This window comes from Lissotriton helveticus, chromosome 2_1, assembly GCF_964261635.1.
Source record: "Lissotriton helveticus chromosome 2_1, aLisHel1.1, whole genome shotgun sequence".
NCBI classification, from domain to species: Eukaryota; Metazoa; Chordata; class Amphibia; order Caudata; family Salamandridae; genus Lissotriton; species Lissotriton helveticus.
Window position 1 is genome coordinate 664,195,672 of NC_136059.1, and position 144,179 is coordinate 664,339,850.

Below are 144,179 nucleotides of genomic sequence, written 5' to 3' on the forward strand. Positions count from 1 at the left end.
CCTTTTCAGCCCTTCATAGTAACTCTGCTTTAGGGCTATAAGAGACCTTTCCACTTTATTGGTGCATAAAATGTGTAGTTGCCCCCGGAGATTCGCGAGACGCCTTCGGCATGTCAGCGAGGTACAAGCCTGGTCTTGTTTTTTTGCTGCCTTAATGTCTAAAGTAAGGCTATCCTCCAAATGCCAGGACTCATTTGCCCGCGTGATCGAGAGCTAGTCGATATGACCTCGAATCGCTGGTTTGAAAGCATCCCACACCACAGGGAAGGGCGTCTCAGGGATGTCATTGCTCGTGAAGTAAAAAGTCAATGGCAACCCGTATGCTTTCCAAATACGCCGGGTCCCGCAGGATACTCGGCGGTAGGCGCCACTGTGGAGCACAAGGAGAGCAAGCGGCCAGGTCCTGAAGGAATAGTTCAACATGGGCATGGCCAGAGAGCGATATAGCAGACATAGATGCCGCCAGCATGTCTCGCACCATAGCATTGGAGATAAATAGGGAATCAATACGCGAATACGAATGGTGCACATGCGAATAGAACGAGAAGTTCTAAGCCTCCGGCGAGTGGTACCGCCATGCGTCCGTCAAGCCCAGGTCCGTTATTTGCACTCGGAGCATAGAAGACATAGCTCCCACCCCAGTCAAAGATGTTCCACTGCGGTCCATCCCAGGGTCCCATACTAGGTTAAAGTCACCCCCCAGAATCAGCGAGGGATCACCCTGTGGGACGAGGTCCCGCAAGAGTGCTCGGAGATAGGAGTACTGCATCTGGTTTGGTGCACACACATTACACAGCGTAAATATGCACCTCCGGATTCCTGCCCCCACCTTAACAAAGCACCCATATGGGCTTCTTAAAGTTTTGACTTCCCCCTGCCTGATACCATTCCTGCACAAAATCGCCACCCCAGCTGTTTTAGTCGTCGCTGTGCCCCAAAATTGGAGTGGATACTTAGGATGCGCCATGCGTTGAACATCTTCTTTTAAGAGATGAGTTTCTTGGAGGAATATGATGTCAGGATCGTGTTGGAGGAGGTAGCGACACACCTGTCGCCGCTTGTTCGGAGAGTTAAGTCCCTTAACATTAAGGGAAAGCACCTTTAAAGGGCAAGGAAGGGTCATGATCGGTTCTTATCCCAAGTTAGTCCTTTAAGCCACTAATGGGAGCAGCGCAGATCAAGGGAAGGGGCGCGTAGGGTCATTTCCAACCTGTCAGGGGACACTCGCCAGCACCGCAAAGTTTCCCACCCGCCACACTCAGGAAGATAAAGAAAGAAGAAGGAGAGGGGAAGAGAAGTAGGAAAGCACAACAGTGAAGAATAGTAAACCAGGGCCACATTATTCTGTTCCCTTCACAGGGCATCCTACACCCGAGGGTTTGGATGGACCCTGGAATGTCACTCCCTCAGGAACAATTGGGGGTAGGTTTGCAGTCCTCTTCAAATTCGTCCAGTGGGGGAGCTGCAGCATCCCCCATCCTAGAGATAAGGAACTGGGGTGCAAATCAAGATGGTGTAGTGACCAAAATCTAGTGAGAGGGGTACATTTCAATAGGAGAATGCTTCACAAGCTAGTGCAGTCATATGTTTAGTCTATCATGGGGTCGATGGGCGCGAGGCGGATTCTTCCCTATCCCCTTCAAGGGATCGAATGTGTGTGATGATATCTTGCTTGGCCCGTGAGGCAGACTGCTCATCCTTGGGCGGCAAACAGTGACGGCGGGGGACAGTAGTCCAGGTTGGCTTGGCAGGCACCCACTCCTGTCGCTGGGGTCGGGAAGGGCTGGCTGGTGGCGATGACGGCAGCCGAAGCAGCTGTGCTGCCTCCGAATAGGACCAGACCACTCTTCGCTTGGATTCCCACTGGAAGATGAGGGCAAATGGGTGCCCCCACTGGTAGGAGATGTCCATGTTCTGCAGCTTCTTGATCACAGGCTTAAAAGCACAGCGTCGTCGCAGGGTGTTGGGTGCCACGTCTTGGAAGATCTGAATTTTATGCCTGTCATAGCTGAGATCTGGCTTAGCACGCACTGCCCTGAGGATAGCTTCTTTCTCCGTTAAAAAGTGGACCCTGGTCAAGATGTCCGGGAGGAGACCCAGCCTCCCCACGGGCCCGGACACTCGGTGAGCTCGATCCAAAGCCGGTGGAGAGGCGTCCTCATCCCCCCAGACCTTGTGGAGGAGTTGCGCCACATAAGTCATGATGTCCTTCCCCTTCGCACCAAGAGGGACCCCTTGGATGCAGAGGTTATTCTGGCGGCTCCGGTACTCCAAATCCTTCTGCTTTACTTGCAGCTCTATGTGTTGTTCCTCTAATGTAGCCAGACGTTGCCACAGTTGTTCATGGTCCCCCGTGCGGGCATCCACTGTCTTTTCCAGGCCGTCCACCCGGTCCCCCAATTTGGAAGCCTCTTTTCTAAGTTCTCGCACACATGAGTGGACCTCCGTGCGCAGGGAGCCAATTTCCATTTTGAGTTCTGACATAAAGGAGGTCATGAATGCCTGGCTTACCGGCGTCGAGTCCCCCACGACCTGCGGTGCCACCTCAGTGGGAGCCGAGGCTCCCGCCTTGCCCCACATTGCCACCACGGAGTTGTCTCTGGGTGCCGCCGCCGGATCCGCCTTGCCCCCTCTGGAATTCATCATCACCAGTCTCTAAGCGTCCCGTTGGCAACCGGACAAAGTGGTCCGCGAGTGGCCACTGTGATGCACACTGTGAGATCCTCCCCCCAAGTAGAGCTGCTATATTTCCTGGCAATGCTCAAAACTGCGGCATGGGGGTCCAATACGTAGGGTCCTGCACCTTAACCTCAATCCACCAAGACGTGAATTATATCTTGCGTAGGCCCCCGCCTCCCGCCCTCTCTACAGCAGTATCTGTTGACTGGTCGCTTCAGCCAACAAAAAGCCCCCAACTCCAGGCCTGGCACCCCTCTTGTAGGAAGCAGATTTGAAGCTAGCAAGACACTTCAACCTGCTGGGAGGCATCCAATGCCCCCCTCTGCGTCCAGCTCACTGTCTCCAGCACCACCGCAGACCACCCTGCGTAACCTCCATCCATCCGCGCGTTGTCCCCCTGTGCCATGCCTCCCGCTATCTGTCAGCCAGCCCAGGGTAGATAATGAGTTCTCAAGACCTAAAGACGGCCAACCCAGAGTGTCTGAGCCACCCCTCTTCGATGTTACCAGAGTTTAGATGTGCCAGCCGTACCCCCGACTGCTCATATGCTGCAATGCAATTCTCCCGGAATCCCCCTCCACCTCTCGGACTGGTGCGGAATGGAGTTCAGGCCTCTTAAGTGTTATGGCGGGCCGCCCGGTGCCTCCAGGCCGCCCCGCTCAACGGACACAAAATGGCCGGACACCCACCTCGAGCCAGGCGCCTTCCCCCGCAGTTCTCCAGTTGCCAGAAACCAGTCGCCTCTCGCTGTGCCTCTCTGTACCCCCCAGGCAGTCTCACGGAGGGTAGGGGCTTTGTGTAGGAGACAAGCTTCCCGGGCGCAGAAGCGCACAGTACCCAGTGACTCAAGGCTGCCCGGTATGAGAGTTTCAAAATGGCAGGGAAGCACGCATCTTGCTGTGCCACTCACCCACGGTCCCCAGTCTCAGCCGTGCCGCACCTGTTGTGATCTCCGACAGTCCCGAGAGGCTGCAGAGCCTTCAGCCCTGTCAGGATCAGCACCCCTACCAGGCATGTGCCAGAGGATCAGTGCTTCCAGGCCACTCAGTCGCTCTGTCCACCTGCTTGGGTTTGCCAGCCTATGCGCAGGGGCCTGGGAGGCACAAGTCAATCGGGAGAGTTCCTCCAAAGGCCTCACAGGGCCGAGGTCAGCTCCGTCTAGTCGCCAGTACCCCGTTGCACTCACCGCCTCCAACCTCTGCTGCTTAATGCGCAGTCCCTCAGCTGGCCCCTTGATAACTATCCTATACAGGGGCAGCAGCCACAGCTTCCAGTCGGGTGCGCAGGGCCACCTAGTCATCTCCCACCTCTGCGGTCTCCGGTGTGGGCTCCGCCGGTGTGAGCTGCAGAGATGTCGCCGGTCCGACCGCCACTGCCTCCACCAGTCAGCCAGAGGTCGCCGTATCGCCAGCCGTCTCCGACTCAAAGGGACCCGGAAGAGCCGACAGAATGCAGGGTGGGCTCTGCCAGAGAGTTCTCAAGATGGCGGGCAACTCCACCAGGCCTACGACCCCCCTCCGACCTCTGCACCACGGGCCGCTGCAAGACAAAATGCAGCCCCTCTACAGGCGCCCCAGGTCCAAGTTTTTAATTATTTAGGAATGAATGTGGAGTCTGCTTGGATAATTTGCATATGTATTTTTATGTGTTTAATGTATCTTTGTAATTTACAATTTTTGTATAAATGTGTAGATGTCAGGATCTAAATGAATTTGTGAATTTTGAGATATGTACTAATAATTCAATGTCTTTGGTAATAGATTCTTTGGTCATCATGATTAAAATGATTAATTGCTGATTTATATCTGTGAGAATGTGTGTATTACATGGTATGGCTGTGCAGCATTACCATGGAATACACTTGCGAAAACTGTCTTGGGTCCAGTTAGGCTTGTTTGAACACCCTTAAGCTCAACCTAGAGTAGCTATGGCTTTGAGCTGCAAGGCTTGAATAAAGGAACTCAGGGCCTGATCACATGTACGGCAGTCTTACAGCTGTACCACCACCAGGGCAGTCACAAGAAGATCACTGCAGCAAGTTTTACTATGTCACCGTTTGGCCAGCAGTGGTGTTTCTCTCTTGCTCACCTATGTCTGACTCCAGGTAGGAACAGGAAGCAAGCAGCCAGGCTCCCACCCCTAAGCCCATCACATGTGCAGTGTTGTGATTGGTCTGAGCACATGGAGAACAGGGAAGTGCGCATGACTGTTTTGGGAGGCTCAAGAGGGCCGACCAAACAGTCATTACGCACAGGAGTGTTCTACCACTCCTCCCCTGCTCTGCAGCCCCACCCCCTCACACACACTGCCGCAGCAGGAGGACAGAGTAAAATGATAATAACAATTATTTTCCTTTCTTTTGCTGCCATTGTAAGTAAGGTTACCAGCAGCTCGTCACAAAACCTGCCACCTCTATATTGCTGATGAGGGGCAGTTTTATTACTCAATACATACATCATATTTGTACAACTCCCCTGATACCTTCTTGTGGCCGGGGTCACAAATCATTGTCATACATGATCACAAATTGGTTATCACTCGGTGTCGTAGGATATCATAAATCCTGGGTCATAAATCATCGGGTGTCATAAATCACTCTGCCGCAATCGGCCATTATTTCTTTGTCATAAATCACTCTGCCTGATCATCATAAATCAGCAGCCATAAATCATGGTCATAAATCATCGGGATGTAATAAATCATTCTGTCACAAATCTGTCATCATTCTGTTGTCATAAATCAGTCTGCATGGGCATCATAAATCATCAGCCTTAAATCATCATTTGGCCATAAATCACTGGTTTGTCTTTTGCTCATTTGCATCTCCTAGGGTCGTAAATCACCCTGACAGCTCGTAGATTGTTCATTGTTGTTTTCCACGCCCGTTTGCGTGCGGGGGGTAGCATTTCCCCGGAGTTAGGCCCCAACTCGCTACCTTGCTAGTCTCTTTTGTGCCCGGCCATCTGGCGGGGGCTGGGCTGCAAGTGCTGTCTCCGTTTGCTACCCCGATTTTTGTCAGGTGTACTCACCCAGCCATGCGGCATCCCAAAGTGAGTGGCCCTCCTTCTCCACTCCTCCCTGTTGGTGTGTTTCCATAACCAAACCAATACACCATTTGTTTCCGCCACACCGCCAGAGAGGCTTCCGTCTTCCGGCAACTCCCCCTACCCTGTGTCGTCCCTTTGCACTTCCCACTGTTCTTTCTGTAGACCCGCCCATGCCGTTGTTCCCCTTGAGCGCTGGATTACCAACCTCTAGCTGTGTCTCCGGGAGGCTGACGTCTGGTAAGCTCCGACGGCCATCTTACCTTGAACACCATGGTGTGCTCTGCTCCTTTCTTGTCGTTATGTGGAGGCATGCATGTGTTCTGTTCGGAGTCTTATAGCACTGTCTCCTCTCACCATGGGCGATACATGAAATAAAAAATTGGGAGATAGTCAGATACTGTTCGTGGCGGTTCGCTCCAACATACATTACTTGAATTCTTCCCCTACTTCACCCATGCACCTGGCGGGCTCCCCCCTCATTGGGGACCCCTGCAAAAACAGTAACCCTGATTGGCATTAACCCGGGTGTACTACCCACTCCACTGTACTTCTCTTTACTCAGGGAAGAGGAAAACCAAAGATTACGCTGCCAGAGGCGCAGGGTACCTGTCCCACGTATATGAAAGAGATTGTTAATCTGTTCTTGGGGATTTGGATGAGACCCCCTTTTTGGGCACTTGACTTGGTGTATTTAAAAAAAAGATGTATATCCCCCTAGAGCCATGGGGTTTGCAGTAAATGTTTGCTCCTAATATATTGGAACTTCTTAGCTCAAACTTTTGTAAGCGTGCAACATTAAATTTAACGTTTGCAACTCTGTTCCCTGTAACATTTTTGAAGCTCCCTTGTTAAACTAACAAACTGTATCCCTTTATTTATTTATTTATTTATTTATTTATTCTTTGCAGATTTATATGGCAGGAATTTGGCCCAAAAGTACTGGAGCTCTTTACCTGAGCACCAGTTGCATTACACAAGGACACTTTTGTCAGCCTGGTGGGGCCGGGGAGTCAAAGTGCTCTGCTCATAATCACAACAACATAAATTATTTAAAAAACCTCCTCCACTTCAGCTATGCTCCTGGCTGCGGCTCCCTTTGTTCAATTGGCAGTAACAGCCATTGCTGGGGGCAAATGATACAGATTCAGGTTACGGCTTATTAGGCCGAAGCGGAAAATCTATACTTCACTGCAACAAACTTGCATCATTCCATTGGCCCACTTATTATTTGAGCATGTGTATCTACATTGCCTCAGGGCAGTACTTGAGCTTTTGCTAGGATTCAGTTAACACTCCAGCGCCCTTCACTGCCCTTTTCGTCCAAATATGTATTAACATGGCTGGGAAGTGTACTACACTAATCCAGGGGTGTGCATTTACGGTCTTTCTTCGTCACATCCGCTGCCCAGCCAACATTTAGCACCGAAAGCCTGAATCATACCCCTAGGCCAGGGAGATTAGGTGATTTGCCAAGAATCACAGGATTTTGCGTCTCACTGCTGCGGCGACTAGAACCCTGTTTTGGCTTTCTTTGCTGTTTGAGGGCTGCTTGAGCGCATGTTTGGGGTCACGTATATCCGCAACTCGATTGATAACTAGTCCCCTTTTTGCTGTTTATATGTTAACAGATGTGAGTGGGAGTTTGCCTCCAACATCAGACATTTGCTGCCACTGTGTAATGGTACAAAAGGGGGTGGTGATGGACGGAGCATCTGAACCAATCAAACACTCAAACCCAGTCAACAGATCTGGGTTTAATCCATCACCGTTCTTTAGCCCACTCTGCCACCCCAGTTCAGACATGGCCATATGCAAATCATTCTGACCCTGTGCCTCATGGGAACAGTCCAGCCCGTACTGCCAAGCCATGCCTTCCCTGGACCGGAAACAAGCTTCCGAGGACTGGTTTCTGGCATTTCAGCCGTCTTCAGCCCGGCTTGCTTGAATCCAGTGGCAAAGTGAGCAAGGGACTCACGTCTGAGCATACCCTGCCAACTTATGTTGAACAAAGTGGTACAAAAGGGGGTGGTGATGGACGTAGCATCTGGACCAATCAAACACTCACACCCAGTCAACAGATCTGGGTTTAATCCATCACCGTTCTTTAGCCCACTCTGCCACCCCAGTTCAGACATGGCCATATGCAAATCAGTCTGACCCTGTGCCTCATGGGAACAGTCCAGCCCGAACTGCCAAGCCATGCCTTCCCTGGACCGGAAACAAGCTTCCGAGGACTGGTTTCTGGCATTTCAGCCGTCTTCAGCCCGGCTTGCTTGAATCCAGTGGCAAAGTGAGCAAGGGACTCAAGTCTGAGCATACTCTGTCAACTTATGGCAAACAAAGTGGTACAAAAGGGGGTGGTGATGGACGGAGCATCTGAACCAATCAAACACTCACACCCAGTCAACAGATCTGGGTTTAATCCATCACCGTTCTTTAGCCCACTCTGCCACCCCAGTTCAGACATGGCCATATGCAAATCAGTCTGACCCTGTGCCTCAGGGGACAGTCCAGCCCGAACTGCCAAGCCATGCCTTCCCTGGACCGAAAACAAGCTTCCGAGGACCGGTTTCTGACATTTTAGCCGTCTTCAGCTCGGCTTGCTTGAATCCAGTGGCAAAGTGAGCAAGGACTCACGTCTGAGCATACCCTGCTAACTTATGGCGAACAAAGTGGTACAAAAGGGGGTGGTGATGGACGAAGCATCCGAACCAATCTAACACTCACACCCAGTCAACAGATGTGGGTTTAATCCATCACCTTCTTTAGCCCACTCTGCCACCCCAGTTCAGACATGGCCATATGCAAATCAGTCTGCCCGTGTGCCTAATGGGAACAGTCCAGCCCGAACTACCAAGCCATGCTTTCCCTGGACCGGAAACAAGCTTCCGAGTACCGGTTTCTGGCATTTCAGCTTTCTTCAGCCCGGCTTGCTTGAATCCAGTGGCAAAGTGAGCAAGGGACTCACGTCTGAGCATACCCTGCCAACTAATTGCGAACAACGTGGTACAAAAGGGGGTGGTGATGGACGGAGCATCTAAACCAATCAAACACTCACACCCAGTCAACAGATCTGGGTTCAATCCATCACCAATCTTTAGCCCACTCTGCCACCCCAGTTCAGACATGGCCATATGCAAATCAGTCTGACCCTGTGCCTCATGGGAACAGTTCAGCCAGAAATGCCAAGCAATGCCTTCCCTGGACCGGAAGCAAGCTTCCGAGGACTGGTTTCTGGCATTTCAGCCGTCTTCAGCCCGGCTTGCTTGAATCCAGTGGCAAAGTGAGTAAGGGACTCAGGTCTGAGCATACCCTGTCAACTTATGGCAAACAAATTGGTACAAAAGGGGGTGGTGATGGACGGAGCATCTGAACCAATCAAACACTCACACTCAGTCAACAGATCTGGGTTTAATCCATCACGTTCTTTAGCCCACTCTGCCACCCCAGTTCAGACATGGCCATATGCAAATCATTCTGACCCTGTGCCTCAGGGGAACATTCCAGCCCGAACTGCTAAGCCATGCCTTCCCTGGACCGGAAACAAGCTTCCGAGGACCGGTTTCTGACATTTCAGCCGTCTTCAGCTCGGCTTGCTTGAATCCAGTGGCAAAGTGAGTAAGGGACTCAGGTCTGAGCATACCCTGTCAACTTATGGCAAACAAATTGGTACAAAAGGGGGTGGTGATGGACGGAGCATCTGAACCAATCAAACACTCACACTCAGTCAACAGATCTGGGTTTAATCCATCACGTTCTTTAGCCCACTCTGCCACCCCAGTTCAGACATGGCCATATGCAAATCAGTCTGACCCTGTGCCTCAGGGGAACATTCCAGCCCGAACTGCTAAGCCATGCCTTCCCTGGACCGGAAACAAGCTTCCGAGGACCGGTTTCTGACATTTCAGCCGTCTTCAGCTCGGCTTGCTTGAATCCAGTGGCAAAGTGAGCAAGGGACTCACGTCTGAGCATACCCTGCCAACTTATGGTGAACAAAGTGGTACCAAAGGGGGTGGTGATGGACGGAGCATCTAAACCAATCAAACACTCACACCCAGTCAACAGATCTGGGTTTAATCCATCACCTTTCTTTAGCCCACTCTGCCACCCCAGTTCAGACATGGCCACATGCAAATCAGTCTGCCCCTGTGCCTCATGGGAACAGTCCAGCCCGAACTGCCCAGCCATGCCTTCCCTGGACCGGAAGCAAGCTTCCGAGTACCGGTTTCTGGCATTTCAGCTGTCTTCAGCCCGGCTTGCTTGAATCCAGTGGCAAAGTGAGCAAGGGACTCACGTTTGAGCATACCCTGCCACCTAATGGCGAACAACGTGGTACAAAAGGGGGTGGTGATGGACGGAGCATCTGAACCAATCAAACACTCACACCCAGTCAACAGATCTGGGTTTAATCCATCACCGTTCTTTAGCCCACTCTGCCACCCCAGTTCAGACATGGCCAAATGCAAATCAGTCTGACCCTGTGCCTCATGGGCACAGTCCAGCCCGAACTGCCAAGCAATGCCTTCCCTGGACCGGAAACAAGCTTCCGAGGACCGGTTTCTGGCATTTCAGCCGTCTTCAGCCCGGCTTGCTTGAATCCAGTGGCAAAGTGAGCAAGGGACTCACGTCTGAGCATACCCTGGCAACTTATGGCGAACAAAGTGGTACATAAGGGGGTGGTGATGGACGGAGCATCTGAACCAATCAAACACTCACACCCAGTCAACAGATCTGGGTTTAATCCATCACCGTTCTGTAGCACACTCTGCCACCCCAGTTCAGACATGGCCATATGCAAATCAGTCTGACCCTGTGCCTCATGGGAACAGTCCAGCCCGAACTGCCAAGCCATGCCTTCCCTGGACCGGAAACAAGCTTCCGAGGACCGGTTTATGGCATTTCAGCCGTCTTCAGCCCAGCTTGCTTGAATCCAGTGGCAAAGTGAGCAAGGGACTCACGTCTGAGCATACCCTGCCAACGTATGGCGAACAAAGTGGTACAAAAGGGGGTGGTGATGGACGGAGCATCTGAACCAATCAAACACTCACACCCAGTCAACAGATCTGGGTTTAATCTATCACCGTTCTTTAGCCCACTCTGCCACCCCGGTTCAGACATGGCCATATGCAAATCAGTCTGACCCTGTACAGTATAATTGTTTAGTTTATAGTAGAGTGGTTCCTTCACCTGACATTACAGTGCCAATGCATTTTTATTCTCGCCTGCACCTTTAAAAATGCACACCCTCCCACCAAAACCTCAACAAGCACTGTCCTGTCTTGACACTTCTAACTAAGGTAGTCAGCCCTTGCCTGTGGTTACAGTGTGTGGGATTCTATCTACACATTGGCAAATTATGCCTTCAAAGAAAAACTTGCTTCCACGTGGCAAGCTAGGTTCTCCTCTACCTGATTGTGGGATATTTGCATATGGCCTGTTGCTTGCCATTTCCATTCAAGGCACACGCACACAATCACTTTTACGCAACTGGCCCAGACCGTTTTGTTGCCAATTATAGCTGTAAACATGTTGACCTAATTTCATAATACACTCCACTTCCAATGTGCTCCATTCACGACATATATATATATATATATTTTTTTTTTAAACCGCTGCGTGTTCTGTAGCTGTCAACAGCTAAGATGCCCACACCTTATGTGGTCAGGTAAGACTGGTGAGCAAATAGTGCCACCCTGGCTAATGCTAGCAGCCTATTGACATGTTGGCACTCCTCGTCCTCCTGAACAGGCTTTCCTGGAAAACAGAGTGCTTACACTACCGTTGAGGACACCTTCCTCAAGGTAGTTACACGAGCTCCAAGTTGCCACTGACTTGGCAGTATGGTTATAGAATTTCACTCTAACTGTATAGCGCTACTGAATAATGTCATCAATTTCCCTGTGGCTCTGTGTCATCATGGCATCCTGTTTCCCCTCCTGTGCTTTCTCTCCCCACACCAAAACATTTAGAGTGTTATAGCCTTATTTAATAATGGGCTACTCCCGCCCCTAAAGGAATTAGTTAGGCTAAATTTAGCTGACGGAGAGGACACCGGGTCTGCAGGCACATGCTCCATGCTTTTATTGTTTCCTTTAAACATATCATGCTGTTGCAGAGAGACCCCTAAGCAGGAGCTTGTTTCTTTTTTTTTTTTGAGGCAGGTTACGCAGGCTAACCAAGCTTTAGTAAATGCATGGCCATTGCTCAAGAGTGGCCCAAGCCTCAGACAGTTAGGTAGCAGTAAAACCTTTGATATGTGGCCTTCCGTGAAGCCCCCTGCCTGCAACTGCAGTTAAAACTCAATTAAGTACTGGGCAAATCAGCTTTTCATCTTGGTGCATATACCATACCTTAGTCCTCGGGTTTCATTGGGGACAGGCAAGGCGCCGGCACGTTTCAATTTGAAATGATTATGCAGGATATGAACTCTGGGCCTTTAATCACTCAGTGGTGTTGTATACTCTGGGTAAGCCAGGCTGCTCTATGGTTATGTTCATACTTCACAGCTTAATGTTACCGCTGCAAGGAACTCAGCTCACTGTATGCTAACCTCCACCTGCCACACGTCATGAGGGCAAGAAATCCTCTTGATCCTACCCCTCTCCTACCCCCAGGTGGATACTCAACTTGCTATAAATGTTGTCACTAAGTAGCACTGCAAGGGGAGCTGCAGTAACTGCTACCAGTCGCGTTTGCATAGACCGAGCAGACCAATCGATCATAGAAGCCGGGATCCAAACCCAGGGCCTCTTAGCCTCAAAGCGTGCGCTCCCCCCCTGAGCCACCTTGTTTCACATGTAACCCTACTACTCTAGTCTTCAAAACTAGTGAGAACCACATAAGGACATGACCCTCCACCTGTGGTAACTAACCCTGGGCAAAGCACTACGCTACGCTCGCGTACTTTGCGAAGTTTGCGCAACTTTGCACTACGCGAGCTGCACGTAGCACAGTGTGAACATGCGCAGCACAGAGTAGCGTAGTGCAGAGGTCATTTTTTGCTTGTTTGCGGTCCTCAACGTCGTGTTCGCGACCGCGAGCAAGCAAAATGACATCCCGGCGAGACTCTCAACGCGGGGAGGTCAGGTTTCTCATTGCGAGTGGTCGTGCATGCTCGCGACCGCTCACGATGAGAAACTACCAGTTCGTGTTGAGAAAGCTGCCGCTCGAGTAAAAATCTACTCGAGCGGCAGAAAACTACAGCTCGCACTGTGCAAGATGCCGTTTTCAATGATTGCACAGTGCCGGATGCTTGTTCACACTGTGCAATCATTGAAAATGCATCTTGCACAGTGCGAACATGCTACTACGCAGCTCGCGTAGTGCTACGTGAAGTTCGTGTAGTGCGAAGTGCACTTCGCGTAGCTTCGCGTAGCGCTACTTCGCGAACTACACCCAGGGTTAGTGGAAACTACCTTATCGATCCTCCCCGCACCCAGCTGCGCTCGGAGTAGAGTCTAAGTGATCAGTCATCTAAAGCGCGCACCTGATCCATTCTGCGGTAATAGGAGACCCGCGTTTACCTCACATAAATGGTGCCACTGCCCAAAGCCTCTAACATATGAACCTATACTGGTTGCGGCGTCCTTAATGCACTTGCACATATGGTGCTCTGTCCAGCCCCATCATTGACCTAGCGCCACGAGGCCACTCACCCATGACGCAAAGCTACTACCTACCAGTTGAGCGCGAACTGGATACTGGCATCAACGGCTCGAGGGCACCTTCATGCCGTTTGGGTCTGGCATGGCTGGCTCGTTTCACTGACGCCAGCCGCCCCTGATCGAGGTGTCTTGCACCTGGATGGCTGCTTCCTGTGGGCACCGGCATCCTGGCTCCAGACGCATCTGTTGTTGCTTTCGTTGCTGGGCTCCCTGGCACCATCCTGGTTGTGCTGGCGGATGCTTTCCGTGATTATGCCCTCCGTATTTCAGCCGTGCTGGCTTGCTGATTATGCTCGAAGTTTCTGCCGGCGATCAAATTTTCGGTCCTGTGAACTCGCCTCCCCAGGGTCTATACCCCATTGCAAGACGCGTTGCCTCCGTCTTAGTTGATCTCAATGATCACCGCTGTGGTGGTCCCTGCTGCCTGAAGGGTTGCTTTGGCTTCACCTCTCCGGCGACCTCCTTTCCAGGTCCCGCTTTGCCAGCCAGAGTCGCTTCACCCCAGAACTGCGCCGGTTCTCTGCTGGTGGGCACCCATAGGGGAATCACAGTGAGACGTGATCATGGAACTGGGCATTCTGGGACCTGGACCCAGACAACCCGGTTATCAGCAAAATGGGCACAGTGAGCTGGGAAAATACAGCCCGGCAACTAGACCGGCACGAGAGGAGCGGAGCGTCTTTTTTAAATTCTTCCAGCACTGCTCACCAGCTTTTGAAATCCGCTGGTGCCGCTCCCCCAGCTCCCTGATGCAAAGGTGAGCTGCCCTGGGGGAGCGTCGCCTTATAGCCCCTTCCACCTTCCTCTCTTCCCCTTGTCCTTGGAAGGGGGGGAGGGAGCAGGCCTGGGCGCGTTTCGCCGGGTGGCGCAAACCAGCGCCAACCAGATGCGTTCCCTAGGGGCTCTGGTGGCCGTTATGGCGGGGGCCTCTGCTAAAATGAGGGGGGGAGGATTCCAGTCAGGAATTAATTGTGCATTAACTGGTAAGAACAACAGAGACTATTAGGGGTAATATTACAAGAAAAGCAATAATAAAAAGGACATAAATCCTGGGATGCGACTGGAATTACCAAAATCCATCAACAAGCTCAACAAAGAGTGTAGATACTTAAATGAAAGAAGGCAGAGATTTGTATGAGGCACATTGATCATATATGTATGTCTTATGAGCAGTAGATAACTGCACTACAAATACTCAGAATTCAAGTATAAACACCACAGATAAATAGTGATGAGAGACCACAGCAATAGTTTCCATTTGGCGCTATTTGTCATAGAGGTAAGGACACATGAGACATGATGAATAGGGTAGAACTCTCGAGTGTTTAAGGGTGTGGTGCATCACACAGACTTAGGAATTAAGGTCAATATTTCACTAAATAGAAACAACGTGGTAAGTATGAAAGAAAACACAAGGTTCAGCTAAGAGGTGTGTTTCAGATGGGCAGAGACAAGAGCTCTTCATTTGGCAGGCTCTTGCCGTGAGCTTTGAGGAATTTGAAAGATGGGGCATTTTTAATGTGTACAAGCGCGTTCTAAACTCTCGGGCCTTACCTGAAAAGATATCCAAACTGTGGACGTTTTCCTCTAATGAAGAGTAGAGAGTCATGTTCTGTAATTGCAATGGAGTGAATGGGAACCTCCCGAAAAGCACAGTTTCTTGATGATTGTTTAACATTTGGTGGTTCAGCGAATTAAAGTTAAGGCAGGTTCTCGTGGTGCAGTGTGCCTGAACTTGTAATATGTATGTTACTAAAGAGCCTGGCCGCAGCATGTAGCACTGGTCTGAGAGGGACTCGCATATTTGGGCAGGCCTATGAGAAAGGTGAAGCTATATTGTCCACTCTAGAAATAACCAGGGGCCCTCACAACTAGTGGGTGGCTTGGCTTGGTGAGCAAAATAACGATGGATTAAACCCAGATCTGTGACTGGGGGTGAATGTTTTGCCATTGTGCAACATTCCGTCCATCATCTTGTGTGTTTTGCTGCTCCACAACTAGTGTCATATCCTGGATGGAGTGAATGTGTAGGAAGCTAGCTATTTATATACTATACCAAAGTGAGGTATAGTGTGCACAGAGTTCAGTGGAACCTCAAAGGTAGGCAGAGGTAATGTTAGTTAGCACCTCACTCTCTATTTTTGGTAGTGTGGTCGAGCAGTAAGGCAGTATCAGCAGACAGTGTTAGGCATTTGTTGAAGACAGTCAGCAAATGAATTCACACACTCAAAGACTGAACTTCAGACCAATTGTTTTTGTATAAACATATTCTTTTAGTTATTTTATTTTCTAGAACCAAGCAAGCCTGGCACAGGTAAGCAATAAATACTTTACACTAGTAATGAAGTTTGAAAACAGTTTGAATTGTAATTGCATATGCACTTTGTTTTGACTTACAGTATGGTCACAGTATGGTTGCAGAGAAATGCAATACTTTGTAAATACAGTACGTAGACTTGAATGGGCTTTTGAGTAAAATACAAGGTAAGTTACTTTTTAGATTACTTTTCTTATACAGAGTAGTATACCTAGATACTGCTCTAGGACATTTCCTGTAAACTGGTAAGTAAAATCACTGTTGTTCAACAGTACACTTTTAAAGAATTTCTTTAAGTTTTCAAACTCGACACTTCGAAACTTTTCCAAGAAAAACAGCCAATATTATCCTACGGAGGAAAATAGTGTTATCGGCTTTAAGGTAAGTATTTGGTAGTGGATGTTGAGGTTCTGGGGGTAGACTCAGGGGTACCCCATGGTCAAGGATGCACTCTTGTTACACCCTAAGCGGCACTAGGGCAGCTGGGTACAGAGTGCTTTGGCCAATGTTATCCAATATGGATAGGGGGCCTCCGGTTGATGGCTGCTGATGAGCAGGCCACTTGGTTGTGGGAGCAAAGCTCCTAGAATTTAGCTCAGGGCAAATGGGGAAACAAAGTAGCACCAAAGGTGCATCCTCAGTGGCACTAAGGTGGCCGAGTGCAGGGTGCTGTTTCGACATCGGGCGCCCTGTTGTTTGCAATAGGGAACCTCCGGTTTTCAAAGGCACTGCTGACTTGGGGAGGAAGGTCTTATGGGTGCAACCACCACTTCGAAAGATAAGTTGGGAATTTGGGGATTGGTTAGGCACCATCGGTTTGGCCACCCATGGCTGTGGGGCGTCGGCTGCAGGGGTGCCTTTCGGGGTCGGATCTTCTTACCAGCTGCTGGTCGCGGTTGGGGGGACCTTCCGGATTTAGGTTGCAGGCATCAGCTGGGGGCTTGAGGCAAGTCAGGGGTCGCTGGATTTTGGGTGGACCTCCTAGTGGTGTTTGCCCACTCAAGCTAGGGCCGTTGACGGCAGGTGCAGAGAGATGCGGATTTGCTGTATCTGGCTGGAGCCAGAGGTTGCAGATGAACAAATCCGGTGTTCATGGGAGACACAGTCTTTGCGGTTGAAGGCAGGCAGGTCCTCTGGGGTTTTCAAGGTTGCTGGCTGCAGGACACCGGAATTTCGCAGAAGCAGGTTTGAGTTGGAGACAGGCCGATAGGACTGGGGCCAAGTCAGAGGTAGTCTTCCTCTTGTTAGCTTCTTTTCTTGTAGTTGGTTCTGGTCAGCCTTGCCTTAAATGCTGTATTTAGGGTTCATTTTAGGGGTCTCTAGGTCAGTAGCCAATGGTCTACTGACCTTAGTTTGACTACACCCATGGTGTGCTCAGCAAATCAAGGGTGCTTGTATTGGTGCATGGCCTCTAATTATGCACCGGCACTGGTTGAAGGCCATGAATGCACCATATCTTGTAAAATATGGTGCATTCCTGCCCTTTCAAATTGGTGTTGGGCAACGCAGCAAAATGGCTTGAGGAGGCTGCCCTACACCAATTCATTGTAAATTAAGTCCCAAGGTAAATCCTCCAACCTGATCATACCTGGGTCCTATGCTTCATCGTGGCTGGTCTCAAATTATGCACAGGTCCTTGTCTAAGTGACCAGCTGGCTGCGGGTGGTGCGTAACAATTTTTTGTGCTATTTTTGTTTAAAACTTTAAAGAACAATTTCTTCAGTCCCCTTATTGGATTTTTGTTACTTTTGGTGTTATTTAATTTAATAAAATCTACTCTATTTTTCTAAGTTAATTTGGGATTTTTCTTGTGTTGTGTTTTGGTACTGCATAAATACTTTACTCATTACCTCTAAGTTAAAAGTGTCTGCTCTGTGACTACCAGGGAATTGAGCTCAGGTTTATTTGGTGACTTTATTGGTTCAACCAATCAAGGATTGTGATTATTACTTGAGATGGGTAGTTACTTTCCTCAACTAACATTTCCATTTCAGTGGCCCTGACTTGACTATGATGACCGCCTCTGCTTGAGTGGATTGAGATTCATTTTCATTGTCAACAATATTTTTTCTAATGGCCAGCTATTCCTTCTCAGATGACAGTAATATTCGGAGCTACAGATTTTATGGTGTACCTTGTTGAGGTAGCCTTTATTGAGAATCACAATGGCATCACCTTTGCCGATAGGTTTGATGACTATTTATTCATTCATTTTGAGTTATGAAATGCTTTTCATCTGGGATATTGGCATGTTTGGTTTATATAAATTGTTTTTTTCTAAGGGCATGACTAATGGGGATAGGACTGTATTTTTACAATGTAATGTCACCCTCCCCATTCCTCATTAGGGCTCTACATTTTGGTTTCAGAAGTATAACCTAGCCATGTCCTGAGGAGACCCCCCCCCCCCCCCAAGCACCTGGAGTCGAAATGCATTCACTTCACACACTAGTGGAAAATGGAACCAGGACTTTGGGCTGTTTGGGAGCAAGACAAGGACTTTAACATATCTACACTTGATCCTATATAGACATTTTCTCCCTTCACTTGTCATACCCCTAATGAGAAAAATATAATACCTTATTTATGTTACAATCTTTATGGACTGCTATTTTTTCCACGATCCCTGGCATATACAATCATTTTCCAATATTGAAATTACCTTAGGCCCTTCTATACAGATGATGGTTTTGACTGTCAGAAAGTAAATTTAAGTTTTTTTCTCTAAAAAGTAAACATTATCCTTCTCAAATGTAAACGTCTTATAAAAAGAAAAACTTTGATGACGTTTCAGGTCTCTGTAAAACATATTCTTGGATAATACAACAATCCTCAAACAATTGAGTTTGCTCTTCTTCTAAGTGACTAAATCAAGTGGAAGAGTGATTAGGAAGGTATTTCCTTTAGTGTTTGCCTTGCTCTAAGCTTGGACATCAGACATGTGATGGATAATACTTCATTGCTTGGCTATTACTTCAGACAACTGCATACTTATCCGATGCAAGTAATATGCCTACTCACTGGCCATCGCTCGAGTAGCATTCCATCCTGTCATTCTTTTGCCACGTCAATTTGTACCCAGCCATATGCAAATCAGTGTTGACCCTGATCCAATAGGAGCAGGTCAGTGTAAAATGCAAGGCCAGGTCCTCCTTGAACCGAAATACAAAAAAGCCAAGAACAGTTTTTTATGTACTGTACTAAGTGACCAGGGTATGCCCACACATGGGTCACCTACTCACTGCGCCAATGGAACCCAGTTACACCCAAATGATGAGGCCCAATCAGGGTGAAACCAGTCTGGGGTTGCGTGTGTTCAGGTTCACAGAAGGCCTGGCTTTGTAGTGTGGGCTGGACTGTTTCTACTGGAGCAGCGCCAACAATGGTTTGCATGATTGGGTCCAAACTGAGGTGGCATAACGGACAAAACAACAATGGGTTGCAATGCTAAGCTGAGTGTTTGCTTGCGGTTGGACAAATTGTAAGCATTCCTCCTATCGCATTTTGTATGTTTTAATGGTAAAACTATCATCATAGAATGTGTACAATGCAATTCAAATGAAAATAATTTTGCACTTGCATTGGACAAACATAGCTTCCTTGAGCTCTCATGCCATGTGTGGCATTCAGCATAGATACACATTTGTTTTAGATTAAATTAATGCTGAGTTTTGGTATTTGTAGTCAAGCTCAGAGCCGAAAATGAAGGGTGCGACTCACAAAAGTTCATTCACGGGTAGTAAAGTTAGACTTTTGCCTCAGCTAAACTTAAGTTTTGGTTTAGGTTTAACTGAGATCTAAGGACTTCTGGTCTTAGTTAAACTTAAGACTAAAACTTAAGTTTAACTGAGAGAAAACTTCAACCTTAATACTGGTAAATGCCCTTTGTGAACACCGAAAGTCTCAAAGTTAGACTTTTGTCTCAGTTTATCTCCGTGAAACGGGCCCATAGTATCTGAATTGCTGTTGGATACATTATCTACCATGAAAGGATGTGTCTCACAAAGCATGAGTCCATGCCCTACCTATGCCTAACATGGCTCTCCTGCAACATATGTCAAAATATTATACATATCTTGACATCTAATGCACTGTGCAACAATGCAACCACTAAAAGTGCACATTGTAATGCTGTGAGCTTCTTAAATGCGTTATAAAAACAAGGGTTCCTAGCTTATTTAAAATAATCACAATACAGTATAGCACACAATGGACTACTATACGTTGACTTTCCAATGCCCAGCCGGGCAAGGAATTTATTCATCATTCAATGTCAATTTTATCACAATATTTTTCAGACAGATAGTATGACACAAGCCTGTGCCGTACTTTGAAAAAGAGAAGATAGAGAAAAGTGAAAGGGGTGTTTTCAGGCAAGGAAAAAAGAGCAAATCAGGGCACTTATAATTGAAAAGAAATAGTGACAGTGTCGCCTGGAGTGAAACAAACAATATCAAATTTTAAAATGCTACATGTATGTACACTCATAGGTGTCGACGTTTCAATCCCTTCGCTCAATTAGGTAATTGGGATCATCATCAGGACTTAAAAATTAGAGTTTGCCTGAATGTAACAAAGCCTGTTGAGAAAATAAGGAAACAAGCACAAAGAAAAATCTTTAGAAAAAACAGTTATTGAGGAGAGCGGTCAACGCATGCCTTAAACTTTCCATTATACATCTGAAATCACAGTTTGTGACATGTGCTGGGTGACAGTGCCATTTGTAAGAACGCTTACAAAGAGGTACGTCCTGTGGTGACCAGTAAACCATTGAAAAACCAGAGATGCATGTGGCCCGGCTCAAACACCAGCTCACTGAGTCACGGGCATCCCCCATTCACTAAACACACTGTTGCACAATCCCCTCAGTCACTCGTTGTGCACAAACTCCCAATATCTTCTGCACATGAGTCACTGCGATTCCGAGGCTCAGTGTTAATGTATAAATGCAACGTGACTATGTACTTCACAAATGGCACTGTCACCCAGCACATGTCACAAACTGTGATTTCAGATGTATAATGGAAAGTTTAAGGCATGCGTTGACCGCTCTCCTCAATAACTGTTTTTTCTAAAGATTTTTCTTTGTGCTTGTTTCCTTATTTTCTCAACAGGCTTTGTTACATTCAGGCAAACTCTAATTTTTAAGTCCTGATGATGATCCCAATTAACTAATTGAGCGAAGGGATCGAAACGTCGACACCTATGAGTGTACATACATGTAGCATTTTAAAATTTTATATTGTTTGTTTCACTCCAGGCGACACTGTCACTATTTCTTTTCAATTATAAGTGCCCTGATTTGCTCTTTTTTCCTTGCCTGAAAACACCCCTTTCACTTTTCTCTATCTTCTCTTTTTCAAAGTACGGCACAGGCTTGTGTCATACTATCTGTCTGAAAAATATTGTGATAAAATTGACATTGAATGATAAATAAATTCCTTGCCCGGCTGGGCATTGGAAAGTCAACGTATAGTAGTCCATTGTGTGCTATACTGTATTGTGATTATTTTAAATAAGCTAGGAACCCTTGTTTTTATAACACAGTTATACCCATGGTTCTTGGCTACCCGCTGGGTTTCCCTTGTCTTTCAAAAACACGTGAGCTTCTTAAATGTCACATATAGGTGACCAATGTCCCTACATATTGCAATGTGACAAAAATTCAGTCATGGCTCTCATAAAAGTGCCTGCTCTATTTGATCAATCAGCTGGTTACTACTATCATTGTATGGTCTCTTCAGAGCTTCAAACACAGACACGTCAAACACTATGGGTTTGTATTGTAAAACTCTGTGTTAATTACAAGCAGCGTGTATTCCATATGTACCTCTGCAAAAACCTAAGTAATCCTTAGCATCCAGGAATGTCCAGGTCAGTGATGGATTAAAATGGAATACAGCAGTACAAGTCTGTCAACTTGCAGTGAGCATATTCTACATCAGTCCACCATGCATATGTGCATTGATGAAGATTTGTAATTGATTTTGGCAGACACATTCACCCCAGCAGATAGCTAGTGCCTTCTCGCTTCAGCCTTGTCCTCCTTTGGACAAAGATAATAAAAGGGACTTCAACTAAGAGACAGCACTGCTAGGTTTGACCAAAGCTCACTCCAAAAAACACTGGATAGCATGCACTGCTTTAATGCAGACTTACATATTGCATTGAGCAATATGTGTACTTGTGACAAGTATCTTTAATAGCTAGGTAGAACTATTGGGTTTACTCCTGCAAGATCTTGGCATCTCCTTTCACCAATCTGGAAAAAATACTCCGAAACTGGGTTGTCCGAAATATATTGTCAAGTTTAAACCACAGTTCAGGGTAACCCTAAATGGATTAATCAAAAGCTTACCAAATGTTATACTCTGAAAACTTAATTTCTCCTACTCACATCAAAACCTGACTCTGACACTGAAGTTATTTGGCTGAATTCTACAAAATCAGCAGATTTCGCACCACAACTATCCACCTCTGCTAGGTCTTTGGAATTCTTCTTGACTCCATCCTCAATCTAAAAAGCCACATCAAGCTATGTCTAAATATGCCAAATTCCACCCTCAAAAAGCTACAAACCTTGGACACATTGTAGGAAAGTGGGTTTCTTTTGCAGTAACCCCCCACCTTTTGCCAGACTACTGATGCACTTTGACTTGATGTGCCCTGGGTCCCTGTCAATCAGGTTCCGAGGGCCTGTGTTCTTTCCCCAAAGCTAACCCGATTGGCATCTCTAGCCACAGGTAAGCCCCTGGTAAATGGTACTACCCAGGGCACTGTGACCAGAGAAGACCTCTAAGGGCTGCAGTACTTGGTGTGCCACCCTTCGAGGCCCAGTACCTTTACACACATACACTGCCATTGCAGGCTGCATGTTTTGGTGCAAAACAAAGTGGAGTCAACATGGCACACATACCTGTGTGCCATGCCTACAACCCACTGCCATGGCGTAGATCAGTCACCCCTCTAGCTGGGTTCCCTATACCAGTGGTGAGGGTACATGTGTATGAGCCCTGTACCCCTACAGTGTATAGGTCCATTCTTAGAACTTGTTAGTGCAGTGCTGCCATGAAGGGTATATGGTGCTGGGAGCTCGTCATTACGAACTCCACAGCATCATAATGGCTACACTGAAAACTGAGAAGATTGGCATCTAACTTCTCAGCACATTAAATCCACACTGATACCAGTGTAAGATTTAATAAAAAATGCACACAGAGGGCATCTTAGAGATGCCGCTCTGGTGGGTTTCCTGACTAGTACACACCAGCCAGACACCACAAGACATGTTTCTGGACTGCTAGGGTGTGAGCCTTCGCTCCCTGAGCCCAGAAACAAAGCCTTCCCTGGGTGGGGGTGTTCACACCTCCCCCAGGCCAGGAAGAGACATCTGTGGCAGGGGAGCTTCAAAGGCCTAGCAGCCTTTGTAGTATGACCCCCAGCCTCTCCTGCTAGCAGGAGCAGGCCCCCTTCCTGCCTTCCCTCCTTTTCAGCGAGAAGACAGGTGGGAAAAACTAGCCAGCTCAGAAGGTGTGCCCACCTCTGTCAACTCCACCCCTCAGGTGGGGAAGGCAAGGTGAAGCCCACTCTTCAGGGCCTGCCATCTTGCAGATGACAGGCACTCCCCAATCAGGATTAGGGATTGTGCTCACCCCCAATCAGATTTGCTGCTGCAGAAAAGCTCTGAATGGGGTTAACCTGAATTTTCAGCCCATAGGCAATGGGCCTTCACCCGATTGGCTTGGTAGGTTTGTCCAAATCTTGAAGAGGTCTTGGAGCCAAAAACCTTTCTAAGTCCCCGGATTCTAAAGTACAGTTTGATACAGCCCAGGGTTCCAGGACCTCAGGAACAGCACTTTGTAGCCAAGGGTCAATCTAGGGGCAGCCAACAGCAGGTTCCAGTGCAGGAGTAATTGGAACTTGTCAGCTGCTCAGTAGCAGGAAAGTCCTCCTGTAGCTTGTGGTGTCCCTGTAGTTTGGTCATGAGGTCAGCCTTATATCCTTTGGAGTCCACCTCTTTGTTCATGCTACAAGAGGAAGAGCAGGACCAGTCCTTCAGGGTTTTACTCAGATGTCAAACAGCAGGTTCAGTCCTATTCTGATCTTTTTCATGTCCAGCAACTTTACTGAGGAGGGTAGTAGCGATGCCATATTTAGGTTTGGCACCAGCTTGCGGGTAACTATGACTCCTCCCTATTCTATGGGGTACAAGGTCCCAGGGGTCAAACTTTTCAACTGTTGCAGAATTTTCTGTGTGCCCCACTGCAAACAACCCAACAGTGCCCCTCTGTGCCTAAATCCAAGATGGTGAAACCCTTCTCCCTTATGCAGATTCTATGTGCCCCGGCCCCACCCAGCGGTGTGGCCAGGGTAAAGAACATCCCCCCTCCGTTGTCTCTTCAAACCAATTCAGGGCATCTCCCTCCCCACTAGGATTGGAGCATGGCTAAATGGGGCAACAAAGGAAGTGGTCTGTCCAGATGTCATCTGAAATCTGCCTGCAGCATGCGAGGCCTCTTTGACGTAAATTAAGTTCATGGACAATGCCCCAATGGTCATCCTGCCACAGTCACAGAAAACACATCCTCACACCCAGGCCTTAGTCTCTGCTCGGGGGCTGTTTTTACTGCTGGTTCAGGGCTTGAGCACTCAGAGGGCTGCATATGGCTCCTATTGCAAATTAGCCTCTGGAGTATGTAGGCAGGGATAACATAACTTTCTAATCATACTCTGTCCTTCATTTTTATTTAAATCTGACCTCACCAGTGAATCTGCAATGTAATAACTATTACAAAGAGTCTAAGAAAGAAGTTTATAGTTGTTTTGTGGCCAAAGATAGCAGTGTTATAACGTATCCTATTGCTTTTCTATGGAGAATCCAGCCTTGCTACTTTGAAAATAACTTTGAAGTTCTAGTCACTGAAAAGACATTTAATTGAAAGTTTCTACTTGTTCTACTTTTAAATAGCATGCACCATGCCTTATGGGATCTACAGCCTACTTAAGGATGACTTATTAATATTCAAAAGGAAGGCTTATACCCGTCAAAAGGGGTTATTTTGAGATGTTGAATTGCAGTTCAAAAGCTGCTTAAGTCAGGTTATAATGGTAGGCTAGAAGCCATGTGTTACGCTGTCACTGATGTGGATGGCAAAATGGTTGCCACAGTACTCTAGCAATACTTAACATACACAGCCTGGCTACAGACTTACAGGTAAGTTAAATATTCCAATTAGGGAGTATACCTATTCCATCATGATAACAGGAGGCGCACTGGCCCTTTAACTCTGGTTAGCAGGGGTAGAGTGCACAGAGTTGCATAGCCAGCAAAGAGAGATATTGTGAAAATCTGGGGGCTCATCCTGAACAAGAAGGTCATTTCCTACAGGCCATTTGACAGTGATAATCAATGTCCCTGTTAAAGATAAACGTGACAACAGTATTTGCATATGCTAATTACTTTTCACAATTCACTTTGCCAGGGAATTCTGAAACCCATAGAAACAACGGTGGGTTTTGAGATATCTGGAGCCATACAGAAAAGAAGCTCCTCTTTGAAGTTTTGGAGGGAAGGAACCATGCACCTGTGGTAGTTAGGGGTGTGGCTTCAGGCTCTTCAGAAGGGATGTTAATAGATTATTAGAAGTCGCCACTTTGGAATTCTCCAAAATGCTGCACAGAGCGTTGGGGCAGTGATGGAGTAATGATGAGTCAATCTAGGATTGTACAATGGGGCCTACTTTGTAAAGCTTTCCACTCCACTTGAAAAACTTTCTGCACAGAGGTGAGTAAGAGAGAGAATGGATTGTACAGGACCCTGAAGTAGACAGAACCCATGTCTGGAGAGCTGAGACAATGTGAACTTGACCTCAGTGGAACTCTGTGGATGTACCTCTCTGAGGCCAGTAGTGCTTGCCTCCCTTTAACAATTCTGGAAAAGGAGATGACTGGGCATGCTGGGGAGCACTATTGGAGAACAGTTCCCCTTAAATTTCTGAGCATTCGGTCTGTAGAAGAGATTATCTCATTACAAAGGGGGGACCGACTCATTCTAACACCTGGGTGCCCTGCCAGTGGCTACAGAATGCTTTGGGACTTGTAAAGTGCACGTTCTGGCTCAAGGGTGCATCTGAAAGTGAACCCAGGCTGGAAAAAAAAACACTAGGCGCTGGTCAGGGGACAGGTTTATGACTAGAAGCTAAAGGGCAGGAGGGCAGGCCCTGAACTCTCCTTTAGTATAGTAGGTATGACCTTTGAAAACGACACCCGATTATATTGTATACAGTATATGTAGAGGAGTATCATTGTTTTAGTAATCAGTGCTTTCTGGGGATATATACTGTTATAGGTAGCCATCATAGGTATTTCCACCAGCCAACTTGTATGTATTTGAGAGTTAATGTCTTGCATTGAGTGGTCCTTGTGTAATAATGCTATTTTCCATGTATAAGTTTTAAGCTTGGGCTGGATAAGGATTTATTGAGTGTTGCTTGCTACATGCCTAAGTACTTGATACTAAACTGCACCACTTTCTGAGTAGTCTTCATATTGCTCTGCCTCACTACCTTGAGACATTCAAGTGCTGCAAAGGAGTTCTGAGCTCCCAGTGGAAGAGAGATTGTAGACTTATTACTTGTGAAAAATCCACATTCTTCCAGCTGATAACCCTCTTTGTTACAGTCCCCGAGGACTATTCTTCCCTATTTTGCAGCATACCCTGTTTGCCTTACTACAAAGTATCACACAGTGCACGATTCTCAGGGAAACTTTTAATGGTAGATCCTTTCATCCCCTTGAGGTGGGTAAAATAATGGGTGATCCCTTCATCCTTGAACACACCAAACTGGTTCTGATTGCAGCTTCTCTGCCATTGTGAATAGATCCAGAATGGCTTAAGTGTACTCTGAGATCAAAAGGCCTCTCTTCCGCAGGTCCCCACATTCCTTAACTATGAATGGGCAGGCCTCACCCTCCTCCCTTTGAAGATAATGATGTTTCGAAACCTGCCCATGTGCTTTCTTGAGAGAATCTGGGCCACATACGTCACAGAAGATCATCATGCCAAAAGAGCCACGTCATTGTTCCTGATCTGGGAGCATATTCTCAGCTCCTAAGTGTGTGAAGCACTTGGCACTGAGGCCAGACCAGTTAGGCTAATGCTAATTTGTCTACTGGAGCATATAGCAAGATCTTCTAAAAGTAAATTTTCCTGTATACCTTTTCTGTATATTTATTAAAAATCAAAATGTTACTACTGATGGGATTTTTATCAAATATTGTAAACAATGGTGTAATTGACTCTAGCTTATTCGAAACAAAAGTTTCAAAAATGGCCTTTTAATTTAACTTTAGTTTTTGTTAAAGAAAAAACGACAGACCCTACACAATGAAACTGTCCTTTTGGTGCTAGTCACTGAAGGAAAATAGCGACCTTAAATGCTTACTTGTCAAACTTTTAAATACTAGCCATCCTACCTTGTGGCTACAAAACACATTTAGGGGTGACTTACCTAATATTTCACATTTTTAAAGGTATGCCTACAGGTTGAAGAGCTGCAATTATGAAATTCAACATGTAGTCCTAAAGCCTAGTGGATTGTACGCAGCAGTCCACATTTGACACTTAACGTCAATGCCATTGGTGTATATCCTGCGCCATATACTACGGCAGAATCATATGTGTAAAAATTATTGAATTAGTTTTTGTCAGCCACACAAAGGTGCATATTGGTCACACATTGCATTTGAATTCCAGTGTACTTTTCCGTTTTGGAGTAGGTGTTATATGTGAGCACCCACCTGATGTTATTGTTGCTGTGCACAATGCTGAAATACATTCAGAGTGTCCTCTATAGATTCTCACCAGGCAAGAAAATGCATCTATAATGGCTTGCCTGCCACAATCATTTAATCACCAGAAAACTATGCCTTACTTACATGCTTGGAGTATTCGTTGGCATCCCAAATTGTTTGAAATGTGTTTGATTTGTTAGATAGGTGTCCAGTCTGTCAGAGGGGGTGAAGTGTGCCAAAAGGGTACACAAGCCTATACTTCCTAGATCAGAGAATTCCCAGTCAAATCATATGATTTTTGACAAAAAATTTAATACAATCTAACAATGGTAAAGTTAGTAGAGCAGGTGCTCGAAAACCAACTCCGTGAAAGTGCAAAGTGACATCAGAGAGATAGATGTCTATAAGTGCGGTACAGAAGACATTTATAATACAATTGATATGTACATTCATAGCTAGGGGCTGATGAAATTAATCTTTGCAAGACTCCAATTGAGAGTACATAGAGATTAATATGATCAAGGAGATCAGTCCGCTTGTAAATTTGTCAGTGTTTCGACCTGTTATCAACAACTATTTAGGGTCACCCTCAGGACAAGCAAGACAATGGTCCCAATCTGCAAAAAAAAGAAAAATCCATGCTAATTAGCTAGAACCCCGTTGTAGCTTGTGTTGCACATTGCACGGTATATCAATTGGGACAACATAAAATAGCGGGAATGAACCCACAATGCGGTGTATGAATCAGGAAAAATGAATAACGTGTCAATTATCCTCATAGTAACCAGAGTTATTTGACTGTTTTCCTTTCCGAGGGCGAATTTCCACGGTGGGCAGCATTACCTACTCATTTCTATTCTGGCTGCATTAAGGACCACTCGTTTCTTTTGAGTTTATTAGGCAATGTTCCTATTTAAAATAGTTTTTTGCATTCTTAACATTAATTGTTTCCCACTGATGCTCACATTCACATTTTGTAAGTAGTGCTCAATGCATTTTTCTTCTTTCCCACTGCTATATCTTACCATATATTGTAGGGAGTCATCTCATTGACTCATGTTTAGATACATTTTTTCATTTATCTTAGTATTCTCAGATTTTCTGTTCATATGACTGATACCTTTTAGACTGGTTGACACATACTTAATTTTCCTGATTCATACACTGCATCGCTGGTTAATTCCCACTATGGTCTGTGGCTATCATTGATCACTGCAATGTGTATCATACTTATTTATTTCGGAGTTTTATATAGCACTAGCCAGACCCGAAGGTATCGGAGCGCTTTACAACACTTGGTAAAGAGGAGAACAAATATTATAGCAGTATTAAACAGACAGGTATTATAGCAGTAGTCATACAAGAAGCCTCAAGGTGCAGTAAGAGACTTTGCACGTTGTATGATGCTAGAGGCCCTGAAGTATCATAGTCTCGTAATATTGAGCATACTATTTCTTGCCGCGCATCCTTCCGAACGGGGGGATAGTGTGAAGGAGTCAGTTTAAGCATGAAGTAGAGGTCTTAGTTTCAAAGTGTCGTTGTGCCAAAGTGTGCACGCTTGTGAGTTTTAGTGCCACTCTATCCATTTGGGAGAGTGCTCCTGAGGAAGAGGTCTTTGAGCTGCCTTTTGAATTTTGGAAAGGAGGGGGTGTTTCTGGTATGAACTGGGATGGAGTTCCAGATTATGGGCGCATTTCCAGAGAAGGATTATTCTGCAGTTTTTTTGTTTATGAGTTTTCAGCGGGATGAGGAGTCGAGTGTTGGAACACCTGAGGCTGCTTGTCTGACTGGCCTTCGTGAGTTTGGAGGCCAGGTATTCAGGTTTCCCTGTGGGAAGGGCTTTGTGCGTAATGCAGGCAGTTTGAGATTGGCACGCATCTCAACTGGGAGCCATTTCAACTCTCTGAGTGTGGGCGAGATGTGGTCATATTTTTTAACTCCGGTGACCATTCTTGCAGCTGCATTAAGGGTTGATCGGAGGGGAGTTAGCTGTTATTTTGCTGTGCCTGTGAGGGTTGCATTTCCGTAATGGAAAGTACAAAGGATTGTGTCACTTGTTTGAGATCTTTGGTTGGGATGAAGGGCTTTATCTTGCTTAGTAGTTTCAGGTTGAGGAAGGCACTCTTTGCTGTGTTCTTGATGTGTTTGACCATGCTTAGTTTAGGGTCCAAGGTGTTTCCCAGCGATTTGACGGTGTTAACCAGGGAGAGATTGTCATTGGGAGTATCATTGCTTTGGGGGTTTTCCTTTTTGTTGGAAATGAGGAGGATTTCCATGTTGTCTTGATTCAATTTCAAGTGGTTTAATGAGAGCCTGTGTTGGACTTCTCTAAGAGTGTTGTTGAGTCTCTGGATGTCTTCAATGGAGGAGGTTTCGAGATAGATCTGGGTGTTGTCCACATAGAGGTGGAAAGGGATGTTGGATCTTTTGAGTATGTTGGTGAGAGGTTCCATGTATATGTTGAATAGTTGTGGAGGGAGGACTGATTCTTGAGGGACGCCTCTGCTGACAGGGTGAAGGTCCAACATGAAGTTGTTAATTTGGACTCTTTGAGAACGATTTTGGAGAAAGGAGCCGAACCAGTGTAGGACTACCTCTTCAGCCCCTAACCTTTCTTGGAGTACCTTAATAAGTAGTTGGTGGTCAACCATATCGAAGGCTGCCGATAGGTCCAGGAGGATGAGTAGGGAGCATTGGTCTGAATCGAGGGACTTGTGTAGATCATCCATGACATTAAGGATTGCTGTCTCTGTGCTGCACCCTTTTCTGAAGCCCAATTGGTGGGGGTCCAGGAGGTTGATGCTGTCCATGTGTTGTGTCAGTTGGAGGAGAACGCAATTTTCCAAAGTTTTGGCCAGGAGAGGAAGATTGGAGACGGGTCCGTAATTGTTCAAATTGGTGTCCAAGCCTGTTTTTTTCAGTAGTGGCATGACTTGGCCAACTTTGAGGCAGTATGGAATGACTCCGGAGCTCAGGGAGCTGTTTATGATCCTGGTTCAGAGCAGTGCTAGGGAGAGTTTTAGCTTTTTGGCCAGTTGGGCAGGAATAGGGTCTAAGGCGTGTGAGGAGGGTTTTTTAGAGGTGGAGATCAGTTTGACTATCTCTAATTCCAAGACGGGGTTGAATGATTTCTGTTGGTTAGGAGGGTGAGTACGTGTGTTGCCAACTGCCCCTGGGGCCGGGCTCCTATGGACGAGGTTACGGTTGTCGTCAAGGGAGAGCTCAATCTTGGCAATTTTGTCGTTGAAGAAGTTGGCAAAGTCCTCACACAGGGCATTAGAGACCTGTGCTGTGGATATGGGGGCTTGGATGTTTGTTGCCTGATGAGGGTGAAGAGCTCTGTTTTTAGCATTTTTAAGGGCATTGAGAAATATGGAAGTTTTTTTGCACTTGATGTGGTTTTTGTACTTCTTGGGTGTTGCTTTGAGTTGGTCCAGGAGGATTGGGGACGGATTGTTCTTCCAGAGTCTTTCTGTTGCTCTGAGTTGTCTTCTTTCTGCATTTATGTCTGGGTTAAACCAGGATCTGGAGGGAGTGGCCCAGGCTCTTTTTTATTTTAAGGGTGCTATTTGGTCCAGAATGTTGATCATAGTGGAGTTGTAGTGAGAGGTGAGTTCTGTAGTGGATAGGTCGTCAGAAGAGGTGGGGAGGAGAGAGCTTAGCCTATCCATGGTCCATGGGGATCTGCTTTAGATTTCTTACCCAGTGGGGGTGGACCTGATCAGGGGGTTTGTGTAGGATTGATTGGTTGATGTGAAATAGGATGATATGATAGTCAGACCAGTCGACTGGCCTGATTCGGTCCATCGTGACTGTGTCAGGTTAGGCAATGATGACATCCAGGGTTGATCATTTGTTTTGGGTTTCCTCTGAGCAGTGTTGGGTGAGGTTGTTGTTGTGAAGGAATTTGTTCAGGTTTTGAATCAGCAGGTTGGTTTCCTCGTTCCAGTGGAGGTTGAGGTCTCCTAGAATTAGGTTGCTGGCATCCCTGCGTGCACAGTTAGAAATCAGATCTGATAGGTGTTCTCCAAATGGGGTGTTGTTGCCTGGCGGATGCTAGAGGAGATGGCAGGGTAGTGTTTTGTTTTCCCTCGTCTTGATGTTGGTAGTAGGACATTCAAAATTGTTGTACTTGGTGGATTCTGTTTCCATTACAGAGATGGTATTCTTGTGTATGATTGCTATGCCTCCCTCCACGATGGATTTTTCTGTCTTTGTTTATGACTGCAAAGCCTGGGGGCACAAGCCTATCCATGATTGGGGAAGAGACCTCACTAAGCCAAGTTTCAGTGAGGAACGTGATGTCTGTGTCATGGGTCAGGATGGTTTCAGCTAGCTCTGTGGCGCGTTTGATGGCTGATCTACAGTTAATAAGCATGCACTTGGTGCTGGTCTCTCCGTTTTTGGGTATCTTCACTGGGGAGGCCCTTGGAATGATCATGAGGCATGCTGGGGGTCTTGGAGACTTGGGAGGAGAGCAAACTCTTCTAACTCCTGTGATGACCTGGATCGAGGATAGGGGGTGGTAGTCGTGGAAGTGGTGGAAGAGGAGGCAAGGTCTAAGGCTTCACATGAGAACATTGCATCACTTGCTCTTCTGGGTCTTTGTGTCGGGTCAAGGAGAGGGGTTGTGTTCCAACAGGGCCATGGAGCGTTGGGCTTTTATTGTTGTAAGTGGTGGGGGTTGGGTGCATGTGTTGGTTGGGTCTGTGGAGTGAGGAGAGGTTCATTGTGATTTCTGGGAGGCCTACCTTATTTAGTTGGCTTTCTAGCAAGACGAGCTGTTGCGCCATCTCCCCTGTAGGGGGGATGGGATTGTTTTGGGGAGGGACGTTTCAAGATGACGGGAGCTTGTCGTTGATAAAGGGGGTTTTGTTGTTCTCGTTCTCAGTGTTGTCTCTTTGGGTAGTCATGAGTGAGGGGTGAGAGGGTTTACGTCAAGAGTTTGTAGGCCTCAGCTTGCGTGTGGGAAGCGAGAGGGAGCTGGGTGGCTTAGATTGGTGATTGGTGGCACTGGTTGTTTGTTGATGGAGCAGAGTGAGGCGAGAGGGGGAGGTTTCTGGCTATGGGGGGTTGGCGTGCCTCACTAGAGCTGTCCCTATTGCTAATGATAGAATGGTAGTATGTAGGTAGTATGAAGAGCACGTGGTCAGTGTGGGGGAGATGGAGTGGGGGAGCGATCTTATGGGGGGGTTAGTGCAGTAGGAACGGGGAGCAGGATTGGATTTTGATGGAATCCAGCTGGTCAGTCCGTCCTGGGTGGGAAGTTATTCAAGTTGGACTGCTGTGTGTGAGAGAGGGTGTTGCGTAGTGAGGGGAAGAGTGAGTTAAATGCATCTAGGTTGTCGTTGGTGGATTGGATCAATACTGTGCTGTTGGAGTATAGGGTTGCATACATAATGCATTCTACACAGTTACAGTGGTAATAATTGACAAATGGCTATGTCGTGCTATAGACAGATACATTTACATTCTGAGTTGCAGGCTTCACCTACCCACTAAATTTAGACAAACATTTTTTTCTCAAACTAAGAAACAAATCTTTTTGGTTTTAGTGTTTGTTTTGCATTGTGTTATTCCAATAAATGGCTTGTGTGTAACTTACTCAAGGCTGCATAGTTGTAAGTTGATCCAGCTATGGATTTGGGTAATAAGGTGTGTGTTTGAGTGTATGTGAATCGACTGTGCTACTGGTGTACTTCCTTATTTGTGGATGTGTCACGTGAGTTGCCTTGCCATACTTAGTCCACTCCTCATTCTTTCGTTCCACTCTAATATTTGGCCATTAGAACCCTTTATGCCAGGGAAGAGAATATTTTTCTGCATTCCTGCCAGATCATCTGTGTGAGCATGTGGATTGTTTGTTGGGGTAGGTTGGATTCCTCCACAAGTTATAATGACCTTATCTTATTAGGTCTAGTAAAGGTTTCAGTAATTCAAAACTGAACTCAGCCCCTGGTAGCTATGGCACAGAACAGGCAGGTTTAACTTAAGAAAAATGTAGAAAGCATTTAGTACCAAAACAGTTAAAAAGTCAAAAAGACAGCACATTAAAATCCCACTCAAATTATTAACAATAGTAAATACTTTATTAAACAAAATGACACCAAAATGACAAAAAACCAATGATGGAAAATATGAATGTTTACTTTTTTTCTGGAACTTTTTTTGTTTATTAAATTTTTGACAGCAATACAAGCAGACAGCAGGTAGGCACTGATACCATAGAAGCTAGCAAATAATCTGACCTTTGGGGTCCTGGGGCCCTGCCATACAAACAGTAAGAACAATAAACAATACAGTAAAACAAAATAATGATAAACCCACCAGCAGCACCACACTCCACAGAGATGAGATTATGGATTGTGCCATGCCTCCCATCACTCCAGCCCCACCTACAGTTCTAGCATGACCATGGTGTGAATGATCTGACATTGACCTCTAGGAGCCATTCATGCTAGGGGCATCATTCCCAAAGTATCCCACGAAAGGCTGCTCAACCTTCCCATACTTTGCAATATTTCCTGGAGCATCCCCTAGCTATACAGTTAGGGCGCTCCACCCCAGACAATGATCTAGGCCTCAGTTTCAGCAATCCAAGGAAGGAGTCGAGTCTCCTTCCAAACTTTTGCAATATCCCGTTTGGCGATTGTAAGGCCAAGCCAAAGCAAGGCCATTGTGTATCTGTTAACAACTCTGTGCTTTGCAACAAGGGGGGATATTATCAAGAACATGCAATAATCATCACCAAAGTAGGCTAACGCAATTTTTCATATCGCGGGAAATAAGGCTGTGTTAACATCGTATTCACAACAGGGCTGTAACATGCAATAGTTTCCCAATAACTAATCAAATATCCACAATAAAATCACCCTGACCGCAATAAAAATCCAAAGCAGAACATGAAAAAAGTGGCGATGGGCCCAACCGCAATAAATAAAATTGCGATAATCTGCTCCAGGCCTGCAATTCACACATGTCAGGCGGAAAAAAATCACTATAAAAGCAAAAAAAAAACACAAACAAAACCAAAACAACTGCAAAGCACAATGGAGGTAGCCGGAGCAAGTACAGAGGACAACCAGAACCCCACAAGCCCCACGAAGGACCTGCCTGGGACCTCGGGTCGGGGAAGGGCAAGAAGAAGAAGAAGAGGAAAACGCGGTTCAGCCTGCAGGAAAACAGGATCCTGATAACGGAGGTGGTAGAACATCATCAACTACTGTTTGTCACCTTCACTGTGTCATTGGCAACACAAAATTTAATATGGCAGTCCATCGTGGACAAGGTGAATGCAGTCGGAGTGCTGAGGATGACAATGGAAGAGGTCAAGAGGCCCTGGAATGATGTGAAGCGCAAAACCAAGCAGAAACTCGGCAACAACCAGAAAGCAGCAATGCATACTGGAGGTGGGAGTCCAGTGCCACAGCAGGAGTTGGATGAGAGGGATGAAATGGTGTCCACAGTCATCAGTGTGGAGACGGTGGCAGGTGTTGGGGGACTGGACACTGCTCAACATGACCTGACACAAAAGCAACAGGGTGAATAATGACCAGTGATTGGAGGGACTGAGGGAGATGGGCACAATGGCACAAATGCACAATTAAGTATAGCACAGTGCACACCCAAAATGACTCTGGATCATGGCCCTGATCCCCTTGGCACACCTAGAAACAGCAAGTAGTCCCCCGTTGACTATGTGCCCAGAAGAGGCCTTTCCCACACATCACCAATCTCACAATCATCCCATGCACATGTGCTAAACCTAGCAAAGCGGCATCTCTGTGAGCAACAATGACAATGCAAGTGACACTGCATGACAAATAGCATGGCTGCAGTCAATATATCATGACACACCACAACACTGAGGTGGCTGAGTGTGGACCACATCCCTAAAGGAGTAGTTCACACTGACACATCCAAGTGCACAAACAACCCCTGACGTCAACTAGGGGTGGGGGGAATTTGCGTAGTCGCGCTAGGCAAAGCTCTGCCAAATGGTAAAAAATCTCTGCGAAAACGCACATGTTCAGCGAACACGCGGAATTGCTTGTTCCGCCTGTTCGTGATGCTTTTTACCTGTTTGCGAATGCTGTTTGCGTGCTCGGGGAGAAATATCTTGAAAATATGCATTTTGAAAGCGCGAACAAGCCTAACAAATCCTAGAAAGCAGCAGATCTTGGAATTTTTTGCAATTCCGCGTTCTCCGCAGAACGCCAAATTACCCAAATTACCCAAATTCCGTGAGCGGAACAGAATTTACCGCCCAGGCCTAACAACACATCTGCGGACAAACCATGTCCCAGACTCCCAACTCCCACCAAGAGCCGAATTTACTCAAGTATGCAACATCTCAGCACAGTATAGGCACAGAAGTCAAAGGCACACCGCCTGAAAGGGATAAGGGGCAGCAAAAACAGAGCTACAGGAGCGACTCTCCCAAAATGCAGCACACACACACATAACATTCAGAGCACATCAACATTGACAACAATGTGCAACACGTTCACATCAGAACAGAGAACACAACTGGTGCCGCTTGTGTATAGAAACTGGCTAATCACATTTGGCATAGCAGGGAAATGTGAGTTGATAATGTACAAGTACAAACACACATCCGTGATGTTGTCAAAATGTCCACTCTCCTGCATCAAATAGGCAGCTCCTCCCAAACAGTCACAATGTACATTGTCATGTAGTCTGTATGTAAACTTGTACAATGCGTCAACATACATGTGAGCACAATGTTAAACTGCATCTCCCCTTCACATTGCAGAGGGAAAATCAACACCTCCTGCAGAGCAGACCGAACAACTCTTCACTGATGACGAAGAGGACCGCCACACCATCGACCCTCATGCCCTCCAACAGCTCATAGACAGCCTCAGCACCCCACCTCCTGGAGCAGGGCAGCCCAGTCGCATCTAGGAGACCCCATCCCCTGCACAGACCACACAGCAGGAAGCACCCACCACCACGGCTGTCTCTCCAGGACCCCCATGAACAACACATGGCCTTCCAACGCCATGTGTTGGGGTGCCAGGAGAATATGGCTGATCAGCTATGGGTGGGGTTCAACCTCATGGCATCCAAACTAGATGCCATCCGTGGGTATCTAAGTCCCATCAGGGACCAGTCACAGTCCTTACCGGACACCCACAGTCTACTCCATGCTCTCCAATGATCCATGGCTGACATCGGGAGTTGGGACACAGGCGGAGGATCATGGAGAACATGGAGCGAACGCAGGCGGAAAGAACGACTGCCACGGCTGCACACCAGTGAGAGGTAGCTGGGTTCTTCCATGCCCTGCAGACCCTCATCATGGCATTGCTGCCACAGGGCATGGCGCGGATGAATGCTCCATCCACATCTCCGCCCCTGAAGTGTCAGTGCCACACAGTGCGGAAGACATTCCACCTCTGGCCCCTGATGTGTCACTGCTACACAGTGTGTCAGAGATTCACCTCCGGCCCCTGATGTGTCACTGCCTCACAGTGATGCATACAAAACAACACCACCCACATGTGAGGCATATGGAACATCGGAGGAGGAAGATGCAGATCATTCTGCCTTAGTGGTAAGAAGAAAGCGGTAGCATTCGTCTCCGCCATATGGCCTGTTTCTGCTTGGTTCTACCCTCTGCATCATCACCTTCCACTGTCCCCCGATACACTCTGCGACACTCTCCTTGGACCTCGACATGGCCTGCCATATTCTGTTTGGTTACCAAGGACACAGCAATCACACTGCGGACTGAACTCTTCCTCTACCGATGAACTTGTCCATACCGAAAGGACTCTGGCTGGCCCTCCACGGGGCAACAATGTAAAGTGGGGTTTGCATAGCCCTGTACTGCTTCAGCCTCAACACTCCACCAAATGTGAATAAAACATTCTAATTCACACAGATCTGTCATGTCTATGATCAATCAAGTATGAAAGTATGAATGAATGTATGGTCATTGATTCCCCCTCACGTCTATGTTGCTAATGTTGTGGGACCTGAGTCACAGGGTGCAACACTCTGCATCATGGTGGTACATATTTGAGCCCAAATGACACCCCGTTGTCTTTTCCTGGTCACAAATGACAGCCTTTATGCATGAATTTTGACACAAGTGATACGCTGCTGAGTGGGATGATGTACTATCTTTGACACCCTGGAATGGCATTTTGAATATGTGACAACCAGGCTCTCTGTACAGAGGTGACACCCCCACCATCTAATTGCCATTTCTGAGATTGTTAGCACTAAATGTTGCACTCACACTTGTCAGAGTGATATGCTTCTGCAGAGGAGTGACAGGCACACAGGGAATGTGTGTTGGAATGAATTTATTTACACATGCTGTGCCTGTGATAATTTTGTCCTGTCTCATAATTGCTGGAACAGTCACAATGTGGCATGCTCATGTGAAGAAATTGTTAATGATTGTGTTCCTTCGGGCTATTCCTGCTGCAGCTGCCCTGGGGTGTGGTTCACCTGCCTCATCATTATCATCATCATCGTCCGGTGCATCTGGCCCTTGGATACATAGGGCTTTAGTGCGTACACATATGTTGTGCAACACACAACGTGCAATGATCATCTTGCACACTATTTCCGGGCTGTGCAGGAGTCTTCCACCTGTGATGTCCAGGCACCTAAAATGTGACTTTAGCATGCCAAATGAGCGCTCCACAATGCCCTGGGTGTGTTTGTGGGCCTCATTGTACTGCCTCTGGGCCTGGGTGTTCGTGTCTCAGAGGGGTGTCATTATCCACGGGCAGAGTGCATATCCTTGATCACCTGTGACAGGGGAGAGAGATATGTGTCATTCGGTGGTTTTGCATTCTGTGTTGGCAGGCTTATTAGTTTTGTGGTGTTTGATGTTCGACTTTGGGATTCATGTTTGACATGTGTTGCTTGTGGCAAATGAGCGGCATCCATGTGTGTTATGTTGACTCACAGCTACTCCTCACTCCCCCAAGCCTATTTACGTGTGTGCGCTCTGCGGTTGCACTCCTAAGACACACCATTGTCATGACTGTCTGCGCATGTCCACAAGCCTGACAATGACACAGTGATATTAGCTGTTGAACTTGGTTGGCGATGTGTGGGTAGGCCTAAGGTCAAGATATGGCGGACACAGAGACACATTCAGTATTTACTTTGTTGGCCATCCCGGAAGTGAACCACTCCCAGAACCCAGGGCTATTTATTCCCACTCCTACACTGGGCTGGCGTACGCCTCCCAGCCAACTCCGCTCACGCTTAAAGGGAGGAGGGACATAGCTACATGTCCAAGGTCTGCCTGAGGTAACATGGTTGCGTCCACTGTCCACAACACTACAAACACCAGCAGTATATGTCCACATGGCATGTCTGTGCTCTGCATACTGAAGTCTGTCCAGCACATCACCACCGCACTTGGCATTGTGTACATTCTTATTCAAGGTTCACTTGCCTCCTTCGCACAAACTTGGTTCCCACCTCTCCTCACAGTCAGCAATTGTGTGGCAGAGGTGCCATGACGTGGATGGTTTGTCTACATGGCTGGCCACGGTTACCACAGTTACTTGGTTGTTGTGTCTGGTAGGTGGGCATGATGTTTAGCATGGTGTATGTGATTTTGTAACATGTGCATTCCCACAGTTGTGAGTTGCATCATTGTGGATTTGAGGTGTGTGGTGTGTTCATTTGGTACTTACCAACAAGCAGTACATTTCCAGAGGTGCCATTCTGGAAGCGCTGGTTGATAATGGACTGCCGGAAGATGTAGGAATCATGGACACTGCCTGGGTAGTTGGTGACAACGTTGGTGAAGAGTCCCTAGTGGTCCACTATTGCCTGCACATTGATGGAATGCATATGCTTTCTGTTGCGGTAATTGTGCGCAGTGGACACAAGTAGGACATGGGTGCAGTCAATTGCCCCAACACATGCGGAAGCCAGCTATGGCGTAGAAGCCTTGCCTGATCTCCAGCTGTTCCTACGCATTGTGGGGGAATTGAAGGTGCTGGGGTACCAAGCTGATGATGGCATCCAAGTCAGGTGTGAGGAACTTTGATAGGGCTGACAATGAGACTACTCTGACTCCGGCAGTTGTTGGTTGGAAGGAATCGAAACTGTCATTCGTTCCCGAATATACGACCCAAGGATAACAAGATATCCTGAATAGAGGGAACCTGTTGAGGCTATTTAATGAAATTCCGGAACTAAAAGGAATCTGTTCTCAAGATCTAAAAGCCGTAGATTCAAACAATCCCCAAAGACGGGAGTCGAAGAGACCCTGACAACCTGGTCCTCAAAGGACGTGGTGGATAAAATATACTCAAAGAGCGCAAGGTTTCTAGCCTGGGGAATTATGCTGAAGGTTCATGAATGTCCCAGGTATCCGCACCCCCTCCTTAAAAATCTAAAAGATGTGGACTCACCAGGGAAAAATCATAACACATGCGTGCGTGGCTCACGCTCCAATTCGCCCCCATCCCTTTTAATGAATAGAGGTCGAACAAAAAGGGAAGTCCTGGAAAAACGGAGGGAAGCTCTCAGGAAAACAGGGATCGGTCCTGGGTCTCAAAAACACTAAACAACAAGTATACCTAACGCAGAAAAGAAAAGTGCATCAGGAGAATGGAGGCGGGCCCCTCAACATGGAAGAAGTGCGCCCAGCTTACATCACGTTCTGCTCATTGAATGTCCATGGCTTTAAAGATATGGGACAGGACCATGAAACATTAGCGTTCCTTATTCATCATGACATAATCCTGCTCCAGGAAACTTGGAATCTGACTCCAACATCAATCCCCGGATTCATAGAATTCCACATTTTCGTAGAAAAATTCTCGAGCTTTGGGCACCCAAGAGGGGGCCTTTCAACTTACTTAACACAAAATCTGGACTGGTCAACAGAAGAATTGGACACGGGGACTAACTGGGTCCAAGTTACCAAATTAAACGGCAAACATTCGTTTGATGAAAGTAAGTGGCAACTATTAGTAATCAACGTCTATATCCATCCCGAAAGAAAAAAGCAGAACGAAAAATACACAATTCTAACAAATTTAATAAAATCATTGCAGAAAAGTCATCAGCACTGCCAAATGGTTATTTCAGGTGACTTTAATTGCAACCTCACAGCGAACTCCCTGCACAAAAGTAAAAGGCAAGATAATCTGGGATCCAGAACACTAGTGGACGAACTAGAACCTCTCAGTCTGACAATCCTGAATGGGAAAATCACGGGTGACATTCCAGCGGCTGCTACATTTTTGAGCGGAAAAGTGTTTTCAACAATAGATTTTACTATCATCAGTAACAATTTGCTTTCACAAATCGACACTTTTAAAATTACACCACAAGTCGAAAGTGATCATCTGCCCCTTATTGTAAGAATGACCATCAAAGTAAAGCTTGCCCAAAAAATTAAGTCCATAGCACAATACCCTGAAAAGTTCAGCCTTCGAAAACTAAAATGGCAGTGAGCAGTGTCACGAGCCATTCAGGAGACAGTTAGGGAATACTTGGGCAAACAGGGCCCACAAACAGTAGCTGATTGCATCAAAACTTGGGAACAGCTGGCCCAGTTATTAGTCCAAAGATTCCCAGCCACATTAGGTCGGACTTCAAGGATGGCGACTAAAAGAGAGCCCTGGTTCAATCATGAGCTACGAGATCAAAAAAGAGGGCTTGCAAGAGAGGTGCGACAACAATCACGAGCAGCAAACACGGGAAGAAAAATAAAAAATTGGAAGCTGTGCCAATTAAGCATCAATTATAGGAGGAACCTGAGGAGAGCAAAAATAGCGTACAAGGGGGCTATCTGGACACAATTATTGTCCGCAAGCAAAAAGCCCAACAGCAGTGACTTCTGGGGCATAATAAACAAATTGTCAACTGGCCCAACATTACAGCAAGAAGCGGGAATCGGTCAAGAAACGTGGGTTCACCATGTGAAAACTCTGTACAGCAACATAGTATCAGGCCCTGCAGAACGGCCTAGAGGGCAGCATCCTGTTCAAGAGGAAATGCAATCAGTTCCCAACCCGGATTATGCAGGAGGAAGAGTAACAAGTTCAGAGGCAGATAGTAAAGAGCCGAACAATTTGACCAACGCAAAGGAACTAAGAGGTCATATCTTAAAACTCAAGTCCAAGGATGCGGCAGGTCCAAATGCCCTCCCCAATGCTATCTTTAAGAACGACCTAGATTTCTGGTCCTCTTACCTTACTCCCATCTTCAATGAGATCTACAGACAGTCCAAAGTACCGGCTTCCTGGAAAGGGAACATTATCCACCCTATATATAAATGGGTGACCTTCGTAAGCCGGGCAATTACAGACTGATCTCACTGATAGATGTGGAGGCCAATCTTTAAGCTTCTTGTCTGTTAGCCCAGCTTCAAGATTGGATGGAGGAGAAGAACATAATCCCCAAGTTCCAGACGGGCTTCAGGCAAGGAATGGGCACCTCAACCAACCTGGCCACCCTAGCACTCCTAGCTGAAAAAGCGTTAAGAAAGAAATCCCGACTCTTTGCATGCTTTGTGGACATCAAATCCGCTTTCGATCGAGTAAGCAGGAGTCATCTCTGGAATAAACTCAAGGCCTGGGGCTTAACGCCATAACTGCCCTATACACGGAAACCTGGGCTAGAGTAAAGCTGGGCGACGGGTGTAGCACAACCCCGAACATTCTTACGCAGCGAGGATTGAAACAAGGATGCGTTCTAGCTCCCAGCCTCTTTAATTTGTTTTTTTCAGATATAGCACAGCATATCGAAAAAGCCGATTGTCACCCTCTGAACTTGGCCAACGAGTCAGTCTCCATCTTACAATATGCAGACGATATTGTCTTGTTGAGCCAAACTCCTATTGGCTTACAGAGATCAATAAACTATTTAGCATCCTACTTGGATCAGGAACAACTGGAGCTAAACAAAGAAAAAAACAAAATTGTTCGTTTAGTGGATCCCAAAAAAACAAAGTTTAAATAGTCGGCAAAAGGGGCAACTGTGGAAGAGCAGCGCTCATATAAATATCGTGGCATAATAATTGAGCAGGGCCCATCTCACAAGGAACACAAATTGGCACTAAAAGCTAAAGCCCAATCACTAATCTATGCTTATAGACTACTACGTTAAAAACTAGACTGCCCGAACTACACTCATCTGCTAAAAGTCATGGCCGCACAAATCCAGCCCAGCCTATCGTACGGTTTAGTCACCTGGTGCGGAAAAGATGCAAACTTATTGAATGAGCTCCAGACTAGGATTTACAAGGCTGTTTTTGAGCTGCCAAAATCATCCTCTCCTTCTCAGGTTTGACTGGAATTTGGCTTACAGCACCAGAAATTCCGGGTAATGAGTAGCTTCGTCAAACTTTGTCATAAATTCCGCTGTTCCAACCCGTACACCCTGAACAAATTATGCTGGAATTAAATTATGCACCAGATGAACCTAGAAACACCGAGCTCATGGGAAAGCTTCCTGAGAACAGCTTTGACTGAGCTGGAACTACAAACTGCGTGGGAAAACGGGGAAGATAGTGTAAGCTTCGGCAAAGCCATAAACGCCGCAGCTAAAAAGAAATCCTTGCTGGCTGGCAAAAAAGCAATCACCAAGCGCCGGCATGGGTGGACAGTCAGCAACTCATACAGAACCCTAAGACCACAAACTTATCTATCCGCTCACTTCAGCTTGCAGTTAAAAAAGAGTTTTACAAACTTCCGCATGGGCTTGCATGACTCAAAAGACCTGCATCCAACTTGGAAAAAGTCTTATCAATCCGTGAATTGTCGACTATGTGGTTTTAAATCAGAATCTGTAACCAACTTATTATGTGCTTGTCCAGAAGTTCTGGAACAGAGGAGACAGCATTTAAAATTCATCTTCAATGATTTGAACATTCGTTCAAGCAGACAAGCAGTGATAAGTTGGCTGGAAGGCGCTTCCATCATCTTGGTCTGCAGGGGGGTCAAATTCATGACAAAGGTCAAAAACCTCTTACGGCAAGCTGATGGAGAGCAAACAAAATATGCAGGATCAATGTCACCTTTCAACAGCCGACCAATAACAATAATGAACGGACAGCACGCTTATCTGCGTCTAGCAGCAGGCCGCAAATAGTGGTGCATGAACATAAAAATTTGGAACACTGGGGCTTACTCAATACAATCATCTTTTCCAAAAGGTCCCCAAATTTTTTAATTATGCCACTCCAAGTTTCAAATTGTAGCCCCTTACAAGTTTTTAATGAAAAGCAACAATATCCTTTTTATACAATTATGGAACCATGTTAAAATTAGGTGTATTTATAAATGTAATGATATTTTTACTATGTTTTTATGGACATTGGGGGGGTTTGTAATGATTTTAATTAATCAAATAATAAAACTTACAACAGAGGCCACTCTATGGATATAGTTTTGCACCCTACGGCACAGCACCCTGAGTTCGGACACTTTCTTGCCAGGTCTCCTCGCGGTGAGCCATAATGGTCTGGTAGATTACCGCAAGTGTCATATCACCTGGGGATGTATGACATTACAACGCATGCTTTTACATTGCATGCCTTTACAACGCCGTTTTTACAACGCATGCCTTTACAACGCATAGTGCTTTGGGGCGCTGGATAGTGAATTGTTTAATTTACTATACCAACTCCAGTCCCCGTGGATAGTAGGGAAGGTGTTGGATAGTACATTAAACCTATTCCCTATCCTAGAGCGCCCCCCAGTGCAATGCGTCGTAATGGTTTGCGTTGTAAAAGTTGCGTCGTAAAGGCACTGCGTGGTAAAAGTTGCGTTGTAAAGGATGTTTCCCCTCACCTGGGGGTGGATGGGAGGGATTGGTATGATTCCCACTCCCTGCATCAGTAGTATTACCCTCCAGAACAGAGTGCATGGAAAATGAATAGTCCCAGACTAGTGAACCTGTATTAGGGCAAGATGCTGAGGGCCCCTGGTCTCTGGCTGCTTTCCGGACTGTACGAAGCTTATACGGTGAAGCTTCTGAGTTTAATGTCTCGCTAGTTCGCCAATCGCCCAGCTCACTGTCATCATCAGTCCAGTCTTTATCTAGACCACCATCATCCTCAGAAGACCCGGTATGATTGGATAGAGAGTAAAATGTATCGCCTTCTATGTCTCCATTTGAATTTAACATAACATTCTGTGGGACCGCTTGGGATGCCTAACCTGAGGTAGTCTTATTTTGCTGTGGCGGCTCCGCAGCCCTTTGGTCAGGGGGAATTCCTGTAGTGTCTATAGGCTCCATTAAGACTACAGCTCCCAGAGTTCCGCTGAGCTGAGCCGAATGGTCTGCGTTGTTAGGGGAGCTCTGGATTTATCACCAGTACTCTTCCCCCCGACCTCCGGCTCTCCAGCCTTATTTATAGGGTCCCCCTTACTGCGATCTGATAATATTGGCCCAGAAGGAGAGAAAGAAAGAGTGGCATCTACCTTACCAGTGATAGAGACTGCCGAGAGATTTGGAGATAAAAATGCAGGCTGACCTCGTTTGTTCTTAATGGGTTGCTGCGGCGTCTTACTCTTGTTAGCCTGTGGTTTAAACATAGCCAGGAGGGTCTTCTGGATTTCACAGTTGCTGGGACCAGCGTCTCTACAGGAACCTGCCGGCTGCCCCCACGTCCTCACACATTCCCGCTCCCGATACCTGCACTGCTGGGAACTGCACCACTGCACCAGAAACTTTCGACGAGCCTGCCCCCGGGCTGTCGAGGAACGTCCTGCGATGACGGAGACAGGGTTCTTCCCCTGAGCTTTAGGCGGCATACTTGGACGTGAAGAACGAATCAGCTGAGACGCGGAGCCACGGCCAGAGCAGCAGACGGAGGAGCGCGTCCGAGGGGAGAGAATCCAACTGGTAAGTCAGTTCCTAGACACCAGGGGCCACCACAAGCAGAGCGATTCTTCCCTTTTACTTAAAAAATATAGTTGCTGAAGTTTGTAGAATCGGTTTGCTGAAATCCTATCTAATTTCAGTCTTCAAGAGCCATATCACATAGTAGATCGGCGAGTTGACCGGTAGAGAGCATTTCAACCTGCTCACTCGGCCATCTTGCCCCCAAAACATGCTCTGATATTGCCTCCAGAATTGGGGAGGCAGAAGAGAGGATCTCCACCCTAGAAGATGACATGGCCACTCAAAGAGGCATTACGGACCATATTAAAACTCAAAGGGACGTTATCCAGTGGAAACTCACAGATCTTGAAAACAAAGCTTGGAGGAACAACCTGAGAGATCTGGGAGTTCTGGAAGGGATTGAAGATTCGGACACCTGGCAGTTCATGGTCGAATTGTTCACCGAAGCATTCCCTGAGGTTAAACAGTGGGACTGGCAACTTGAAGTCCAGCGGCCATATCGCTTTCCTTTTAAGCAGAAGCAACGGACTAGCCAAAATGAGGATAAGCCTTGCGCTATCTTAATATACTTGAGTAACTTTTTTGCCAGGGAAACGATTTATGACTTGGCCAGCCCAGACAGGAGTCGGGCCGGCAAAGGACGTGAGTTTTTTGTCAGGCCTGATTTTTGTCCCGCTACTGTTGAGCGCAGGTGGCAGCTCCATCAGTTAATAACACCTTTCCAGTCAGAGGGAGCTCAAGTATTTCTGCTCTGCCCTTCTAAACTTAAAATTATCTTTCAGGGACAGACCAGATTTTTTGTCTCTGAAGTTCAGGCTAAGGAGTTTTTGAACTCACTTTAGGCTTCAAAGCTTTGTTCTCTGATGTCCTTTTTTCTTCAGGAACCTAAGGGTCTTTAATGGGGGCACTGACCATTTTGTTGGGGAAGAGTCTGGGTTCTGTATTCTTTTTTTCCTTCTTTTTCCCAACAGCCGTATCCCCCACTGTTATTAATAGCGTGGCGATGACACCGGGGGAGACCGCGCTAAATCAGACCTTCCATCACCTAGGTCCTAATGCCTTAAACGGGGTTGGTGGGGCAGGGGGGTCTCAGGTGGGTGGGGTCAGGGTGGTCAAGGGTCGGGAGGGTGGTCTGGTGGAGTTGGAGGGGGGTAGGTGCTGGGTTTTAAGATAAAAAATGCTTGAATTTACAGTATAATTGTGGCACTTTTGCTGACACTGGTATCATTAGGGCATGTTTATTTCTAGAAGGGTGGATTAAAATTGTTCTGTACGTGCTTGTTGGGTTAGGCTCTCTAATGAAAGCAAATGGCGCAAGCTAAATTTCGCCTAGGCTCTTGGAATATATTTGGGCTGAACGATGGTAAGAAAAGGGCCCTGTTCTCGAGAATTATTCAGGCTAAATGAATAGATGTACTGTGCTTGCAAGAAACGCATGTCCCCTGGAGCAATCGTGATTATTTGAGAATTCCAGGGTTTGATTTAATTGGATGCTCCCGCCAGACCTCTATGATTAGAGTGGTGGCAATTCTATTGAGACGGGGGTCTAGGTCATGTAGGAAAACTAGTCAAGATAGCGCAGGGAGATGGGTAATCACTGAGCCGACAATCAACGGCAGACCTTTAACCATTTGTACAGCTTACTGCTCAAAGTTAGACGACCCAGCAGTCTTACATTATTTGAATATAGAGTTGGCATTATGGCCTCATCCTTGTTTCTGTGAGGATATGAATATTAATCTGTCTGCTGATTTTAATTTAGCTGGGGGGGGGCAAAGCTACGTAGGCAAGAAGCCTAGAGTCTTTAGGGCGCTCCAAGCTTTGGTTTAAGAGCACTGTCTGACTGACCTCTGGTTTCGCCATAATTAAGATGGTTTTACATATTACTCTGCCCCCCATAATAAAATGGTCCGGCTGGACTATTTTTTATGTTGTATCAGCTTGCTGAGCTTACTTCTATTTCGCCCCCCCCCCCAAGAATTTTGTCAGACCATAACCCCCTGATTGTTGAATGTCCTCTTTTTCACAGGCCTAGTGTCCCAAGAATCTGGACATTTGAAAGAAAACTATTATTGGAACAGTCTTATTTAGATCACATGAGGAATTGGTTATCTGAATTTTTAAATATTAATAGGGGGACTGCCCCTGGTACCACTGTCTGGGATACACTTAAGGCTGCTGTCCTGGGGGAAACAAAGAGTTTTCCGGCCTTTCGACGGAGGACAATCCAAGAACAAACTAGAAGGCACATCGAGGGGCTGAGCGTTGCAGAGGTCCAATTAATAGGTGCTATCAAGGAGGGTGGGGACACAGCTCAAAGTCAGTTACTGGTCACCAAAACCAGGGCTGGCCTGCTGGAGTTCTTTGGTCAGGACCTTGCTGCGAAGTTCTTACAGTTTCGTACAATGATGTTCGAGTTTGGTGAAAAATCTGGCAGGGTCTTGGCCAAACGACTCCAGCAGAGGAGCTTGGCCAATCGTATTACTAAGATTCAAGATTCTCAAGGCCACGTTCACGACACACCAGAGGGGTTCATGGGTGTCTTTCAGCAGTTCTATCGCACATTGTATGCAGAGGGAAATATTGGTTTAGACATAGAGTCTGAAGCTGGGGTTTCCTTCAGGACATCAACACCCTCCATGTTACGGCCCAACAGAATGAAGTCCTTTCTGCCCCCATAGAATGGGAAGAGGTTGAGCTAGCAATTAATTCATTGGCCAACGGTAAAGCTGCAGGCCCAATGGCTATCTCTTTGGAATTTTATAGTGTGTTCCGCTTGGAGATCCGGGTGGATCTTCTCTCAGCTCTTAGAGAGGCACAGGACGGCTCCATACCGGACTCACGGCGCCAAACTACTATCATTCTCTTTAAGAAGAAAGATAAACCAGAGCTTGACCCTTCTTCGTTTCACTCTATATCTCTTATAAATACAGACACTAAAATGTATTCCAAAATTCTGTCTACCTGAGCAGCCTCGGTGATCTCTCCATTGGGTTAATTAGGTCAGCATGGCTTTATCCCGGGTAGGGATACGGCCAGCCATGTCCGCCGGGTTATTGCACTCCTGGATTGCGCTCAGGTTACTGAATCCCCCCTTGGAGCAATCCTGTTGGACGCCGAGAAGGCGTTCGACAGGGTCGCTTTGGGGTTTCTATGGGCAGTTCTCCGTTGGAAGGGTTTTAGTCTTAATTTTATCCAGACGGTCCAATCGCTTTATACTGCTCCGGTGGCTACTCTATGTGTCAACATCATTTAGCATTAGCAGGGACACTAGGCAGGGTTGTCCCTGCTTTTTGCCCTGTACATTGACTCCTTGTTAAGTAAAATTGAGTGCTCTTTAAATATTCTGCCGGTTAGGGTCAATGCTACAGAATGCAAGACGCTGGCTTACGCTGACGATATCATAGTCTTGACCAGGGATGTCGCATCTGCTTTTCCCGCCCTAAAGAACTTAGCAGAACAGTATGGTAGGCTCTCTGGCTACAGGCTTAATGTCACCAAAACCCAGGATATACAAACTGCCGCCATGGGCCCTTCTCGAGCCCCAGTGGTTCCAGCGGCAACATATCTAGGGCTTAAAATCACTGCCCTAGTTGGCAATATTCCAGACTTGAATATTTTGCCGGTTATTGATTCAGTCAACTCTACCTCAGTAAGATTGGACAACCTACATCTCTCTTTGTATGGTAGGTGTAACGTCCTTAAAATGCTGGTCTGCCTAAGTTCTTATACCTATTCAGAACCATTCCACTGGAGTTCTCACAACTAAGCTTGGCCAGAGCAGAAAGGACTTGTAATAGATTTCTTTGGGGGTATCATCGTCCTCGTAGGGCAGCGAAGTGGATGTGCCTGCCGAGAGACCGGGGGGGTTGGTCAGTCCCAAACCTTTTGCTCTATTGCTGGTCCACACTGCTTTAACATCTTGGTCTGCCACTGCTTGGGGACAGGGCAGTGGTGCCGTCGTTCTGTAGACCTTTAATTTCTCAGTTTGGCACAAGATCCGGCGTAAATGGTCGATTCCCATTATTAATTCTTACACACCTCTCACCGCTGCTAGACTCTTGCCGTCCATTTTTCTAGATCAGACCACTTTTAGGTGGATGTCGCTAGGGTTAGGAGCTCTGGGTGATTTAGGCTTTGATGGGAAAATGGCCTCTTTATTATTTTTAAAGGATAAGTTCCATCTTAATAAACATGATTTTTTCAAATATCTGCAGATCCGAAGTTATGTTGATAAAATGAAGGGCTAAGTTACCACTTTGTTTTATAGGATCACACTGATTGAATTGTTCCTGAGGAGGTCAAGAATCGGTGTAGTGTATCAGTACTTACTCTCTGTCATTCCAGATGATCTTTCTCTACAGAACGCCAAGTGGGAGACTAAGCTGGGTATGACAGGGATGGACATTATTCAGGCTCTCGAATTGGCTAGTAGCGTGTTAGTATCTGGAAGTTTACTTTCTCAAAGCTATATGGCTCTACTTGATTTATATTATATGCCGGCCAAAATGTCTAAATGGGGGGCAGTGGGGGCCATTGCTGTCCTAGTTGTGGCCTCTCAGCTGCCAATGATGTACATATGTTCTTTGGCTGCCCAAAATTGGGGCTCTTTCTTCTGGATTAGGGCGATTTATAAATTCTAGGCTCAGTATTACGGTTGTCCTTTCATTAGAGGTGGTGATATTTGGATGTGAAAGCAATGGCCCGCCAGACAGATCGAGGCATGCTTCTGCCCTCCTGTTTATTGCTATGTCCCTAGTCAGGCTTTGTATTACCTCAGAATGGATTAGTCCAGATGCTCCTACTTCTTTTAATTGGAGAGCGAGGATCCTGGCCCTTCACAATCTAGAGTCAGCAGTTTTCCAGGGATAGGGAAGAAAGAGGCGTGATATGGGCCAGAAGATCTGGGCCCCTCTGGTGGAGTGTCTTAGGGACTTATAAGGAATTATATCTCCTTAGGCTGCTTAATTATTTACTCCTGGTATTTTGTTAGTCTGTTATGCCATCTGTTTCCCTGATCTTAGCTTCTGTTCATTATTGTCCCCTCTCCCCTTTTTGCCTCATTGTTTATGATCATATATGTATTTATTCCCCCTTCTTATGTCTCTACCCAATTTTTTGTGCCTTGTCTGCTATGTATAATGTTTTGCCACGGTTCATTATGTTCTTGTATTATGCCTATGTTTTGTCAAGCTTGAATAAAGAAAAAATATTTGAAAGTAAAAAAAAACAAGCATTGGCATAGCCAATAGGTCTCGCCTTTGGGACCTTATATGTGTTTAGCCATGCAACACTTGATGCTGGTGCACCAAGGATATTGTGCTGGAAAACGAAACACTTATAAGGTCCCAAAGGCAAGACATATTGGCTATGCCAATGCTAGTTTTGTTTGCAGTGGAGTGATCCTATTTTTATAGTGCTATTGCCATTTGTATAGCTTTGCGGTGCTGGAGAACCAGAAAATGAGCAATAGATTACAAGGGAAAGGAGGTGGAAAAGAAAACAAGCACATGAAAAGAAGAAAAAGATGCGAGCACAGTGTGAGGGCTGAGTGCCACGCAAGCATTGTTACTTCGACTCCACAGCAATAAAACACAGCTTTGTTATTTCCGCGCTGTTTTACTCGCAACTAGCGGCGGCACGGCCCTTTCCGTGTCTCCTAGCGCTGTATGCACATCTAATGCATGCACAATTGTCCCGTCAATCTAAGTAGGAATTTACTTTCTACAAAGGTGTTCTATTAATGCACGGATGAAAATCAGTCCTGTATGATAGTTAGGCACCCGGAGGAGACTGCAGACGCTGGGGCATTACACAGCATTTGGCAGAAGAAAGAAGGACGTGCAGGCAGAAGTGGAGGGGTGGACGAAGGAAGTTGGAAAGACGTGAGAAAGGAAAGAAGTGAAAAATTAGAGAAGTGCGCCAGGAACAAGGGAAAGAAAGGAGGAAGGAAATGGAAGATGTGTGGCGACTTCGGAAAAATGCGATGCCAGATAGGTAACGAGGTGAGAATATATGGAGACATGACGAGGAAATTAATGAAAGGCAATGGAGAAAGTGGAAGATGAATGATGAGGAAAACAATGATGCACAAGTACAGAACAAAGGCAGGAAGGGGGAAAAGGAGGGACAAAGTGGGAGCCGTGGAATGAAGAAGGGAAAATGTGGAATGCCAAGAGGATGAAGACACATATGTTTCTAATTAGACTGAAGTCGATGAATGGGGAGACATTAGGAACAAGAGCGGCCGGGAAACTGAAAGTATGGCCGGCCACCGGCCAGCCATGAATAATTAGGGGAGGAGAAGCCGCACAGCACACGCTGGGAGAAGCCCTTTGATGTGCTGTGCGGCCGCGATGCGCGCTCTGTGCTGGAGGAGGGCCATTAGCCTGTAAGAACTCGCGGCAAGATCAAAGGAAGGGTGGGAGGGACATTGGGGAACAGATGGCCATGAAAGTTTATGGGCCAAAAGCGCGTGCCTGTGGCCACGTGAACTCGAAGAAAACCGCACGAAAAAAGCGGTGGTTTCACGAGGATTTTGAGCACTTGAATTCTCGCCATTTCCCATTCCTTCGGAATGGAAAAGGCGAGACCTAAAAAGGAAGGTACCAGAGGCCAACAGGTGCAGCACAGCCAGCAGCTTTTTCTGCAGAGGGATTTTGGTTCTCCCCTGTGTTGGTACTGTCAGCCTGTGGGCAATGTGGGACAGGATGCAGAGGATAGTTGTCCTTTTGAACCTGTAGTGGACAATGACATTCTTTTGCATTAAGTCTGTGAGGCTGCTGCGTTTTCAGAAAGTCTGCTATCTTGTTCTTTGCTGCCTCTGTGGTAGTCTGGGGGGGATTGTCTTGGGGGTGGTGGCAGTGGGTGTTGTGGCCCTCTTGGGTTTCCGAGCTGCATGATCAGTAGCTCCATGACATGTGTTGGTCTTCAGATGTGGCTCTGGGCTGGGCTCCCTTTTATACTGCAGGTTGACGTCCTGCTTAATACCAGTAGAAGGCAGGTGTTAAATCCCTGCTGCTAACGCGCCTTATCACCTGTTTTGGGATTTTATCGCCGTTCTGGCTGATCGTTGAGAATATCGTGAAGTGGTGTTTTCTGTGTGTTTTTGCACTGGAACGCATACTCTGCATATTATTAGCGTTAGTTGTCGCTCTCATCCGTGGCAATGTTGTTTGCGGCAGCTATCACTGGAAAACTGGTGATATCAGCAGTTTGTACCAGCTTGAGAATGGGGCAATAAATCTATCACCACTTTTGCTGCCCTACAGCGCCGATAAATTGGCGTATTACGGGGTACTTGGCAAGGCCCAGCCAAAGCAAGGCCTGCTTGTATCTGTTACCATCCACTACCTCTGTGATGTACAAAAAAGGTGCACTGAAGGGTCCTTGGCAAGGCCAGTCAAGCACTCCATCCAAACAATCAAACACCCCCTCCCAGAAGGGAACCAAGACATCACAGCAACAAATGATATGTTGGGAATCTCCCAGCAAGCAGCTGGCAGACTCAATCGGCCCCCCTATCCACAGTCTCTCCCTTGTAGAATAGACATGGAGCCGATAGCACAGCTGCATTAGGTAATATAGGGTTAAAGATCGTGACAGAGTTGTGACTATTTATAAAATTAGGTTGATGGAGATCCAACTCCTTTTGGAAATCATTGAAGGTCTTAAGCGAATTGTCTTTAAGTGTGTCTCTAAGCTAAGAGATGCCAAAAAGGTCCCAGTGCTAGAACCTCTCCAGCTCAGTCACCTGACGCATGTCAGTGTCCACCCAAATAGAAATATCCAATGTAAGTTATCCTGTCTAACCCATGGACACCATTACTTCTTTCCAGACCTTAAGGACCATGCAAGTGTAATAAATGTTGGAGAGGCATTTTTCACAGTGCCCACCTCTCATACGCATAGGCCAGATCACTGCACCCCCAAACCAACAGTCATTCAGGACGGCCAACTGGGCATCCCTATAGTAGAACCTCATGTCCGATGTGGCAATGCCACTGTCAGAAATTGACTTACAACACTTATATAAAGCAATGCAAGGTACACTGTGGTTCCACAGGAAACCCTGTAGGAGCGAGTTGATGCATGTGAAAATGGATGTGAAAATAGGAAATAGGCAATTCTGAAGTTGGTATAGCAGTTTGGGAGAGCCACCATCTAAAAGATAACCAATTTCCCCAAAAGGGAGAGAGGAATAGAAGCTCAGAACTTCAAATCCACTGCTAGACGTTCAAGCTGGGGCTGAATGTTCAGGGACCATGCGCGAGTTGCATCAGAAGTGATATCAACCCTAGGTAGGTATATCCCTGTCAGAGAACCTTCCATGACATCTCTGGCATACCATCTCCCACTCTATAAAGCCAGGATTTGCCGAAGTTTAACCGGAGTCCTGAGAAGTCTCCATATATCTATAATATTCATGTTACCTGCGGTCCCAAATGCTGGAGGCTTGTCATGAACAGGAGCATGTCTTCAGCATACAACACAATATTTTCTTAGACCCCTGTCCCCCACTCGAACCCCTCAGCTCTGCATGCACTATGGCCCTTTCCACCAATGGCTCATAAACCATAGCGAAGAGAAACGGAGTAAGGGGGCACCCCTGATGAGTGCCTCATTTGACTCGACGTATAGTAGAAGTGGGCCCCCCTCATTTGAGCAATCCGTTACGTATAGAGGAGCTTCACATAACTAATGTACCGGGTCCAAAATTCATTTTGACCAGACAATAAAATAGAAATGGCCACCCTACCAAGTCTACTTGCAACAGTGCACTCTCAATATGGTAGTGCTTTAATAGGGCTTTTGCATTGCTCACCTTTCAGATATTATGCTGCATCGCCCTGCCCGGACTTAAGATATACTGGTCTGGGTGGACTACGGTAGCTATAATTTTGATCAATTTATTTGCGAGAGCCTAGTCCTACACTTTGACCTCAATGTTAAGAAAGGAGATCGCCCGATATGAGTCTCAAAGATCCGGCGGCTGGCTTGGCTTTGAGGTGACAACAATATGTGCAGTTATGAGGCAGAGAGAGAAGCTTTCCCCCAAGGGCCCCTTGAGAGACTCTCAATAGGTCGGGCCCTTTTAGCACCCAAGTGATGCTGTAAAATTTGCTCCGGAGGCTGACGGGACCTGGTGATTTCCCCCCCCCCCCCCCCTCCTAATTCAGCTACAGTGATAGCCAAGTTCAAAGCATCGCCGTTGTTGGCTGAAAGAATTTTAAATGTTCAAATAAAAATAGCGTCAAAAAGAGTAAAGCATCAACTGCAGTCACGTGGTTGTGCTTAACTGCTACCTAGATTCAATTTAAAGCTCACTGCAATGAAGCATGAGTCGGATACAGAAATGAGGGTCAACCTACTCAGAAGTGGTCTCTGAAATGGAGTCAAAAATCCTAAGCACAGCACGGCATAAGGCAAGTGGCTGAGAAGTGATGCACGAGGCTAGTTAGCCACCAGAAAAGAAGCTTTTGACTATCCACAGGAAAGCTCAGAGCAGGAGAAATTCAAAATTTGCACCCATGGAAGATCCTTTGCTGATCAAATACTTTTGGCACCATTTATGGGTGGTGATTTCTATATTCTGACTCAGTCACTTTTATTGGAGCTCAGATTCTTCCTATGTGGCAAGGATGAAAGCTGTAGCCAAACAGGGCTCCGTGAGGCCAAATATCATCTTTGTGATGTCCCACAAAAGTTGTGAACCCTAAAAATGTAAATAGTAAAAGTCTTTATTGGGTTTTGCAAGACATTTTATTAATATTTGTCAGTTTGAACCCCTAAAGTGTAAAGTATTTATGCAGCTCCAAAACAGTAATAAAATGAATAGACAAAACAATAAAAAACCTAAACTGAATTAGCAAAATAGATTCCATTTTTATAAACAACATAACAAAGACTGCTGGAGAAATTAATTTTTTAAGTTTCAAGGAATAGAGCTCAGAAACAATAAGGACCAATAGTCAATGGTTGTGGCAGACCAGGGCAAGGTAGATATGGAGCCCAGGTCAACCATACCAAGTGGATTAGCTTAGTAAAATTGTGCATGTCAAAACATTAAAAAAAATCCAAGTCCCATTGGTCTGGAGCAAAAATGTTCCAATGTTTTCAACCTTTCTTCTGAACCCTTCCCAAGACTTCAGGGAGGTACTTACAAACTCAGAAGGTGTCAAGCCGAAGCCAAAAGCAGGGTTCAGTCTAGGTCTATTTGCAACTGGTCAGCTGGGTCCTTCCAGGAAAGGCATTTTACAGTATGCTACTCAGGGTGTCAACACAGGAGGTCATTCAACTGACCCTTAAAATCTACTTCTTTGTTCTGAGTACAGGAGGGAGCAGGTCAAGTCCTTCATGACTCCTTTCAAGTCACAAACATCAGGTCGGATCCTGTTCTGTTCTTCTGCAGATCTAGGGAGCGTTCTAGTCAATTACATTGCAATGTCACGTTTATGCCCTGACACAAGCTAGTGCATGGGGTGGCCACTAAGCACTCCCTGAGCAAAAGAGTAACATTTTCAGTAGCTCCTGTTTGACTTTTTACAAACATGCTCAAAATGTCATTTGCATTCGCAAGACGGCGAAAGTATTCAACCATGCTAAACTTGGTCTGTGAGAGCTAGAGCTCTCTATGGGAGCGTCATGGACAAGTCAGCAGTGTCCTGAAGCAGGCACTGTACCCACAACAAACCCAGAGATAGAAGTCTGTTTGGACCAAAACAGGGTCCTCCAACAACAATACAGGGGATAGACAAGAATTCTCTTTGCAACCTGTTCTCTCACTTTCATATGCATCAAAATGTGATTTAGCTCAACATTGACAATGATGAGTCAGTTTCTCTGTGCGGCAGGATGGATGTGCCAAATTGTATGTACAGCGCTCCATGTCGCAAGGAAAAACAGATGTGTTACAAATCCGGATGCATCTGTCGGCGCAAACCTCACTCATTGCTGGAGTAGCGTCATAAGAATGATACAACTCAAGCAATGCATGGGGTAGGCCTGTGCTATGGCACTGCGGTTTTGACGCACCGGCGCCTAGAAGTGGCACAGTGAAATCTGATACATTTCACGGTGCCACTTCTACAATGCTTACTTGTGGGGTAACGCCCACTCTGTATACATTATACCTGATGCAGGTATAATATGGTGAATGGCTTTACAAAGTGACACATCTGCCTAAATGCATCACTTTGTAAATAGGGCGCAACGTGGTGCATACTTTACACCACCTCTGCGTCACAAAAAGTAATGCAACAACGGCACAAAAGTGAAGCAGGGGCTCATAATTAGACCCCCTGGTATACGAAGGGTGCTCACAGCCCCAACCCTGAATATTCTATTGATTTTAGAGGAGTCATTTCCGCTCACTCAGGTCAGCCGAGTGTTTGGACCTGGGAGTCATTTCACCTCTTTCACACCTGTTCAAGGCTGAACAAAGGCTGTGAGCTAGCAGATGGTAATGCTAATTAGCTTTCCGAAAGCTCAGCAGGTGAATAATTACTTTTTAAAAGTTACTTTTTCTTAATATATATTAAAAATCTGGCTTTGCCAGTGAATTGGATTTTTAATAACTATCAAAAGAGTGGTGTAATAATTTGTTTGTAGCCAGTCCTTTTCTTGAGTTAGCAATATTAGTATTTTAATCTGTCTTCTGATTTTCTGCAAAAGGCAGCTAGGCCTGCCAAAGAGAAATAGATTTGGGGCATCATTACTGCAGGGACATGGTACTATTCGGTTTCTTCATGTCTCACTTTTATATATCATGCACCATATATCTTGGCTACAAAGCTAGCATGGAGCGACTTACTAATAGTTAAGAGGGAGGTTTATATTGGTCACAAATGTATTTTAACAGGTAGCACTGCAGGTTTTACACTGCAGCAGAGAGGCTACACAGGTCAGGGCTGTCTCCCTGTTTGCATTGCCACTGTTGTGGATGTACCAATAGGTGCTGTCATCAGCAAGTGGCATTTAACTTCTAGGCCTTGGGCATAATTGCTACACCACATACTAGGAATTTACAGGAAAGTTAAATGTTCCAATTAGAAAAAAGGTAAATTTAACCATGTTTAAAGGGAGAGCACAGGCACTCTACTTCTGCACATAGTTCTAAAGCCAACAAATTGGATAGCATAACATTTTGGGCATACTTCACACAAAATATGGTAATTTCCTACAGGTCTGATGTTAAATTGGCACAAAATTGGAAAATGATTTTGTAGCAAAGTGGTTTCAAAACAAAACACATTTTCAAACAACTACCATCATGATTCCTTTCCTCTGAATTACTAGATAAACGTTAACTTATATGTTTCTATTTTTTTTAAATTAAATTCGTTCTCCCTTTTATTACAATTTCTCTCCCCTTAAGATATCATTCATCTTGAATGTGTCACAGTCCTATTTGCCAATATTTTATTTGGAATGTAATCTTTATTCTACATATTAAAAAGAACATTAATTTAAGAAAAATATGAACAAACTTATTTTAAATTTTTTCTAATTTAAAATGGTAATTTATTTGATATTTTATGTCTTTCCCTATACGTTGGTCTGATTGTCTGTTTTCATTGATTTCAAGATCTGAATTGCAGTACAAGTGTTTGGCTAAATGTGGTGCCAGATAGCCATAGAGTACGTTTCAGCCTGTTTCTCTGAAGTAATACTGAAGCAAATTTGAATCTCAAATTTGTGAACTGCAGTCTTTTTACTCTTTTCCTTCAATTTCCCTCAACTTCACCCATTTTATGATAATTATAATAACTATTCCCTATTTTCCTACCACTCCCTCTTGCCCCAACACATCTAGTATTAAAATATTATACATGGGTGGGATGTGAAGGTGAATATCACCAGCCGGAGGTTTTTGAATTGCATTTTGGATTAAGTAAAGTAGTACTAGTGTATTTACTAGAAAATAGCGTTTGTGAATAGGTTCCTAATTGTGCTATCAATTATATCAAAAATAAAAAAGAATCTGCACCCCAGTGATTATGAAGGTATATACTCGGGAAATCTCCTGATTATGTCACTTGAAAAATTCACCTGATGGCTTTGGGTTTTTGTAAACTCTTACAGGTAACCCATGAACGTTTCTGGTAAGGAAGCTGCAAAAATGAAATATTCGAGATCTTGGGTAATATGACTGTTACAGAGTTGTGTTTGTTATGTGGAATCATGCTTATTGTTTCAGCATTCACTTCGTACATAATATAAAAAGTAGACATTGAATACTTTTACATTTTGAAGGATTTGCAGACTGACACACTTACCACTTTGCTATAATTTCTGGATACCACGGAGATTTGAGGTTGTTCAAAAACTGATCGCAGGGGATGATATACTGTCTTTCGGTTTTGCGTTGACATGTGAGATGCAGAGCAGCTTATTACATGACATTCAGTGTGTGACAGGTTACAATGATTCACCCGAGAGGGCATTACAAGGAAAAAGAATGCGCGGAATCAAAGTTGAATTGAGGGAATTAGAAACAGATCAAGCAGCTATTGTTGAAATAAGAAAGAACATGAGTTCACGGTCTGTTCACGCAATTTGAATTCTAATTATATGTTGCGATAGATGAAAGAAGTATAAAAAGCACAAGCACGGATGCACCTTTAACACTGTACAATGCATGAGTTGTCCTGGTTTGAACTAACATGCAGTGCACAGTTATGTGCCCCGAGGAAAAAAACTGGCACTGAAATGTTGAGGTGATGCGAAACTACTAAACTAAAACATTATTATGATAAGATCCTATAAATATAACTGGCCTCATCGAAAACGTTAGCCTCTCGAAACATGGTATGCATTTATACTCGCAAAGTATACACTTTACACATATTTACAGATTTATTTTGTGTTCATTACATGTTTGATTGCTGTACAGACTATGCACATTGCAACATGTGTCTATGAATATAAATTGTATAAAATTTTTAATTTAAGAACACACTTAAATGTAAAATAAATGTAATATCATTTTCATTTCGTTTGAAAATCTAACAGTAATGAAAATTAAATAACATAACTTTCTATCTATGTTTGTTGAAATTAAATAAGAATTAAACTGTTTGTGTTGGCAGTTTATTCTAATTTTAAATTATTTAAAATATAATGAAAATGAAATATATGTAAGTGATTTTACAAACTAAAACAAAGTTAGTTATAGGCTGGCAGTATGTTGTATCTGCTTCTTTAAGTAACTCTAGGTTAATATTATTTGCTTCAAATAATTGTACTTTATTATTTAATTAGAATAATTTATTATTAAAAAACAAACATATCTTTATTGCATTTCCATATATTTTGCTATGCGGAGAACTCTTGGTGGTAGAGATCTACACAAACAGGTGGATGGTTACTAATAGTAATTTTTTACTCGTAAATCCAATTGTAGGAGTCTCTAACCACTCATTCGGGGGCGATGGAAACTCTGAAGTCACCCTAGGTTTAAACCTGCTCCCGGTTATAGAGCATAGCAAAAATGTGAAGAGCTAAACGTGGGTGTAGAAATAGATCTATACATGTATTCGACCTACCTATGCAAACTTACCTCTTTGAACAGGCTCCTCCGATTCCCTGATTTACCTTTCCTGAAGCAGATTTAGATTTGCAAATCGATTGCTTTAGAGATGGATGAATATAGTATTCTGAATATAGTCTTCTGAGTAATATAATGGGGCTTTTCAGACAGATATAAATACCACTTGCTAGAATAGGAATCCATCTTTCCACCCTATTGTTCAAGCAATGCAGAGATAGATTATAGAAAGTAATTCACTGTCTAAATTAGCACATTGAAAAAGTAATCATTTGGACAATCTTACACTTCTCCATTTAATGTATGCCCTATGCCCCACTGCAGAGGTAAGCAGAAATGAATCCCCTTTACAGGAAGGGGTCTTTTCGCTGCATTGGCCCAAAAACTGTGACATCTCAGTACTAGGTGTACTGTGTACTGGGTGTAATTTATACTATGCCAGCATAATTTGCCTAATTTTTGCATTACGCTTGTTATGTGAAATTCCCGAAATTATGCTGTGTTGATTAATCACACAATTGTTTGTAGCAAAACTATAGCATGAGCAGAGCACTAGTAACCAATGCATATTAGCATTTAATATAATGATATAATATAATGACATGCAGTTTCTCATAATTTCCCCCAAATTGCTCATACCTTAGCAAACGCATTTTATGCAGAATTACACACCCCTACTCAGGACTGACTGCTGGCCCTTCCCAAAAACATGATGCAGAAAATTCCTACAGCTTTTCTTATTTTGGGTGATATTTCAATGCACCTTCCCCCACCCCTTCGCCCCCCACCACTGAAATGGCAACATTGTAAAGAGCCCTGATGGTAAAAGAAGAGGGCAGCATTGTCATAGGTTGTATCATTTACATGAATAGTTATCATGCTAGTTTCCACTTCCACATCCTCCATATCTTTCCCGTTTGCATCCTCATATGACAAATATTTGTCTACATTTGCTGACATCCATTTTTTGCAGGGAATTTTCAAATAACTTCATACATAGCTGTACTTTCGATAAATGCATGCGCATAATATAAAATGCAATATATTTCAAAATGAGATTCTCTGTCATAATTAGCCCACTGTATCTTTATTTCGAGTGATATGTGAATGAAATAAGTTATGTATCGTGCAAGCATCACATGTAGCAAGGAATAAAGTGAAGTCTTATGTGTCCATTGTGCTCTTTTCTACAGTTATGCATGCTAATGTTCTTGTGCTCTTACTAGAAAGACCAAAGAGTGCTGAGAAGTGTGGAGGAGGCTGAGATTTTTGGAGTTTGAAGTCGTCTCGAAATTTACTCAGTACTACAAAACTACAAATTAACAACTTGACAGTAAGGTAAAAAGGACATCCAGGAGAAGAGCACTAAGGAACATAATGCAGTAAAAATTGCACCAGGAATGAATCAAATGTTATCCACACCAATCTAGAATGGATAAAAGCAAACTCTGACTTGCTAAATTTTCTTTTGACTTATAATGGTTTCTTCCTTGTGTCTGGTCAAATCATTACCTCTCTGATGGGCTCAAAGAGCAAAACAACAAGTGTCAGTGGTTACTTTCATTTATTGCAGGTCGGTGTGGATGGTATTTCACCAATCCAAGATGTAATATTGTTCATGCAAAAGAAACAATTGCAAAAGAAACAATTGATGGACGGAATGCTGGACAATGCAAGCATTCACCACCAGTCACAAGGATCTGGGTTAAATCCATCATTCTTTTGCTCACCACACCACCCCAGTTTGGACCCAGCCGTATGCAAATCAGTCTTGGCCCTGTTCCTTGTGGGAACAGTCCAGCCCAGGCTGCCAAGCCAGGTACTCCCTGGACCTTAAACAAGCATCCTGGAATCGGTTGACAGGTGGGAGATGAGTTTGAGGGAGGGAAAACATGGCGGCCGCTAGCTAACGCGGCGCGCTCGTCCCGGACGGAGTCTTCAGCCGAGATGCCCGTAAACAGCAATTAAGCATATCGGTCATGCTTACCTGCTCCAAGCAGACGCCTGGCAGCTTGTGAGTGTCTGCGGCGGTCCTGTGTGTCGGATCGGGAGGTGGCGGCTGTGTGTGTTTACATCGGAAACGTCGGAGCAGAGCGTCGGAGCCGCTACAGCCGAGGCAGCCGATGTGTTTGGGGCGGGACCTTCTCCCTGCGCCCTACCGCTGGAGAGACGCAGCCGTGGAGCTGCGGAGGAGCCGGAGCGTCTTTTCGAGGAGAGCGACCTCGCCTGCAATCACCATACAGGGCGGTAAGGGGGATCAGCTGGGAAAAGGTTTGTTAAAAGGAGAGATAAAACATGCTTTGAAACCCTGCTTTTCTGCTTCTCAGGACTCTAATTCTGAAATAGGGTTTCAATCAGTTCACCAACCGAACTTGTTTTGCTTTAAGGGTAACTTGCAAGGTTCCCCCCACGCAACCTCAGCCCAGACTAACACTAAAGTATTGCCACAGGGAGAGAACCTGGGAGAGAACAAGGGGGTCATCGCTGGAACCCTGGGGAAACGGAAGGCAAAGGGAAAAGGGAAGGGGTGTAAAAAAAACAATGACTTAGGAGCCCCGACCGATCTCAGAAACATTGAACAACTGTTAGCACCTGTCAGAAGCCCAGAAGAACAAACTACCATAGGGTCAGAAACAGAAGTTGTGCCAGAAACAACACAACTCCACACCCCAAAAACATCAGGAAGGAGCAGGCGACAACAGCAGCTGTACATCAGCCCGAAGGAACTACCTCATAAGGAGAGTCACAATAAGGTTAGCTCCAAAAACACCAAGGCTCCCCGGATTACACCCTCACTAAAGTCCTATTTTAAAGTCCTGCCTCAGGTCCTTAATATATCTCAAGAACCCCTAGAGCCGAATAAAACGCAAAACGCACCTACCCCAATTGACGCTTTTTGCCCCACATCTGCACCTACACTTAGCAAATTTGGGGTGATAGCCGAGGTAATGAGCACGGGAGAGCCTGGAGAGCCGGGAGAGCCGGCAGGCGACGTAATTATGGTCGATACAGCAAAGCAGGCTACAACTATGACAAGCATGAGGCCCCTTGGCAACCACCAAGTAGTCGCCCCAGTCGAGACAGAAAAAACAGTGGAAGATCTTAATATATGTGCCGGAGGGGTAGAAGAAAAGGACGGAGGTGACACCCTCCAACACCTACTTCTCAGCATGAGAAAAGAGATCAGGAATGGGTTTGAGGAGTCGAAAAAAAGCTTTGAAGAATCGAGGATAAATCAATCAGAGATCCGCACGATGTGTGAGAATCTGGAGAGCAAAGTAGACGGGCTTTCTCTGAGAACGGGGAGCCTGGAAGACACCGTTGGGGAACTCCAAGCCAAACTGAACTATGCCGAAACTAAAATTCAGACTCTGCGAAGAGAGGGGGACGTAGTTAAAGAGAGGGTAGAGTCCCTTGAAAATTTTTCAAGGAGGAACAACTTGAGGCTGCTAAGAATCCCGGAGGGAAAGGAGGGAGGAGAGATCAAGAACTTCGTGGCAACCATACTCAAAGACTCCCTCAATCTGGAAGAGTCCGCGACAGAGTTGGCATCAGATATACAGAGGGTGCACCGCGACACCTTTCGCCTTAACCCAAATAGAACTAAACCGAGAAAGATCTTGGTAAACTTCTTTTTTTTTTTTTCTTGTCCTCATATATGCCACCAGAATATATGTGCTCTAGGTGGGCCCCACTGTTGCCTCTTATACTGTTGTTTTTCTTCGAGTCCGCCCTGGAAACAGTATCATAGCAGACAGGGATCCCCAGAGGTAGGCTGCTTTCCTTATCCTACTCCTCCAGGCCTATTTTAGGCACCCTAGGCCTGGAAGAGGACAGGACCGACTCAACCTCTGGCATAATCACGGGACCGCTCACCTATTTATCCAGACTATCAATTTAGACCAGACATTCTCAGTGTTGGCACTCGTGCCAGCCAGATCCATTTTGCATACTTCCATTATATATTTCAAGCATGCTGCAAATCTCGGAGGAGACACCGACTTCCACTCCATACAAATTTGTCTCCTTGCAATAGCTATTATGTAGAAAATGAACTGAGTATCCAAACTATTGATATTGTAGTCTTTCAACAGACCAAAAAAGATGAGTCGGCGAGAACAAATAATAGTTATTGAAAGTACATCACCCACAAAATCCATAATCGCTTTCCAATAGTCTTGAATAAGTGGGCATTCCAGAAAAATATGGATATCATCAGCTGCGTTATAATTGCAACGAGGACAGTAATAGTTGTTTCGTGTGATCTTATGCAGCTTGGCCGGTGTCCAATAAACTCTATAAGCTGTAAACAAGTGGTTACGTCTTAAGTTGGCTGGTTTAATTAACCTCTGAGAAAGAAAAAAGGAATCTAGCCAACCTTTGCTGACCACTTCAGGGGGCTCAGATATACAGTTTCCCCATAACTTTATTATCTCGGAATGCATTTTACTCTCCTCTTCCTTAATCATCAAATTGTACCAGAATGAAAGCTCTTTTACCCATTTCCCCTCTCTACCAATTGCATCAAGAATATCTGTATCATTCTCCCTTTGCATATTTTGACTGGACCACCAGGCGGATAATTGGTAGTACTTAAACCTTGTCACCTGTCCATCTGTGAGTTGTGCTAAGGTATTCCAACTTACAAGGCCCAAATCTGCCCAGAGATCCCCCCATTTTTTTAACCCCGCTGTTTTCAAGGGTTGTGACAATTGGTCCTGGAGGCATTGAGGAGTGCCAGGAGAGTCCCAAATTGGGGAGTGTGTATGGTAATAAGGAATATCAAATATTTTCCTAATGAACCCCCAATTTTTTAGTGCAGTCTGTAAGATTTTTAGTCGAATTTTTAAAAAAAAATTCTGGTCTCCAAACTTAAATAGAAAATAATCGTGGTCGTGAGGTAAATCAGTTAATAAAGCTTGAAATAGGCGCCCCTGTGATGATGCATCTAGCTCATTTGCAAGAAGCCTGAAGTTTTTGAAGTGAAATGCATGACAGTATGACAAAAGATCAGGGAGGGCTAGCCCTCCTATTTTTAGACCCCTCCTCAATTTCTTCCATGCAATTCTTGTTGACTTACAGGCCCATATAAAAGATCCAATTTTACCCTGTAGAGTGTTAATGTCTTTCAGTGAAAATGATAAGGGGATGCTGTTAAATAAAAAAGTCAATTTTGGGAGGATTGTCATTTTAATGAGGTTAACCCGACCGTATATGTTTAGTGGCAGATTCCCCCATCTTATTAATGTTTTATTAATATCTTTAACCACCTTTTGCCAGCTGAGTGATGTGATATCTTTTATTGATTGAGTTAGGTGGATTCCCAAGTACCTCATGCTTTGTTTTGCGCCCAATATATATGTGTTGTTGTTCCATCCCATAATCTCCGTTTTCTCCTTATTTATCTGGTAACCAGACAGTCTCCCAAATTCTTCCGATAAAAAAAATAGCCTTGGAATAGCCACCGAGTGATCCGAGGTGTATAGGAGAAGGTCATCTGCGTACAACGCCACCTTCAGTGGCAGATTTCCAAGCTGAAATGGTTGAATAATATTATCCTCTCTAATCCCACAAACAAAAGGCTCCATATAAACGTCAAACAAAAGGGGAGACAGAGGACAACCCTGCCTGGTACCTCGAGATATGTCGAACCACTCAGATAAAATTCCATTAACTAAGACCTTTGCCTTCGGATTATGATATAAGGATTTAACTGCCTCTATAAATGTTTGAGGGAACCCAAAAGCCGCCATTGTCACCCATAGGTACTTCCAATTTACCTGATCAAAGGCCTTGGCCGCATCTATGGCAACCAGGGCCAAGGGGAGATTTTTAAAGTTAGCGTAGTCTATGGCCCCTATTGCTTGAAATGTTAATTCGTTTAACTGTCTCCCTGGAATAAAGCCTCTCTGATCAGGGTGAATTATAGATTTTATAACCTTCGACAGTCTAGTGGCTAGAATACCGGAGTAGATCTTCATATCTGTATTCAACAATGAGATAGGTCTATAGGACTCTATTCTTTTTTAAAAAAAATTTGGTTTTGGTATGAGCGTTATAATGGCTTCTCCCCAAGAGGAAGGCGTGGAATAACCGTGAATCAATAAAAGGTTGAAGAGTTCGTGTAATGGAGCTATTAGTTGCTCTTTGTTGTCCGAATAGATCTCCACTGGCAGCCCATCTGACCCTGCAGCTTTCCCTTTTTTCATTTTCTTTAATTGACCTAAGATTTCCCCTTCTGTTATCTCACTTTCCAGATATGCTTTATCGGTTTCAGACATTTGCGGCAGATGTTTTGTTACCAACCAGGATTCTAAATCTTCCCCCTTAGGATCTTTGTCTTCCGTATGAAGACTCCTCATAAAGGACCTTGCTTCTTCTCTTATCTCTAAATCTGTTTCTATCAGATCTCCTGTCTGTCTTTGTAATAAGACTTTAATATTATTTCTAGTTCTCTCTTCTCTAGCTTTCCAGGCGAGGAGGGCTCCGCACTTTTCTCCATACTCAAAGTTTTTTAATCGACTAGACTCCCATTTTTCTTTGAGGATTCTCTCATCGGACACTTTTAACTGAAGCTGTAGGTCAAAAAGTTCCTTCTCTAGCAAATGTGCTCTGCTGGAATTCTTTAAGACGGCATTTTGTAGTTCAAGATCTTTTCTTGTTATTGCTGCCAGGTCTTCCCTTCTTTTTATTTTTATACTCTTTCTCTTATGATACATTAAAGAGCTCAAAACACCTCTCAGGTAGGCCTTGTAAGTTTCCCATACTACCTGGGAGGAGGAGGATCCTAAGTTTGTTATAAAGAATTCTAGTGTTTTATCTTTAACTTCTACTTTTATCTGATTATCTAATAAAAGTGATCTCTCCAATGTCCACCTTGGTTTTAATGGGGTTATATTCAGTTCAATTGCCAATTCCAAAACAGCATGGTCTGATAATCCTGTAGGCGTAAAGGAAAGGTAGTTGATATCCATGAGAAGGTGTTGATCAACTAAAAAGTGATCTATTCTAGAATAGTTCTTATATTTTTTACTATAAAAAGTGAAGCCTGGTTGAGAACTATACTTTTTCCTCCAGACATCTACCAGAGTAAAGTCTTTCATTAAGGCACCTAAAATGGCAAGTGACTTTGAGGGAGCCTGGTATTTAGCCCTAGAGGTTCTGTCTAATTTTTGATCAAAAACCAGGTTGAAATCACCGCCTAGAATTAGAGGACCAGTTGTCGTAAATAATGCTAGTTCGAGTTTAGACAGCGGAACTGGGTTGTCCTCATTTGGGCCATAGTATACTGCAATTGTATATGGGATGGTTAGAATATATACTTCTGCGATTAGCCATCTTCCCGATTGATCTGTCTCAAAACTTCTCAGGCTAATCCCTCGATTTGCTCGGATTATGATAGAAACTCCCCTTGTGGTACCTGATTGCCTGGAACTAATTATATCTTGAACCCACCTAAACTTCTTAAAGAGAGAATCGCATATTGCTGCTTCCAAGTGTGTTTCCTGTAACATTATGATTTGAGCATCTGAATTTCTTAAAAATTCACAAATTCTGTTCTGTTTTGTTTTTTCCCCTATACCATTAATGTTCCATGACAGGGCCTTAAGCTTATATGAATTAATCATGAGTCTAATGAATGCTTGTACCCACCCATCCCTTTATGCATCAAACACTTGCTTATATATGAGGATTTTTTTTTCCCTTTTTCCTGACTCCCCACCCCCCCATTGAACCCCTCCCCCCTGAGGAACCCCCCCTACATACCTGGCGATGACTTCGCCTTTTGGAGCAACCAAGTAGTGCCCATGACCAATTTACTGTATTTTAGCGAGACAAAGTAAGTCACAAATAAATCATCATGTCCCCCCGTTTTATCATACAGTCTGCATATACAACACTTTATTTTCTCAAATTCCCCTCCACCATTCCTCCTTTTTTTATTTTTTTTTTTATTTCATTTTATTATTATTATTTTCTTCCTTGAAGTAGTCATCTTATCTGCCCAGTTCTATAGCTCCTGCTCACTCTTTATTCGATCTAAGAGATTATCAACCTCCTCTGGCTGTGTAAAACTATATGTCTTATTTTTCCACATGATCCTGAGCATAGCCGGGAATCTCATCTGGACATGTGCTCCCAATGACCTTAGATCCGGCATTCTGGTGCCCAGTTCCCATTGTCTTTGTGCGGTTCTTGCACCAATGTCGGACCTGATGAGGTAAGAACTGGACTTATAACGTAAGTCTGTTTTCATAAGGGATCTCCCTAGAATAAGCTCCTTGACATTGTATGTCTGAAAGTTTACCAGTATTTTCCTAGGTGTTTTCCTATCCGTACGCCTCTTGTAAGGGTCTCTATGTACCCTTTGGATCTCAGCCTCTAAATCTATATCCGGGCGGTCTTTTAAAACACAGTCTCTGAGGAGTTTACAGACAAATCCCTTTAAGTCCTCCAACTCTTCCCCTTCCGGTATTTTCAGGATCCTTAAGTTGTTCCTCCTAGCTTGGGTCTCCAGCCGTTCAAGGTCCATAGCCAATGATTTATTCTGGGCTTTAAGATGTTCTATGTCCTTTTGATTCTCGTGTACAGTTTTATTCAGAGCAGCAGCCCCTATTTCAAGATTCCCTGTACGCAGAGTGACCTCTTCTAATTTAGATTCTAGCACATCAAATCTGTCTTTTATTGTTTTTTGATTAGCTTCCGATATCTCAAATTTCAACATCATATCGCTTCTCAAGGATCGAAAAAGATCCCCTAGCCGGTCACTCTCGCGCTCACTTGAGTCCACAGAACTCCTCCTTATTTCTAAATTTATTCGAGCAGAATCTGAAAGATTTTCAATGCTTGCATCTACACTCCTGGTCTCCTCACCTGGCTCCTTAGGACTGCTTAGAACAGGTTTAGCCATTGCAGCCTGACTCTTGAGTCTGGTGTCTGGATTTCCCCCAACTTTATCCGCAGGAGGTGCTTTGTTTAAATTAGCAGAAGCACCTATTCCCTCCTCAGCGTTTTCCACGTTTTCCATGTTTCCCAAGTTTTCTAGAGCCTCGTAACGGTTTTTTGAGGGTATAATGCCAATGTCCCCCTCCAACGGCACTGAAGAGCGCTTAGCCTGATCTAGGACCTTAAAAAAAGATTTTAGGGATGGAGTGCTTTTCACTGTTTGGCCCTCATGAGATTTTCCTTGAGATTTTTTAACTAATGTAGTCCTTTTCTTTTTGCTTTTGCAGGGGGTTAATGGCATAGGTCGCTCCCTTTCTTCAAATTCTAACGCCCCTTTCTCTTTTAATTCCACCCTCGATCTCAGCTGGTACCTATTTCTTCTTATTGGAAGAGTGTCTCCCTGCTTTACATGTGATGAGCTAATATTAACTGGCTTGGTGTTCTTAGCTGTAGCAACTTGCGTCACTTTTTGTCCTCCTGGCTCAGAGTATTTCAACAGTGCCGACTCTTGTGCTGGAACTTCAATATTCTTGTATACTGTGGGACCAGGCAGCGTTTGATCCATACAACCCCACCTCCCAGTACTGGATCCGTGGGTCACTTCCACCTTACTCCCCCTCTCCTCACACCTTATCAGTAAAGAGTAGAGCCTCTTTCTCACAGGGTCCGGTTTGGTTGACTGTTGCTCAAGTGTATGTGTCACCAAACTTCCAAATTTAAGTTTGAAAAGGGCGGAGCGAAATCTACTCCATAAGTCTCGTCGGCGTTCTTCCAGCGTGGATATTAATGAGTGCAGGTCCGTGAGGGCCCTGGCGCTATTTCAATAATCCGGCCAGCCTTAGCCACCTGCTGCCTCAATAAGGAAATAATGTAGAGCAATTTGTGGCTTCTGACTCAAAATGGTGTATTATGCAACTCCTGGGACTTACTTTTACCCCCCCAAGCATTCCACCTTACCGCTGGTTGCTGGGCGCTAACCTCCGCTTTTAATTTCACTGCTCGCCGATTTGGAAAACACAAGTGGAGCTGCCTGGCTGACTGGTCCCTCCGTAGCCTTTGCCGGGAGCGGGCAGCGTTCTCCGGTGGAGGCGTTCCACTCGCGCTGAGCACAGCTGACTCAGAGACCCCCGTATGCGCAGGTCCTAGCGCCGCCTGCTGCCGCGCCTCATAGTCGGGCCGCAAATCTTCAGTGATCCTCGAGGTAAGGGGACAAAGGAGCCGGGTTTAGCTAAAAACATTCGGTAGTTGCGGGGAAAGAAGTACCTCTACCGCTCACCTGGACGGGGGGAGGCTTGCGCTCTCTCGCAACTCGCTACCGCGCTACGTTCGTTTCGGTCATCAGGGGACGCCTTGGTGCTGCCGCGACCGGCTCTCAGCCCGCCGCCATGTTCCTCGTGGGCGTGTAAACCTCTTGTTCCTGACTTGTTCCAAGCGTGTTAATTGTTGGGATTTGGTAAACTTCTTAACATATGCATTAAAAGAAAAGATTCTGAACCTAGCACTTAAAAACAAGACACTGAAAACCGCAGAATTCCATTTGGAAGTTAGATCAGACCTATCCAAGACCACATTGGATAGGCAGTGGGAACTAGGTCAGAGAATGGAGAAGTTTAGAGAACTGGGAGCCACTGCACAGATGAGATTCCCCGCCTTCCTGAAGATAATGTACAACAACAAGATGTACAATATCAAGACACCTCTCGAGGCCGATGAGCTAATAGCCTCTATTAGCCAATCCGCAAAGATCCCAGTACATCTATCAGCAGCCAGTAAATAAATAACGAAGAGTTAAGGGATAGTAATGGAGCCAAGGAGGAAAAGATATAAAAAATAAACTTTAAAAAAAAAGGGGGAGTAAAGAGAATTTGGGAAAATAAAATAAAATAAAAATCAAATAAACAAACCAATAATAGACATAAAAGGCGGTACAAAAAAAAAAAAGAGACAAAGAAAAAAAAAATAATAATAAACACTTAGAAAGCAAATTATCAAAGAGAGAAAGACAATCTTAGTATTGGAACACCCCCTTCTATTCTTCCGTTATGCCAACCTTTGATAAGAAAATTTATACAAGCTCAACTCTTCCTCAGTAACCTAATGGGGACTAACAGAATAAGATACTCACTATAGCTAACACAAAAAACAAGCAAAACCTTACTACACACAAAACATCAAGTTTATCGACCGATAAAGGCGACAATAAGGGCAACGGCTTGGAGTACGTCGGAGGACGACAATCTGGCAAGACACCCAGCCAGAGTAAGTGGTGGGGGGGTTTCCAGGGGTGGGGGGGGAGAAATCACAAAAAGCAAAAAGTTCTCATATGCAAAATGCTAACATTTTAAAAAACATGGACTCGAAGGCGCGAAATAATGAATGCTCAGTGAAAATAGGAATTGGTGGGCAAGAAATATGCAAAAAAAAAAGTAGTGGGACAGTGGGGGGATACACCTAGATGACGGACATAGGAATCTTATCCTGGAACGTCAATGGTCTCCGAGTAAGGGCCAGAAGACAAAACATTTTTCAATACCTCAGAGATTCACCCGCGCAGATCATGGCGATCCAGGAGACACATTTAAACAAACATGAGATCACGGACATTTTCAAAAAATTTAAATGGGTAGATAAATTTGTAAGCACTGACCACAACGCTAGCATTCGAGGGACTGCCATTATCTTTAAGAAAGGAGTAAGGGCTAATATCACGGACTGGAAAACAGACGCTAGTGGCAGATGGCTGATAGTCAATGTCCAACTGTACTCGAGGCCTCTCACTATTGTTAACTACTATGGCCCCAATCAAGACGATCCTTCATACTTAAATACAATACAGAATCACCTGATAACTTGTTCAGACCCTATAATATGGATAGGAGACTTCAATCTAGTGTTAGATCCAAAGTTGGATAAGTCTCCCAGCTCTAGGGCAGTAGTGCAAAGCAACATGAGAGATACGCTCCGAAGCTGCATGTCAAACCTAGGGCTAAATGATCTCTGGAGACTAAGAGCTGGGAAAACCATGGGGGTTTCCTTTCATAACTATAAGTACAGGCACAAATCGCGAATCGACTATGTCCTCTTTAGCCTCTCTCTTAAAGATCAGATTAAAAACTTGACATACTTACCTTTGCACTTGTCAGATCACTCAGCTATCCTCTTCACATTAAAATTGGAGCAGAGACCGGTCCATACATCATGGTCTTTTGATCGGACTATACTCTTAGAGGAAGAGGAAAGAGAGTATCTCATATGCGAAACTGCCTCCTTTTTGGAGTGGAATATCGGCTCTGCCTCTTTGGCAAATGTATGGGAGGCCTGGAAAGCCTATATAAGGGGTTGCATTACCAACAGGGCTTCTTATAGGAAAAAGAAATATAAAAATGCGATCTTAAAAATAGAGCAAGAACTGACTCAACTGGACTTGGCAGACCAAGCCCCTTCAATCAACCAAGAGAAAAAAGATCTAAAAGAAAAATTAGACAACCTACTTCAAGAGAGATTGAATAAACAATGGCAGGCAAGTAAGCTTTCGCACTTTGAGTACGGCGAATCTGCCAGGAAACTTCTAGCCTGGAAAATAAAAACGGACCAGACTAGAAACTACATAAAAGCAGTGAGAGTGACAGGAGAAACGACCAATAGGACAACTGACCTCGCCATTGGCGAAGCCTTCAGTGATTTTTTTCAAAACATCTACACCGAAGTGACTGATGCTAACTTTGAGGAAAGCACCGAATGGTTGGACAAAGTAACAATCCCAAAGCTAAATAGGCTCCAAAGGGAAAACCTCGACAAGGAAATAACAGAAACAGAAGTTGAGAATGTCATCAAACATTTAAAACAGGGAAAGGCCGCAGGGCCAGACGGTCTCCCAGGAGAATTATATCGGGTACTTAACTCCACTCTTACCCCAGTCTTAACGTCCCTATTTAATAGTATACTAATTAGAGGCGAGACACCACCCAGTTCCTGGGGGGAAGCAAACATAGCCTTAATAGCAAAAGCAGGGAAAGACCCAGCCGAGTGTGGTTCATATCGTCCAATCTCGCTACTCAACAACGACTATAAGATCTTTGCGTCAGTTTTGGCTGCACGATTGGGTAGCGAGATTGGATCAATAATCCACGAAGATCAAAAGGGGTTTATTAGAGGCCGACAACTGGCTGATTTAACGTATGATTTAGTGGGAGCCGCCGACATTGCCTCAACCTTCTCTCTGCCCCTTGCAATTATGACACTTGATGCCACAAAGGCCTTTGACAGGGTCAACTGGTCATATCTTAATATAGCAATGGAGAAATTTCAACTTGGTCCCAAATTTTGTAGAGTGATAGGCCTATTATATAACAACCCCAGTGCTTGTCTACTAGTTAATGGTTCACGAACAAACCCTTTCAAAATTAGTAGAGGGACAAGGCAGGGCTGCCCCCTCTCCCCCCTCCTCTTCAATTTGTATGTAGAACCATTTGCTCAATCTATAAGAGAGGACATCAACATCCCACACTTCTCTTTTGCTGGGTGGGAGAAGAAAGTCGGGCTATATGCCGATGATATTCTCATCTACACAACGGACCCGGCCCTGGCATTCCCAACGATCATAAAGAAGGCGGAGGAATTTGGGAAATTCTCCGGATATGAAATAAACGCCGGGAAGACCGAAATTATGGCCTGGAATATCACAAATCTCCATCTCCAGGTAAAATCCTCAATGAGATACCTAGGAATCACAATCACTAAAGACTTAAACCTTCTGGCCCAAAACAACCTAGATCGCATTTTCCGTGAGACTAAAGCCTTGATGAAATCCTGGTCTTTCCTCCCGCTTACCATCTTTGGGAGAACCAGTCTAGTTAAGATGAGCATCCTCCCAAAATATACTTTTATCTTTAACACCATCCCACTAATTTTTGAGACTAAACAACTTGCAAAATGCCAACAAAACATCAATTCATTAATATGGGGCTACAAGTCAAGCAGACTGGCGTGGAAGAAACTGAGAAGAAGAAGAGAAAAGGGGGGGCTTGCCTTGCCAGACCTGGAATACTATGCCTGGGTGTTCCATCTGACCCACTCCAGGATGCTACTTAAGATCCCTCTGGACAATGCAAATGGCAACATGTTTAAGGCAATGCTAGCGGGTTCCGATCTTCCGCTGAACGGCTTCTTATTCAAGTTCGGCCACCAAAAATTCTTCAAAAAAGTTAGGCTAAAGTCATTATTGGGCCCCATTAAAGAATGGACTCAAATAAAGTCTAAAACCGGGATAGGGTATCTCTCCAACTATGCACCGATTTGGGAATTACCCGGGCTCTCATTACAACACTCTAAAACGCTAAAAACGGTCCTTACGGATGCTGGTCTAACACGATGGGGGGAGTTAGTAGTAGAAGAATCCCTTACAGACTGGGACTCACTTAAAGCCAGAGCAACATCACCACTTTCCTGGATAGTATATATACAACTAGCCAGCTGGCTCCGAACCCAAACAAAAAAAAACGATACTGGGCCAACAGAGCTTTTTAGAAAATAATCTACTGGAGAAACCCGCAGGAAGGAAGGAAGTCGCACTTTATTATTGGAATATTATCGAGGATGGAGAGCACGAGCTCAACCTTCCGGCGAATCTGTGGGGAGGCGAGGGAGATCTCCAGGTAGAGGACACATGGGTAGATTATTTTACCCTCCTCTATAAAATCATAAAGCCAGCATGGCTGCGGAGAAACCATTTCTTTACACTACACCGGGCATACTATTCCCCTAAGAAACTCTCGAAATTCCAACCTGGGAAATGTTGTAGTAAATGCTCTCTTCCAGCAGCCTCAGACCTACACATGTTTTGGGAGTGTCCGAGCATTGCTTCTTATTGGAATGAAATTAACATATCACTCGAATCAATTCTCAAAACTCATATCCCTCTGTCATGGTCTTTAATCATCTTTGGCCTAGACCGGAACATCAAGGGATTAGAACGGGAGTTTCTATTTTTTGCCATTTTATTAGCCAGAAGAGAAATCTGTAAGAACTGGGTCAGCACGAATTCTCCGACACATGCAGAATGGTTGTCTTCATTGTATACAACATCGAAGGTAGATCTAGCCAGATTATGCAGCCCCCATTCCGTGAGATTTTGGGACTTCTTGATCAAGTGCAGACGGACCAGTTAGCCAAACCGGGTTTTTTTTTTGTGTTTTTTTTTTCTCCCCGGGTCCAATGATTAGGCCAAAGTCTCCTTGTCCGATGGGAGGCACCCCATGCCGCACAGTTGACGGACCATCTGCCTACAAATGGCTTGAATGGAGAGTACTCGTGCAGGGCTCTTTTTCTTCATGAGGTACCCTGTCTGCCCTCTGGTATACAAGGCGATCACTCATCGGCCCCCCGGAGTTACAGAGGAGATTGGGTCTCGTGCCTAGAGCGCCCTTCGAACGAATATGTGGCTAATGAGGACAAAACAAAAACAAAAAAAAAATAGCATCCTGGAATCGGTTTCAGGGCACTACCCTTCATCAGCTAGGCTAGCTTGAATCCAGTGGTTTTTGTCATTTTTCAGCTTGGTGTAGATGGCATTTGCAGATCCTATACTTAAATACTTTACTGTTAAAATGGTAAAAAAGGCTTTGTCATTTTCATCTTGGCATAGATGATACTGTGTAAATACTATGTTTAAAAACTCTGCTACTGAAACATACATTTGAGTTCAGCAGATTTGGAGTGTCAGTGGTTTTGTAGAGTATTCCATAGAAAGGAGCTGCTCTCCACCTAAAACCTGGGATCTAGCCTGGGTAGTAATGATTTAACATAAAGTTAAAAAAAAAACGACTTAAAAATATATTCAAACTAATATAATAAAACAATGAATACATTCAATTATTTAAAAACTGTATTATTCATGTGAAATATTTATAATACATTATTTAAAACACTAAGGGCCTTATTACGATGTCAAGACTGCCGGCATAGTAGCTTACTGGAACCGCCCCACCTTAGGTCGGTGGTTCCAACTGAAGTATTACAAAACATCCATTGTTAAATGAAGCTTGTGCAGTAGGCGGAAAAGGCCCGCAACGCAAGCTTCCATTGAACAGTGGATGTTTTTGAACATCCATGCACAGTGTGGCAGGCACCTCACGGTGCCTTCCACATGGTGCAGGACTGTTTAAGGCGGCACCATAGGTGCCCCCCAGGCCCAATAGAAGAGGGTCAGGGGGATGGGGGCCCTGCTAGGGATCCCCCAATGTTGCTCTCCAACAGCTTTTTCATGTCAGAAAGGCGATAAGGAATGGCTGTCGAAAACCGACACCATAATTCTGACGGCAGAGCTGCCTTCATCAATGAATAATGTTGTCTTTCTGATGCACCAATGGGCTTGAACCCATCAGAAATGCCGCGGATAGTCCCGCCACCGGATGCCTCTTTCCGCCGCATCATAATGTGGCGGGTTGACCGCTATGTCAGATGTCGGTAGATCCGACACTGACATCATAATCAGACCCTATATTTCTAAATGTAAACAAAAGAAATGAAATAAAATAAAAAAATATGATAACATTATTACCTCATTACAATTAAGTTTTCAAAAGGCATTACTGAATTAAAACAATAAAAATATGACATTAAAATATAAATATTTAGCAAAATAAAATCCCAGAAATATGTAAAGAAAATCCACCAGGGCAGTTTTCTCTTAAGGGTCTGTTGTCAAAGGCTGGGGGAATTGCCCCTTGCTAATCACAATTAACACTCATTTTCTTAAAATCGAGATAGGAACAAATCCAATTTTACAGGAGAATTCTGGATTTTGCAATTCAGTAATGATTGTTACATTTTAAAGAACAATGTTGATAGGGTTACTGGATACTTTTTGATGCATTTGAATCATCCTAAAGTTACAGCACTTGAAAGCCCCATTTTTGGAGCAGCTATGAGCTTTATAAACACTATAACATAACATAACATACTTTCCAGGTAGGGTTTGAAAATGTTCCCAAAGAATTGTATGGGGAAATATTGTGACAAATATTGCATTTTAAAGACACTTGATTGACGACAGAAGCATGCATTATAAGCCTGTGAAATCAACCTCAATTCTAAAGAGAGCTTGCACATGCTAGCTGATTTATTTGTAATTGCTACAAATTAGTGCCAAATTCCCTCGGTGAACTAGTATTCAGTTGGGGGGCAAAAAAACATCTTTGAAAACCCAATAATGGACACACATTACCAATCCTCAATTGCAGCTCAAACTCTTTGCTAACACCACCATTATTAATTTGAAGATACAGCCCCACAATTGCACTCCTTGAATATATTCACTCCAATATTCTCCAATGTTGTATGTTTGTTACAAAATGGGTAAAAGTAATTAAACCTGCATTGTATTTGTACTGTAACATTTTTAATTTATGGAAACCTGTACTTTTATGTAAAATACACAACTATGAATACCTCACGGCAGCCTAAAAATGTAGGACAGACTTGGGGTGTCACCACAGTCAAAAGAAAAATATTGCAGAACTCCAGTTTCATTTCAGGATCACCTATAAAGGAAAGCAGGGTAAAGTCTGTGTGAATCTCCTCAGAAATCACCCTTGAAAGCTTGGTGAGTGGAGGTGAGACAATCATGTTTCAGTTCTGACTCAACTAGGCCATCAAAAGAATTGATGAATAGTTAGCGATATTCCAGTACAATTCTTCAAAGGCAGTCATGACTGGTTCAGATGAGTTACATATTTGAGTGGAGTTAGTGATTCTGAATGACGCAGTCCGACACCACAATAGTAACCTCTGAAATACTGGCTGGTCTAAGAAAGAGTCCATCATATACCAGCCTGTATCACCTCCGAAAGGTTAATTTAGATTGAGCTGTCTGTTACGTGCCCTGAACCACAATATTACGGAAGCTAAATCTACTTAACCAGCATACTGGTTGCCAGCTCCCACCAGCACCCAGGATGGGAGCTGGTTGCGGAACAGGCATGAGCTCAGGGTCACTGGGGGTCCCTCTATGACCCTAAACATACCTATGGATGTGGGTGTCCGTGGTGGGCACCAGGGCACCTACAAAAAGAAACGTCGCCAGTGCCCTGTAGGGGAGCTGGCAGGGGCCCTGTGGCCCCTCGTGGCCCCAGCATAGATGGACATGTGGGTATCCCGGGAGGGCATCAGGGCACCCACCAAAAGAAAAGGAATCGGTTTCCACCAGCTGAGTGGACAGGGACTGCAGGGTCCCTGGGGGCTTCCCACCCAACTCCAACTAAAACTGCTCTCATTATGCAACGGTAATGACCTAACATATTACATTACTCATGAAGTTCAATGACATTATTCATAACATAATTGTAATATCTGAACAGAAATCATTGACGACAACTAAGAGTGTGCATGTTGAGAATACGAGTTATAGTTAGTTTATGGCATGAGTTATAGTTACTTGAGATAACTCTAACTGGTACATTTCAGTGTTTTTTCTTCAATTAAAATGGTATGTTTAAGTGATATTTACACCTAACTATAACATTCCTTTCACTTTAGAAGTTCACTAAAAAACTGCAAGTACAACTTTCTGATTCATAATTTTATTGCAAATATTAAGATGATTCTAAGAAACTGCCTTTCTCTTCAGTGTACTAAAATGAAATGCACTATATAGAGTGTGAGAAATCACCATAAGAAGATAGAGGTAACAAATAGATAATACTAACTCTCTTTTTGTGGTAGTGTGCAAACAGCCAGGCTTATCCAAGGGCAGAGTAAAGAGTTTGTTATACTCACTGAGGCAATAAATGAGACTCCCACATTAATCTGAAACCAATTTTCTATAAAAATAACAAGGATCTTTATATATGTTTTGAAAAGCAAGACACCAAATCGGAAATATACTTTGTACTTTGTACAGTTTCCACACTTGATTAAATACTTTGCATACTTGTGAGGCTCAAAATAAATGCAGTGCGGTTCAAAGTTTGAAGTACTTTCAGTAACTAGGCACTCAGCGATTATGCAGTCAAATAGTTACCATCACGGTCTGTGAGAAATGAAATGGAAGGAAATAGTTGCAGTGGAGTTTGGTTAGCCGCCAACCCGGTTACCGTCGTGGTTGCCGGCAGCAGGTCACTGTAAGCCAATGGATTCAGAACACTCACATCCCAACGGTTGCGGTTGCTGGAGGCTGGTGGAGAGTCTTGGCAGCGGAGGTTTCCCAACTCAGTTTCTGTAGTGGTCGCTGGAAGGAAGACTGCGCCAAAAATTTTCAGATGACCATAGTACCTTTAAAGGTCAGAGGCGATCTTGGCCAGAAGGGTGTTGGTCTATGGGGGACTAGGACTCTCGGGTACCACAGGCAGTCAGGCTTCACCTTGGTCAGAGGTACTGGAGGTCATGGGTGTTGTTTTCAGAGATTACAGGCAGCATTCAGGCCATAGGTGTAACGCAGGGTAGACTACCCAAGTGGAGGTGGTTGTATCAATGTTGCCGCTGTACGCCGTTGACCACAATGTCTGGAGCCCAGAGATTTAGGAGCATGGCTGGTTCCAGCATTGGTCACTATGCTGAGAGGATCCCTCAAGCTGATGGAGGCATGCAGGGGTTGATTCCACTAGATTGTGAAACCAACGGGCCTGGGAAGCTGCAATGCTTCTTTTCAGTGGTGAGTCACGTAAACACAGAGTGTGCCGGTCCTTGCTCTCAGTGGTTTCTTTACTGACAGATGCTGGGGACTAGAGCCTCTAGCCCAAAGGGAGGCTCTTGGCAATTTACAGGAGGCTGGGGCGGCTCTGGTGTTTCTCTGAGGCCTCACAAGTTTCAGGAGAGAAAGCAGGTTGCAATTGTCTAGTCCTTGGCAGCGGCAGGGGTTTGTGCCTATTGTTTGTCTGTATCGGGTCTCACTTCTTGAACTGCAGTCGACTTCTTCCATCGTCTTCTTGTGTCCATCAAATCTGAAGTCAGGTTCTCACCTTAATACTGAATTTAGGGGCGTTTTTATGGGATGCCAGGTAATATCCAATGGTCTATCTACCTGTATAATGTCTACACCCTCTTTATGCTCACCTGACATTGGGGGTGGGCCTACCCTGACTTTTAATTGGCTACTATCCCCATCCTCATCATAGCAGATAGCGAAAAGTGGGGTCGACCTTGTCTGCCCCACTTGAGGGGCGGTGCAGGAAGAAGGTAGATCTACCTCCTATTTTACCTAATTTTCCCACCAGTCCTCACTCCAAAAGTATATGCTTCTAACACCAGAGGCTGGGGACAAGGTTCAAAGGTGGCATGTCCTTTAATGTTCCCGCTTCAGCCAAGGGAGATCCTGCAGGGGGGATGGTGTGGCCACCTCTGCCCAGAACAGGCATTGTTTCTGCCTCTAGGTAGCAGTGTCTCTCTACCCAGAGGCCTGGAAACATGTCTGGTGATGGCAGGCTGGATAAAACTAGACTGAGGCAACACTAAGGTTTGGAAGGTTTCAAGGGACCCTCTAGCAGGGTCCCCTGTGTGAATTTATTAATAGCTCCATTACTGGCATCAGCACAGATGTATTAAGACAAGATGAAAACAGTAAAGTCATCCTAGAGCTAGAAAACTGGTGTTGCCAAGTATCCAGCCCATTTACGTTTTATGGCTTCCCTGCCCACTTACAATATCTCAGAATAGACTGGACATTGTAGGGGCATATCTGCTCATGCTGATATGCCCACATATAGGATATAGTGCACCTTGTCTTTGAGCTCAAGCCCTGCCTTAGGGGAGGCTTACCTATAAGTGTTAGGGCGCTATGGCGCACAGAGTTGTGTCAAACAAATCAGAATGGGTTTGGGTCTCAGGGATAAATTTTAATGACCACTCAGCACTACACTCCCCGAAAGTAACTAGACACAATACAAATAATAGTGGAGGGTCAAAAGGTATGGAATTCACAAGGGACGACTATGTGATGGAACTAATGATACTAGTTCACTAGACAGGGTACATCATTCATGGTTTTTGAAAAATACCCATCAGTAGCTCTTCCTGGGCGCCCTTTTCATCATGTGGGTTCCTTCTAACCATGAAGGATAGGAAAAGAGTTTAGTCATGAATGACAACATGGGAACCAGTGATGATATATCTGGGTCGCAGGGGGCTACTGAAAAGCAGTGCGAGGAAAAGTGAAATAGTGCAAAGGTGCAAGGTAGTGATATTTAAAATTAGATGGCTCTGAGGAAAGTGCTTATTTATTGGAGACCTCAGAGTCTCTAAAACTTAAAAAGAGCGAAATTGGTAGTTTTAACTAATAGCTACCAACAGGTTGGTCGACATGTTTCAGCAGGAATTACGGATCACACTGGTATCCACTGCATTCTTCAGGACCTGTGTCGCTACTGCTAATGTTGTGTAAAGAAAAAATATAAAACAAGGAAAAGGTATCACCTGGGTATTAGTGAAGGATCATTCTCCCAGCATATTGTGCAGGAGAGTACTGCCTCACCTCACCTGGCAAACAGCTCAGGTAATTGAAGCACCGCTCTGTCCGTCGGTACTTCCAGCGTCCCTCTTACAGCCAGAGGGACGCTGGAAGTACCGACGGACAGAGCGGTGCTTCAATTACCTGAGCTGTTTGCCAGGTGAGGTGAGGCAGTACTCTCCTGCACAATATGCTGGGAGAATGATCCTTCACTAATACCCAGGTGATACCTTTTCCTTGTTTTATATTTTTTCTTTACACAACATTAGCAGTAGCGACACAGGTCCTGAAGAATGCAGTGGATACCAGTGTGATCCGTAATTCCTGCTGAAACATGTCGACCAACCTGTTGGTAGCTATTAGTTAAAACTACCAATTTCGCTCTTTTTAAGTTTTAGAGACTCTGAGGTCTCCAATAAATAAGCACTTTCCTCAGAGCCATCTAATTTTAAATATCACTACCTTGCACCTTTGCACTATTTCACTTTTCCTCGCACTGCTTTTCAGTAGCCCCCTGCGACCCAGATATATCATCACTGGTTCCCATGTTGTCATTCATGACTAAACTCTTTTCCTATCCTTCATGGTTAGAAGGAACCCACATGATGAAAAGGGCGCCCAGGAAGAGCTACTGATGGGTATTTTTCAAAAACCATGAATGATGTACCCTGTCTAGTGAACTAGTATCATTAGTTCCATCACATAGTCGTCCCTTGTGAATTCCATACCTTTTGACCCTCCACTATTATTTGTATTGTGCACAGAGTTGTGTGCCATGTCGACTCTTCAGTTTGTCCTGCACCTGGACCTGCAGCCTGCGACAGCAGCACCACCTGATCCAGTTGAGGGTTCCCTAAGAGACATCCTTCTGTCCGCATGTCCTGGGTACTGGGGTATCATTTACTGGGGCTTACAGAGCAACAGAAGTAGTGCAAATCATGACACAGTTTTAGGTAAAGGAGATCAGGCACTGGGAGCCTGCTTCGTAGGGACACAGTTCACTTACAGTTCAAAATTACGTCAGATGTCAGTCAAGAAGTGGGGGCTAAACATGTCAAAAGAGGCACTTTCCTACAGCAATATTATCAATTATCTCATAGTATATGTTCTGAGTTATATGTGGGGCAATTAGCTTTACATGGTGAAGGCATAAGTTATAGTTACCTTAGGGCATACATTATAGTTAATTGATATGTCTGATGAGCTGGATGTTGATTGCCTTCTCCCTCCTATCCTCTCTTATCCGAATCCATATCCCTACCCCATTTCTCCTTCTTTCAGTGACCCAATATACCTTATTTGCCAACATTTTGAACTTGGTAAGAGGGAGATTTGGAGAAAAAAACATGGAAATTGATTTTCCTCATTCACTTACACCGTAAAAGAGGAGACTTTAGTCAGTAGGCAGTGAAATAAAGCCCTTTTGTCCTTTGCCTGAATCAGGTCTGTTGGCATGCATGGTTGCACTGCCACTGCCTCTTCCATCTGCCCTTAATGGTCTTTATATTGCCACAGCCTCTCTTACCTGTACTGCGTGGTTAATTTGTTGCCCCTGACCACTTTCCCGCGTTATTTGGTTTTGAACTTTATTTTCTGCACTTTTTACTGAATGCATATTCTATTTTTGCAAACATTTGAGTGTAAAAAAACACAAAAACAATTGGATAAGTACATGGGTAGTGCCTGGGTGATTTCATGAGTGCATGAGTAGTTCCTAGGAGATTGGGTGAGGGCATGGGTAATGCCTAGGTGATAGGATGAGTGTATGGGTAGTGCCTGGATGATTCCATGAGTGCATGGGTTGGTGCCTGGGTGATCATATGAGTGCATTGGTAGTTCCTAGGTGATTGGATGAGTGCATGGGTATTGCCTGGGTCATTGGATGCATGCATGGGTAGTGCCTTGGTGAATGTATGAGAGCATGGGTAGTGCCTGGGTGATTTAATAAGTGCATCTGTGATTGTATGAGTGCATGTGTGGTGCATTCATGAATGGAAGAATGTATGAGTAGTGCCTGGGTGATTGGATGAGTGCATGGTTAGTTCCTAAGTGATTGCATGAATATACAAGTAGTGCCTGGGTGATTGGATGAGTACATGGGTAGTGCCTGGGTGATATTATGAGTGCATGGGTAGTGCCTGGGTGATTGGATGAATGCATGTATAGTGCCTGGTTGATTGAATGAGTGAATGGGTAGTGCCAGAGTGATAAGTGAGTGGTTAGTGTCTGGGTGATTGCAAGAGTGTATGGGTGGTACCTGGGTGATTGCATGAGTGCATGTGTAGTGCATGGGTGATTGTAGGGGTGCACAATTAGTGCTTGGGTTATTGTATCAGTGCATGGGTTATGCCTGGGTGGTTGGATGTATCTATGCATGGTGCCTCGGTCATAGTGCATGTGTAGTGCATGGGTGATTGTAGGGGTGCACGAGTAGTTCTTGGGTGATAGTGTGAGTGCATAGGAAGTGCCTGAGTGATTGGATGAGGTCAATGGTAGTGACTGGACAATTCCATGAGTGCATGGGTATTTCATGGGTGATTGCATGAGTGTATGGGTGGTGCCTAGGTGATTGGATGAGTGCATGGGTAGTGCCTGGGAAATTGGATGAGTGCATGAGTAGGACCTGGGTGATTCCATGAGTGCATGGGTAGTGCATTGGTGATTGTATAAGTGCATGGGTAGTGCCTGGGTGATTGAGTGATTGAATAAGTGAGTAGTGCCTGTATAATTTTAAGAGTGCATGGGCAGTGCCTGAGTGATTGGATGAGTGCATGTGTAGTGCATGAGTGATTGGATGAGTGTCTTTGTAGTGCCTGGATGATTGGATGAGTTTAAGGGTAGTGCATTGGTGATTGCATGAGTGCATGGGTAGTGCCAGAGTGATTGGATGAGTGCATGGATATTGTCTGGGTGATTCAAAAAGTGCATGGGCAGAGCATGGGTGATTGGATAAGTGCATGCGTAATGGCTGGGTGATTGCATAAGTGCAGAGGTAGTGCCTGGGTGATTGGATGAGTGCATATGTAGGGCTTGGGTGATTGTAGAAGTGCACTAGTAGTGATTTGGTGATTGTATCAGTGCATGGGTACTGCCTGGGTGATTGGATGAATCCACGCCTAGTGCCTGTGTGATAGTGTGAGTGCATAGGTAGTACCTGAGTGATAAGTTCATGGGTAGTGACTGGGCAATTCCACTAGAGCATGGATAGTGCCCAGGTGATTGTATGACTACATGGGTATTGCATGGGTGATTGCATGAGTGTATGGGTAGTGTCTGGGTGATTGGATGAGTGTATGAGTAGTGCCTGGGTGATTTTATGAGTGCATGGGCAGTGCCTGGGTGATTGGATGAGTGCATGGGTAGTGCATGAGTGATTGGATGAGTGTCTTGATTGTGCCTGGATGATTGAATGAGTACATGGGTAGTGCCTGTGTGATTGTATGAGTGCATGGGTAGTGCCAGAGTGGCTGGAGAGTGCATGAATATTGTCTGGGTTATTCAAGAAGTACATGGACAGAGCGTGGGTGATTTGATGAGTGCATGCATAGTGCCTGGGTGATTGGATGAGTCCATGTGTATTGGAATTTGAACAATTACACTTTTTTTAATTTTATAAGTTTAACCAGTTAAAAGTTAATGTCCCCAAAATGAGTGTTACATGTATAATAATCTTGCCTCTGTATGTATTGAAAAACAGGCAACTCTTTTGTGCAACACCTCCATCGAACTGGACTAGTTGTTAATGACTAATTAGTAAGTGCTACCCAGTTCACTAAATATATAGTGTATCTAAACAGTACAATAGGGTTAAGAACACTAATGAAGTTTGTCCAATTGACCTTGTGCGTGTGAAAGTATGCTATTGTTATTGTTCCTCAAGCATTTTTAATTGATAGCTGTAAAAAATGGTAATGTAGTGAAAATATCCTTTATGATTTCTTATTTACTAAAGTAACTGCTAGTTTGTAACTATACCTCATGCCCCCACAATCTACTGCTTATTACCTCACATGTTACATCACATGACATGGTCAGTGACAACACATCACTGACATCACTGATTATATATCCAAGGATATCACTGATGACATCCTTCATGACATCATCCACAGAATCACTGATGCACCCACTCAAACCTAATAAAACTTTTCATACACCCACCCCCACACAATCATTCACAAACCCATTCACAGACCTATGCCAGTACTTACAAACCCACTCACTGATTCCTAGATCTGCACAGACATCAACTTAGCCACCAATACAGCCATTCTTACACCCACTCAGTCTCTGATACAGGCACTGACATATCCACTCATATACCCATACAGCCACTCACACACTGAGTCAGTCAACTATATAGCTACTTGCACACCTGCTCACTCACCCTTATAGTTTAAAAGCCAAGAAAGCGGAGATAAAATTATCTCCCTATTACCTAGCTGTCGCTAACACCAGTTAGCGACAGCTAGTAGGAGATAGCGACCATCTTGGGCCCCACTTTGCATGTCAGTGATATTTATCACTAATGAAATGCAAAGTGGGCGTGCCAAGATGTTAGCGACTGGAAACAGTCGCTAACATCGCTATCTCCTATTACCAACTTTTGGAGATATTCACGCTAAGCGCGAATATCTTCAAAAGCTAACACCTGCCCTGAGCGGTTCTTAGCCATGTTATCCAATGGGAGGTGGATAACATGGCTAAGAGCATTAGCTCGGTAATGCACGAATTACTTTCCAGCGATATTCATGCATTGCGGCCGTTTTTTATCGCATTTGCGATAAACCTTGGTAATACCAAGGTTTATCTGCGGTAAAAATCGCCGCAGCTCAGCGGTAAAATTTTGTCTCTAACCAAGCAATAGCGATAATTATCGCTATTGCTTGGTAATATGCCCCTCTGTTCCCTCTGATCAAGGAAGGAGGCCAGGAGACTCAATGCTGGGCCTTCCACCCCTATCTCCCTAAGACAAGATGTTAAAATGGAGGGAGACAGGGTATCAAAGGCGGGTGTCAGGTCGAGCAGAACCAGAAGGGTAGTATGGCCCTGGTCGACCTCAGTGTGGATGTTGTTTAGCACTACCGTGAGAGCTGACTCCGTGCTGTGACACCTCCGAAAGCCATGTTGGGACTGATCCAGAAGATCCGAAGTGTCCAAGAAAGCCGCCAGATGCTGATTTAGATGGGACTCTAGCATCTTTGCTGGTGCCGGAAGCAAAGAAATAGGGCGGAAATTTTTGAGCGTTTCAGGGTCTAAGGTTGGCTTTTTTAAAAGGGGTTAAACCACAGCATTCTTCCAAGAAGATGGAAAAATAAACTCCAGCATCGCCCGATTCATAATGTCCAGGAGAGGGGGCAATAGGACTTCCCTACAGTCTTTAAGAAGTGTGTGAGTATCTGAGTGAGTCTGTCAATAGGTGCATCAGTATGTGAGTCCAACTCCGAGTGGGTGTGTGAGTGTATAAATAAAACTGTTGCTATGTGAGGGTATATATATATATATATATATATATATATATATATATATATTACCTACTGGCGGTCGCCAGTAGGTTGTTATAGTTAGGATTGATTTCCCTAGGGAAATCGCAACATTCTATTGGGAATAACTTTGGCGCCGGTTGAGGAATCTGCCTGAATTTTTCAGCAACTTTGCCTCGCGGCTCTCCGCTCCTTCCCCGAAAGTTTGGGGGGATGCGACAAGCGGGGCCGAGATAAAAGGGGGGTCCCAAAACGTGTTTTCCCCATGTTAATTTCATAGGGCGGTCTGTCGCACTTTTAGCTCGAACGGCTGAATGGATTTTCACCAAACTTGGCAAAATTGTAGGGACTGGTAGCCCGATGTGCCTTTGCTATGTCTCAAGATATGTGCTCCAGAGGATTTTGAGTAATTTAGGTTCAAAAAAATTTATATATCTGAAAGCGCGCCCCGGTGCGCGTACCGGGGAGCGCTCCGGATGCGCCACGCGACTTGCGCACGGAAAGCTGATTGGCTCTCGGGTGTCTGTAAACATTCGAAACAGTCCGCAGCGGCCCCCATCTTGTGTCTCGGTAGGATCGAGACACAAGAGGTGGCAAAAACAAAAGGGGAAATGACCAAAAGGGGGCAGGGTACACCCCCCCTGATCCCCTAGGTTTGATGTGGAGGCCATAAAAGGGTCCCTCAGGTAAAAAAAATAAAATAATTTTTTTTCGATTTTCGCCGGGGGAGCGCCCGGTACGCGTACCAGGGAGCGTACTTTGGTGGAAAATTGTGAAAATAGTAGTGTAAAATAATCATTTTGAGTGGTTAGAGGTAGGGTCGCTCTGAAAAGAGCTTTTGGGTTCTGTGGCTGATTTAGGTACCTACAAGTACATCCCATACACACCCACACGCACTCAACCCCACACCCCCAGACCCACACACTCCCCACACACACCTCACACACGCACACCTCCACCCACACCCAAACACCCCACACCCCCACAACGACACCTTACACATCCACACCCACACCCACACATCCCACACACCCACACTCACACACACACCTCAACCCCCAACACACACACGGACACACAGATACCTCACAGACACACCCCACACATGCCACACACACACCTCCCCCCACACACACACACACCTCACAGACACACCCACACATCCCACACATACACACATATCCTACACACATACCCCCCACACCCACACACCTCACACACACACCTCACACACCCACACCTCCACCTACACTCAAACACCTCACACACCCACACCCATACACACACCTTACACACCCACACCCCCACCCACACCCACATACCCCATACACCTACATACACCTATACACCTCACCCCCCTCAGACACATACACACACACAACTCACAGACACACCCCACCATCCCCCACACACACCTCCCCCCCACACATGGGGAAAACTCAGTGAAACAGTAAAATGATAATTTAAAGTGCTTAGAGGTAGGGTAGCTCTGAATAGAGTTGTTGTGTTGTGTGGGTGATTTAAGTACCAACATGTAGGTACCAATGCAGAGTTTTAAATTCAATGTAGACTGTGTCCTCTGTAGATAATTTGCATGTTGTTATAGAAGTTATTGTGGTTTATGGAATCCATTCCATAGTCTGTCAGGAAAGCAGAAAGAACATGCAGGCAGGAGATGAAAAAGAGATGTCAAATACACATTAGAGATAATAAAGTGGGAGAAAGGAAGTAACTATGAGCAAAATTACTATGTAACACAAAAAAGTTGCACAGTATACTATAAGTCTGAATTTACATTATAATCAATTTGGTACTAGTTTATGAATTACATATAAAAATGAATAATGTCTTGAACAATGTTTGGTTATTAAATATAAATTAATTTTTCTGACTGTTTTTCCAAATTTAACAGAACTTCTAACAACACATTGTCGGAAATGTCCTCATTTTCAATCAGCGAATCTACTGCTTCTACACATTGAACTAATTCATAGTCCCGTGATTCATCCATGAAATCTAATGACTCCCCTCGCCACCTCACTCAGTTTTTGTCTTAGTGTGTCTACCTTATAACTTCCTCAGTCCATTTCCCTCAATCGTTGTATATTATCCTGTCTCCCTTCATCCTTTCACTCTGTGACTGTTCTTCACTTACTCTCAGTTATCTTCTATTCCTCATTCTTCTAAATGCATCCTTAATTAGACTGTGTTCTGTCTCAGTCATTATCTTTTTACTTACTTCTGTTTCCTGATTTAGTTTTGCTAACTCACATTGTTTTAGTATCTTTCTTACCTTTAGTTCATTTCTCTGTTCTTCTCTCTCTTTTTGTCAGTGAATCTATATGCCTTACTCTTTATATTTTCCTCTTCTTCTATTTCTTTTTCTCTCTTTTTGTCCTTCTACCTTAGTTTATTTCCCTTTCTGTGTTCTTCACTCTAACTTTATTTCTAAATAGAGCGTTATGATTTTTAACCTCTTCGTTTGTATCTTTTAATTTAAAATACCTATTTTACTAATTATAACTTATTTTTTCTTCTCTCTTCCACAGATACAAAGTGTAGTTAAAAAAATTAATTAAAGTTATATTTATTATATGGTAAGTGTGACTAAAAAAATGTAGTGTGTCATCACCCTTTGCTTTAAGCTCACTAATATTTTCTCAACCAACCTCACTCCTGTGTCTTTACTCTGCTTCCCTCACTTATTCTTATTCTACATGTTTACTCCCCTTTCCCTATTTCCCCTCTCATATTCAACTTCTTTCAATCCCTATTCTTTACTTCACTTACCCTCTGTTCCCCTCTTTTGCTTCTTTACTCATTCTCTTTTTCTTAATTATTTACCTTACTCGTACACACACACCTCATCCCCCTCTCAACACATACACACACCTCTAACATACACCCCACACACACACCACACACACACCTCATACACACAAAAAATCCTCCCACACACACTCCTCAAACACACATTCCATACACACACATACATCGAACACATATACACCCCACACTCATACACTTCTCACACATATTTTACACACCCTCACCTCCACCCACACCGAAACACTCCACACAACCACACCCACAGACACACCTTACACACCGACACCCCGACCTACACCCACTGACTCCCTATAAGTCACACACACTGCATTACTTATCTTTTTTTGCTGTTTTACTCAAGCCCATTCAGGTACTGTTTTCTTTACTCTCTTTGTCCTCTCTCTTTGTCACTCCCCATGTGTTATCCTAATTCAATTTTTCTCCCTCTTTCACCCCTCTTTACTTATACTACCTGGTCTTTTCTCACTTTCCCTCATCGTTCTTCATTTATCGTGGTTCCGCCACTACCCTTCATTCTCCATTTTTTACTGTCCTTTCCTTTTCTTTTAACAGCCAATCACAGTCTCACACGATCTCTACTTTAGTGTTCTTCCTCTCTGTTCCTTTCTTTCGCTCCTTTAGTCATTTTACTTTTCTCACTTTCATGCAATTACACCTTCTGTATTTTTTTACTATCTAATAAACAATCCTTCAGTGGTCATCTTGTAGCTCTTTTTCTCTTAACATAACTCTCTTTGTGTCCTTCCCTCATGCTAACTGCTTCATTAAATTTTTTTTTCCTTTTTTGGGGGGGCGTGCCCCGGTACGCATACCCTAAGGACAAAAAATTGACAGAGATCCTTTAAAAATATAGGTTACATTTTATAAATGTGAGGTAGTTCTGAAAATAACTTTTTTTTAATTGTTTTTGTTGTTTTATATTTTTTTTATTATTTTACTGAACTTTTTTTTTTTTTTGTGTGTTTTTTAAGGGAACAAACAAAAAACAGGGACGTGGAAATGGCTCAACAGGAGCAAAAAAAAAGAAAATAATTAGTGCTTCCTTTTCTTGTTGCATTGGTGGTTGTCCACAGCATAATTTATTAAGGTGACACTAAGTTCACCATAACATAATGTTTTGCCACAGAAAATGCAAACATGTTTTATGGTGCCAAATTTTGGTTGTATATTTGGCACCATTTGGCGTGCTTCAGGACCAGAATGTGAGTTTTCAGTAGAGGAGGTGCTGGCCACAGGGGGTAGGTTGTTCTGAAGTTCCTGTAGTTCAGCGTGGGCTAAGTTATTTGGATGAAACCTCTCCATGTGGCGGATCATGGTAAAATTACCAAATGAATATTTCTTTAGGGGATTGCCCTTGGAGAGGACTGAGCCACAAATTAGACAGGTGACTTTGGGGGCGTTCACCTTTTTTTGGCCTTCAGGGATGGAAAAGAATTGCCAAACATAGTGCACTTTAACGTGCCTTTGCCTTGGTTGTTCAGGCAGGAAGTGCCTTGATTGTTGCTCCTCCTCCTCTTCTTCCTCTTCTTCTTCTTCTTCTCCTCCAAGGAACTGTGGTGGTGGACCTTCTTTTCTTGGTGGTGGTGGTGGTGGTGGGCGTGCACCAGCTGCAGCTACAAGTGATGCCATTGCAGTGATCAAAAATAGCTCTTGCTCTCTAAATAAAGAAAGTTAGAATGAGGAAAAAAGGAGGGGGCTTTCATCATTTGGAGAAAAAAAAAGGATGAGAACCAATGAAAAGTGTTATTTTCAGGTCACATGACCTGACACATGACCGGGTGCGCTTACGTTACGCGCTCCGATTCAAAAAGGGGGGTGGTGATGGACAGAGTATCTGAATTAAGCAGAACACTCCTACCCAGTCAAAAGATCAGGGCTTGATCCGCCACCGTTTTTTAGCTCACTGCACCATCCCAGTTAAGAACCTGGCTACATGCAAATTAGTCTTTCCCTGGCCCAGTGCATCATGGGAACAGGGCAGACCAAACTACCAAGCCAATTCTTTACTGGAAAGGAAACAAGCTTCCGGGGACCGGTTTCTGGCATTACAGCTGTCTTCGGCCCGGCTTGCTTGAATCCTGATGGTGCAGTGAGCAAGGGACTCACATCTGAGCATACCCTTCCACACTTGTGGTGGCCAAAACGATTCAAAAAGGGGGGTGGTGATGGACAGAGTATCTGAATTTAGCAGAACACTCCTACCCAGTCAAAAGATCAGGGCTTGATCCATCACCGTTTTTTAGCTCACTGCACCATCCCAGTTCAGAACCTGGCTACATGCAAATTAGTCTGTCCCTGGCCCAGTGCATCATGGGAACAGGGCAGACCAAACTACCAAGCCAATTATTTACTGGAAAGGAAACAAGCTTCCGGGGACCGGTTTCTGGCATTACAGCCGTCTTCGGCCCGGCTTGCTTGAATCCTGATGGTGCAGTGAGCAAGGGACTCACATCTGAGCATACCCTTCCACACTTGTGGTGGCCAAAACGATTCAAAAAGGGGGGTGGTGATGGACAGAGTATCTGAATTAAGCAGAACACTCCTACCCAGTCAAAAGATCAGGGCTTGATCCATCACCGTTTTTTAGCTCACTGCACCATCCCAGTTCAGAACCTGGCTACATGCAAATTAGTCTGTCCCTGGCCCAGTGCATCATGGGAACAGGGCAGACCAAACTACCAAGCCAATTATTTACTGGAAAGGAAACAAGCTTCCGGGGACCGGTTTCTGGCATTACAGCCGTCTTCGGCCCGGCTTGCTTGAATCCTGATGGTGCAGTGAGCAAGGGACTCACATCTGAGCATACCCTTCCACACTTGTGGTGGCCAAAACGATTCAAAAAGGGGGGTGGTGATGGACAGAGTATCTGAATTAAGCAGAACACTCCTACCCAGTCAAAAGATCAGGGCTTGATCCATCACCGTTTTTTAGCTCACTGCACCATCCCAGTTCAGAACCTGGCTACATGCAAATTAGTCTGTCCCTGGCCCAGTGCATCATGGGAACAGGGCAGACCAAACTACCAAGCCAATTCTTTACTGGAAAGGAAACAAGCTTCCGGGGACCGGTTTCTGGCATTACAGCCGTCTTCGGCCCGGCTTGCTTGAATCCTGATGGTGCAGTGAGCAAGGGACTCACATCTGAGCATACCCTTCCACACTTGTGGTGGCCAAAACGATTCAAAAGGGGGGCCACCATAAGTGTGGAAGGGTATGCTCAGATGTGAGTCCCTTGCTCACTGCACCATCAGGATTCAAGCAAGCCGGGCCGAAGACGGCTGTAATGCCAGAAACCGGTCCCCGGAAGCTTGTTTCCTTTCTAGTGAAGAATTAGCTTGGTAGTTTGGTCTGCCCTGTTCCCATGATGCACTGGGCCAGGGACAGACTAATTTGCATATAGCCAGGTTCTGAACTGGGATGGTGCAGTGAGCTAAAAAACGGTGATGGATCAAGCCCTGATCTGTTGACTGGGTAGGAGTGTTCTGATTAACTCAGATACTCTGTCCATCACCACCCCCTTTTTGAAATTATTTTGGCCACCATAAGTGTGGAAGGGTATGCTCAGACATGAGTCCCTTGCTTACTGCACCATCAGGATTCAAGCAAGCCGGGCCGAAGACGGCTGTAATGCCAGAAACCGGTCCCCGGAAGCTTGTTTCCTTTCCAGTGAAGAATTGGCTTGGTAGTTTGGTCTGCCCTGTTCCCATGATGCACTGGGCCAGGGACAGACTAATTTGCATATAGCCAGGTTCTGAACTGGGATGGTGCAGTGAGCTAAAAAACGGTGATGGATCAAGCCCTGATCTGTTGACTGGGTAGGAGTGTTCTGATTAACTCAGATACTCTGTCCATCACCACCCCCTTTTTGAAATTATTTTGGCCACCATAAGTGTGGAAGGGTATGCTCAGACATTAGTCCCTTGCTCACTGCACCATCAGGATTCAAGCAAGCCGGGCCGAAGACGGCTGTAATGCCAGAAACCGGTCCCCGGAAGCTTGTTTCCTTTCCAGTGAAGAATTGGCTTGGTAGTTTGGTCTGCCCTGTTCCCATGATGCACTGGGCCAGGGACAGACTAATTTGCATATAGCCAGGTTCTGAACTGGGATGGTGCAGTGAGCTAAAAAACGGTGATGGATCAAGCCCTGATCTGTTGACTGGGTAGGAGTGTTCTGATTACCTCAGATACTCTGTCCATCACCACCCCCTTTTTGAAATTATTTTGGCCACCATAAGTGTGGAAGGGTATGCTCAGACATGAGTCCCTTGCTCACTGCACTATCAGGATTCAAGCAAGCCGGGCGGAAGACGGCTGTAATGCCAGAAACCGGTCCCCGGAAGCTTGTTTCCTTTCCAGTGAAGAATTGGCTTGGTAGTTTGGTCTGCCCTGTTCCCATGATGCACTGGGCCAGGGACAGACTAATTTGCATATAGCCAAGTTCTGAACTGGGATGGTGCAGTGAGCTAAAAAACGGTGATGGAACAAGCCCTGATCTGTTGACTGGGTAGGAGTGTTCTGATTAACTCAGATACTCTGTCCATCACCACCCCCTTTTTGAAATTATTTTGGCCACCATAAGTGTGGAAGGGTATGCTCAGACATGAGTCCCTTGCTTACTGCACTATCAGGATTCAAGCAAGCCGGGCGGAAGACGGCTGTAATGCCAGAAACCGGTCCCCGGAAGCTTGTTTCCTTTCCAGTGAAGAATTGGCTTGGTAGTTTGGTCTGCCCTGTTCCCATGATGCACTGGGCCAGGGACAGACTAATTTGCATATAGCCAAGTTCTGAACTGGGATGGTGCAGTGAGCTAAAAAAAGGTGATGGAACAAGCCCTGATCTGTTGACTGGGTAGGAGTGTTCTGATTAACTCAGATACTCTGTCCATCACCACTAAGCATGAGCGCAAAATCCGCTCCGATCGCGGATTTTGCGGATTTTCGGTAAATTCGCGATCCGCGAACTCTCGCGAATTTACCGGAAATCCGCAATCCGCGAGCGGCGGATTCCGCGGTCAAAAGTTCAAGCCTAATTTACGATGGCGCCGGCAAGCTGCCAGCGCCATCCTCAAATAGTTACTTAATTAGCTTCAACAGGAAGCTCTAATAGATAAGATAAAGCAGGGACTCGAGCGCCTGCTTTGTTTTAACAATTGAAGCTTCCTGTTGAAGCTAATTAAGTAACTTTTTTACGATGGCGCTGGCAGCTTGCCGGCGCCATCGTAAATTATTTACAGCAGGGGCACCAACGGTGGTGTCTTCTTGAATAAATATGAAGGGCATCTTTGACCTTCACGAGCGCAATCCCCGTGCTGTTATGTGAAGTGAAGTGTGCAACGTGAGAAAGTCAATTGCTGAAAAAGGTTGCGTCACATTTATAAGTTTAAAAATATGTTTTCTGTGACTCAACATCAGAAATAGTCAAATTAACGTTGGCAGTAAATTGTAAAATGTTCCCTTCATACTGCATTATCAGCAATTTGTGAGGTGAACCTTCCGTTTCATAAGAGAAACACGGAGTAAGTTGAAAGTAAACAAAAAAATGGCAACCACGGTTTAGTTGCGGGGCGCGTCGCAGCTTTAAGACAAAAATGTCAAAAATGCGGGCTTACCGCGTGCATCAAAAAGCATCTTTGGTACCAGTAGAGGTTCCAACACGTATTCCTTGGAAAAAGCAGATGTTATAAGGCTTCCACCAGGCTTAAAGATTAAAAACCTCGGCACTTAACGCGGAGCAGCTTCAGCCAGCCGCCATCCCTGTCGGCGCCTAAGCCGTGCCCCTTTGATCAAACTTTACCTTTGTGAATCTGGTCCCCTGAAGGTAAGAAGCCATCCCTTCTTCTTACACAAGGCGGGTGTGCCAGTATTGTAAACTCCATATTCGCCTGCTAATAAAGTTCTTAAACTCTACCAGAGTTTCAGAGAAGAAAGGGCTGCACTGGCTTTAAAACGGTCTTACCCACCATAAAACATAAAACTCATTACAACCAACACTGCACTTACACGAAACCGGATCAGACTCTGGTGTAAGACGCACACATGTTACTGTTATGTGACCACTGAGCTTCTGTCTCTACATCTACTGCTCTGATCAGTCTCTGACCTTTAATACACACAAGAGGCATGTGCACTCGCATGGAAGCCCCGTCCGTTTGGCCCCGCCCACACACTCGACGAAGCCCCGCCCCCAAATCCGCCGATCCGCAAAATCCGCGGATTTTGCGGATCCACGATCCGTGAATTCGCAAATTCGTGAATCGTGGATCCGCAAAATCCGCCCATGCTTAATCACCACCCCCTTTTTGAAATTATTTTGGCCACCATAAGTGTGGAAGGGTATGCTCAGACATGAGTCCCTTGCTCACTGCACCATCAGGATTCAAGCAAGCCGGGCCGAAGACGGCTGTAATGCCAGAAACTGGTCCCCGGAAGCTTGTTTCCTTTCCAGTGAAGAATTGGCTTGGTAGTTTGGTCTGCCCTGTTCCCATGATGCACTGGGCCAGGGACAGACTAATTTGCATATAGCCAGGTTCTGAACTGGGATGGTGCAGTGAGCTAAAAAATGGTGATGGATCAAGCCCTGATCTGTTGACTGGGTAGGAGTGTTCTGATTAACTCAGATACTCTGTCCATCACCACCCCCTTTTTGAAATTATTTTGGCCACCATAAGTGTGGAAGGGTATGCTCAGACATGAGTCCCTTGCTTACTGCACCATCAGGATTCAAGCAAGCCGGGCCGAAGACGGCTGTAATGCCAGAAACCGGTCCCCGGAAGCTTGTTTCCTTTCCAGTGAAGAATTGGCTTGGTAGTTTGGTCTGCCCTGTTCCCATGATGCACTGGGCCAGGGACAGACTAATTTGCATATAGCCAGGTTCTGAACTGGGATGGTGCAGTGAGCTAAAAAACGGTGATGGATCAAGCCCTGATCTGTTGACTGGGTAGGAGTGTTCTGATTAACTCAGATACTCTGTCCATCACCACGCCCTTTTTGAAATTACGTTACGCGCTCCGGCGCGCTTACGCTACGCGCACCGGGCCGCGCCGCGGAGCGCTTCCGGGTGCGTTTACGAAGCGCGTCATAAGACACATTGCGCGGCAACACAATACGTCACGCTTACGCGACGCGTCACGATGTGGTTTTTTCGATTGCGGCAATAGCGCTAACAGGACGCTCCCCGGTACGCACCCCAGGCCGCGCCGTAACATTGCGCTTACCCGTGCGTTCACAGGTACGCGCCCCAGGGCATAAAATTAAAAAAAATATTTTAAAAAAAAAAGAATTACATAATTATACATATAAAATTCGTTATAAAAAATATTACTTTTCATACCTATAGAGATTTGCTATTAAAAAAAACATTGAAATTCACTGAAAAAACCATAGGTTTCACACCAGTTATAGTTAGGAATTAGCATTTAAAAAACCTATTAAATTCACTGAAAAAACCATAGGTTTTACACCAGTTATAGTTAGCTGGAAATTTTACTCGCATAAAACTATTGAAATTCCCACGTTATAGTTAGTTGGACTCACTATAACTTGCGCGTGCAATGCACTGCTGATGACGTCACATATTACATCACTCATGACAAACTTACTGTAAGCTTACTGTACTCTGTACCTTCCCGAGTACGAGCTGCATTCTGATTGGCTGCCAATGTCTGTCAACACTCCAAAACAGAAATTGTTGGCAGCCATCTTTTACCTCGGTAGACTGAGGCACAGGAAAGCAAAAAAACAAAGGTGTAGAACTCAAAAAAGGGGCAGGGTAGAAGCACCCTGATCCCCTAGGCCTGCTCAGGGGGTCCCACAAGGACCCCCCAGGCCCCCCCAATTTTTTTTTTGTTGAAAAATCACGGGGTACGCATGAGATCTGATTGGCTGTCAGCACTTCATCCAAGAAGTGGTGGCAGCCATCTTGGGACCAATATACATGATAGCACCTCATTAAAAAAGCATTGTAGTTAATAGAGGGTTTTAGGACTTTAGTTACATTATAAATCATTTGTTGATGGTACCATACTCATTTTAGGAATTGTGGTGTGTTCTAAGGTGATTTTACCATGTGAAAAAGCCTTCTGCTGGGATATCATGATTTATGTTTGAAAGAAAACTATTATCTCATGCTTTTCCCACAGTGGTTTGGAAGGGGATCTATAAGCTAAACTGAAAGCATATTTTCTGTAAATTCACATTATCTTTCTCAGTCATGTGAGAATGAAGTCTGACATTCCCAGTAAAACATGTACATCCAACAAGGACAGAGACTGTCAGTTGATTCCTTTGTGTTCTACTGCAGCCTCCTAGAGTGTTCTAAAGTACAACTAGAGTGCTAACAGTCCTACTTATTACAAAGGTATGGCACACCTGAAGCCATCTTGATTGGAATAAAGTGGTAACCCTTAAAACATTTAATGTAAAAAGGAACAAAATGAGGGGGTATATTTTGCCATATAAAGTATGATTAGTGCTGCAGAAAGAAAAATTAGGGCACATTGTGAGTGACTTCTCAAATCCTCTTCTATTTCATTAACATTTTTTGACATGCAGTCTCCCAAGATGGCCACCAGAGACAAAAGAGCCCAAATGTAGCCCAAATATCATCCAGATGTAGCCCAAGTATAGCCCAATAACAGAATGCCCCAGAGTGTTCTAAAGAACATCTAGAGCGCTAACAGTCTTACTTATGACAAAAGTATGGCACACCAGAAGCCATCTTGATTGGAATGAAGTGGTAAGTCTGAAAACATTTAATTTAAAAAGGAACAACATGAGGGGGTTCATTTTGCCATAGAAAGTATGATTAGTGCTTCAGAAAGAAAAATTAGGGCACATTTTGAGTGACTTCTCAAATCCTCTTCTATTTCATTAAAAAAATTCTGACATGCAGACTGAAACATGCACATTAAATACCAGCAGCAGACTTCCCTGGTGAGCAGTAGCTTTACTACAGTGATCTAATGAGCAACTAGAGTGCTAACATTCAGAATTTATGGCAAATGTGTGACACATCTGAATGCCTTCTTGATGGAACCAAAGTAAACAAGCATTGAAAATGCAATAGATCTCGCCCTCGTTTAAGTTAAAGCCATTCTGTTTGTAATGAGGTGGCTTTTTAGCTTTGCTTTTATTAGTGTTTTTCAAACTTTCATGTAAATAACATGCATATGTATGCATATATGTATATGTATGCATGCATTTATATTTGTATTTATATAGATATGCAGATTATATATGTTTATATATGTATGTATATATATATATACACATACACATATATATATATATATATAAATGCATATGCATATATATGCAAATATATATGTGTATATGTGTGCGTGTAGAGAGTGGTAGAGAGGTAGAGGTGTGGAGGTAGAGGTGTAGAGGTAGAGAGGTAGAGGTAGAGAGGTAGAGACTAGTAGAAAGAGAAGTAGAGAGAAGTAGAGAGAGATAGAAAGTAGAGAGTGAGTAATAGAGAGTAGAGAGTGAGTAGTAGAGAGTAGTAGAGAGCAGTAGAGAGAGTAGCAGAGAGTGAGTTGTAGAGAGTAGTAGAGTGAATAGTAGAGTGAGTAGTAGAGAGTGAGTAGTCTAGAGTAGTAAAGAGTGAGTAGTAGGGAGTAGTAGAGAGTGAGTAGTAGAGAGTGAGTAGTAGAGAGTGAGTAGTAGAGAGGGAGTAGCAGAGAGAGAGAATAGTAGAGAGTAGTAGAGAGTGAGTAGTAGAGAGTAGTAGAGAGAGAGTAGTAGAGAGTGAGTAGTAGAGAGTAGTAGAGAGTGAGTAGTAGAGAGTAGTAGAGAGTGAGTAGTAGAGAGTGAGTAGTAGAGTGAGTAGTAGAGTGTGAGTAGTAGAGAGTAGTAGAAAGAGAGTAGTAGAGAGTGAGTAGTAGAGAGTAGTAGAGTGAGAAGTAGAGAGTGAGTAGTAGAGAGTGAGTAGTAAAGGGTGAGTAGTAGAGAGCGAGAGTAGTAGAGAGTGAGTAGTAGAGAGTAGTAGAGGGTGAGTAGTAGAGAGTAGTAGATAGTGAGTAGTAGGGAGTGAGTAGTAGAGAGAGAGTAGTAGAGAGGAGTAGAGTAGTAGAGAATGAGTAATAGACAGTAGTGGAGAATATTCCAAAGTTTGGCACAGCACCACTTGCGCAACAAGTCCAATCAAATCATATCACTTAGAGTCCTTATTGAAGCGCTGAATCTTGGTGTATATTCAAATGCTTTTATTTTCCTTAAGTTTATGTACCACAGCCAGCCGACGCGTTTCGTTCTGTACAACAGAACTTCTTCAGGGCGTTCTTATGTCCTTCAAGTTATGTCAGTATCCTGTTGTCATATAACTAGATATTTCTTCCAAATGTTAGACGAGTCGTAAGTACATTCTTATTCAAAGTGACTAGGTATCAATTTTACCCACACAATTCGGGCAGACTTGAGTAATTTATAGCATCCTCAAAGTCAGTCTTTCAAAAATTCCAAAGTATAGGACATGATAATCCAAATCCAAATGTTTCTCAAGAAAAGTCATTTTCAATCGTTCAGAATATCGGTGTTTGGGCAGATATGACCCACGGACACGGTTTATGACTTTTAATGAGAAACATTTGGATTTGGATTATCATGTCCTTTACTTTGGAATTTTTGAAAGACTGACTTTGAGGATGCTATAAATTACTCTAGTCCATGGATGATGCTGGGAACGCCCCCAGCAACACCCATTGCATGCCCCTTTAACGCAGGTCACTGCCTTAAAGGGATTAATATATATCAGGCAGGATTATGCCACAAAAAGTGGCTTAGTCCTGCCTGATAAATATCACTCAGTCTTCTGCGCCACCGGAACGTCACAAAAAGTGACGTTCCAGAGGCGCAAGGGGCTCGTAAATAAGGCCCCACTTCCTTCCTCCCACCCCCCATCCCAAAATGGACTCCTTGCAAAAAAAGTGCAGGCAATTGTCAACCTGAGGAGTTATTCTGATAAAAATCATAATTTTCAAGGTTTATGCTGCCTGCTGGTGGATTTCTTGAGCGAAATTGCAAATTTTGCAATCTCACAATTACGAGATTGTCGCTTCCCCCCTCATCTTTGTGTTCGCAAGTGTTTACTCCCGCGATGCGTGATCACGGGCCTTTATGATGTACTCGCATTGCCAAACTCTCGCTGTGCAAGGTGGCAAGCCGCGATGACGTTGACAAACTCCCGCGGGATCCCACAGCAAGATCCAAAATGGCGCAGCACACGCAAACATGGAGAAAAACAACTCTGCAAACGCTGAATGACGGTAAGTGAACGCTGCGCGCCACAAAATTGTATAGTATTCTAGTTGGCAAGTGCGACCAAGCAAAAAATCCGCTTTGCGCGGATTTGCGAATTTTCGCCAAGTTCGCGAGAGTTTGCGGATTGCGAATTTGCCGAAAATCCGCAAAATCCGCGAGCGGAACGGATTTTACGTCCATGCTTACTCTATACACTGTGTAGTTACTAAACTGTGTGAAAGTCTTTATTGCTTTGTCTTAATTGCTATGTTAAAGACTGTATTTGTTATTGGTTTCTTAACTGAGTATTTGTATTGGCAAATGAATGTCTATGTGGTTTGGTGGGGGGTGTGTGATTGCAAAAAAATGTGTGAATAGTTCATTCAGTAGGTATATGAGGTTAAGACTACATGTTATAACAGTTGTTTCAGTGAGTGTATATGTTTATGGGTGTGGTGGTGATGAAATATTTCTCTCAATGGTACATCTCCATTAAACTTGAAAAAAAGGCAGTGTATGTGACAGTTATATCTAATTAAGTGTGCCTACGACTTAGTGATTGTATGAGTCACTATATGGATAACTGTATACTTGTAATAGTGATTTTATAACACACTAAGTATGAGTTACTATCTATATAAGTAGATGAAGTGGTGTTTGTATAAGTGTGTAGGTGAGTAAATGTAAGTATAATCAAGTGTTTGCATAAGTCAGAAGGATGTCTTTATAAGTGAATACAATGTGTGCTGGTGTGTAATGTTGAAATAGGCGTATAAGTATATTTGATAGTGTTCTGTTGATTATTCACTGCATATAACACTGAATCGATAGTTAAGTGATTAGATGTGTGTATAGTTCTATAAATAACTGAGTTGCTGTTTAGAAATTTCTATTGGTGTGTCAATGGTTTCAAATATGGCACTTTCTATTTTACAGTGAGTGATAAAAGATTATACTAGTGTGTGATGAGGTGTATTTGATTGTCACATGGATGATGCCATCAGTGATGTCATCAGTGATGTATTTTGAGATGTCATCAGTGATGTCACTGACCATGTCATGAATGATGTAATATGTGACATCATCAGCAGTGGATTGCGGGCGCGCGAGTTATAGTGAGTACAACTAACTATAACGGGGGAATTTCAATGGTTTTGTATGAGTAAAATGTCCAGCTAAATATAACTGGTGTGAAACCTATGGTTTTATCAGTGAATATATATATATATATATATATATTTTTTTTTTTTTCCAAAAGTGCCCGTGAGCATTGGAAGGCACTCAACACCATCTTATTCATTTCGATGCAAAGCCGCATTGACTCCGCCAGCATGTGTCGCCGACGCGTTTCGAGGCATTCGCCTCTTCTTCATGGGCTTCCGCTGACAAGAACGGCATCACAGGCTCGCATTGTTTTCACCACGGGCATCTTTTATTTCAACTCTTACCCTTGACTCGATTATAGTGCCTTCTGGGACCTGTGGTACAACAATAAAAGTTCATTAATTCCTTTGGTAAGGGCGATGCAGTTTTGTATATTTAGCGCTTTAAAATTCCTTAGTAGGATGCGGTGTCAATTGCAGCTTTTCTTTAGCATTTGGGATGATGTGCCAAGCGGAATTTGAATAGTTCTAACCGCAGCCTCTTTTGGTTCAAGACGGTGCTCTTCCTACGGCAAGGGCTGCCGCGATAATGTTTTTTCCAAAAGTACCCGTGAGCATTGGAAGGCACTCAACACCATCTTATTCATTTCGATGCAAAGCTGCATTGACTCCGCCAGCATGTGTCACCGACGCGTTTCGAGGCATTCGCCTCTTCTTCATGGGCTTCCGCTGACAGTCGTATATATATATATATATATATATGTATTCACTGAAAAAACCATAGGTTAGAGACCATATATAGTTAGGAATGAGCATTTACAAAACCTTGAAAATTCACTGAAAAAACCTTAGGTTATAGACCATATATAGTTAGGGATTAGCATTTACAAAACCTTATTTTACTCGCACAAAACCATTGAAATTCGCATATATAGTTAGTTGCGCTAACTATATATCGCGCACCCGCAATCCACTGCTGATGATGTCACATATTACATCATTCATGACATGGTCAGTGACATCACTGACATCAATGACGGTAAGTGAACGCTGCGCGCCACAAAATTGTATAGTATTCTAGTTGGCAAGTGCGACCAACTCAAAAAATCCGCTTTGCGCGGATTTGCGAATTTTCGGCAAGTTCGCGAGAGTTTGCGGATTGCGAATTTGCCGAAAATCCGCAAAATCCGCGAGCGGAACGGATTTTACGTCCATGCTTACTCTATACAATGTGTAGTTACTAAACTGTGTGAAAGTCTTTATTGCTTTGTCTTAATTGCTATGTTAAAGACTATATTTGTTATTGGTTTCTTAACTGAGTATTTGTATTGGCAAATGAATGTCTATGTGGTTTGGTGGGGGGTGTGTGATTGCAAAAAAATGTGTGAATAGTTCATTCAGTAGGTATATGAGGTTAAGACTACATGTTAAAACAGTTGTTTCAGTGAGTGTATATGTTTATGGGTGTGGTGGTGATGAAATATTTCTCTCAATGGTACATCTCCATTAAACTTGAAAAAAAAGGCAGTGTATGTGACAGTTATATCTAATTAAGTGTGCCTACGACTTAGTGATTGTATGAGTCACTATATGGATAACTGTATACTTGTAATAGTGATTTTATAACACACTAAGTATGAGTTACTATCTATATAAGTAGATGAAGTGGTGTTTGTATAAGTGTGTAGGTGAGTAAATGTAAGTATAATCAAGTGTTTGCATAAGTCAGAAGGATGTCTTTATAAGTGAATACAATGTGTGCTGGTGTGTAATGTTGAAATAGGCGTATAAGTATATTTGATAGTGTTCTGTTGATTATTCACTGCATATAACACTGAATCTATAGTTAAGTGATTAGATGTGTGTATAGTTCTATAAATAACTGAGTTGCTGTTTAGAAATTTCTATTGGTGTGTCAATGGTTTCAAATATGGCACTTTCTATTTTACACTGAGTGATAAAAGATTATACTAGTGTGTGATGAGGTGTATTTGATTGTCACATGGATGATGTCATCAGTGATGTCATCAGTGATGTATTTTGAGATGTCATCAGTGATGTCACTGACCATGTCATGAATGATGTAATATGTGACATCATCAGCAGTGGATTGCGGGCGCGCGAGTTATAGTGAGTACAACTAACTATAACGGGGGAATTTCAATGGTTTTGTATGAGTAAAATGTCCAGCTAAATATAACTGGTGTGAAACCTATGGTTTTATCAGTGAATATATATATATATATATATATTTTTTTTTTTTTCCAAAAGTGCCCGTGAGCATTGGAAGGCACTCAACACCATCTTATTCATTTCGATGCAAAGCCGCATTGACTCCGCCAGCATGTGTCGCCGACGCGTTTCGAGGCATTCGCCTCTTCTTCATGGGCTTCCGCTGACAAGAACGGCATCACAGGCTCGCATTGTTTTCACCACGGGCATCTTTTATTTCAACTCTTACCCTTGACTCGATTATAGTGCCTTCTGGGACCTGTGGTACAACAATACAAGTTCATTAGTTCCTTTGGTAAGGGCGATGCAGTTTTGTATATTTAGCGCTTTAAAATTCCTTAGTAGGATGCAGTGTCAATTGCAGCTTTTCTTTAGCATTTGGGATGATGTGCCAAGCGGAATTTGAATAGTTCTAACCGCAGCCTCTTTTGGTTCAAGACGGTGCTCTTCCTACGGCAAGGGCTGCCGCGATAATGTTTTTTCCAAAAGTGCCCGTGAGCATTGGAAGGCACTCAACACCATCTTATTCATTTCGATGCAAAGCCGCATTGACTCCGCCAGCATGTGTCGCCGACGCGTTTCGAGGCATTCGCCTCTTCTTCATGGGCTTCCGCTGACAGTCGTATATATATATATATATATATATATATTCACTGAAAAAACCATAGGTTAGAGACCATATATAGTTAGGAATTAGCATTTACAAAACCTTGAAAATTCACTGAAAATTCACTGAAAAAACCTTAGGTTATAGACCATATATAGTTAGGGATTAGCATTTACAAAACCTTATTTTACTCGCACAAAACCATTGAAATTCGCATATATAGTTAGTTGCGCTAACTATATATCGCGCACCCGCAATCCACTGCTGATGATGTCACATATTACATCATTCATGACATGGTCAGTGACATCACTGATGACATCACTGATGACGACATCCAGTGACTGTATGTTTTTGTAAAGTTAAAATATGTCTTACATATTGAAAAATGAGTGGATGTATAAGTGTCTGGATGAAGGATTTAGTAGGTGCATGACTGACTGTATGAGTGAGTGATTAAATGTGTCTCACTGAGAGCATGGGTTGGTGACTAAACTGTCTTAATTTGTGCATCATTATGTCTGTTGTTCTGAAAACTGCTGCATGTGTTGATCAGTATCTATATGAATAACTATATGGGTTATTGATTGGTTGCCCAAGTATTTGTATGGGAGACTGAGTGTGTGTGTGGGGGTGGCTGGGAAGTGTGTGACTCTGTGCATAGATGTGTGAGCAGTTGATTCACTAGATGTATGGGTTCAAAAGTGCATGTGGACACAGCTGTATGGGTGGTTGACTGTGTGCATGAGTGTATTGGTGAGTGAATGGATATCTCAGTGCTACATGTCAAAGTAAGTACATATGTAAAACACAGTACATGTGAGAGTTGACATATATAAAAAACTGTGCATAAGAGCCAGTGAATGTGTGAGTGGCTGTATGGATCATTGTGAACTTGTATCAGTGATTGTATAAGACAGTAAATATGTGTTAGAATATGTTTCAATAAGTAAGGTGTGTATAACTGTATAGTTGAGGAAATGGAGGTGTGATTGATTCAGTGCATGACTGACTAGGTGTGTGAGTAACTCCATGGATGAGTGATAGTCTGTGAGTGTCTGTTTACTCTGAATGTATCTAAGGTTATATTAGAGTCTGAAGAGGTTGATCGTATTATCACATGATTGATGTCATCAGTGATGTCATCAGTGATGTCATTTGGGTTGTCATCAGTGATGTCATCAGTGATGTCACTGACCATGTCATGAATGATGTAATATGTGACATCATCAGCAGTGGATTGCGGGTGCGCGATATATAGTTAGCGCAACTAACTATATATGCGAATTTCAATGGTTTTGTGCGAGTAAAATAAGGTTTTGTAAATGCTAATCCCTAACTATATATGGTCTATTTTTCAGTGAATTTTCAAGGTTTTGTAAATGCTAATTCCTAACTATATATGGTCTCTAACCTATGGTTTTTTCAGTGAATTTCAATGGTTTTTTAATAGCAAATATCAAAAGCTGTCGAATGTCAAGTACGTGGTAAGTACAAATATTTTCGTGTTTATGCACACTGATCTGCTTTGAATGCTGCCCCCCCCTCATTTCTATTAGGAGTACTCTCTCTTTGCAGATAGTGAAGGGTAGTTAACGCAGGCCTTTGCCCCCGTTGTAATCCGTCATGCCTGCTTCTCTCTCCATTTGATTGATTGTTATCCAAGCATTTACTGTTTTAGAATTGGTTCTCTTTGGTTCATTCTCTATTTACAAACAAGCACAGAGTCGCAATACTCTGTTTAGTCTTTGCAGATAGTGAAAAATCGTGTAAAAAAACAAAAGGAATCAAGCAAAATCAGTAGGCCATTAATGGGATCTCTTTTTGACCTCGCTAAAATAGAAACATTAGGAACAACCCCTCATGAGAAATACGAAACTAGTAAGATGAACTGAGCTCCACACCATGATGGCTGCAAGACAGCTCGGCTCCGCCACCCACCCCGCCCAAAATAACGATAAACTCTATGCAAATATTACAAATATATACAACACACCAGCAAAGTAACAGGGTAAAACATTTTATTAAATAACTATTTACATAACTATTTTATACTTTTTGTTGCCCGATCCGGATAGCTCAATCGATCGAGCATGAAACTCATGCACTCTGATAGTTCAAAGTTTTGAGGAGTGCTTGTTAGACTGTCTGAAGCTTATTTGCACCTGCTACAGCTTCACTATTATCAATGTAAGTGGGGGCTGTTTGAGGACGTGACTGCATTTGAAAACAATGTGATGCGGTGCCTCCCTGAACCGCTTGACGGAGGCCCCCGAGGGACGGTGTGATGGCGCGGACTCGGAAGGGGCGCTTGGCTCCGGCCCCCTCCCCAAGTCGTGTTGCCCTGGTGTGGCCTGAGATCGCCCCCGACATAGGTGGCCGGCTCCCGGGGTCAAGCGGAACTTTTTGCCTTTTGGTGACTCTTCCATTCTTGACCTTGTCCCACAATCCGTTTGACCTAAAGACACGCTGTAGTGGGGCGCCCCTTTACCGTTTCACTTGCCATTCCGCCCACTTTTGCTACACTGTGCCTCTTCCGCTATTCAGCTGTTTACCGCCCGCTCTTGCGACTACAGCGTCTCGCTCACCATGTAGTTGAGTTGCTCCCGCTCTTGCGGTGCAGCGATAGGCGGCTGCCACAGGACTCTCAAAATGGCGGCCGGCTCTTCAGATTTGGGCGTGGTCCACTAAAATGGCCCTGCGACACCTTGGAACTCGGACGCTTGTCTGCTAGGGCTTGGGCTCCATTCTCGAAAGCGTCCCCTCAGCCTTGAAGATTCTACAAAAGTCTTGGGGGCCCCCGACTCCCGCAGGCTTCTGGTGGGGAGCGGCTGCCATGATTGCTCGTGGAATGGCCACGACGGAGCTACGAGATGGTGGTGCTCTCATGCTGACGCCAGCTTCAGTCTGAAACATCCAGAAACACTGTAGACTACCAATTCGATCAGTTTCGGTACCGCCCCAACGTGACCCGGTAGAGAAGAACTTGCCCTCCCCTCCCCTCTTTGACTGATGGTTCTTGTTGCCTGTCCCTTCTGTTGTCATTTAACAGAACTATTTAGCCTGCTGAAAGGGGTTGTGTTCCGACCGCTGGTTGGTGGAGACATTTTGACTATATTCTGGACCTGCGTTGTCGCGTAATGCGGCATATGACGCGCCGCGTTAGCGCATCCGGAAGTGCTCCGGAGCGCGAAGCGCAGCTTCCCGGAAGCGATCTGGGGCGCGGCTCGCAGCGTGTAACGTAAGCATAACAGGTCATGTGACTTGTTAATAAAACTTTTCATTGGTTCATTTTACTTTTCTTATTCTAATGATGAAAGGCTTGGTCATATGACCTAAAAATTACACTTTTTATTACTTTCGAACATTATTTTTTCTTAAACATATATGTTATAATGTTCCAAGCTAATGTACTTTCCCGGAAAATTTACAACTGTCCTGCAAGTAAAATATATTCCTTTTTCGAGAAAAAGGGCGTTTCTTCGTCCCATGACGTTGAGCAAAAGAGGCTCGGCCTGCTGTCTTAGTCGCCGATACGCCTGAATATCAGATTCTTATCGATCACTTTATGTTGCAGGAGTAGAAAACACAACAGCCCTTGACCATTTATCTTTACTGCGTTCCTGCGTATTATACCTTTTACCCTTCATGTAATTGGACTGCTTTATTTCACTTTCCTTTTACTGATTCGAAAACAGTGACTATTATTAAAAACTTTACCAATGTAAATACTACTACCATGTTTTCTTTTAAAAACCTTTATTGTGAAAATGTCAGTATACAAATACGGGCCTATAACCACGTGGGCCGGCCACGGAGCAAACTGTAATCGTATATGATGAGGAGACATTTACACTGTAGAGGAACGTAACGGGCGGGCCATTAGGTTGCAAGAACTAAGGTGTCTAACAGTTGCGGAATCGGTGGACGTACATTTTATAATTAAAATACGACAGGGCCAGTTACAATAAAATTATCTAGATATACATTTGCGGTCAAGTACCATGGGTGACGTTAATTCGAACTTTCAATAGTACAGTAATCAATAACACATCAGAACTTAATATCAATAGGGATGTCGAAATATTCAATCAATTCTCGTCCCCGCCCGCCATGTGCTTCAAAACTGCATACGTATCTCGTGATATCAAGGTTGTGCAACCAGTACACAACAAGGAGTTACGAGTCCCATTTATTCCGGCGCCATTTTGGGCGAGGACGGGCAGGTCCAGGATATAGTCAAAATGTCTCCACCAACCATCGACTATGATGATGTTCATATGCTGTATTTATTAGAGTAACACTCATCTGTCCACATGAAATTAATTTGCCACAATCTAAACATGTCATTTTAATCTTTCCAAAGTTCTTCTGAATATTTGGGACCGTTTCCCTTGCCTCTCATGCTGTCATTGCCACTTCTTTGGTGAATGTACTGGCAGGTCGGGGGTTGTCCTCCAAATCTCTCTTTTGTGCAGCACTATAATTAATCGGTGCCACCTCTCCATATGACGATGCATGGTATAATTACCATAACTATATTTTTTTTCGGTTCTTCTGGAGAGTACATCGTGGCAGATGAGGCAGGTAACGTACCGGGCATTTACCTTTTTTGCATGTAGAGGAAAGGAAAAAAAATTCGAGCGTCCGAGTTCTAAGGTGTCCCAGGGCCATTTTAGTGGACCAGGCCCAAATCCAAAGAACAGGCCGCCATTTTGAGAGTCCTGTTGCAGCCGCCTGTCGCTGTAGCAGCAAGAGCGGGCGAAACTCAGCTAGACGGCGCTCCACTGCAGATGAAGTGCCTCAACCTGGAGAGGCGGGAGAGGCTCGTTTGCGCCGCCTCCCCCCCCCTTCGGGCACCCCACGCCGTCTTTCGGCGCAGCATTGTAGGATGGCCACACCAGTGCGGCAACTTGCTAGACACCACCTCGGTGCCATCCGGATCTCGGCGACCCACTGCAGATGAAGTGCCTCCACATGGAGAAGCGGGAGAGGCTCGTTTGCGCTGGCCCTCCCCCGCCTTCGGGCACCCCACGCCGACTTTCGGTGCAGCATTGTAGGATGGCAATACCAGTGCGGCAACTTGCTGGACACCACCTCGGTGCCAACCGAATCTCAGAGCCTTGTGGTGTCTTCCATTCCGAAAATATTGTTGGCAGCATTTTGAAAGGAAAGATAAACAGCCGTTTGTGGCCCTCACTACACCGTTCTCCTAGTGACTCTCACATTGTTACATTTAGGAAGAATGTTGAAGAGTAGTATGTTGAAAATCTGAAGCCATTGTTCTACAAACTCTCAACCAGCCTTGGATGGAAAAATCCTGAAGAATGTACAAACTGAAAACCAGTTTTTGTCTGTATAGCATCAGCAGCAACGCTTGAGTCAGCTTTGTGTGAAGCCGCCATTTTGATTCAATTAATAGCGTCCCCCTGCACACATTCAGGGACCTGGTCGTGTCTTCAGGTCAAACGGATTGTGGGACAAGATGCACAAAGCAAAAGGAAAAAAGTTCCGCCGGACCCCGGGAGGCGGCCGCCTATGTCATGGGCGATCTTAGGCCACACCAGGGAAATAGTGAAGCTGCAGCAGGTGCAAATAAGCTTCAGACAGTGTTACAAGCGCTGCTCAGAACTCTCAACTATGACACCACCTCGGTGCCATCCGGATCTTGGCGCCTTGTGCTGGTTCCGGCCTATTCACACATCGGTCCGCTACTGACGCCACCTCACAGGCCAACGGGGCACCCCACGCCGACTTTCGGCACAGCATTGTAGGATGGCCACACCAGTGCGGCAACTTGCTGGACACCACCTCGGTGCCATCCAGATCTCGGCGTGTTGTGCTGCCTTCGGCCTATTCGCCGCAAGTGCGCACGCAACTCAGCTGCATAGCGAGTGAAACACCAAGGGGCGCCCCACTGCAGCCGAGGAACCTCCATCTTGGGGGCGACGCACAGCATCACATTTCTTTCCAATGCAGTCAGATCCTCAAACAGCCCCCACTGACTGACGCGAACTCACAGGCCAACGGGGCGCCCCACGCCGACTTTCGGCGCAGCATTGTAGGATGGCCACACCAGTGCAGCAACTTGCTGGACACCACCTCGGTGCCATCCGGATCTTGGCGCGTTGTGCTGCCTTCGGCCTATTCGCACATCGGTCCGCTACTGACGCCGCCTCACGTGCCAACGGATTCGGGGCACCCCACGCCGACTTTCGGCGCAGCATTGTAGGATGGCCACACCAGTGCGGCAACTTGCTGGACACCACCTCGGTGCCAACCGAATCTCAGAGCCTTGTGGTGTCTTCCATTCCGAAAATATTGTTGGCAGCATTTTGAAAGGAAAGATAAACAGCCGTTTGTGGCCCTCACTACACCGTTCTCCTAGTGACTCTCACATTGTTACATTTAGGAAGAATGTTGAAGAGTAGTATGTTGAAAATCTGAAGCCATTGTTCTACAAACTCTCAACCAGCCTTGGATGGAAAAATCCTGAAGAATGTACAAACTGAAAACCAGTTTTTGTCTGTATAGCATCAGCAGCAACGCTTGAGTCAGCTTTGTGTGAAGCCGCCATTTTGATTCAATCAATAGCGTCCCCCTGCACACATTCAGGGACCTGGTCGTGTCTTCAGGTCAAACGGATTGTGGGACAAGATGCACAAAGGAAAAGGAAAAAAGTTCCGCCGGACCCCGGGAGGCGGCCGCCTATGTCATGGGCGATCTTAGGCCACACCAGGGCAATAGTGAAGCTGCAGCAGGTGCAAATAAGCTTCAGACAGTGTTACAAGCGCTGCTCAGAACTCTCAACTATGACACCACCTCGGCGCCATCCGGATCTTGGCGCCTTGTGCTGGTTCCGGCCTATTCACACATCGGTCCGCTACTGACGCCACCTCACAGGCCAACGGGGCACCCCACGCCGACTTTCGGCGCAGCATTGTAGGATGGCCACACCAGTGCGGCAACTTGCTGGACACCACCTCGGTGCCATCCAGATCTCGGCGCGTTGTGCTGCCTTCGGCCTATTCGCCGCAAGTGCGCACGCAACTCAGCTGCATAGCGAGTGAAACAACAAGGGGCGCCCCACTGCAGCCGAGGAACCTTCATCTTGGGGGCGACGCACAGAATCACATTTCTTTCCAATGCAGTCAGATCCTCAAACAGCCCCCACTGACTGACGCGAACTCACAGGCCAACGGGGCGCCCCACGCCGACTTTCGGCGCAGCATTGTAGGATGGCCACACCAGTGCAGCAACTTGCTGGACACCACCTCGGTGCCATCCAGATCTTGGCGCGTTGTGCTGCCTTCGGCCTATTCGCACATCAGTCCGCTACTGACGCCGCCTCACGTGCCAACGGATTCGGGGCACCCCACGCCGACTTTCAGCGCAGCATTGTAGGATGGCCACACCAGTGCGGCAACTTGCTGGACACCACCTCGGTGCCATCCAGATCTCGGCGCGTTGTGCTGCCTTCGGCCTATTCGCCGCAAGTGCGCACGCAACTCAGCTGCATAGCGAGTGAAACACCAAGGGGCGCCCCACTGCAGCCGAGGAACCTCCATCTTGGGGGCGACGCACAGCATCACATTGCTTTCCAATGCAGTCAGATCCTCAAACAGCCCCCACTGACTGTAGCGAACTCACAGGCCAACGGGGCGCCCCACGCCGACTTTCGGCGCAGCATTGTTGGATGGCCACACTAGTGCAGCAACTTGCTGGACACCACCTCGGTGCCATCCAGATCTTGGCGCGTTGTGCTGCCTTCGGCCGATTCGCACATCGGTCCGCTACTGACGCCGCCTCACGTGCCAACGGATTTTCTACGCTTTTTATAGCCCTATGACGCATAACAGGTCATGTGTCAAGTACTGTGGCAGCCGCCTATCGCTGCACCGCAAGAGTGGGCGCAATTCAGCTGAATGGCGGATTTTGGCACAGTGTACCAAAAGCGGGCGGAATGGCAACTGAAACGGTAAAGGGGCGCCCCACTACAGCAGACGAGCCTCCACCTGGGGAGGCCCGTTCACGCCGCCTCACCCCCTTCCCCCGGGGCGCCCCACGCCATTATTCGGAGCAGCATTGTAGGATACCAAAACCAGTGCGGCAACTTACTGGACATCACCTGGGTGCCATCCACATCTCAGCGCGCTCTGCTGCCTTGGGACTATTCGCACAACAGACCGCTACTGACGAGGCCTCCCCCTGAACCCCCGGGACGCCCCACGCCGTTTTTCGGAGCTGCATTGTAGGATACCAAAATCCAGTGCGGCACCCAGGTAACATCACCTGGGTGCCGTCCAGAACTCAGCACGTTGTGCTGCCTTGGGACTATTCGCACAAAACACAGATACTGACCATTGTTGCTTCTTTTTTCAAAAAAATGTTTAAATGTATTTACTGTTTTTGTTGCGTTGTATATATTTATAAGTTATTAAAGTTTTATAATCCTACTACTTTGTTGGAGTGCTATATATTTTTAATGTGACACATAATTGTAAAAACTTTGATGTACAAAGAGGCATCCCTGGAATCTTCCGCTTCAGGCTCGGTCCCCTCCCCAATCACAATACAGGATGGTTTTCACATAGTAGGAACGCGTGTGGTGTGACGGATCTCATCGGGTGGGGGCCTTGATCTACTGTAACTCCTTTGAAGAGGGGTGATTCTTTACAGCTGGGGCCATAAACTACATCTGCAAGGCTAGGTGATAGCCTGGGACCGGCCTGGACAATCGGACACAGAGGAAGAGGAGTGTCAGAGGGTGCGGTAGTGAATAGGGCAAAAGGGAGGTGTCGGGCGGGCACAGGGTGTGATTCTCAAGGAAGAGCAGCGCAGATGGGGGGAGGTTTATTGCCCATGCATAAGACAGAGAGCGGGGGTGACCACTGCCTGGGGGAGATGCTTGCGAGGGTGGGGAGCCATGCTAAGGATCGACAGCGTGCAGAGAGTGGGTCTGGTCAAGGCATCTAAAATGGCTGCCGTGCACGACAAAAGTGTGGCATTTGAAAAAAGGCAAGATGGCGCAGACAATGTTTTTCAACACTTCCTGATTTCCTTCGAATCGAACGTTAACAGACGTTATCTCTCCCACACTACCGGTCCCCCTGGGCTTAAACGCCGAGATGGTAGGGACTGCATCCCGTGGAGATAGGCCGAGACGCCACTCATCAGAAAAAAAAAAAAAAAAAAAGTCTATAAACATACAATAAGTTAAAAGTCAATCATTCTTGTTTCCTTGTAGTACGCTGCCCAGTCCGCTTTCCGTTACCCGTACCGGGCGCACCCCACGAAAAAAAAAACCCTTATGGTCATTTCCCCCTTTGTTTTGGCCTCCTCTTGTCTCTCGATCCTACCGAGAGACAAGATGGCGGCCGCTCCGCACTGTTTAGAATGTTGACAGACACCGGAGAGCCAATCAGCTTCGCTTCTCGAAGTTCCGTTACGCGTCAAGTACGCGAACCGGAGCGCTACCCGGGACGCTGTCACAGATATATATCTTTTTTTGAACGTTAATTTCTCAAAATCCACTGGAGCACATATATTGAGATCTAGCAAAGGCACATCGGGCTAACAGTCCCTACAATTTTGCCAAGTTTCGTGCAAATCCATTCAGCCGTTCGGGCTAAAAGTGAGGCCAACCGCCCTATGGAAATTAACATGGGAAAAACGCGTTTTGGGACCCCCCTTTTTTCTCGGCCCCCCCTTGACGAACCCCCCCCAAATTTTTAGGGGCTGCTCAGAAACAAAATGTTCCATTTTCCAGAAAATTTCAGCCAATTCCGTCCACAAACGCCAAAGTTATTAGACATAGAATTTTCAAAAATCCCATAGGGAAAAAATCCTAACTATATATACCTACTGGCGACCGCCCCTGAAAATTTGGGGGGGGTTTGTCAAGGGGGGGCCGAGAAAAAAGGGGGGTCCCAAAACGTGTTTTTAACATTGAGTTTTCCATAGGGCGGTTAGCCTCACTTTTAGCCCGAATGGCTGAATGGATTTGCACGAAACTTGGCAAAATTGTAGGGACTGGTAGCCCGATGTGCCTTTTGTAGGTCTCATTATATGTGCTGCAGTGGATTTTGAGAAATTAACGTTCAAAAAAAGATATATATCTGTAAGCGCGGACCAGGCAGCGCCCCGGTTCGCGTACCTTACGCGTATCGGAACTTCGCGTAGCGAAGCTGATTGGCTCTCCGGTGTCTGTCAACATTCTAAACAGTCCGGAGCGGCCGCCATCTTGTCTCTCGGTAGGATCGAGAGACAAGAGGAGGCCAAAACAAAGGGGGAAATAACTATAAGGGGGCATAGTAGATCCTCGCTGACCCCCTAGGTTTAATGTGGAGGTTTTAAAGGGGCCCCGCGGGGCAAAAAAAAAATAAAAAAAAATTTTGTTTTTTTTCGTGGTTAGCGCCCGGTCCGCGAACCGGGAAGCGTTCTGGGGAGCGTACTACAATGAAAAATGAATGATAGTCTTTTCAAATGCTGTATGTTAATTGATTGTTGGATTTTTTGATTATTTTTTATTTCCTTTATCTTCCCAGGGAGTGACCAGGTACGCGAACCGTTGAGCGCCTCGGTTCGCGGACCTTAAGCGTTCCGGGAGTCCACCATTTTGTGTTTCGGTCGAATTAAGATACAAGATGGAGGGCAATTAATGTTCGGAATGGGTAGAAGGGGGCACGGTAGAGTTATCTTGACCCCCTAGGTTTTCTGAGGGTGGCTGAGGAGGTTTATATGTGCGAAAAAAAAACATTTTTTAAAAAAAAATTCGCGAGGTTAGCTCCCGGTACGCGTACCGGGTAGCGCCCCAGGGAGCGTACTTTGTTGAAAATTAGTGAAAAAAGTTAGAGTAAAATAATAATTGTGAGTGATTAGATGTAGGGTAGCTCTGAGAAGAGCTTTTGGGTTTATGGTACATTTAGGTACTTATAAGTAGGTACCAATGCACATTCTTAAATTCAGAGTGAAAACTCTGTTGCCCTCATCTGAGAAGTGAACTCCATCTCCTCTGTAGATATCTTGCATGTAGTAACGCAAGTTATTGTTGTACAGGGAGCCCATTCCATGGTCTCTCATGTAAGCTGAAACAGATTTGTTTACATGCTTCCTCGACTTCTCAATTTGTGGACAAAATTGGTTTGACCACCTCCATTTCTGTCTTTGGCATATATTTGAATATACCAAGGCAGTCTGAGGAAAAAGTGCCATTAATTGCTCAAAGGTGTCCTTTAAAAGCATTTTCAGACCTACACCAGTCAAAGTGCCCAAGTCATTACCTCCACAGTGCACAATTAACAGGTCAGGTTTTGGCAAATGCATAAAGGTTTTCACCAATGGTATCAATTGGTGACATTTTAATCCTCTGTGGCCAAACCACTTAATTTCCACATCTTGTAAATTGAGGTTAGGTAAATTCCTGCTTTCAACGTACCTTTGAGCCCAGTGAATATAACTATGACCAACAATCCAGACAGAAAACATGGTGAGAGAAGGTTCTCCTGCAGTCAGATGAAGTGTGGCAATGAAATGGCAGTTGAAAAAATGAGAGTGTAAAATGAAAAAAAAACTGTGGAGTTTCTGTGTTCATGAAGCAGTAACAGTGATTGGTGGATTTTGATTGATGAAAACAGAAAGTTAGGGTGCAGAGATGTGTTCTTTGAAAGATGTATTTTGAGTGGTCAATAAAAAATCATTAAATGAAAGAATGCACTGGATATGCAGGTGCACTGAGAGTTCAGAGTTCAATTGCAACATTGTTGTGTGAACTTGCAAACACCAGAGTTTTTCCAAGAGGTGGTTGCTATGGAAAATAGGCAGAAATGGCAGAGGGGGGAAGGGTTTTCATTTGAAAAAAAGTGAGGGAAGAGTTTTGATTGGGTGACATGAGAAATATGTGTGAAGAATTACAGCATTTCTGTGCTTTTGATAGCTGCAGACTCTGGAGTGCATACCTTTTGCTCTGCTGAAGACAAATTGGTGTGTTTCTTAGACTGTTTTCAAACTCAAAGTATTTGCTAAGGTGAGAAAATATTTCTTTACTTTAGATAGAGAATAGTGTGCTTTAAGGAGAAAATTATGATTTATGTGGCGCAAATTGCTTGTAAATATGCTCTCACATGTGTATGGAAAATTTTGATTTTGAATGTTTGTGTTACATAGCCATGTTAAAAGTGACCCAACCATGCTGGAAAGCCAATCAAAAAATGATTTCATGTGTTTTAATGACATTTTAAGTCATTTTCCCATGTGCAGTGTTTAGAAATTATGATTTGAAAATCGTTTTTGGGGAAAAGGAATTGTTTTTAAATTCATGACAAGGACATAATGGTGTATGGTTCTTTATAAGGCAATTGACTGTCCCTGATGTTATTTTTCTCATTTTAGTGTAAGACCTTTCTCTGTGGCGCAAATTGCTTGTAAATATGCTCTCACATGTGCATGGAAAATTTAGATTTTGAATGTTTGTGTTAAATAGCCATGTTAAAAGTGACCCAACCATGCTGGAAAGGCAATCAAAAAACGCTTTCATGTGTTTTAATGACATTTTAAGTCATTTTCCCATGTGCAGTGTTTAGAAATTATGATTTGAAAATCGTTTTTGGGGAAAAGGAATTGTTTTTAAATTCATGACAAGGACATAATGGTGTATGGTTCTTTATAAGGCAATTGACTGTCCCTGATGTTATTTTTCTCATTTTAGTGTAAGACCTTTCTCTGTGGCGCAAATTGCTTGTAAATATGCTCTCACATGTGCATGGAAAATTTAGATTTTGAATGTTTGTGTTACATAGCCATGTTAAAAGTGACCCAACCATGCTGGAAAGGCAATCAAAAAACGCTTTCGTGTGTTTTAATGACATTTTAAGTCATTTTCTCATGTGCAGTGTTTTGAAATTATGATTTGAAAATCGTTTTTGGGGAAAAGGAATTGTTTTTAAATTCATGACAAGGACATAATGGTGTATGGTTCTTTATAAGGCAATTGACTGTCCCTGATGTTATTTTTCCCATTTTAATGTAAGACCTTTCTCTGTGGCGCAAATTGCTTGTAAATATGCTCCCACCTGTGCATGGAAAATTTTGATTTTGAATGTTTGTGTTACATAGCCATGTTAAAAGTGACCCTACCATGCAGGAAAGCCAATCAAAAAACGCTTTTATGTGTCTTAAGGACAATTTAAGTAATTTTCCCATGTGTAGTGTTTTGAAGTTATGATTTGAAAATCGTTGTTGAGCTAAAGGAATGTTGTTAAAATTTATGTGCGCCATATGCCCACAAATTTCTTTTTTAGGGTTGCAGCAGGGTGTTCTTGAGACACCCCTGCACCTTTGGAATAAATTCCTAATTTGTGATGAGCAAATTGTTAATCGCAAATTGCACCTTCATTTATATGAGCCTCCTAGCCCATGGAAATGAATGGGTAAAATAGCAATTAGCAATTTGCTCATTGCAAATTAGGAATGGTAAAGAATTGCTATTTATTCCTTAAAATTCTCTATTTAGGAAATGCAAAATAGTTTGATGATACATATGGCGGTTGATCTCTAACAAGATAAGAAGCTTATGGATTCATTTATGGTGACTGGCGCAATGAAGTAGACATCACTTACTTCATTGGTAGAGCTTTACATATATTATCTCCTCTGTATTCTTCATCAAGCGTAAATTTAATCTGCAATACTGAGTAGGCCTCACTTTAAACAAACCTCTGGATAGGCTACATCTTATTGTTATCCTGTATTAATCATTTAAAATGCTAGGGACAGATTTATGATAGGTGTATACCTCTTTTGTGCCACTTAGAAAACATTGTCCATGGGGAAATGACTTAAAATGTCCTTAAGACACATGAATGTGTTATTTTAAAACGTTTGCAATTTTTTTGGGTCACTTTCAACATGGCTATGTGACTGAAACAGTCAAAATCTAAATTCGCAATGCACAGGTGGGAGCATATTTACAAGGAATGTGCTTCATGGGGAAAGGTCTTATAATGTAATATGGGAAAAATGACATCAGAGACACTGAAATGCCTTATAGAGAAGCATACACCATTATGTCCTTGTCATAAATTTGCAAACCATTACTTTTCCCCAAAAACGATTTTCAAATTATATTTTGAAAACACTGCACATGTGGAAATGACTTAAAATGTCAATAATTCAAAATTTGCGATTCCTTAAATGCAATGTATCAAAAAAAAAATATGTAAAAAATGATATTAAGGATTTGGAAACTACCACCAACTTCTAGTTTGTGGTAATTTGCGAATTCTTTTCAAAAAGCATTTTTTTCACAAAAAAAAAGGTCCCATATGACGCCCATACATGCCATTAGGGCATGTAGGTTTGCCATATGCTCCCAAATTTTTTTTTCAGGGGTGCAGCAGGGTGTTCTTGAGATACCCCTGCACGCTTGAAAAAAATCCTATTTTGTGATGAGCTAATTGCTAATCACAAATTGCAACCTTCATTCCTATGAGCCTCCTAGCCCATGGAAATGAATGGGTAATTTGCAATTAGCAATTTGCTCATTGCAAATTAGGAATAGTAAAGAATTGCTATTTATTCCTTAAAATTTGCTATTTAGGAAATGCAAAATAGTTTGATGGTACATATGGTGGTTCATCTGTAACAAGATAAGAAGCTTAGGGATACATTTATGATGACTGGCGCAATAAAGTGCACATTACTTACTTCATTGGTAGTCCTTTATATGTATTATCTCCTCTGTATTCTTCATCAAGCGTAACTTTAATCTGCAATCCTGAGTAGGCCTCACCTTAAACAAACCTCTGGATAGGACACACTTTATTGTCATCCTGGATTAATCATTTAAAATGCTAGGGACAGATTTATGATAGGTGTATGCCTTTTTTGTGCCACTGTGCGTCACTTTTATGATGCAGCGGTGGTGCAAAAGATTTGCTATGAGGTGACAACATTAAAAATTGATGCATTTAGGCAGATATGTCATGGTGTAAAAAAAAACGTACCACATAAAACCCAAGCAGCAGTGATGCAAAAGATGCACCATGTCGCAAGACAGGCCTCACTTGGGGCCATATGTATCAAGCTAATTAGCATTTGCAAAGATCAAAATTCTATGAATTTCGGCCTTTGCGAATGTTAATTAGACAAATGGTATGTATCAAACAACTTTGATGCAAAATAAGGAGTAGCAAAATTTGCTATTTCTTATTTTGCGATTGCACTGAAGCATTTGCAAATTTTGTGACTACTTAAATGCAATGTATCAAACAAAAACTATGTAAAAAATGACATTAAGGATTTGGAAACTATTGTGGTAAATTAGTGGTAATTTGTGAATTCTTTTCAAAAAGCTTTTTTTCAAAAAAACAAAAGGTGCCATATGACGCCAACACATGCCCTTAGGGCATGTATGTGTGCCATATGCCCCCAAATTTGTTTTTCAGGGGTGCAGCAGGTGTTCTTGAGACACCCCTGCACCCTTGGAAAAATTCCTACTTTGTGATGAGCAAATTGCTAATCGCAAATTAAACCTTCATTCATATTAGCCTCCTAGGCCATGGAAATGAATGGGTAACTTGCAATTAGCAATTTGCTCATCGCAAATTAGGAATGGTAAAGAATCGCTATTTATTCCTTAAAATTCGCTATTTAGAAAATGTAAAATATTTTGATGATACATATGGCAGTTCATCTGTAACAAGATAAGAAGCTTAGGGATAGATTTATGATGACTGGCGCATCACCAGGGATGTGACAGTCATCCTGCGCCACTGTTCCGCCACCCATGTTGTGCTGCATTTACAATGCGGTGCAGCATGGGGCAAAAACGGCACAGATGCGTGACGCATCTGTGCCGTAAAGGTGGTGCATTGCTGGAGTTGTATCGCAAGTGCGATGCAGCTCCAGCAAGGCTCAGGGGTGCCCCATCTCCACAATGCTGCGTCAAGACCTATGCCAGCTTCAAGCAGGCGCAGGGTTTTGACGCAGCTTTCTCCTATCTGATTGTAAATGCGGCACACCATGGGTGGTAAAGCAGTGGTGCACATTAACTGGTGCATGCCTGGGGATGTGCCATTTAATATAAATCTGCCCTTTAACATTTAAGTATGTGCAGGGGACACAGAGTCGTTGAGGCTTATCCAAGGTTAAGAAGAGATGAGTCCTGTTCAGTGAAAAATTAGACATAGGCTTCACCTGCTCAGCATTGCTGGACATGGCTAAATAATAGCTGCAAAATGTTAATCTTGTTAAACAATTTTACTATTATAATCTCTGAGATTTGTTTCTTACTCTGCAACATCTCATTGTTGTTATCTTTCTTTAAAGATAAAGACAACCTCAACATGAGCGACAATCTGCAATCAGTTGATTTTGACCTCATCATTGAACTTGTAATTGAAACATCAGTGGATGTTGATCCTTTGGATGATTTAAATCCTGAGGATGAAGAAGAGCGTGATGAGGATGCAGATTTGTCCGAATTATATGATATAGGATGGGAAGCTGACCTGCTTGAGCCTTTGGAATTATAAACATTTATTTTTAAAATGTATAATCAATAAAAAGTAAAAAGGTAAACCGTTTAATTTAAAAATAAAGACAACTTCAAAAAAAGGTTATGTGTAGTGTCTTCAATAAAATATTAAAATATGCTCATAAAATTAGATCAGATTCACATATAAAATAGCATAGGTAACATAAATATAAATGTCATTTCTTTTCTGGTATTTCTGTATTGTAAAATTGCCAATGACTAAAAAATCTTCAAATTAAAATGTCAAGTAGTGTGTTATGTTTTTGATCACTATTACTGATTTACTGTTTGATAATAATGTTTATTAACATTTTTTATTATATTTTTCCTCAGATTCAACTGCAGATCATTTCAAGATTTCAATATGCCTACAATACAAAGACAGATAAAGGCTGCAAAACGTCAAAGACAGCAGGAGAAAAAAAAACCGCAGCAGTCCTCTAACAAAAAGATTTCTCAAGCCACGAAGAAAGCACCGGGTAAGAGCTCTAAATATTTCATAAGAAATATTTGTAATAAAAAAAATATTACTACAGAAAATGTTTCAGTCCATAACACGAGAAGGAAATCAAATGGAAAGAAAAGGACAATGAAAAATGTTACTGCTAGAGCAAGAGATAAATCTGTGCATGATAGTAGAAGGAAACAACAGTTTAGGGAGATTCGTAAACGAATGTTCCGCAACAGGATAATTGGCAATTTGTTAAAAAATATTAAGAAAGGTCAACAGAAACTAGTTTTTTATAAGAGAAAAAAAAAGTTGAGAAAGTTATTGATCAGGCATTTGAAATTAAACTTAAGTTATTTATTTTGATAATCAATAGAATTAGGAAGCTAAACAAGGCAATTTTTGATTTCAAAAGAAATAGTAGATGGAAGAGAATAGTTAATCGTAGTAATTTTTGTGAAGTTTTTTCTGGAGAATGGATGCATAGTTCAAGCTGTGAGGCATTTTTTAATGAAGAGAGTTATTTCCAGGATAATGATTTGGTGCATGCAGTTGACACCAGTGGTCGTGCTTATGAAGTGAAAGATGGTTGTCCAGTTGAAAAAGAAAAACTTGTGACAACAGAGGCAGAAGAGTTGTTAGGTAATGAGGTTTTAGGAAGACGTGCTAAGGGTCCTGTGTACACCTGGAAGTGTAGTAGTATTTGCAGTGTGCGACAGGATTCCATCAATTTGCTTTGTGATTTTGTACGGTCATTTAACAAAAAAAGTTTGAAGCAGAAAATGAGGTTGTTGCAAGAATTAGATCCTTGCAGAGTAAGAGAAGTGACAGGTTTGCATGGTCATTCACTGGCTTGTCTTTCCAGGAGAGTATGCCAGAGTGTTTTTCATCATTTCAGGATTCTAGCAGTGCATCATAACAAAGTGAGGAAATTAGTTAGAATGTTGTATTATGCTAAGAGTCCAGCAATTATGCTGAAACAATTATGCGCTGCTCTTTTGCATGGTTCTGAAATAGATGTGAAGAATATATGTGAAGAAATTGAGTTTTGTTACTTTGGAAGTAAAGAGGAGAATGTTAAAATTGACCAAGAAGTAGAGGGTCATTTGGAAGATAGTGTACATGTTTCCAGTACAGATAATTTCCAGAGGGAAATTGCGACGTTTGACGTGAAATCAAGTGAGAGGCCTAATTTCACTTGTGTGTGTTGTAGACGCACTTATTATAAGAATCAGACTAAGTTAGTGGATTTATATGCAAAAAGTGAAAGGGAAAATAATAGTGAATGGAAGGATTTTGCAACATACTTGATGGTAGAAAATTGTTTTGATTTGGGATTGGATCAACGTGTGTGTACTTATTGTTGTAACAAATTAAAACAAAACCAGATGCCTGCTAGAGCAGTTCATAATAATCTGGAATTGGTTGAGATTCCTTCTGAATTGAAGGACTTAAATACTTATGAATCTATTTTGATTCAAAGTATCCATCCCTTTCAGGCTATTGTAAGAATGGAGCCAAAGACAGGGAAATTGCCTCCATCAGATTTACAGAGAAGATTAAAGGGAAGAGTTGTTTATTTGCCTCTAGATTTGAAGAAAAACATTAACACAATTGGAGTAGAAAAAGTGGAAGAGGAACCTCTGGTTATCTTAGTTAATGGGGTTCCGACAAAGAATAAGAAAATATGGCAAGATTTAGTAGATGTTAGGAAAGTTAAAAAGGCAACATTGTATTTGAAAAAAAATAATAAATACTATAAGAATGTATATGTTGCAGAAGAGGAAGTAAGTGAGGAAGAGGATAGCGATTTGTGTGCTGGTCAAATTGAGAAAGTAGAACCCTCTACTAGCGAAGAAATATATGAACATTATAGTGTTCATCCTTTGCATTCCAAGGAAGTCGTGGGGAATGCTATTGAGTTGTTTCAAATGAAACAAGCCAAAGGGAGTCCCATTAGTGTTTGGGAGGAAAGTTTGGAAGCTCGGTGTTTCCCACAGCTTTTTCCAACAGGTCAAGGAGGAAGATATGATGAGCGACCTCATCAAATTCCTGCTTCTGAATACCGGACTTTGCGATTGTATGCAGGAGATGCTAGGTTTCGACAATGCATTCCTTATTTGTTTCATCTCCTGTTTGAAAGCGATCTGTCTGGACTGTCATATGCAGTGAACCACATATTGAAAAGTGGTATACACATGCAAAACATCTCGGCAAGTGATTTTATGGATAAAGTGAATGTCCAAGATAGTATTTTGGATTCTCACCTGATTAATCTCATGGCGTGTCAGCGTGGTACTAATGAGTACTGGTACCGTCGTCATGGTGATTTAAAATGTATGCTGAGGAACTTAGGTACTCCCACATGGTTCCTCACTCTGAGTTGTGCCGAGTATGGCTGGGAAGACTTACTTCAATTTCTACGAGAGGCAAATGCTAACGTAGATAACATCGAATTCAAGACACCCGGAGAACTGTGCTCTTTGGATCCAGTCAATGTATGTAGGTACTTCAATCATAGATTTGAAGCTATGATGTCTTTCATCATGAATAAGAAGAATCCACCTCTTGGAGAGGTGTTGGATTTCTTCTGGAGAAAGGAGTACCAAGCAAGAGGTGCTCCTCATATACATATGTTGCTGTGGATCAAGGATGCACCTAAATTTGGAACGGATCCAGAAGACTCAGTGATGAGTTTCATCCAACAGTATTCTACGTGTGCTGTTCCAAACGCAAAGGAGAAGAAAAGCCTAAGAGAAAAAGTTCTGCGTTTCCAAAGCCATCGATGTGGAAAGTACTGCCGTCGTAAATTCCGAAACAAAGACAAGTTCTACACCAAATGTCGTTTCGGCTTTCCACGACCGGTGATTTCTAAAGGAAGAGTAAACAGTTTGATGTCTTCGCTGCGACATAATGTGATGAAGAAATCACCTAAAAACACATACAATTTGAAGAGGAACGAAGAGTCCAAGTACATCAACGACTACAACCCGGTGATTTTGTCCATGTGGAATGCTAACATGGATATACAGTTTGTGGCTGATAACTGTATGGCTGTGGCTCGGTATGTGACGTCTTACATCACCAAAAAAGAGAAGACAGAATTGAAGGATATGTGGGAGGATATTTCCCATGAAAAGAGCCTCAGCAAGAAGTTGTACAGTTTCAGTCTGAAGATGTTGTCGCATCGAGAAATCGGAGCGTACGAATGTTCTGACCGGTTGTCTTCAGCAAGTCTCTATGCCAAGTCCAGGAGTATCGTTTGGGCGAGTCTTGGTCTTGCTGCAACGCGTAATCGAGTTCTCAAACCTGTGCGGGAAATTGAGTATTTGGCGGAAAAGGAGCCAAACAGTACCGACATTTTGAAGACAAACATGTTAGATACATATTATCCAAATCGAAGCAGTCACCTCGAGAATGTTTGTCTGTATGAGGTTCTGCAAAATTACATATTCAAGAGGAACATCAAAGAAGATACTGAGAAAGGAGTGTATGCTGTAATAGGAAGTGAGGGATGTCTGGTCAAGCAAAGAAAATGCCACTTGATAAACCATCGAAAATTGAGTGGCGAATCTCCTGAAAAAAAGGAGTTTTTCTATTTAGCACTTTTGCAACTTTTCAAGCCTTGGCGTGCAGAAGAGGAACTGCTTGGAGATTTCCTCTGTTACGAAGACTCTTTCAATGCCGCCAAGGAGACCATAGAATGTCCTGCTTTTCCCAAATATGTAGAAATGTTGAATGCAGAAATTGAGCAGGAAGCAACGATTGCAGCCGAGATTGCCAGAGACAGTTCTCAGGACAGTCAGAGTTCTGCTTCATTGAGTCAGGATCCACTAGGAGGACCTCTTATTGAAAATGAAGCTGCCACTGCTATGAATGAAGTGGAAAGAGCCATGGCACATGCTCAAGAGGATGCGGTTAACTTAGAAGAGTTGGAAAGGCAACTCAACGTTGAGCAGAGGAAAATATATGACGAAGTTACCATGCAAATTGATCATGGATTAAGTCATGATAAGAAAGAGTGCTCATGTACGTCGTTGAAGCCTGTCCGACTGTACGTGAGTGGAGAAGCGGGAACTGGAAAAAGTTTCCTCATTAAAGCAATTTCATGCTATTTGCAGGAAAGGACAGAGTCATCGCTGTCTTGTGTTGTCACTGCTCCAACTGGACTGGCAGCACATAATATTAAAGGGATTACTTTACATCGTTTACTGATGCTGCCAGTGGAGCATGACAACAAATTAGAATATCACAAGCTATCTGGAGATGCTTGTTTTGAAGTTTCAAGAATCTTGACGAAAATGAAACTTCTTATCATTGACGAAGTAAGCATGGTTTCCAATGTCATGCTTGCCTTTGTGCATTTGAGGATGCAAGAAGTTCTCAAAACAGAGTATGATGTGTTATTTGGTGGCAAACACATCATTGTTTTCGGAGATCTTCTGCAGCTGACACCAGTGAAAGGGCAACCTGTGTTCAAAATGCTCACGCATGAAGATACCAGGAAGTGCCTAGGCAGCATTGGCAACGTCAATATATGGTTAAACTTCAATTATGCTGAACTGCATGAAAATATGCGTCAGGCGAAGGATGAAGTTTACAAGACTATTCTACAAGATGTTAGAATTGGAAAAGTGACTGAGCATGGGAAAGAAGTTTTAAATGCACGATTACTGTCAAATTTATATCCAGAACAAGATGTTGTGCCTGAGAATATTTTTCAGAAAATTACTGAAAAGAAATCTGGAATATGTTTGATGCCAACTCTTGCAGAATGTGCCAAATTTAACAACAAAATGTTGCATTTAGAAAAGCAAGAGATTGTGAAACTGGAAGCTATTGATAGAGTAGAGCATATGGGATCAACAATTATTTTGTCTGAGAATCTGAAAACTAAATTGGATTCATTAGAGAAGAGTATATCTAAAACTGCAGGTTTTGAAAAGACTCTGAATGTGTGCTTGAACTGCCGTATAATTTTAAGAAGGAATTTACATGTTGAAAGAGGTCTGGTAAATGGATCAATGGGTAATGTTGTTGATTTTGTGAAATACAGAAATAGAGATGGAATTGAATTTTTAAAAATTAAATTTGATGGCATTGAGGAAGTACAGCTAATTGCTCGTTGTTCTGCTAGATTTTTGCTTGTAAAAGACTTATATGTTCGCCGTAAGCAGTTCCCTGTTTGCTTGGCATATGCGGTGACAATCCATAAATCGCAAGGTTTAAGTGTAGACAGTGCATTGGTGAATATTGGCAGTTCTGTGTTCAAGGAGGGTATGGCATATGTGGCATTGTCACGAGTTAGAACTTTATCGGGATTGTACTTGATTGAGTGTGATGTCACAAACATTTGTGCAGATCTAGATTGTGTTAAGGAATACAATAGGTTAAGAAGAGAGTATGCGCCACATTTGCCTCAGTTTCCTTTGTTTGAGAAACGTCTGGTAGGCCGGAAACGAAGAAATGAGAACAATACTGGGGAGGTTGTAGCAAAAAGACAAAAAGTGAATGAACCTAAAATTACAAGCAGAAACAAAAAGGATTCTGTTGAAGATGTTGTTGGTTTTCAGTTTGAAAACAGTTCTGGTGTCAACTGCTATGCTAATGTAGTAATTAATGTTTTGTTTTCTCTAAAAAATGTAAAAGAAGAGATTGTGGTCAATTCTGATCAAAGATTTTGCAGTTTGTTAAATTCTGTGTTAGAGAAATGTACCACTGATAGAAGAAACATAGAAAGTGTGTCTGAAATTCGAAATCTGTTAGATAGATGTTCAGGCCAAACACAATTCTCTCAAAATATTCAGCAAGATTGTCAGGAGTTTTTAATGTATATGCTTGATGTATTACATGCTGAAGGTGTAGATGTAGATCAGCTGTTTGGGCTTTCTTATCAATGGCAGCATGACTGCGAGAACTGTATGGTATCAAGTACTACTAGTGTAGACTCAGAAAGATTTATATATTTAACTTTGCCAGACAGTAAATCAGTCTCCTTTAATAAGCTAGTAAAAGCTGCTAATCACAACATGGAGTGTAGCCAATGTAAATCTGAAATGATGTCCACATTATTTATACGAACATATGGCCAGTACGTCATTTTAATGTTCCAACGATGTAGGACTGATGGAACAAAATTGACAACTTTAATAAAAAAATTTGTAGCTTCGCAGTTGTCAATATCAGGAAGGACTTTTGTAACTACAGCAATTATATATCATGACGGCCCTTCAATAACATCAGGACATTACACAGCTTATTTAAAGTCTAGAAATGGCTGGTCATTCTGCAATGATTCTGTTTTAGTTTTCAAAAAAAAATTGCCGTATGACCTTAAAAACTCTTACCTGGTGTTTTTAAAACCAAAATTTTAGGGAAATAATCTCGGGATGTGCTCTGTGGAATTTCAAGAAGTTCTAATGGCTCCTACACAATTTGGCCTTGAGGATAAGTGTAGTTCAGAGACATAACTTCTAATCATAGGACTGGACATCATGGAGATATATGTGCACTTTGAATGAGTTCAGAAAAACTGTTTCTTTTTATAAGCTAATTGAAGCAGCCAATCAAAACATGGAGTAGAGGGAATGTAAGTCTGCAATGCTGTCTACTGTTTTACATTGCTTTGTGATTAAAAGTGATGTAGAGAATTAAATAATTGTAGTAGTCATAGAGGTAGTGTAAGTCTGCTTCATATTAAGCAGTATCAGTGTCATAGGAAATGTAGAACATGACTGAGCAAGAAGGGGAAGATATTACTATTCCAGGATTGTGAAAATGATCTTCAACATTTTAATTGTGAAAGTTGCGGAAATGCCAAATGATGGGATTGGCTTACAAGAAATCCAAGAGTTATAAATAGCTCTGACTAGATTTGGCCTTGTGGAAAATAGTGGTAGAGAGCAAGAAGTCATTTATTGCATGTAACGTGTTTTTAAAAACGATGGAGGTTTTCTTTCAGAAAGTGGCGGGCTGAAAGTAATAACAGCACAAAAGAGTGTAAGCTGTTCATAGGACATCCTTGGACGTCATGGAAAGTAAGTTAACTTTAAGGAGTTCTGAATTTTGATTTCTGATGTTGTATGGGTTTTTTAAACACAATCATTTTGATTGTGTTTTTTTTTCCCCGCTGTTACATGATGAATACCTTCAAGTCACTGTTTTTAGTGAATTTTGATACATTCTGAGAACAGCAAAAATAAACCATTTAACATGTATAATTAATTCTGTACTGTTTGCATTTATGATGTATATGTAGAACTGTGTAGGAGGCATGGAGAAGGTGAGTTTTCTGTAAGTGTTAAATTTATTGCATGCAGTGCTGCACTTCTACGTATTCTTTCATATGCTGGACTACATCTGCACAATGAGATACCTAAGCAAAGGAAACACAAGTGATGTGATTGTGAAATGAGCAAAATAAATTGCACATATTTCAATTACATCACCTGTGTTTCCTATCATTATGAATCACATTGTGCAGATCAAGTTTAGGTCTGTCCAGGGAAACATAGGAGGTTTCTACTTTGTTGAAGAGTGCAGTGGACATGACTCACTTCATTGGTAGACTTTCACAGATATTATCTCCTCTGTACACTTCAACAAGTGTAAATCTCATCTTGAACTCTGAGTAGGCCTCACCTCAAACAAATCTCTGGATAGGAGACATGTTATTGGCATCCTGAAGCGACACTTTTCTGAAACAAGAGCAATGCAAAAGATGCACCATGTTTTAAGATAGGCCTCACTTCATCTGCATCAAGATACTGTTAGTTTAAAATGTATATCTTTAGGATTGTGTAGGGGACCTGGAGAAGCAGAAGCTTCTGTCAGTGTCAAAGTTGTTGAAAAACTATTTGTCCTTCAATCTTTTCCCTTGTCTTTTGTAATTTTTAAATACATGTTTTAATATTTTTCAAATGTTGGTTCTCTCTTTCACAGATTGAAAATATAAAAATAAAAAGTGATTAATTTAACGGCAATTATAAGGTAAATAGTTGTACTCTTTTCGTTACATTTCTATCACATTCACCTACTATTAGATCCACTGCTTCACTTCTTTAACCCTCAGTTTCCTGCCTTTGCTACTTTCCTCATTCCTTTCTCTATTACCTACTTACTCAACTCCTTCCACTCTTTTTCTCAGTCCCTCTGTTCTCATAGTTCCTCAGTCTTGTTCACTCACTCCATCTCTATTACTCTTAGTGTCTGTGAATTACTTTCCCACCTTTTTTTTTGGACCGCTTCCCGGGAAGTGGCCCGGTTCGCAAACCAGCAGCGTTATGGGAGTCCACCATTTTGTGTTTCGGTCGAATCAAGATACAAGATGGAGGGCAAATAATGTTCAGAATGGGTAGAAGGGGGCACGGTAGATGTATCTTGACCCCCTTGGTTTTCTGAGGGTGGCTGAGGAGGACCATAGTTCTTCACTCTTGTTCACTCTCTCTGTTTCTATTAATGTCACTGTTTATGACTGATCAAAAAAATTTTTTTAAAAAAAGAACAGTAACTATAAGGGAAGGAAACAGACAGTTATGTTAAAAGAAAGACAGCTATAGGGAGTAAACTAAGGATACTGTTACCTACAATCCACTGCTGTTGATGTTACTGACCATGTCATGAATGATGTAATATGTGACATCATCAGCAGTGGATTGTAGGTAACAGTATCTCTTGTTTACTCCCTAGCGCTGTCTTTCTTTTCACATAACTGTCTGTTTGCTTACCTTATACTTACTGTTCTTTTTTTTAAAAAATATTTTTTTTGGTTAGCTTCCGGTACGCGTACCGGGTAGCGCTCCGGGGAGCGAACTAAGAGAAATAGAGGTTGGCAGAGTTCTAAATATTCTACCAATTTTTTTATAATGGGGAGGTAGTTCTGAAAAGAACTTTTTTTTTTATGTTTTTGTTGTTTTATATTTTTTTTAGTATTTTTTGAACATTTTTTTACTTTTTTTGTATTTTCTGAACGTTTTTAAAAAAATTTTGGTTTTTTTGGGGGGGGGGGAAACAAAAACGATCCATTGTAAAGGGCTCAACAGGAGCAACAAAAAAAAAAGAATTTATTTTTTGGGGCGTTTCGTACAAACATTAACATGATTTTGAATAGCTCGCAAAATCAAAGTGATGCTACTTTCCCTGTAGCAGATGAAATCGCCACATTCCACGCACACTTGCTTTACGTGCCCAAACAACATTTGGATGTTTGCGATCATCTCCCTCGCCTCTGGTCCCGACACCTCTGGAACAACCGATCTTCTTGCCATTGGGAGGGGATTTTGTTGCTCATCACGTAGCTGGGCAGCACTATAATTATTTGGGTGCCACCTACTCATATGCCGATGCATAGTGTGATTGCCGTAACTGTATTTTTTATCAGTTCCCCTTGACAATCTATCACCGCATATACGGCAAAACACGTAGCGTGCATTCACTTTTTTTTGCCCCTCAGGAATTCTATAGAATTGCCAAATGTAATTCTCCTTTCGATTGTACCTCCTGGGCTCCTCTGGCAAAAACCTTGGCTCTTCCTCCTCTTCCTCCTCTTCCTGTTCTTCCTCTTCTTGCAAAATTACTTCTGCAGGTGGTCCTCTCTTTCTTGGATTTGGTGGAGGTGGTGGGTTAGCACCAGCTGAAGCTACTAATGAAGCCATGTCAAAGTGTAAATAAAGGGTCTTTCTCTCACCAAGATGAAAGTCAGAGTGAGGAAAGAAGGAGGGGTTTTCATCATTTGGGAAAAGCAAAAGTTCTAAACCAATGAAAAGTGTTCATTTTAGATCACATGACCTAGTATTACATCATTAGGAAACCAAAAGTGAAATGAACCAATGAAAAGTGTTATTACCGAGTCACATGACCTGCTGTGTTTACGTTACGCGGTCGGCGCCGCGCCGCGGATCGCTTCCGGTTCGCGTACCGCTGCGCTTCCGGGTACGCGAACGTAGCACGTAATATGACGTATTACGCGAGAACGCGAAACGTCATGCTGACGCGACGCGTCACGATGTTGTTTTCTAACGCGAGAGGTGCGCAAAAGGAACGTTTACCGGTTCGCGGACCGGGTCGCGCCTCCGGATTGAGCTAACGGGAAGCTAACCGGTTCGCGTACCGGGAGCGAAACAAAAAAAATAATTAAAAAAAAATTGTATTAAAAACATGTAAAAAATATTTTTCTATTTAAAGAATAATACATTGTAAAGGTTTTGATATTAGCTATTAAAAAACCAATGAAATTCACTGAAAAAACCATAGGTTATAGACCATATATAGTTAGGAATTAGCATTTACAAAACCTTGAAAATTCACTGAAAAAACCATAGGTTATAGACCATATATAGTTAGGGATTAGCATTTACAAAACCTTATTTTACTCACACAAAACCAATGAAATTCCATATATAGTTAGTTGTACTAACTATATATCACGCACCCGCAATCCACTGCTGATGATGTCACATATTACATCATTCATGACATGGTCAGTGACATCACTGATGACATCACTGATGACATCTCAAATGACATCACTGATGACATCACTGATGACATCTCAAATGACATCACTGATGACATCACTGATGACATCTCAAATGACATTACTGATGACATCACTGATAAAATCATTCATGTGATAATACGATGAACGTCTTCAGACTCTAATATAACCTTAGATACACTCAGTGTAAACACAGACTCACAGATTGTCACTCATCCATGAAGTTACACACACACCTAGACAGTCATGCAAACAATCAATCACACCTCCATTTCCTTAACTATACAGTTAAACACACCTTACTTATTCAAACATATACTAAAACATATTTACTCACTTATACAATCCTGGATACAAGTTCACAATGATCCATACAGCCACTCACACATTCACTGGCTCTTATGCACAGTTATTTATATATGTCAACTCTCACATGTACTGTATTTTACATATGTACTTAATTTGACATGTAGCACTGAGATATCTATTCACTCACCAATACAGTCATGCACACAGTCAACCGCCCATACAGCTGTTTCCAACATGCACTTTTGAACCCATACATCTATGCACAGAGTCATACACTTCCCAGCCACCCACACACACACTCAGTCTCCCATACAAATGCTTGGGCAACCAATCAATAACCCATATAGTTACTCATATAGCTACTGATCAACACATGCAGCAGTTTACAGAACAACAGACATAATGATGCACAAATTAAGACAGTTTAGTCACTAACCCATGCACTCAGTGAGACACATTTAATCACTCACTCATACATTCAGTCATGCACCTACTAAATCCTTCGTCCAGACACTTATACATCGACTCATTCATAAATATGTAAGACATATTTTAACTTTACAGAAAAATACAGTCACTGGATGTTGTCATCAGTGATGTCATCAGTGATGTCATTTGAGATGTCATCAGTGATGTCATCAGTGATGTCATTTGAGATGTCATCAGTGATGTCATCAGTGATGTCACTGACCATGTCATGAATGATGTAATATGTGACATCATCAGCAGTGGATTGCGGGTGCGTGATATATAGTTAGTACAACTAACTATATATGGAATTTCATTGGTTTTGTGTGAGTAAAATAAGGTTTTGTAAATGCTAATCCCTAACTATATATGGTCTATAACCTATGGTTTTTTCAGTGAATTTTCAAGGTTTTGTAAATGCTAATTCCTAACTATATATGGTCTATAACCTATGGTTTTTTCAGTGAATATATATATATATATATATCCAAACAGCTTCTAAAACATAGAGGCGCGCCGGACACCGGATTCGTTGGAAGTAACAGGTTCTTTATTCAGTAAATGACAGCTAAATAATGCTTTTCCTGACGCGTTTCAGCTACATCGGTAGCTTTTTTCAAAGGTGAGCCATCATCAATGGGTTTGTGGCGTAAACACGTGCTCTATACGCCTCTGTTTGACTACGATGTTTCTTCATAGTCATCAACATCCTACAAATCCCATCATGCACTTCGGAAGCAATTCTCATCATTTTGGAATTGAAAGCTAAATGTTCACTTTCTTGCTAAAACGTTGATGCTTTAACATTGTGCAGTTGAATCTACATGAGTGCTTTCAAAGTCAGTTTTTTGAGCTCAATACTTGCAAAGCTGTCATTTGTATTTCGTTGTACCTGCATGTCCTAGACTCCGCATAAGAAAAGACGAGTGTCTTTTCAAAAGTCCTTTGCCAGCAGTACAGTCGTAAACCTCTTGGCTGGAACTCCGTGCCTTGCTGATTGACACACTGCTGGCGGGTCACTCTCCTTTTCAACTAAATCCACCAAACAATGTCCGCATGGAGACTGAGCCACACCAAGGCAGTCACGGCGCATGGGGGCGGACAACCTCCATAAACATCCAAACAGCTTCTAAAACATAGAGGCGCGCCGGACACCGGATTCGTTGGAAGTAACAGGTTCTTTATTCAGTAAATGACAGCTAAATAATGCTTTTCCTGACGCGTTTCAGCTACATCGGTAGCTTTTTTCAAAGGTGAGCCATCATCAATGGGTTTCTGGCGTAAACACGTGCTTTATACGCCCCTGTTTGACTACGATGTTTCTTCATAGTCATCAACATCCTACAAATCCCATCATGCACTTCGGAAGGAATTCTCATCATTTTGGAATTGAAAGCTAAATGTTCACTTTCTTGCTAAAACGTTGATGCTTTAACATTGTGCAGTTGAATCTACATGAGTGCTTTCAAAGTCCGTTTTTTGAGCTCATATACATTACAGCCGTCTTCGGCCCGGCTTGCTTGAATCCTGATGGTGCAGTGAGCAAGGGACATACCCTTCCACACTTGTGGTGGCCAAAACGATTCAAAAAGGGGGGCCACCATAAGGTGGAAGGGTATGCTCAGACATGAGTCCCTTGCTCACTGCACCATCAGGATTCAAGCAAGCCGGGCCGAAGACGGCTGTAATGCCAGAAACCGGTCCCCGGAAGCTAGTTTCCTTTCCAGTGAAGAATTGGCTTGGTAGTTTGGCCTGCCCTGTTCCATTGATGCACTGGTCCAGGGACAGACTAATTTGCATATAGCCAGGTTCTGAACTGGGATGGTGCAGTGAGCTAAAAAACGGTGATGGATCAAGCCCTGATCTGTTGACTGGGTAGGAGTGTTCTGATTAACTCAGATACTCTGTCCATCACCACCCCCTTTTTGAAATTATTTTGGCCACCATAAGTGTGGAAGGGTATGCTCAGACATGAGTCCCTTGCTCACTGCACCATCAGGATTCAAGCAAGCCGGGCCGAAGACGGCTGTAATGCCAGAAACCGGTCCCCGGAAGCTTGTTTCCTTTCCAGTGAAGAATTGGCTTGGTAGTTTGGTCTGCCCTGTTCCCATGATGCACTGGGCCAGGGACAGACTAATTTGCATATAGCCAGGTTCTGAACTGGGATGGTGCAGTGAGCTAAAAAACGGTGATGGATCAAGCCCTGATCTGTTGACTGGGTAGGAGTGTTCTGATTAACTCAGATACTCTGTCCATCACCACCCCCATTTTGAAATTATTTTGGCCACCATAAGTGTGGAAGGGAATGCTCAGACATGAGTCTCTTGCTCACTGCACCATCAGGATTCAAGCAAGCCGGGCCGAAGACGGCTGTAATGCCAGAAACCGGTCCCCGGAAGCTTGTTTCCTTTCCAGTGAAGAATTGGCTTGGTAGTTTGGTCTGCCCTGTTCCCATGATGCACTGGGCCAGGGACAGACTAATTTGCATATAGCCAGGTTCTGAACTGGGATGGTGCAGTGAGCTAAAAAACGGTGATGGATCAAGCCCTGATCTGTGGACTGGGTAGGAGTGTTCTGATTAACTCAGATACTCTGTCCATCACCACCCCCTTTTTGAAATTATTTTGGCCACCATAAGTGTGGAAGGGTATGCTCAGACATGAGTCCCTTGCTTACTGCACCATCAGGATTCAAGCAAGCCGGGCCGAAGACGGCTGTAATGCCAGAAACCGGTCCCCAGAAGCTTGTTTCCTTTCCAGTGAAGAATTGGCTTGGTAGTTTGGTCTGCCCTGTTCCCATGATGCACTGGGCCAGGGACAGACTAATTTGCATATAGCCAGGTTCTGAACTGGGATGGTGCAGTGAGCTAAAAAACGGTGATGGATCAAGCCCTGATCTGTTGACTGGGTAGGAGTGTTCTGATTAACTCAGATACTCTGTCCATCACCACCCCCTTTTTGAAATTATTTTGGCCACCATAAGTGTGGAAGGGTATGCTCAGACATGAGTCCCTTGCTCACTGCACCATCAGGATTCAAGCAAGCTGGGCCGAAGATGGCTGTAATGCCAGAAACCGGTCCCCGGAAGCTTGTTTCCTATCCAGTGAAGAATTGGCTTGGTAGTTTGGTCTGCCCTGTTCCCATGATGCACTGGGCCAGGGACAGACTAATTTGCATATAGCCAGGTTCTGAACTGGGATGGTGCAGTGAGCTAAAAAATCGTGATGGATCAAGCCCTGATCTGTTGACTGGGTAGGAGTGTTCTGATTAACTCAGATACTCTGTCCATCACCACCCCCTTTTTGAAATTATTTTGGCCACCATAAGTGTGTAAGGGTATGCTCAGACATGAGTCCCTTGCTCACTGCACCATCAGGATTCAAGCAAGCCGGGCCGAAGACGGCTGTAATGCCAGAAACCGGTCCCCGGAAGCTTGTTTCCTTTCCAGTGAAGAATTGGCTTGGTTGTTTGGTCTGCCCTGTTCCCATGATGCACTGGGCCAGGGACAGACTAATTTGCATATAGCCAGGTTCTGAACTGGGATGGTGCAGTGAGCTAAAAAACGGTGATGGATCAAGCCCTAATCTGTGGACTGGGTAGGAGTGTTCTGATTAACTCAGATACTCTGTCCATCAGCACCCCCTTTTTGAAATTATTTTGCCCACCGTAAGTGTGGAAGGGTATGCTCAGACATGAGTCCCTTGCTCACTGCACCATCAGGATTCAAGCAAGCCGGGCCGAAGACGGCTGTAATGCCAGAAACCGGCCCCCGGAAGCTTGTTTCCTTTCCAGTGAAGAATTGGCTTGGTAGTTTGGTCTGCCCTGTTCCCATGATGCACTGGGCCAGGGACAGACTAATTTGCATATAGCCAGGTTCTGAACTGGGATGGTGCAGTGAGCTAAAAAATGGTGATGGATCAAGCCCTGATCTGTTGACTGGGTAGGAGTGTTCTGATTAACTCAGATACTCTGTCCATCACCACCCCCTTTTTGAAATTATTTTGGCCACCATAAGTGTGGAAGGGTATGCTCAGACATGAGTCCCTTGCTTACTGCACCATCAGGATTCAAGCAAGCCGGGCCGAAGACGGCTGTAATGCCAGAAACCGGTCCCCAGAAGCTTGTTTCCTTTCCAGTGAAGAATTGGCTTGGTAGTTTGGTCTGCCCTGTTCCCATGATGCACTGGGCCAGGGACAGACTAATTTGCATATAGCCAGGTTCTGAACTGGGATGGTGCAGTGAGCTAAAAAACGGTGATGGATCAAGCCCTGATCTGTTGACTGGGTAGGAGTGTTCTGATTAACTCAGATACTCTGTCCATCACCACCCCCTTTTTGAAATTATTTTGGCCACCATAAGTGTGGAAGGGTATGCTCAGACATGAGTCCCTTGCTCACTGCACCATCAGGATTCAAGCAAGCCGGGCCGAAGACGGCTGTAATGCCAGAAACCGGTCCCCGGAAGCTTGTTTCCTTTCCAGTGAAGAATTGGCTTGGTAGTTTGGTCTGCCCTGTTCCCATGATGCACTGGGCCAGGGACAGACTAATTTGCATATAGCCAGGTTCTGAACTGGGATGGTGCAGTGAGCTAAAAAACGGTGATGGATCAAGCCCTGATCTGTGGACTGGGTAGGAGTGTTCTGATTAACTCAGATACTCTGTCCATCACCACCCCCGTTTTGAAATTATTTTGGCCACCATATTTGTGGAAGGGTATGCTCAGACATGAGTCCCTTGCTCACTGCACCATCAGGATTCAAGCAAGCCGGGCCGGAGACGGCTGTAATGCCAGAAACCGGTCCCCGGAAGCTTGTTTCCTTTCCAGTGAAGAATTGGCTTGGTAGTTTGGTCTGCCCTGGTCCCATGATGCACTGGGCCAGGGACAGACTAATTTGCATATAGCCAGGTTCTGAACTGGGATGGTGCAGTGAGCTAAAAAACGGTGATGGATCAAGCCCTGATCTGTGGACTGGGTAGGAGTGTTCTGATTAACTCAGATACTCTGTCCATCACCACCCCCTTTTTGAAATTATTTTGGCCACCATAAGTGTGGAAAGGTATGCTCAGACATGAGTCTCTTGCTCACTGCACCATCAGGATTCAAGCAAGCCGGGCCGAAGACGGCTGTAATGCCAGAAACTGGTCCCCGGAAGCTTGTTTCCTTTCCAGTGAAGAATTGGCTTGGTAGTTTGGTCTGCCCTGTTCCCATGTTGCACTGGGCCAGGGACAGACTAATTTGCATATAGCCAGGTTCTGAACTGGGATGGTGCAGTGAGCTAAAAAATGGTGATGGATCAAGCCCTGATCTGTTGACTGGGTAGGAGGGTTCTGATTAACTCAGATACTCTGTCCATCACCACCCCCTTTTTGAAATTATTTTGGCCACCATAAGTGTGGAAGGGTATGCTCAGACATGAGTCCCTTGCTTACTGCACCATCAGGATTCAAGCAAGCCGGGCCGAAGACGGCTGTAATGCCAGAAACCGGTCCCCAGAAGCTTGTTTCCTTTCCAGTGAAGAATTGGCTTGGTAGTTTGGTCTGCCCTGTTCTCATGATGCACTGGGCCAGGGACAGACTAATTTGCATATAGCCAGGTTCTGAACTGGGATGGTGCAGTGAGCTAAAAAACGGTGATGGATCAAGCCCTGATCTGTTGACTGGGTAGGAGTGTTCTGATTAACTCAGATACTCTGTCCATCACCACCCTCTTTTTGAAATTATTTTGGCCACCATAAGTGTGGAAGGGTATGCTCAGACATGAGTCCCTTGCTCACTGCACCATCAGGATTCAAGCAAGCCGGGCCGAAGACGGCTGTAATGCCAGGAACCGGTCCCCGGAAGCTTGTTTCCTTTCCAGTGAAGAATTGGCTTGGTAGTTTGGTCTGCCCTGTTCCCATGATGCACTGGGCCAGGGACAGACTAATTTGCATATAGCCAGGTTCTGAACTGGGATGGTGCAGTGAGCTAAAAAACCGTGATGGATCAAGCCCTGATCTGTTGACTGGGTAGGAGTGTTCTGATTAACTCAGATACTCTGTCCATCACCACCCCCTTTTTGAAATTATTTTGGCCACCATAAGTGTGGAAGGGTATGCTCAGACATGAGTCCCTTGCTCACTGCACCATCAGGATTCAAGCAAGCCGGGCCGAAGACGGCTGTAATGCCAGAAACCGGTCCCCGGAAGCTTGTTTCCTTTCCAGTGAAGAATTGGCTTGGTAGTTTGGTCTGCCCTGTTCCCATGATGCACTGGGCCAGGGACAGACTAATTTGCATATAGCCAGGTTCTGAACTGGGATGGTGCAGTGAGCTAAAAAACGGTGATGGATCAAGCCCTGATCTGTGGACTGGGTAGGAGTGTTCTGATTAACTCAGATACTCTGTCCATCACCACCCCCGTTTTGAAATTATTTTGGCCACCATATTTGTGGAAGGGTATGCTCAGACATGAGTCCCTTGCTCACTGCACCATCAGGATTCAAGCAAGCCGGGCCGAAGACGGCTGTAATGCCAGAAACCGGTCCCCGGAAGCTTGTTTCCTTTCCAGTGAAGAATTGGCTTGGTAGTTTGGTCTGCCCTGTTCCCATGATGCACTGGGCCAGGGACAGACTAATTTGCATATAGCCAGGTTCTGAACTGGGATGATGCAGTGAGCTAAAAAATGGTGATGGATCAAGCCCTGATCTGTTGAATGGGTAGGAGTGTTCTGATTAACTCAGATACTCTGTCTATCACCACCCCCTTTTTGAAATTATTTTGGCCACCATAAGTGTGGAAGGGTATGCTCAGACAAGAGTCCCTTGCTTACTGCACCATCAGGATTCAAGCAAGCCGGGCCGAAGACGGCTGTAATGCCAGAAACCGGTCCCCAGAAGCTTGTTTCCTTTCCAGTGAAGAATTGGCTTGGTAGTTTGGTCTGCTCTGTTCCCATGATGCACTGGGCCAGGGACAGACTAATTTGCATATAGCCAGGTTCTGAACTGGGATGGTGCAGTGAGCTAAAAAACGGTGATGGATCAAGCCCTGATCTGTTGACTGGGTAGGAGTGTTCTGATTAACTCAGTTACTCTGTCCATCACCACCCCCTTTTTTAAATTATTTTGGCCACGATAAGTGTGGAAGGGTATGCTCAGACATGAGTTCCTTGCTCACTGCACCATCAGGATTCAAGCAAGCCGGGCCGAAGACGGCTGTAATGCCAGAAACCAGTCCCCGGAAGCTTGTTTCCTTTCCAGTGAAGAATTGGCTTGGTAGTTTGGTCTGCCCTGTTCCCATGATGCACTGGGCCAGGGACAGACTAATTTGCATATAGCCAGGTACTGAACTGGGATGGTGCAGTGAGCTAAAAAACGGTGATGGATCAAGCCCTGATCTGTTGACTGGGTAGGAGTGTTCTGATTAACTCAGATACTCTGTCCATCACCACCCCCTTTTTGAAATTACGTTACGCGCTCCGGCGCGCTTACGCTACGCGCACCGGGCCACGCCGCGGAGCGCTTCCGGGTGCGTTTACGAAGCGCGTCATAAGACACATTGCGCGGCAACGCGATACGTCACGCTTACGCGACGCGTCACGATGTGGTTTTTTCGATTGCGGCAATAGCGCTAACGGGACGCTCCCCGGTACGCACCCCAGGCCGCGCCGTAACATTGCGCTTACCCGTGCGTTCACCGGTACACGCCCCGGGAGCGCCCCAGGGCATAAAATTAAAAAAAAAAAAAAAAAAAAAAAAAGAATTACATAATTATACATATAAAATTCGTTATAAAAAATATTACTTTTCATACCTATAGAGATTTGCTATTAAAAAACCATTGAAATTCACTGAAAAAACCATAGGTTTCACACCAGTTATAGTTAGGAATTAGCATTTAAAAAACCTATTAAATTCACTGAAAAAACCGTAGGTTTTACACCAGTTATAGTTAGCTGGAAATTTTACTCGCATAAAACCATTGAAATTCCCACGTTATAGTTAGTTGGACTCACTATAACTTGCGCGTGCAATGCACTAGTGATGATGTCACATATTACATCACTCATGACATGGTCAGTGACATCACTCATGACATCACTGATGACACCATCCTTGTGACAGAGTGACAGACCTCCTTTCACTGTAATGTAACCCTTGAAACACATATTCAAAAATAGAAAGTAACATTTTCAAAAAAATGGATATACCCATACCAGTTACAACAACCAATTCAATAATTCCACCATCTATATACACATCCACTCATTCACCAACAGTTCTATATAGTCTCTCATACATATACTCACTCATCATATGTAGTGATACACCTATATATCCTGTTACACACCGACAGTCATCCAAAAGATACTCTCACACATACTCACACATGCAAATAAACTATTGAACATCTATTTATTTGCATATACAGATATACACACACTACCACTTTACTTCTAAGGAAACTTATGCATTCTTACTCTCTTAAACAATCACTTATAGAAACACATACTAATTTAAACAGGAACTTTTACAATCCCTCAATCTCACATATACTCACTTATATACATCAATATTCACATATACTAGATTAAAGCATATGTAGTTACTGATAAAGACACTAGTGAGACAGTCATTCACTCACTAACACACACATATACACACTCATCCACCCATACAGTCCTGCACATATGCTGTCTTCAAATCACATACAAAGAGAGAGTCAGTCATTCATGCATCTATGTGCTAAGTAATACCCCCACCAAACCATACAAACACTCATACTGATACTAAGAAAAACATCTAATAACCCATATACATACACATGTAGCTACTCAGCAACCCATGCAGCCACTTATACACAAAGTGAAACACTAATACATATATTTAAATATTTAAACATTACTCTCTAATATATGTATTTTAAAAAAACATCCATGTAAACACTTATTTAAACATTTATTCTTCCATGAACTTTTACATATACATATATAATACATAATTATTTTTTAAAAATAGACACATTCACTGGATGGTGTCATCAGTGATGTCATGAGTGATGTCACTGACCATGTCATGAGTGATGTAATATGTGACGTCATCAGCAGTGCATTGCACGCGCAAGTTATAGTGAGTCCAACTTACTATAACGTGGGAATTTCAATGGTTTTATGCGAGTAAAATTTCCAGCTAACTATAACTGGTGTAAAACCTATGGTTTTTTCAGTGAATATATATATAGATATATATATATATATATATGTGTGTGTGTGTGTGTGTGTGCTTATATATATATATATATATTGTTTTTATATTTTTACCAATATTCACAAGAACATTGATAGTCTCGACATCACTGGGACAGTACATGGAGTCTTCAGTGATAGTCGTGAATATTGTGTGTGATAAAAAATAAATTGTTGACACAGAACTTGTGTCACTAAGTACCCCTTTTCTCAAACGTGGGGTCAGAGTGCCTCCAACCTGACTCCTTATGTTAGCTTTCACTGAAATGTTCAGCCCCAGGAACCATTCCTGATCGATAAATTGGTTGCTGCAGTTTCTATTCAGATTGCGTCCAGCCTATCACAGCATTCCTGTTGCCGCCCACTTTCGCAATTAATCGTGGATTGTCGTGAAATAACCACCGCCAGAGATATCACTAACTTTTTCTTCTTCTATTTATCAAAATTTACTGAACGGATTTGAACCAAAAAGAAAAAAGATCACTCTATGTAACAACATATGACTTTCTGCCAAATTTGGTGTAATTCCATCCAGTGGTTCGGGCTGTGATCTATAAGAATTAAAATGGGAAAGCACACTTTTTGCGTGCCCCCTTTTTCTCTGATCCTTTTTAACAGATCATCTTGAAATTTCCCATGCACAACAAGACCTACTATGACACATTTTTCGGAGGATTTCGTGAAGATTCTCCAACTGGCATCAAAGGTATAGGCAAATCAAAAAACGCTTTTCATTTGGAAACTAGTTCCTAACTATAACTACCTAATAGCAACCGCCAGTGAGTGAGTATATATATATATATATATATATATGTATATATATATATATATATATATATCCACTGATAAAACCATAGGTTTCACACCAGTTATATTTAGCTGGACATTTTACTCATACAAAACCATTGAAATTCCCCCGTTATAGTTAGTTGTACTCACTATAACTCGCGCGCCCGCAATCCACTGCTGATGATGTCACATATTACATCATTCATGACATGGTCAGTGACATCACTGATGACATCTCAAAATACATCACTGATGACATCACTGATGACATCATCCATGTGACAATCAAATACACCTCATCACACACTAGTAAAATCTTTTATCACTCACTGTAAAATAGAAAGTGCCATATTTGAAACCATTGACACACCAATAGAAATTTCTAAACAGCAACTCAGTTATTTATAGAACTATACACACATCTAATCACTTAACTATAGATTCAGTGTTATATGCAGTGAATAATCAACAGAACACTATCACATATACTTATACGCCTATTTCAACATTACACACCAGCACACATTGTATTCACTTATAAAGACATCCTTCTGACTTATGCAAACACTTGATTATACTTACATTTACTCACCTACACACTTATACAAACACCACTTCATCTATTTATATAGATAGTAACTCATACTTAGTGTGTCATAAAATCACTATTACAAGTATACAGTTATCCATATAGTGACTCATACAATCACTAAGTCGTAGGCACACTTAATTAGATATAACTGTCACATACACTGCCTTTTTTTCAAGTTTAATGGAGATGTACCATTGAGAGAAATATTTCATCACCACCACACCCATAAACATATACACTCACTGAAACAACTGTTATAACATGTAGTCTTAACCTCATATACCTACTGAATGAACTATTCACACATTTGTTTGCAATCACACACCCCCCACCAAACCACATAGACATTCATTTGCCCATACAAATACTCAGTTAAGAAACCAATAACAAATATAGTCTTTAACATAGCAATTAAGACAAAGCAATAAAGACTTTCACACAGTTTAGTAACTACACATTGTATAGAGTGAGTAAGCATGGACGTAAAATCCGTTCCGCTCGCGGATTTTGCGGATTT